General features: G+C 42.0%; 1 protein-coding gene across 2 annotated transcripts; it reads left to right on the top strand.

Moving 5' to 3' along the window:
* Nucleotides 1–30,416: 30,416 nt before the first annotated feature.
* PRKCQ (protein kinase C theta) lies at nt 30,417–128,417 on the top strand. Of its 2 annotated transcripts, XM_075273947.1 has the most exons (18): nt 30,417–30,460; nt 62,592–62,720; nt 75,669–75,868; nt 77,615–77,675; nt 78,981–79,143; nt 81,958–81,989; nt 82,074–82,159; nt 83,886–84,015; nt 86,868–86,977; nt 88,574–88,679; nt 89,798–89,958; nt 93,362–93,535; nt 110,599–110,690; nt 112,477–112,539; nt 113,956–114,094; nt 121,198–121,386; nt 127,047–127,175; nt 127,383–128,417. In XM_075273947.1, exons 2-18 carry the CDS (start codon nt 62,600–62,602, stop codon nt 127,536–127,538), a joined length of 2,112 nt encoding a protein of 703 aa, XP_075130048.1. In that variant the 5' UTR covers nt 30,417–30,460; nt 62,592–62,599; the 3' UTR covers nt 127,539–128,417. The 2 variants fall into 2 exon arrangements, with proteins under 2 accessions (XP_075130048.1, XP_075130049.1); XM_075273948.1 differs by lacking the exons at nt 30,417–30,460; nt 112,477–112,539 and having other exon boundaries at nt 62,447–62,720.
* The last annotated feature ends 15,762 nt before the right edge of the window (nt 128,418–144,179 follow it).

The raw sequence follows: 144,179 nt of genomic DNA, 5'->3' as shown, positions 1-144,179 counted from the left end.
CTTGTACAGTATATATAAAATTACGTAGAAAATAATGGAATGCATGAAATGGAGTCTTTAACTCAGGTTAGGAGAATCACCTAAAGCAAAATGACAATGTAATGTGTATGGGCTAAAGAAAAAGGCACCCACAGTTCTATTTATTTTCAGTACGTACTATAAAATGTGTTGGCAATGGACCACTACTGCTCAGCTGGGAAAACATGTAAACCTACAGTAGATATCAGACTTTGGATACAAGTTCTGGTAAATTAAAGGGGTATTCCCACGTCGCATACTCACCAGTCTTTGCTGCTGTAAATTCTTCTTTCTTCCTGCTTTGTTGTGTCATTGGTGGGCGGGGTTACATATGCAAAGCCAGCGGCAAGGAGATGTCGCTTCTATGCCGCTGGCCCTGCATGTGCACGCTCAATGCATCTAGGCATCGGACGTACAGCCTTCACAATGCAATACAGACCCGGCATCCGCTGTAATAGAGAGGCGGATGCCGAGGAGGGTTAGACGCTGACACAAGTGCCTGCGACATCGCTACACTCCTGCCCTGCATGAAGCCAGCAGCGGCAGGAGCGATGCTGCTATTCCGCTCCTCCGCCCCCCCCCTCCCCTCACCTCCGGAATAGTAACATCGCTCCTGCCGCTGCTGGCTTCATGCAGGGCAGGAGCGTAGCAATGTCGCAGGCACCTGTGCCGGCGTCTAACCCTCCCCGGCATCCGCCTCTCTATTACAGCGGATGCCGGGTCTATATTGGCGACCCCTTCCCCCTCCCAAGTGTAAACTACCCCCCCCCAGGCTCGCTCCCGTGCACTTAGCCCCTCCTCCCTCCCCCCTGAGAGCAGGCAGATACATCACTTGACTTTTGACCAGATAAGTCAAGGGATATGTCAACAAAGAAATGAATAAAGTAAGATAGTGGACAAACAAAGCAGTTTTGCTGAAGCAATGTATTTAGGAAAAGTCTTACATTCACATTAACAAGCAGTATAGACAGGATCCTTGTGATGGGACAACCCCTTTAAAGAGGATATCATTTACATATAATTTGCATACATTTTACTTAACAGTAGGACATCATTCCAGCATTTTAAATCCCTTTTACTAATGTTAGAAGATTGTCTGGTCAGGATATACTGCATCATTATGTACCAATCACAAATCTACCTGTTATAAAAATAAGAAGTGACAGATTACAAACCAATTACATATTGCAGGTATTCAGTAATTTGTCCATCCAGGTAATATATATCAAACAGAGTATATTACCTCCTGGCTGAGATATGTCAAAACAGTTGCAGCCATATTCAGATAAAAGAACCTCAGAATTTTTTTGACATTGGTAAAAGGAATGAAAAACTGGCCATGCATACTAGACAGCTGTCCGCTAAACATTCACATTGCTGACAGCTGCAGTACCAATAAAAATGTACTTGGCCCAGGTAGCATTACATTGTCTTGGGCTAAGGTCCCACATAGCTGACCGCAGCAAAAAGGTGCTGTGGAAAATCTGCGTCGGCAATGCATTGAGGTTTTCCCCACAGTGTTTTCACAGAAAACTCTTTCTGCTTCCACTATAGCAGTCTTTCTCAAAGTGGGCGATAACGCCCCCTTGTGGGCGCTGGAGGCCTATAGGGGGGCAGTAAAGGGCACAGAGAAGATTGGGGGGTGTTGAAGCGGTTTAGGGGGCGATGGCTAATTTAAAGGGGTGGTATCATAACAATGATTCTATCTAAACTGCTTGTTAATGTGAATGTAAGACTTTTCCTAAATACACTGCTTCAGCAAAACTGCTTTGTTTGTCCACTATCTTACTTTATTCACTTCATTCTGGACACTAGCACCTGGCCCCCTGCTCATTGCTGAGGGAGCCACATGACGTAGCTCCCTGCTGTGTGGGGGGGAGAGGGGGGGGCTGAGTGTACGGAGCCAGCCTGTGTCTGCACCACACATACACATCACCTACACATCACCTAGCTCCCTGCTGTGAGATAGAGGGGGGGGGGTGGAATAAGTGCTGCTTTCTTATATAAAGCAGTCTAAATCCTACTGGGCTAAAGGACCTGGTCTCTCTGTTCACTAGCATAAAGCTTTATTATATACTGTAGAGCAGGCTGCTAGTGGGCAGAGGAGCCAGGTCCTTTAGGAAACTCCGTACAAGGTAAATCCAAGTCTACAGGACCTTTTGATGACATCACAGGCCCTTCAGTCATCCCATAGGATCACGCTATGTGGTGGGCGGAGCTACACGCTAATTTGGGGGCGGGGCTAATTGACGCGAGCAAACAGGAAGAAAGAGGATTTTTAGGCAGCTTAGAAGGCAGATCAAGCTTCATGAGGCTACCCCTTTAAAATTGTTTTTTTGCTTTTAACACAAACTTTACCGCTCCTTTACGCTTAACGCGCGTTTCCTCGTGTAACGCCATCTAGGGGACTAGACAGTAATTATTTCCTGTCCAAAAGTTGTCAAACTGTACCATAGATAGTTGCTGTGGCAACGTTGCTAACTAAAAAGAGAAATCGGTTGCAGATTACCGAACGCGGTGACTTACGGCTGTTTTTGAGTAAATTCGAGCCTGATATTAACAAACTTGTTAAAAATCATCAAATTCATCCTTCACATTAGATTAGTTTTAAAATTAAAATGTTTGTTTTAATAACATGAATAAAAGTTTTCCTAATATTACAAAATGGTGTTTTACATTACCCTCATCAGAAAGTCTTATTTTCACATGACACACATAATTTAATTATTAACATAATGACTGCGATTGTGATTCTTAAGATGTAGTAAAGTAAAAAAATTTGGGGGGGCACTAGAAAATAATTAATTCTCGAAGTGGGCGGTAGACAAAATAAGTTTGAGAACCTCTGCACTATAGCTTTAGGGAAACCGCTGTTGTTTCCGTAGATATAATTGACATGCTGTGATTTCAAAAACTGCAGCTGTTTTGGAAAACGCGGAGCGTATTTTCCCGCAGCAACTGTAAAACACAGTGTTTTTATCTCGGTGGTTTGTGCCACATGGGACTCCAGTCTTGGTGAGAAAATAGCGACATGGTCTTTTGCCACATTTTTTGCAAATATATATTCCGCCGTATTTATCATATCATCTTTATATTTTTAAAGAATTTTTCATGATTTTATTTATTTTTCATGTCACTATGTATATATAAAAAAGTGCTAAATCATACAATTTTCACTCTGGCCACTAAGCTTAAAAATAGACACTTGCCAATTGTGTAGGGATTTTCTTTGCATCCCATTTCATCTCATTTCAAAACACTGAGAGTATTACAATAGAAGATAACTCCTCTATAGAGAACACCACTGGCCTGTCATTGAATCCACTACCGCCAATAGATGATGTCACAGCTTATCTACTCCCGATCCCTGAGCATGCATAGAAAACCATTCATAGATTTCAGTGAGTCGGTTACATTCTAGAGCTGCCTATGGCCATGAGATGCCAAGCTGTGCAGCATATCGGTAAATACTATTAACAGATTAGAGGAGAAGCTTGGTCAAGATCGCAGCCCCATTAATGATGTACAGAAAATAGAATAAAAAAAATCTACAATCAGAAAATAAAAACAGATTACGAAAGAGATATATATTTCACTATCTGGTTTTGATAAATAAAAAAAAAATTGTGATACATTCCCTTTAATGCGTGGCAAAAAATGTGTTATGAAAAGTCTTTAGTGTTAATAGGTATTTTAACAGTGAATATAGGAAACGGATTTCTATTAATAACACATACAAAACACTTTGACTAAAAAGAAAAATAAAGTTTTGACTAGTATTTTCCTCTAATTTAAAACCTTATAACCACAAAATGCCGATCTGAATGTGAACTATGCCTGTAAATAACACAGATATTCATAAATGATGAGTTGGATTCATGTATTAACTGTAATAAGAGGCCACAATAAAGTAAGCACATCTAAAAACTGGGTGGGCGATTGCTCCTTGTATTATCATATCATTTAATGTGATGTTTGTGTTGTGGATTTTAGCCTTTCAAGGGCTTTGCTGGTAACTTGTGATATTGTATTGAATTGCTTTTATGGGAAATGGGAGCATATATTCAAGCTGAAGCTGAATCATTGGAGGACTCATTGGTTTTACAAGTACTACTAAATTCGTGTAATGGTTTCTTAATACACTGATTAAATTTCGGTCAATGGGAGATTATTGTGAAATACATCTCCCCGCCCCCCCCCCCCCCTCCCCAATGCTAAACAATAAGCACTTTCAGGCCATGTTACTTTACCTTAAAATAGGTGGCCTTAGGTAATAAGTTGTTGCTTTTTTGCCAGAATTACATTTTAGATACTCTGAGATGTTAATGAAAGTTGGATCCTGGTAACTTGTTTGTATTTCTCTCTACCTAGTCTCAGTGGTAAAAACCAGACAGTACAGAATTGCCTGAGATCAGCATTTTATCAACCACATGAGTATGCATATTTGATAAGAAATTCTTAAGACAAGTCACTAGAGAGAAGGCAACATCAAGTGAAGTTAATGTCAGTAGACGGTTATAGCTAAACTTCCTCCTTTGATATGCATTGTAAAATTGATAAAATGTATATTAACAAATTTGATATGGCCATATATGACATTACAGATAGCTCAAAAATATTCTGGTTGGTGAGTAACCCTGCATATAAAAACATCCATGCATATATAGTGTACTAGAGACCATGTGTTTTCAGGTTGGAGAGAAAATAAATTTACCTCCCTCGTCTGCAGTCCAATTTCGGTATTTCCTGCAGAATTTCAGTCTGTCCTTGATGTTTTTCTTGGATGGAAGAATGATTGTCTGAGGAAGAAAATGTGAGTGCTGCTATGATTTCTGTGCCAATACCAAACATCCTGAGACCATTCATGTATGGTGTTACTTTTAATAATCCAAGAAGGACTTCTCCCAAACATTGAGAAGCAATTTGGTGATGACCAAGGTTTCCTCCAGCATGATGAAGCACCATGTCACAAGACAAATGGGATAACTAAATGGTTTGGTGAACAAAACTTTGAAATTTTGGTTCCATAGCCTGGAAACTCCCCTCAATCCTATCGACAACCTGTGGTCAATCATGAAAAAGTGGGGGTGTAACAAAAATACAGAAATTGTGATACACTTCAACACTACAAGCACTGATAAGGTAAGAATTGGTTGTCATCAGTCAGGATTTGGCCCAAAAGTTGATATCCAACATGGCAAATTGAATAAGTCTTGAAAAATAAGGGTCAACACTAAATATTGAGTCTTTGGATAAACTTGATGTATTTGTCATAAAAATGTAAAAACCTATGAAATGCTTGTAACTGTATTCCAGTATACCATAAAAACATCTGACTAGGGGCGGAGTCTGACCGCGCGCTCGTATGGCTGTGTTTGAGTAGAGCTCCGCAGCCTGTCACCCATTTCACCGCTTCTCACTGGCATTACACGGTCGATTATGGTCAAGTACGGCAAGGATAGAGGCCTGGACCCCCCGAGCACACCGAAGCTCGCAAAACAACAAGGTATGATGCAGACTTACCTGAAGAAGAAGCCCGCGTTGTCCCCGGCGAGGTCCTCCAAAATGGCGCCGTCTCTCTCACAGGGAGCGGAAGGAGGAGAGGACTCAGACATGGAGTGTCTAGCAGCTACAGACAAAACAGATGAAGGTACTGTGTCTATGACTCAAGCTTTTTTCCAACGGGCATTGTCAACAGCATTAGGCCCAGTGATGGAACAGCTAGCTGATATTCGTGGGGTTATGGAGTCTCTGGGCCTCAGAGTTACAGGCCTAGAGTCGGCTTGCAATACTATTTCAGCACACTCTGCAGTAACTGCGTCACAACTAGCTGCTCATAAAGATTATATAGACAGGTCTCTCTTATTGATAGAAGACCAGGAGAACAGGGGAAGGAGGAGGAATATAAGATTGAAAGGTGTGCCGGAGACTTGGGGGTCAGAAGAACTGCACAAAATGGCGATGCAACTTTTTACTGACTTGTTAGGAGAAGACAGATCAGCTAACATTGTTATTGAGCGTATACACAGAGCGCTCAGACCGAAACCGCAAAATGGGGACCCTCCCCGAGATATAATATGTGGTCTGCTTTCCTATGTGGACACAGCAGCTATTTTAGCAGCAGCTCGACAAAAACAGAAAATCTTAGTTGGAGAGGATGAGATCTTGATATTTCAGGACATTGCTCCTTCCATCTTGGCTAAACGCCGTTTATTGCGGCCATTACTGGAACTATTGAGAGCGAGAGGGATTCAATACGCATGGCTCTATCCTTTCGGCCTCTCACTTACCCATAATGGGAAAAGGCTTGTAGTATCCACTCCTAATGATCTCCCGGCAGTCTGGAGAGTACTAAATACTGAGCCTTTAGATATTCCTTCCTGGATGCCGACTCCGGATCTGCCAACTTTCCCGACGCTTCCTGAGGAGTTTGAACCCCAGCAACAGCCGAGATACAAGTCTCCGAGGATTAAGAGACTTTTTCATAAGAGTCGTATTTCTCTTTCCCAATAGCTGTACAGTATGACAGATGCTGGTCTCACATAATTACCTGTTAAAGAACTGCAACCTTTCAATATGTTCTAAGTAACTTCTCAAGGTTTGATTATTGCGCACAAGTCTTTTTGCCATGACGCTACAATGGCTACTGGACTCACTAATTTTCTACTGTTATATGTTTCAGTGTTGACCGTATTCGACTGTGTTCTTCAATTAAGATCTTTATATGTCATTTTTTGACTTTAGCTTTTGTGTCATATCACGTTGTTTTTGATATCTTTATACTATAGAGAGGCGGTGTTGGGTGTTTCCCGATCAGACGTTACTTACCCACTAACCACTTTGATTCCACAGGTGTGAGAGACATAAGTTAATGCGCCTTAGTGGCGTTGTAGTACAGTTTATTTCCACATTGTTTTTGTGTATAGGCTAATTCTTATAGCTTATTGTTCCCAGGACTATATTTCTTTTATTTACCTTTTTCTATATTTCCTTTTCCTACCCCCCCCCCCCATCTTCTGAATTGAAATGACGACTATTACGGTGTCTTCCCTCAATGTGAACGGGATGTTGACCCCGCAAAAACGACATTCAGTGTTGCGTGTAGCGACAAAATTGAGGTCACAGGTTCTTATGTTACAAGAGACTCATTGGAAACAGGATAAGATCCCCTCTATTTCTAAACGTACCTTCCCATTATGGTATCATAGCTCTCATCCTACTTCAGCTACAAAAGGGGTTGCCATAGCTATCCACCACTCAGTACAGTTCACTTTCTCACAACAGCTGACTGATTCTGAGGGTAGATATATATTTATTTGTGGTAAGATTGCCTCAAGAGAAATAACATTAGCAAATCTATATGCACCGAATCACTCACAGATCCCATGGCTTCAATCTGCTTTATCCGCATTGAAGGCCTTTGCTACGGGAGAAGTAATTCTGGGTGGAGATCTCAACCTGTCATTAAACCCCATCCTCGACTCTTCTACGGGCAGGTCAGCCCACTCTCAGAGGGCATTACGGTCGATTCATGTCTCACTTCAGTCCTTAGGACTAATAAATACATGGAGGCAGTCTCACCCATCTGAAAGAGATTATACACATTTTGCCCCAAAAAATGATAGTTACCATAGAATTGATTACGTAATGTGCTCATCTTCACTCTCAGCTCATATAGAAAAAGCAGAAATTGGCTGTTGTTCAATTTCTGATCATGCTCCAGTCTCTGTCTCATTTTTATTTGGAGAACTGGCACCACGCCAGTGGATGTGGTGTCTTAATGAACATTTACTAGAAGACGCTGCTTTTGTAGCGGATTTCAAGGAGAAATTGAAATACTTTTTCTCCTCTAACATCTCCCCTGATGTGTCATTTGGTTCTATATGGGAAGCCCATAAAGCCTACGCCAGAGGTTTATTTATAAATAAAGCGACGGCAGTTAAGCGGAAAACGAGGAAAGAGATAGACAGCATTATGCATCAGATATCAGTGATTGAGAGAACTCATAAATTACAGAGACTCAAAACTCTCCTCCCAGAACTTACATCCCTACGGGAACAACTTAACAGGATCCTGCATAAACAGGCTACTAAGAGTCAACTTTTCTTTAAGTTTAAACTTTACGCTCACGGCGACAAAGGGGGCAAATTTATGTCTCACCTTATTAAAAAAGCTAAAGAGAAATCGTACATTACTGAGATTGTAGATACCTCCGGGGTAATACGTAAGACCTCAGAGGATATTGCAGATTCGTTCCGAGCTTATTATCAAGAATTGTACAACCTGAGATCTCAAGAGAGTGTTGAAGCTCGAGAGACTCGTACCAGCTTAATACAGAAGTTTCTCAGTGAATTATCGCTTCCATGTTTGGAGGATAGATTAGCAACTTCGCTTCTTGATCCGATTTCACATGAGGAGGTTCGAAACGCTCTTGCAACGTTCCCCAAGGGAAAAAGCCCTGGCCCAGATGGCCTGCCGGTCTCTTATTACAAATGTTTTGCAGATGTGTTGGTGCCACATTTTTCCACTTTATGTAATTTTCTATTGACTGGTGGTTCATTAGCTAAGCAAACGCAAGAAGCGCAGATTGTATTGATTCATAAGGAGGGGAGAGACAGCACATTATGTAGCAATTACCGACCTATCTCACTCTTAAATGGAGACCTGAAATTATGGGCCAAGATTCTGGCTTTAAGATTGAGCACTGTAGTCCCTAAACTTGTTCATACAGAGCAGTCCGGTTTTGTGAGAGGGCGGGAGGGGAGAGACAACTCAAGGAGACTTCTGCATGCAATTCAACTTGCTAGACGTAAACAAATACCGCTTCTTCTACTTGGTATCGACGCAGAAAAAGCTTTTGATCGTGTTGACTGGAATTGTATGAAATTGGCTTTACTGCAGTTTGGTATACCGGAGAACTTTGTTTCTGCCATTTTAACGCTATACTCTCAGCCACATGCCAGAGTCAGAGTTAATGGTCTAGTATCGAATTATTTTGACATATCTAATGGAACCCGACAGGGCTGCCCCCTTTCACCTACATTATTTGTACTTACTCTTGAGACACTTCTTTGTGCAGTCCGCCAGTCCCCAGAAATCCGCGGCATACCAGTAGGTTCTGATAGTTTCCAACTTGTTGCATTTGCAGATGATGTATTATTTTTGATCTCTAATCAGTCGGATGGACTGAAGGCGTTAACGTCTCTTTTGAGACGTTATAGTGAACTATCAGATTATAAAGTGAACTTTACGAAGTCAGAAATTTTAAATATTACTCTTACTACGGATCAGATTGCTAGAGCAAAAGTAAATTCTCCTTACAAGTGGTCTGAATCTTCCCTTAAGTATCTGGGAATATATCTGACGCCCAAAGTAGAAGACCTTTTTGAGCTGAATTATACTCCTCTATTTAAGGATATCTTAAAGCTTCTTTCTCAATACGACCTTCCATATATATCCTGGTTTGGACGTAAAAATGTTTTGCAGACCTATATTATCCCTAAATTAGTGTATACCCTGAGAATGCTTCCGATTCAACTACCATTAACTTACCTGCAGAGACTGATTTCTGCCTTCCGACGTTTTGTCTGGAAGAATAGGACTGCGAGAATAGCGCTACACACCCTTATGCGGAAAAAGGAAGAGGGTGGCATAAAGTTCCCTGATGTACTTGCCCTATATAAAGCAAATTTACTTAGCACTTGGATTGATTTAGCAGCTCCGGTAAAGGACTGCGGTTCTTGGAAATTAGTGTTTGAAACTTATGGTTCAGATGCGAAAGTGCATTTGTGGTTTCCAAAATATCTCACTCGCCATCACATTGTCGATGACTACCTTCTTAAAGGCCCTTGCTCGATGTGGCGAGATGTTTCGGTGAAGCTCAATTTGACTCCATCGAAAGCAACTCCCGCTGACCTAACTCCATTTTTGCTTCCGACACCTGATAGGTCATACAGAGACCTTTGGAGCGCATTGGAAGGGAGACAACTGGGTGATCTTTTCTCCCTGTCATCCCCGATTTCGAGAGAAACTCTTCAAGAGCTACTGCCACACTTGAAACTTACCTTTTTGCACTACGCACATTTTGTGAATACGCTTAACACTTTACCGAGTATTACTAATTTATTCAGAGATTCCACACCAATTGAGAAAGCTTGTTTGTCGTCATCAAAGTCCTTACGCACTTTGAAGATGTGTAAATTGTACGTAGATAGCCTAGTGGAGATGGCCCCCCCTAGATATCTGTCTAACTGGGAAAATGAACTTGAAATTACCCTATCTGAAGAGGAAAAATCATCCATTTTGGGCTACTCACATGGATTCTCTAGCTGTACAAGACTTCAGGAGATGCATTATAAATTGATTAGCCGTTGGTACAGGACGCCTAGTTGGCTTTACAGTAAACACTTAACAGATTCAGACCTTTGCTGGCGCTGTGGAGTTACCACTGGAACTATGTCGCACATTTGGTACGACTGTGAGATGATAGCTCAATTTTGGCAGCAAATTCGAGATGTAATAACTGAGATCACTAAACGTACGATTGTGCTGAATCCTGCTCTGATTTGTCTCTCCCTCCCCTCAGCAGATGTGAAATTCTCACGTATGTCTCTGATCACACATTTAATTGAAATTGCTAAGTCTCTCATTCCACTTTTTTGGCATCAGACTGACATCCCCTCCTTACAACAATTCCAGAACAAGGTAGACCTTGTATCAAAATTTGAAGAATTGTCCAGCTGGGCCAATTTTACTCATCACAAATTTCTAAAGGTGTGGTCTCCTTGGTTGATCTATAGAGGTACAGTTATTGGTACAGACGTTATTCTGTGAGTGTGCATAATGTAACCTATCTCTTCGGTAGCTATTATTAAGGTATATCCGACCAACAGACTCTACTTATTTACTCTCATGAACTATACAGATTATTGCCCATACCACCCCTTCCTCCTCATCCTTCCCTTATCCCTTACCCTTTTACTTAACCCCACTTTCTCCGGTTTTGTATAATTCATATGTTGATTAGTCTTGTGGATACAAAATTACCATTTAATAGGTAGATTGCTCTTTATTTATATTTGTACTTTGCAATATATAGAGTTTATTTTACTTGCTTAATTTACATTCTAGTTCTTGATTGTCTGTGGATTAAGATTTCAGTCACTGCTCTTCAATCTCTTTGTTTTTGTATAACTTGTAAAATACCAAATAAAACTTGAATTAAAAAAAAACAAAAAAAACAAAACATCTGACTAATGCTAAGGCCCCGTGTAGTCATCCACCACCAAAAAGCAATGCAAGAAAAACCATGGCAGAAATGCATAGCTTTTTTTCCCGCAACGCTTTTCACAGAAAGTCCTCAGAGTTTTCTTCTGTGCACTTTCTGCTTCTAATATGCCTATATGGAATACGCCAGCGTTTCCATAGGATATAATTGACATGCTGCCATTTACAAAAACACAAGCTTTTTTGAAAACGTAGCATTTCCACTGCAGATTTTTTTTCTACAATGTGTGGATGGGATTAACTAGCATCCCATCCACTTTGCAGGTACTATAAAACCAAACCAAATCGCTGTTTTTACATTATGTGGAGCCCCGGCCGCAAAGATATAAAAACACTGAAGCAGTGAACTTTGGGAAAACCAAAATTTGTGTCAATCTCAAGACTTTTGGCCACAATTGTAGTTATTCAGTTTTCTTTTCCTCTCCACCCAGCCCAAACCGAAGGTATGATTTGTTACTGCAGAATTTGCTGCACAGGCATCATTGATTTGTTGCTTTTCCCTACCTTTTCTCGACCTACACAAACTCCCCATTCATTAAGCCCAAGATGCCCTAAAGATTAGCAGTGAAGATGGTAATAATGCAACCCTTGGTTACTTACATAGTAATAGTGCCTTCCAACCAGTAATATTGCTCAATCCATCTATACAGTAAATATGCCCTCCTCTTGTGCTACCTACACATATTGACGCCTTTGGTGTCCCAGTAGTGCATAGTAGTAACGTCTCCCTTAGTTCCCACACAGAGCAGTACATCATCTTTATACCCCTAAATAGTATTAGTTCATCTGTGTGTTTCCAAACAATAGTAGTCCACCGGAGTGCCCCACTCAATCATAATCCATCATTGTGCTCCCACATTGCTCCATCTTTGTGACCACATAGAATAGTACTAGCTTTGTGCCCCCCCTATTTTGCAGTTGTAGCTCACATTTGTACCCACACATTAGAAACCCACCTTTATGTCCCCACACGGTAGTTTTCCTTTAATGGGCCAACATCAGCTACTTTCCCCAGTAGTCTGCCTATTATCATCCTGCTCCTAATACTTGCTGCATTCACCACATCCCATCCCCATCCAACTGTGTCACCTAAACAAAAAAAAAAAAAAACACGTACTCACCTGTTCCTGGTGCCTTCTAGTGCAGTCCGGTCCTGCTGCTCTGACGGCCTCAGTGAATGACATGGGATGTCACTCCCTAAGGAAAGGGACTTGGGATGTCAGCAGGACTGGACCACGCTGGAAGGCATCGGAGCACCGAGGATAGGCGAGTATGTTTTTGGGTTTTTTCACCTCCCTGGCCTAATTTTTTTTTTTAACAAATTTTTTCCTTGCCAACCTCTTTAAGCAGTTTGCATCAGATGAGAGTAGGTGGTGTGATAGGGACACAATGGCTGTCTTCTCTACCATTGTTTAAAACTTAGTGGCAGAATTATTCCAGTGATCTGAGGAATGGGGAGGGCAATCACTCCCAAATCCACCTCTTATACATGATGTAAACACAGTAAGTAGACCAGTAAATATGTGGAGCATCCTAGGCTTAGAAAGGTACTGGAGGGAAAGTAATAGATACAATAAATAGTGTACGAATCATTGTGATTACTCTGTCTGCATTTGACTGTATACTTGGAGTATGTTGCAGATTGTAAAGTAGTGGTTTATATGGAAATATGTAGCAAAGAATTGGCTTGTAGACAATGGCCCAACAGTTAAGAAATTTGACAACAAAATAAACTGGATTTTAGGTCTGAAAAAGCGTAAATTTTGGAAACTATGATCATTATGGATAGACATTTTATACATAGTGTCCAATGGAAAGTCACGGATTGTTTAATTACAATCCTGGTATCTGCTGTTACTATATGCAGAGAGGAAAGTAGTGGCGTTGTTGGGTTGAACAGCATTGTGACTAGATGGACAGCATGACTTCTCATTTCTGGAAGCTCAGTGACATTTTGTTTTTAATGGTCTTATAAAAGGTCAGTGCATTTTTTTGTATTCATTTTGGAGGGAGGGAAGCCAGGACGTACTTAGAAAGCACTGTTTGTTGGGAGTTTCTCTTTGTAACGTGAAAAATATAATAATTAATAAAATAATGTTAACTACTATGATATTACAATATTCATGGCATATAGGGTTAACTTCTAGTCTGCTGACTTCACTCTTCTATCTTATGGTACATGGGTGCGGTTAGCATACACCATTTTAGAGTTGTCTTTATACAGCAACAAGATGATGGGCAACACCCTCTCTCCTGAACATAAATGACTGACAGACACACATGGGGTCATCCATGGGGGATCTTTGGCGGTTCTGCCTGCTATCTCTCCTCTCTGTCATCCTGGACAAGATGTCGTAACTATCCCAGAGTCCATGAACCAGATGAACAAGCATGAACCAAGCTGGAACTCTGCAAGATATCCATATTGAAGAAACCTAAGTATGAGCTTCTCTGATGATGGAAGCATGAGACATTGACTGATATTTCTGTTATTCTGGAAGTTTTCCCTGTATCCATTTTTCCTTGAAGATTTTAATAAATCTCCATGTTATTTTTTTTATATAAAAAGTTGAGTTTTCTCTCTTAAGGCCTCTCAACATGTGATTACGGATTTTACCAAATATTGTATATTTTACAAAGAATTAGCCTTGTCTCAACACAAGAGAATGGACTGGGTATGTCCACGCTTTTCAGTCTGGCCACCTTCAGCCAGCCATTGGTGGGTGCCAGCAATTGTAAGATCCTCATTTGCAGAAACAGTAGTAAGGAATATGGTATCTACGTAATGTCAGTGTAAATCAAAAGGATATACCTATATTTATGTTCTGGCCAAATGTTACAATTGGCAAATGAATAAAGTGAAATGCTTTTAAACAGAACATATTTGTCAGCTTCGCTAAGGCTGAGGCCACACTTCTCACTGATGTAAAGCTGCATAGTTTGTTGCAGATTTTGCAATTTTTTGAGCAAGAGTCAAGAATGAATTTAGCAAAAGGGAGAATTCTAAGTGCTTCATTTATGTTTCCCGTCCTCTTTGAAGCCACTCTTACCTTTGGCTTAAAAAAACTACAGAAAAATATGCAACAAAAAATATAGCTTTTATGCCACCTTTGACCTCAGCCTAAAGACAGTTATCGCCCTTATTCTAGTGATTGTGGTGGTCTGAATAGTGGCCCTCCAACAAACCATCTATAGTCCTTTCTAACCTTATTGTATATTTTACATGTAACTACTGCCAGTAACACTTAAAATGGCCAGTAAAAGAGGATGCATTTGTTCAGCATGAATTTCCCAGTAAGCACCTTCAAGGTGTTAACACCATGAACATTCTTACAAATCAAGTATTGCAGTGATCAATGAGAAGATGTGATACCACCCACTACTTCCTTCCTATTCTGTGTCTTCATTGTTCTTACTCATTGATGTAGCATTTAGCCGGATCCACAAAGCCAGTGCAACCTGTTCTAAAGAATAATGCATGTAAAGCCATATCTACCCATGTTACTTTATAATGATTTATGTCAGTGGTGTTCATAACTATAACAATATATTGTGGGGCCGCACTGGCAGGCTGATAAATGTGCTGCGGTAGAAAGTAGCCATCCGTTTTGCATCTCATCATAATTGTGTTATTTTGCCACAGGTGAATTTCATATTGCAGAATTATATTTCCTTCATATACTTTATGATAATGAAAGAAACAAGGATCTGTATTTCAGAATCCACTTCCATTGTCATATGCTGGAATTATGTTGCTCCCGTGGGAAAATTGATGGTGGTGAAACACAAGCAAGCAATTTATGAAACATTCACTCATCTCGACTAGCCAGCATAAGGCAAGCTGACAGAAATGCCAGTGCACTACTGCTACCTGACAGATGTTGAATTAATTTGATTCTTACTTCAGACAATTCGAGGACACCCCCTTTAACTACTGAATTGATATGTGCTAAACTGGCCTTGCTCTTTGTTGTTGGTGTAAAAGTTAGAACTAGCAGTGGTTCTTATATAGAATTACAAGAAAATTCTTCAAGAATTCTTCAACAGACAAATTTACAGTAGAATTAACTAGAGATGGTCAAATTGGGTCATACTGAGTCAGTTTCGATCAGAATATTCCAAATTGATATTTGTCTCAGGTGAACTAAAATGGCTGTTGCATTATACTCTGAGGTCTCTTCAGACCCCATAGTTTAATAGGTAGAAACCCAGGGGAGGTGAAAAAGTTCCTTATCACCATCTCCTAACTCGTCAGTAGACTGATTGGGGGCTCATGTTGATAAGTTAAAACTAGAAATGGGTGAACCCCTCAGGATTCGTTTCGACTGACTCCGATGCGTTTTGGGACAAACAAGTTCTGTACGACGAACAAATCAGGGACCCGAGCTGGTCGAGACCAAAACAAAAATTCTGTAGGATTCACTCATCTCTAGTTTTACCTTATCAACATAGTGATAAGGAACTTGTGAATCAGATGTCAGAGATAATAACAAAAGTCAGTAAATTACTGGATTTCAGCTTTTCTCACCCAATACATGGATCAGATGTTTCTCAACTTAAAGGGCTTTTCTGGGCCCTTAGACATATTTTTATACCAATGACCAATGTGACTGTAACAAGCTATGCACCTATACATCTATCACATGACTATGGACTGTCCATCACATGACCATAGACTGGAGTAAGCAGAATAACAGTAAGCAAATATCTAGAAAAATCAAAGGTATTGATTCAGAAAGTATATTGAAATATATATATATATATATATATATCACTTTTCAATCACTATTCCAATAATAGTCTTTGTCTCTTAATATTTGAATGTGGCCAGACAACCTCTTTAACTGCTGTTTAGAGGTGGCATTTGTTATATACTATTTGTACATTCAGTTTGTAGCACATCACCTGGTTTTCATGGCCAGATGTGTTGTTAACCAGTGAGCATTTGGTGTTTGCAAACTTTGAACTGCGCGTTAATAATAAGCTGGATGATTCCTTTCCTCTTAAGTCCATGGAACATGGCAACACTGGTTTCCATAAAGAATTTCAAATATTGATTCATTTGAGCAGAGAACAATTTTCCAATTTGCCTCAATTCATTGTAAATGAACTTTGGCCCTGAAAAAATAGCTGCATTTGTGGATTGTGTCGATATATGGCTTCATCTGCATGATAAAGCTTTAACTTCAATTTGTGGCTTGCATTTCTTGGAGCTCATGCAATCATTTGCATTACCAATTTATGCCTTTTTAAATGCACGGCAAATGATGGCCTGTAGCTCAGAAGCACTATTTACCCTGTCCCTTGTGCTTCGAGAGGTTCTGGTGAAATCTCTGTTACATAGATGAATTGTATAAATGCTGGTTGCCTATGAATTTTATATGAATTGTATATTAACTGTGCTGGTGGTGTTACATCAATAATTAAAAGACATACTTAGATTTCAAAATCACTGTATATGTATTCTTTTTAGATAAATAAAATTTATGATTTTATGAGAGTGTTTTGTATCTGGCTAATTTTGTTGTAGATAATATAAAAATTTAGCGATGAGCATTAATAAACTTAATTTAATAATAATTCACAAATTATAAAGTGATAGACATTGATTGAGAGTTTGTCCCCAAGTTAAGTGAGCACCCATTTTATTGTATACTCAGGTCTTCAGCAGTCTACTACAGATTGCATGTAATATTAATATTATATACAGTGTTGGCCAAAAGTATTGGCACCCCTGCAATTCTGTCAGATAATACTCAGTTTCTTCCAAAAAAATGATTGCAAGCACAAACTCTTTGGTATTAATATCTTCATTTATTTTGCTTGCAATGAAAAAACACAAGAGAGAATGAAAAAAAGTCAAATCATTGATCATTTTACACAAAACTCCAAAAATGGGCCGGACAAAAGTATTGGCACCCTCAGCCTAATTCTTGGTAGCACAACCTTTAGACAAAATAACTGCGAACAACTGCTTCCGGTAACCATCAATGAGTTTCTTACAATGCTCTGCTGGAATTTTAGACCATTCTTCTTTGGCAAACTGCTCCAGGTCCCTAAGATTTGAAGGGGACCTTCTCCAAACTGCCATTTTGAGATCTCTCCACAGGTGTTCTATGGGATTCAGGTCTGGACTCATTGCTGGCCACTTTAGAAGTCTCCAGTGCTTTCTCTCAAACCATTTTCTAGTGCTTTTTCAAGTGTGTTTTGGGTCATTGTCCTTCTGGAAGACCCATGACCTCTGAGGGAGACCCAGCTTTCTCACACTGGGCCCTACATTGTGCTGCAAAATTTGTTGGTAGACTTCAGACTTCATAATGCCATGCACACGGTCAAGCAGTCCAGTGCCAGAGGCAGCAAGGCAACCCCAAAACATCAGGGAACCTCCGCCATGTTTGACTGTAGGGACCGTGTTCTTTTCTTTGAAGGCCTCTTTTTTTTCCTGTAAACTCTATGTTGATGCCTTTTCTCAAAAAGCTATACTTTTGTCTCATCTGACCAGAAAACATTCTTCCAAAATGTTTTTGGCTTTCTCAAGTAAGTTTTGGCAAACTCCAGCCTGGCTTTTTTATGTCTCTGGGTAAGAAGTGGGGTTTACCTGGGTATCCTACCATACAGTCCCTTTTCATTCAGACGCCGACGGATAGTACGGGTTGACACTGTTGTACTCTCGGACTGCAGGGCAGCTTGAACTTGTTAGTCGAGGTTCTTTATACACCATCCGCACAATCTTGCGTTTAAATCTCTAGTCAATTTTTCTTTTCCATCCACATCTAGGGAGGTTAGCCACAGTGCCATGGGCTTTAAACTTCTTGATGACACTGCGCACGGTAGACACAGGAACGTTCAGGTCTTTGGAGATGGACTTGTAGCCTTGATATTGCTCATGCTTCCTCACAATTTTACTTCTCAAGTCCTCAGACAGTTCTTTGGTCTTCTGTCTTTGCTCCATGCTCAATGTGGTACACACAAGGACACAGGACAGAGGTTGAGTCAACTTTAATCCATTTCAACTGGCTGCAAGTGTGATTTAGTTATTGCCACCACCTGTTAGGTGCCTCAGGTACGTAACAGGTGCTGTTAATTACACAAATTAGAGAAACATCACATGATTTTTCAAACAGTGCCAATACTTTTGTCCACCCCCTTTTTTATGTTTGCTGTGGAATTATATCCAATTTGGCTTTTTGACAATTCTTTTTGTGGTTTTCCATTGAAGACAAATTAAATGAAGATATGATTGATGAATGATACTAAAGAATTTGTGATTGCAATCATTTTTTGGAAGAAAATTAGTATTATCTGACAGAATTGCAGGGGTGCCAATACTTTTGGCCAACACTGTACATACCATAATATATATATATATATATATATATATATATATATATATATATATATATATATATATATATATACCATCACAGTATCCTATGGTAGAAATTCCATAGTCTTGCCTTAATGATAAGCATTGCTATTTTACCTTTATGTGCTCATAGTAAAACATTCTTTCCTCTAGAGGCTGTCTATTGATCATTAGAAAGGTCTCTTTACTAACCTACATAGTTGCCCTACCATCTAAAGGTCAATGTTTCCATTCCTGTGATGTTCATTTTCCCTAATGCTGTATCTTCATGGGGGCACCCCTTTTATTTAAAGGGAAACTATTCAGAAAGAATGTTCTTGATTAAAAATAGGATAGAAATTCAACTTGCAGTCAATAGACTGGGACATTTTTTGAATAATACATTGCATGACAGTGCTCAAAGGTAATAAATCTCCCTTACACATCTGAAAGTTTGATGAGACATTCCAGACAGACCTAGATGGAAGAATTCAGCAGAAGAATTAAGATGTTCATGTATTTCATGAATGTTTAATCTCTCTGTTCTATTTTGGTTTTTCAAATTCTTCTTATTTCTGGATCTTAATTATTTTATTCAGAATCAGCCCATTTTACATCATAGAAACATTGTAACTCTTCAGTGTAACTAACTGTTAACAAGTCTGATAACAAAATAGGAGATTGTAATATGAAGAAATACAATGAAAGAACTGTCCTCATAAAGACTAGTATTTATCAAAGTAAATTGTAAGAAGAATAGGTAAATATCTTAATTTTCTATTTTCAGCCTAACTGTATTCCTCAATAACATTGATTTACTACCCTATTTATTTGGTTAATTAAAAAAAAATTTAAACCATTCTGTGCCCCAAATAGATACCCTGTTCCTGGAGAGTCTCACTTCTGGTTAAGGCAGTGGAATATAATGAGCTGCCAGCCATTGAAAAAGACCCAAGCAAGGAAATTTACAGACACAAAGGTTAACTTCTATACCATTCTAATAGAGCTAAATATTAGCAAACAGAAGACCAAGGTCACCAAGAGACATCTCAGCCAAGCAAGGTTGTGTGATCACAAAGCCAGTGTTATAAACTAAGCCACAGTTTGGGGACCAAGTAAAGGTGATACAGCCACAAACAAGCCATAATCCAAGGCAAGGTTGTCCGGTCAAGAAACTAGCCGGCATCAATGTCAGAGATGCCTTGAGAAAAGACGCTACAAATAGTGAAGTAGATTTAAAAAATAAGTTACTCTTTTGCAACCTGAAATCAGTGATGCTATTTTCCTGACATTGACACTATATGGTGATATTAAATTAGTGAGAATAGAAAGACTTATACCAGGTCCTGTTCCATCAAGTTGTAGCCAAAATCTGTGCTAAGCTGCGTTTTATTGCATAGTAAGTGACTGTTCTTGTTGTAACGTGATAGTTTACCTTAAAAGCAGTACAGATATTAATAATAATTTGAAAACCACGTTGAATATATAATAGATTTTCGTTTGTGTTGCAGCCAAATTTCTGTAAGTGTGTCTTTACCCTAACACTTCTACCTCTTGCCAGTTGCTCAGACGACTCACTGTAATACTCATACAGGAACAAAAAAAGAACACTCTACAATGCGGATCCCTAATGCTTAATACTAATATTTTACCTTGTAATTTAATATTTCATAATATTGATGAAGATTCCTGTGAATGTGATATGTTTCAGTGTAGGAGTTTACACCCAGAAGGATTCCACAGCATAACAGCAAACACTTTATGATGGATATGTCCCCTAGTGAGACAAATACACACATACACTTCTAAGGGCCCCTTCACACGGCGTATACGCTCACTGCTTTGGAGCGTGTAAACGTTCCGTAGCAGCGGCGTCTAAAGCACTTCCCATTGATTTCTATGGGAGCCAGCAGACGCGCGCTCCCCATAGAAATGAATGGAAAAAGCAGCCCATTCATTTCTATGGCGAGCGCGCGTATGCCGGCTCCCATAGAAATCAATGCGATCTGCTTTTAGACGCCGCTGCTACGGAACGTTTACACGCTCCAAAGCAGTGAGCGTATACGCCGTGTGAAGGGGCCCTTACTCTGAAATCCCTAATAGGGTAGATGAAAGGAGATTTTCTAAACCAAACTGAGTCTTCTACAGGGATACGAACACTAGTGTGGACCTAGCATTAGATGTTATTTACTGTCATTTCTTCAGTACATGGATAAAATTATTATAAATTGGTTCTAACCTATTTCTAACCACTGCTGCATTAACTAGAAAAATACTGTTATTCACTCTTGAAGCAATGCACCATTTATTTCTTGACAGTGTTCTAGCAAAATGGTTGACAACATTCCAAGTGCAGACTAAATTATTACACCAAGCGTTTATCTGCACTTGCACAAGCGCAGACTATTGCAGGCACAGTTTGTTACAATGGGAGACTCTCATGGAATCATGGGTCACATCACATATCCCTTTATTAGCATTTATTTTCAAAATCAGAGCCGCAACCTATCTTTAAAGAAAGCTTTGAAATGACACTTCACTGTGCAGGTACCAATTCAATGGTGCAAAAATAATACCACCATTTAGTGTAAGTTATTAGGAAAATTCCATTCTGTATATTCCACTTGCCCTCTCTTTTGTATACCTCTTTAAATCTAGACAAAAAAAATAGCATTTATTATACACCCTAGGGTCTAATCCATTGAGAATGTTTAACTATTATTGGAGATATTGACATCTATTATCTGACTTTTTTCTCAAATGTATATTGTTGTGGTCAGGGATAGTTTCACACATTGTAATAATGAGGTGCTACACTTTTGGTGTACGGGAGCTAACATTCACCTCCCTTCCTTGTTGATGGATAGAAGAAGATAGAATAGTAGAAGATAGAAGTGGTAATAAACCACTTCTCCCTGGGTAATAAATCACTTCTCCCCCTGGGTAATAAACCTATTCTCCCCTTGGGTAATAATCCACTTCTCCCCCTGGGTAATAAACCACTTCTTGTCCTGGGTAATAAACCACTTCTCCCCCTGGGTAATAAACCTCTTCTCCCTGGGTAATAAATCACTTCTCCCCCTGGGTAATAAACCTATTCTCCCCTTGGGTAATAATCCACTTCTCCCTCTGGGTAATAAACCACTTCTTGTCCTGGGTAATAAACCACTTCTCCCCCTGGGTAATAAACCTCTTCTCCCTGGGTAATAAACCTCTTCTCCCTGGGTAATAAACCTCTTCTACCCTTGGGTAATAAACCACTTCTCTCTGAGTAATAAACCTCTTCTCTCTCTGGGTAATAATCCACTTCTCCCCCTGGGTAATAAATCACTTCTTCCCTTGGGTAATAAACCACTTTTCCCCCTGGGTAATAAACCTCTTCTCTCCCTGAATAATAAACCCTTTCTCCCCCTGGGTAATAAACCTCTTCTCCCTGGGTAATAAACCTCTTCTCCCCCTTGGTAATAAACCACTTCTCCCCCTGGGTAATAAACCACTTCTTCCCCTGGGTAATAAATCACTTCTCCCCCTGGGTAATAAACCACTTCACCCCGGGTCTCTAACAGTCAAAGACCCAACCAGTTCCTCCTAGATTGCAGAAGCAGGAGGGTAAACTGCAGCAACACCTAAAGATGCTGCAGGGGCAGGATTTGCACCACGCACTGTCAAAAGGTAGCAGGCAGTTGTTAATAGGTTACTAATTTATTGCAAACATTTATTTACTTTTTGTTCACTTGCATAACTTATATTCACTGTTTTAATAACAAATTTTTCTATGTTCATCAAAACAAAAAATATTACTTGGGGCATCTTCACTTTTAACATTACTGTATAATGTTGGTAAATGATACGTAACCTACAACTTCCTTGAAAACAAACTGAGTGTTATAATAACTACTTATTTACAACTTAACTCAGAGCTCACAGCTACCTGTTTCTTAGTGCCAGCATAAAGCAGTTAGCAGGACCTTCCAGGAAGGTTAAGGCATTAACTAGAATATTTAGGCTTAGCTGTAAAATGTGGGTGGAAGAAAACAGAAGATAATGTCATATTTTCCATTTTTGATATCATACACGCATTATTTCCTACCTTTACTGCCTTAGTTTCATCAGAGCAAAAGAAACATGAAAATGTTTTGTGTTTTTTGGACATGAAATAGATATCTGTTGGGGAAGGCAGTGCAGTACACTGGTGTGAAAAGTATATTTTAGGACACTAGATATTATTTATTCCTTGTACAATTTTACAATTTACAGATGCTATCACTCATTGTCCCTGGTGTGGCTCATAACCAAAACTCTCAACTATCTGTATAACATCACTACGAATTCCAAATTCCAACAACTCCAAGAGGATCATTAAAATGATTTCTCTTTATTGTAGATCACATGGATTAAGAATCACACATTTCCAATGCTGACATGTTTCAAACCAAAATTCTTCCTTATAGCATCCCTAACTGTATATTTGTCAAGTGTGGGAAGAAGCTAAAATGCCCAAAGAGATGCACCGAACACAAACAAACTCTATGAAGATGTTGCCCTTGTTATGTCAGTCCAGGTAGCTGCAACGGGGCTAAGGAATAGCAGTAGGGAATCTCGCCCTGCACTACTCCCACTAGCTATCCCGGTCCCTGCCTCACGGGTGTGGGTCGGCTGTACTCAGGCTAAGCCTGACCCCGACGGCTCCTCTCTCACCGATACCGTAGGCCTAGAGGGAAGTGGGAGAAGGAATGCCCTATAAGATCTCTAGGGACTGGAGACTAAAGGGGGTCACCCCTAACGAACAAGTGAAGCTGCTACTGACAGGGACTGACAAGGGTGTGCGCTGACTAACAACACAAGCAGCACACAGGAAAAATGTGGGAAAGGATTCCCCCAAACCAATATGGGAAGGAACCTTACACTAGGAAACAAACACAGGGAAACTGAGTAGAAATCAAAGGATAAGGCAATTCACTCACACAGTCAATTATACACAGAGGGAGGATTGGTGAACACAGAAGGGAAAACACACAAACCAACTCGTTCACCCAAACCTCCCAAAAACCAACCACGGAACTTCCTCTATCCAAGATAACCACCTACTCCTCCTGCTAAGGCCTAGCTCTGTAAAAGCGACACTCAGCACAGAACCATGGGAGGCATGGGTTTAAATACAGAGTAGAGACCACTCCTCCCAGGTGCAAATGGGAGGACAGACTAATCAACCAGGAAATAAAGCTGCCTACCAGCAGTGCGCGCGTGCAAGTCAGAAGGTGTGCACCAATACCCACGACAGGACAACCCTGCAGCGCCAGGATGCCACCCCAGACACTGCGCAGCCAAAAACTCCCCAGGTAAGAAAAATAGAAAGCAATGAACCTAAATACTCCTAACAGGATCCTCCCCTCAAGGAGAAGACTCCGGATTCTCTAGGAGCATCCTTCTTTGGGAACTCCTTGTGGAATTTCTCCACGAGTCTGGGGGCTGACATATCCGACTCCAGGACCCAAGAATTATCCTCAGGACCGTATCCCTTCCATGCCACCAGATACCGTAGCTTCCCCCGAACATATTTGCTATCCAGAACTCGGGATATCTCATACTCCCCGGACTCAGAAACTGGTGGAACCTTAACTGGAGACGTTCCCTTCTTGGCCTTCTTTAACAAGGAGACATGGAACACCCGGTTTATCTTCCACCTTTTAGGTAGTTGCAGCTGCGCCGCCACTTCATTTACCATCTTGATGATCTTAAAAGGACCCACAAACCTGGGACCCAGCTTCTTGCTAGGAACCTTCAACCTGATATTCTTGGTGGACAACCAAACCATCTCACCAGGGAAGAACTGCAACTCTCCTCTCTTCCGATCCGCCTGGACCTTAGCCTGGTGCGACGCCCGCACCAGATTCTCTCGGATACGGGACCATACCCCTTGCAGCTTTTTAGAAAATAGCTCCTCCTCCGGAACTGGGGAAGAAATGGAAGAAAATACTCCGAAAACAGGATGTCTACCACCGGAGCAAAAAAAAAGGTGTGGTACCTGTGGCATTGGAATCATGGTTGTTTAGGGAAAATTCTGCCAGGGGGAGAAAGGCAGCCCAATTATTCTGGTTCTCTCGAACAAAACACCTCAAAAACTGTTCCACATCCTGATTCTTCCTCTCTGTTTGTCCGTTAGACTCTGGGTGAAACCCGGAGGAAAACGACAGTGTAACTCCCAACCTGCTGCAAAAAGCCCGCCAGAATTTAGCCACAAATTGCGGTCCCCTGTCTGAAACGATCTCCTCAGGAAGACCATGCAACCTTACAATTTCTTTAATAAACGCCTCTGATAGTGTCTTGGCACATGGCAGCCTGGAAAACGGGATCAAATGGCACATTTTCGTGAAGTGGTCAACGACTACCCAAATGACCGTGAAACCCTTAGACAACGGAAGGCCCGTGATGAAATCCATAGACAGATGAGTCCAAGGTGCCTTAGGAGGTTCCAATGGATGTAGAAGACCGTGGGGACGGGTATGCGACGCCTTGGCTCTTGCACAGACCGAACAATTTTGAACAAACTGCAAGACATCCTTACTCCACCAAAAATTCCTAGACACCAATCTCATGGTCTCTGAAACCCCCGGGTGACCAGCAAGAACCGACTCGTGACACTCCCTCAGGAGACTTTGTCGGAGAGTAGTTGGGACAAAAAGCTTGTTTCTAGGTATCTTGGAAGGTGCAGCGTGTTGCACTTCGATCAAGGCCTTCTCCAATTTCGCGCCCAATACTGCTACCACCACTCCATCCCCAAGAATAGTGGCAGGCGCCTCTCGTTCCTCCTCAGTCGACATATACCGGGATAAAGCATCAGCCTTAACATTCTTTGAACCCGGCACATAAGTCACGGTAAAATGGAACCGCGCAAAAAATAGAGCCCATCTGGCCTGCCGTGCATTTAATCTCTTCGCCGACCCAAGATAAACCAAATTCTTGTGGTCAGTAAATACCTGGACTGGCCTTCTGGCCCCCTCCAGGAAATGACGCCAATGTTCGAACGCTAGTTTTATTGCCAGTAGTTCCCTATCTCCGATGTCATAATTCCGTTCAGAGGCAGAGAATTTCTTAGAAAAGAAGGCACAGGGATGCGTACCCTCCTCGAACTCCTGAGAAAGTACTGCTCCCACCCCCACCGAGGAGGCATCCACCTCCACTCGGAAGGCCAACCTCTCATCCGGCTGTCTCAAAATGGGAGCGGACGAGAATCGCTTCTTCAGTTCTTCAAACGCAGCTAGCGCCTCTGGTGACCACTTAGCACAGTCAGCCCCCTTCCTAGTCAAGTCCGAGATAGGTTTCACAACCTCAGAAAATCCCTTGATAAACTGGCGATAATAGTTGGAGAACCCCAAGAACCGTTGGACCGCCTTTAGGTTCTCGGGTCGCGGCCACTCCAAGACTGCCCTGACCTTCTCAGGGTCCATCTCGAATCCCTTTTCCGATAGGATATAGCCAAGGAAACATAATTTATTGACCACAAACACACATTTCTCCAGCTTAGCACTTAATTGGTTAACCCTCAGGAGATCTAAAACCTCTCTCACTCTCTCCCAATGAGTCTCCAAATCCGGGGTGTAAATGAGTATATCGTCCAGATAGACCACAACCCCCCTCCCTGTGACGGCACTTAGTACATCATTAATAAAATTCTGAAAAAACGCAGGAGCATTGGTTAGACCGAAAGGCATCACAAGATTCTCAAAGTGTCCTAGGGGTGTGTTAAACGCTGTTTTCCACTCATCCCCCTTCTTATACGCCCCACGTAAATCTATTTTACTAAACCAGCGGGCTCCCGTAATCTGGCTGAATAGATCCGAGATCAACGGAATGGGATAGGGATTCCGCACCGTGATTTTGTTAATCTCCCTAAAATCCAAACAAGGGCGCAACCCTCCATCTTTCTTCTTTACAAAGAAAAACCCCACTGCTACTGGGGACTTAGATGGGCGAATATGCCCCACCTCTAGACTCCCCTCAATATACTCTTTGAGCGCCTCCCTCTCCGGAATAGTGAGATTGTACAACCTTGTCTTGGGTAGCACTGCATTTGATATAAATTTAATCAAGCAATCATAGGTGCGATGTGGTGGTAATGTCTTGGCTGCCCTTTCCTCAAAGACCTCCCTGAACTCACATATTTCTTGAGGCAAATTGTCTATAGACAAAGACATAACGGATATGGGCAGACATCGACCATTACACCCCTGCCCCCAAGAAACTACTGACTCGGTCTCCCAGTTGATAATAGGGTTATGCTGCTTCAGCCAGGGCCACCCCAACACTACTTGTGCTGGTAACTTAGACAACAAGAACAAGTCAATCTCTTCCCTGTGACCACCCACAATAAACTCCAGACCCTCCACCTGTTTGGAGATGACAGCTTGCTGTAGAGGGGTCTTATCAATAGCCCACACCGGTATCTGAGACTTCAAGACCAAAGGACTCACCCTTAATTGCTCACAAAACTCTGAGTCAATAAGGTTGACTGCCGAACCACAATCAACCAAAATCCGGCACTTCTGCCCATTTACCCATCCTTCAAGGGTCAACCCGGCAGTCTGAGTACAGGAAATATGCACACCTCCCTCCTTAGTAGGTTTTCTCCCTTTACCCTCAATAGACCTGGGGTTATTACTCTCCTTGGCGAACCATTCTCTAGAGGGGCATACCCTTGCTACATGTCCCATCCCTCCACACACAAAACAGCGTACTGTGCGGGACCCTTCACTCTTGGGTCTAGCACTTCGCACAGTGGCCCCAATCTGCATGGGTTGGTCCCCCGGGTCCTCTCTAAAAACAGAGAATTGAGGAGGGCTAAGCCCCCCAGGACTCTTGTCTCCACACTCCCGGAGGCGCCGTCCAACTCTAATTGCCAGCTGCATGGCCTCATCTAGATCTCCCGGAACAGGGTGAGAAACTAGATGGTCTTTAACCTGGTCCGAGAGCCCTGTCTCAAACTGACTAAGTAGAGCGGGGTCATTCCAGTGTACTTCTGCTGCCCACCTATGAAACTCTGTGCAATATTTCTCTATAGCGTGATCCCCTTGCACCACACGTCGTAGGTTATACTCAGCCGTGCGTACCCTGTCTGGGTCGTCATACAGTAACCCCATTGTGGAGAAAAACACCTCTACAGTTAGTAAGCAAGCTGAGTCGGCTGGTAACGAATGTGCCCAGATGAGGGGATCATCTCTCAATAAAGTAATAATAATCCCAACTCTCTGTACCTCAGAACCGGAGGAAAACGGCCGTAGCCGGAAATACAAAAGACAGTCCTTTTGAAATCGGAAAAAATCAGACCTCTTACCTCGGAAGGGTTCAGGTAAGCTGACTTTTGGCTCCAGAGGCCGACCCACAGGGGCGCTACTCACCTGCCTCTGTATGCCCTCCACCTGAGAGGCTGTGTGTTGAGCCAACTGCTGTAACTGAGATACGCCAGAAGCTTGGATGGCATCCACTCGTAGCTTGATTCCCTCCATCTGAGTGGAAATCTGCTGCACCGCCTGGTACAACTGTTTCAGGTCCGTCATAATGCAAACGAACCTTTTTTTTTTTTTTTTTTTTTACACCGGCTGAGTGTACTGTTATGTCAGTCCAGGTAGCTGCAACGGGGCTAAGGAATAGCAGTAGGGAATCTCGCCCTGCACTACTCCCACTAGCTATCCCGGTCCCTGCCTCACGGGTGTGGGTCGGCTGTACTCAGGCTAAGCCTGACCCCGACGGCTCCTCTCTCACCGATACCGTAGGCCTAGAGGGAAGTGGGAGAAGGAATGCCCTATAAGATCTCTAGGGACTGGAGACTAAAGGGGGTCACCCCTAACGAACAAGTGAAGCTGCTACTGACAGGGACTGACAAGGGTGTGCGCTGACTAACAACACAAGCAGCACACAGGAAAAATGTGGGAAAGGATTCCCCCAAACCAATATGGGAAGGAACCTTACACTAGGAAACAAACACAGGGAAACTGAGTAGAAATCAAAGGATAAGGCAATTCACTCACACAGTCAATTATACACAGAGGGAGGATTGGTGAACACAGAAGGGAAAACACACAAACCAACTCGTTCACCCAAACCTCCCAAAAACCAACCACGGAACTTCCTCTATCCAAGATAACCACCTACTCCTCCTGCTAAGGCCTAGCTCTGTAAAAGCGACACTCAGCACAGAACCATGGGAGGCATGGGTTTAAATACAGAGTAGAGACCACTCCTCCCAGGTGCAAATGGGAGGACAGACTAATCAACCAGGAAATAAAGCTGCCTACCAGCAGTGCGCGCGTGCAAGTCAGAAGGTGTGCACCAATACCCACGACAGGACAACCCCGCAGCGCCAGGATGCCACCCCAGACACTGCGCAGCCAAAAACTCCCCAGGTAAGAAAAATAGAAAGCAATGAACCTAAATACTCCTAACAGCCCTAGGTTGACCCAGGGGATCCAAATGCAAGGAAACACTCTCTGAATTGCCCCGATAGTATATGATTATATGTTGGCATGTACACTGTCTACCAATAAGTATTTGGACACCTGTGGTAGAATAGAAAAACATTTATTCATATTCAGTACTTGGTAGACTCCAGCAGATGCTTCTTTACGGATGGTATTGATCGACACAATACTCCCGGATGCCTCTAAAAACTCTTGGTGTATGTAAGTCATTGGTTGGGTGCAGTTTCTCTGGCCAGCACTCGTCGGTCTCTATCTCCCAGTTTCGGGGGTCTGCCGACTCGGGGCGCATTCTGACAATCACTGTTCACCTTCCACTTCATAATCACATAGGCCACTGTCGATTTTGGATAATTCAGTTCTAAGTTGCTATGTCCCTTAAGGATCGACCATTTCTGTGGTGCCCAACAATTACTCCTTTCTCAAAATTGGACAACCCTGCACTTTGTGGTATGTTGCATGAGACTAATGCCAATGCACTAATGCCAATGCTGTTTCCATCACGACTGCAGATATCTTCATTTTTTATGGGTGTTCAAATACTTATTGGTAGACCATGCATCTGTTCAATTAAAATCATATAAAGACATTAGTACAGACAAAGGAGATAGAGAATATATAAGCTAACAACTCCATGAACTTACATGACCTAGCAGCATAAAAGTCTATAAGGCCTAGCTCACACATCATTACTGCTGTTTATATTCAGATACAGACCAAGATACTATGGAGTCTACCAGGAAAGTTAAATCTGAGTGATCTCCACTCTACAGCTATATATAATATGCATGCCCGTTGCAATAGCAAAATAAATGTTTTATTATCATTTCACACATACTATATTCTTTATAAGATTTAACAGTACATAATGCAATAAGATAAAGACCCTAATTGATAATGGTGACTCCAACTCATTGATATGTCAGATACTTGCCTCCTCTAAATAATAGTGCTGGTACTATAGTGGGTCCTGGTTTTGTATATATTTTTTTATCTGAACCGCTTAAAGAGTTCTTTCAAGACTTTTTTAAGCTCATGTTGTAACCCAACATCAGTCAATCAGTAACATATAGAATCTACATTACAATATTTACAGATTTACCGCTAAGAAGTGAAATTTGGATATTGAAAAAGCTTTTTATTTACAAATTAGAGATTACCTTTAGAAAATCTAATGTTACAGGCTCTGTGTCACTGAACTAGTTAAGCAAGTTAGAGGAGTGTCTTAAAGTGGATGTGGGATGGAGAAGCAAAGAACAGTAGAGCTGTTTTGAGCAGTGATGCCATGTCATACAGGACACAGACTACATCTCCTGCCGCCTGCTGCAGCCGTGTCAAGGTAATATATGCTTTTATTTCTAGCCCTTAAATATTGGCGTTTACTCAGGTTTCCTGTGTGTTAGCTATGTAGTCTTCATAAATCTTTATAAGTATTTCACAACTTAAAGTCATGTCACTTTTAAGCATTTTCTGGCACTCACAAATAAGTTATATATACATAGCATTTAGTATAGTTTTGTTGGCAGCTGACTACATACCATGAGCTATTGCTAGAATTATACACTTGCATTGTTATTTGATGTTACATACTTTTATTTAGATAAAAAATATTCTCCATCATTTAACAGAACATGAGAATGAGAAAGTTTTAGAAGACAATTGCATTCTTCCCTTATGTATAAGTAGAAGCAGAACATACAAGAGAAGGGACTTAACATATCTCACTGGTTAACAATACATGAAAAGCTGATGTGAACTGGAATGCGTCTGAATTGTGAATATGAATATACTCCAGTTCCAGTAATATCACTCCCGGGCCTGGCTATGATGCCATTATTAAAACAGATACTGAATTGATATTCTTTCAATACGTATATCTTCTTTTATAAAGATAAGTAAAAGTGTGAGCTTTGATTCTTTGTCATTTTAACAACCAGGTCTCTGTCATTCAGATGTAGCAGGGCTGAAGTGCCACAGACCAGTTTTCTTTGTGTATTGTTGAGAAAATGAAACCATTCGCTGTGCAAAATGCACAATTCAGAATTATTACCCTGTGTTAGGGCATTTTCACAAGATTATGGAACTGTTCTTTTGTGGGGTGCCATGTAATGTAGTAGTACTTATATTCATAGCAAAACCTGTAACTGAAAAGTAAGTTTAGGATTAAAGGGAATCTGTCACCTTGAAAATGTAGTGTGATCTACAGGCAGAAGTTACAGGATCTGAGCAGATGGATGGATAGTTTTATGGGGGAGAGTCAGTATAACTTATATTGTATTAATGTATACTTCTTTGTGCTTATAGAATGTCGTCTAGTCATGAGATTGCTCATACATTGTGACTGACAGCACTCCGTGAATGACTGTGCATACAGCCATGGTTGTCAATCAAAAAAACTCTATATCAGCTACTCCTGCTCTATAACATGCCAACTGCACTTTCCATTTACAAGATTCCCTTGAATAAAGAAATTCGGCTATTGTCTAATATGCAGTATAATGTTATTGAAAACATCCTGTAGAGACATCAGTAATCCAATGATGTTTTACAAAAAAAAAGTGTGAATGCCTTAAAAAAAAGCATTTAGTCACACAACAACCATGCAATATTTTATACTTTTATTTCAAAAAGACTACAGTGTTGTAGGCACGGTACCGATACTTTTATTGGCTAACCAGAAAAATTACATTTGCAAGCTTTCAATGCACAGAGGCTCCTTCTTCAGGCCTTTGCATGTGAATGACACAACAATGGCAAGGTGATATACAAAGGCAATTAGTGCATGGGATGATATGTTAGTGAGATAAGGTAGGGTAATAAAACTGAGATTATAGGGGTAAGGAGTTGGGGTGGGAGGAATTGTAGTCATCTGGAATTAATATAATGGAGGCTGGTGAATTGTGTCCATGTAAGAGCTCATAAATGCAGGTGTTAAATTGATTCCTTTTGTCAATGATCTGAAGTTTATCATATGCTTGAATTCACAGATTTTTCTCTCTCTGTCCTTCTTAAACAGATCTTTTAGAATCAGGACTGTCAAGTTTGACAAACAGTGGTTTAGCCCAGAGAGGTATTTTTCTTCCCATGTGGGTATCCAGCTGAAACTCTATTGTGTGCCTACATAAATTATTCCTGGTCTGCAGTTTTTTTTAGTCCTGTTTATTTATTTATTTATTTTGCTTACTTATATAGCACCATCATATTCCACAGCACTTTACAGACTTTGTGGTCACTGTCGCATATAGGGCTTGCAATCTGCATTCCCTATCAGAATTGTTTTGGAGTGGGGGAGGAAAGCAGAGTACCCGGAGGAAACCCACACAAACATGTGCATGTAGAGAACATTCAAACTCCTTGCAGATGTTGTCCATGGCAGGATTTATACCTAGGACTCCAGCGCTGTCCTGCTGTGTGTTTGGGATGTGGACTATACTTGATAACAAGCTGTGGGTACAAGTCTTCATTTTTTGCAGTTGCATGGAAATGTGGCAGTTTCTAATGGTGGTGGTTGCCGTTTTATGCAACAGCAAGAAATGCAAGACTTGTACCCACATCTTGTCATCAAGCACAGTTCACATACCAAACACATAGCAGGACTATAACATTTCTGGAACATTTTCATGTACATCCTCCAATGTGGAGTACATGATACCGTGTACAAGGTTCACCAGTGAAGGAATTACATTGGAGAAACAAAATAAAAACTGTAGACCTTGGAGAATTTACACAGGCACGCAATAAAGCATCAACTGGATACCCCCATGGGAAACACTTCTCCAGGCCAGACCACAGCTTGTCAGACTTAAAAGTCCTTATGCTAAAATATCTGTTCAAGAATGACGGAGAGGGAAAAATCTGGGAATTCAAGCTGGTGATAAAATCCAGATACTTGAATGAAGGATTCAATCTAACACCTGGATTCATGAGCCCTTAGGGTCCATTCCCACGGAGGAAAATGGTGAGGAATTTGGTGTGGAATTTCAGCGCTGAAAAAAAAGCCTCTCATTGATTTCAATGGGTTCCTTTTGTGCTAGCAGAAAAAGGAACCCATTGAAGTCAATGGGAGGCTTTTTTTTCAGCGCTGAAATTCCACACCAAATTTTCCTTTATGTGAATGGACCCTTACATGGACACAAATCACCACCCTCCACTATATTAATTCCTGATGTCTACTACCCCCTTCCCCAACTCCTTACCGCTATAATCTTAGTTTTATTATCCTACTTTATCTCACTTACATATTACCCCATGAACTATTTTGTGTATCGTCAGTGTTGTGCTGTGTTCTCAGCCATTCATTTGTAAATATCTGAAGAAGGAGCCTCTGTACTTTGAAAGCTTGTAAATGTAATTTTTCTGGATAGCCAATAGGTATCATACATACATCACTGTTGTCTTTTTGTCACAATAGTATCATTGCATGATTTTTTTTTTCTGGTTTCTCGGTACTGCACTATTTTTCCCTATAAGTCACACAACAAGTTTGCTGACTTTGGATGTTGTCACAAGATTTACCTGAAAAACTTTTAGGACATTTCTATTTGAAATATACTTAAACCTACAAAAGATTCACATTAGGTTGGTGTTAGGTATGCAGTTTATGTCACTTATAGTTGTACTTTATTGCATAGCTATGGAATAAATCCTTACCTTTTTGATTTATATTTGTGATCATATGCCTGATCACTTGGAACTTGCACCCACTGACCAGGTCAGGTGTTTTTCTGGTGCTGCTCTGCATAACTGTTTTTTAGTTTTGTATAGCTATGTGGCTGCTGGGTAAAAGCAGAGGGCAAAAGGAAGATACAGCAATATGTGGTCAGAACACTTTATTGAAATTACTTCTCTGCCAGAGAGATACCGGCTTTATTGTGATGTTACAAAGAATTCTGTCAGGTTTCAGCTGTAGGACTCACTGGCTGTTTGCTTCTGACCTTCCCATGTCTACTAATGTTCACAAGGCAGAAAATGGATTCCTCATGTGAACATACTGCGCGGCTAGCTGCAACGGAATGCCTATGCAGTGCACCAGCATCCCATTATGGCATTGTGCTCCAGATTAGGTCAGAATGAATGGGCCTGATTGGGAGTGAGTCTCACGCTGCGCAGAATTCACGGCAGATAGGTTATCTCGCTTCCTTTTTCCACTACTAACTAGCGGAAAAAAGAAGCAAGCGGCTCCCATTGAAGTCAATGGGAGCCGTTTTGGCAGGAGGATGTTGAGGCAGATTCTGCCTCAAAATCCGCTACCAAAAAAACTCTGTGTGAACATACCTTAAGTCTGAGTTGAGACATGGTTTTTGGTCAGGATTTTGACACAGAATCCGTGTCAAATCCTGCTCCAAAAACCGCCTCCCATTGAAATTTCCTTTTTCTGCAAGCGGTTAGTTCCCGCAGTGAATAACAAAATGCCTTCACTTCTATTAGATGTTACCTCTGCCAGCGTCTAATAGAACTAATGCAATGACAAGCCTGAAAGCCTTCAACAGGCATCCGGCTGTCATAGCAACCAATCGCCACCCTCCAGTTCAGGAGGGCGGTAAGTGGCGAAAAATGGCGCCGCCCTTGCCGCCCCTGCAATTTAGATGCTGCGGTCCATGTGACCACAGCATCTAAAGGATTAACAGCTGCAATCGGTGCGGGCACCGACTGCTGCTGTTAGCGGCGGGTGCTGGCTGTATTATACAGCTGGCATCCACCCTGTATGGATAGAGCTCAGCTCCTTAGCTCTCTCCATACATCCCCATGTGACTCTTGACATAGTATTACGCTAAGGGTCGCTAAGGGGTTAAAATATGTTTGATAATCACAGCATAGTCACAGTACTGTATATCTAAATTGTAAGATTATTTCCAACCAAAACTGTTAATTCGTGTGATATTTATTAACTGAATGTAGATGGGAGGTATAATGGTAGGTTAACTGCAAAGTGTAAAGCTAATAGAAAAAAAACAAGAAATATTATGTATTTGTATACATTTCATCATATACTTCATATATTGTAATAAAAAATGTAGACAAATGACAACTGTGGACAAAAATGCTTATTTTTAGGGGAATCTCAAATTAAACATTTTCTACTGAAATAGGCATTTGACTTTTTATAAAAAGTCCTGAGTCATTTTGACCACTTTCTAATGACAGACATTTGCTCACTGACATCAGTTGGGTCATATTAAAATTTTGGGCTACATAGAGACTTTTTGGTTTGAGTTTCAGGTTTGTATCAGGACGAACAAGTTCAGTATGAATCACAACTTAAATTGGCTTAAAACATAGTATATAACACTGTCAACATCAATATTGTTTTGGCGGAGTGGCAATTTACAGAATTTCAGGAAAAGTATGAGGTCTGCCATCTGAAAAAGCTAGAATATGTTCTGAAATAAAAAGGATTATATGACCCTGTGAACAACACGGGAGGAAAAAAAGAAATTGGATTATCCTGCTAGATATCCCTGTATGGGATTACATGCCACATCAACATTGTATTGGTGGAGTGACAAATTAAATAATGTCAAGAAATATTTATGGAACACCATCAGCATGCCTGGTCTGACTGCCATCAAAATATCATCTGATGCAGATAGGATTCTAAGACCCTGAGAACAACATTTGGGAGAGAAAAATGAACTTGGATTATCCTGCTGGTTATCCCAATATGGGAGCACAGTGTGGAGGAACTGGAGGATTACATCAACATTGAGTTAGCAGAGTGACAATGTACAGAATTTCAAGAAAAATTTAGGGCACAATATCAGCGTGCATGGCCTGCAATCTGAAAAAGTTAGACTATCTTCTGAAATGGATTTTAATAACCATGAGAACTACACTTGGCATCCAAAAAAGCATCTAGATTATCCTGCTGGTTATCCCTGAATGAGACCAAATGCTAGATCAACATTATATTGAAGAAGGAGTACCAATTTATAGAGCTTCAACACTAATGGCTAATACTCTGTTTGCAGATCTTGAACCTCGCCATCGATTTGCCAGTTGCTAATGTAAAAAAAAAAATTGCCATTCAGGAGATTATTGCATGTAGCTATGTGCCACCAAAAGCAGTGGAAATGTATCTGCCAGTGCCACCACCACGAAAGCTTGCCTTAGATTTACCTCAGGCTGTTCTTTTGGAAGTTGGGGCTGCACATCTGGTGAAATTCTTACAATTGCAGCTGCACCTCCTTCTTCCTGTAATGTTACCCTGTCACCCTAACCAGGTTGCCAGGTTTTATCTGTAATAGAATCATCATTAGCTTCACCATCAGTAATGTCACCATCTTTCCCACTTTTTAAGGCGACTAATCATCACAATGGGATTTCTCTGTGCCCTCACAATTCCTAACAGATGTCTCCCTACCCGAATAACTACCAGTAGCACGCCTATGGCTTCTACCTCTACCTCCATTTAAAAAAAAAAAACTGGCAGATCTCATCCAACTCATCAAGAAGTGGAAGTCGTGGACCATGAGGAATATCTCTCTCAGCAGATGCCACATAATTAATAGAGTGTGTGATCTGTGTTAGTAATGAAGACATGGTTGACAGTACAGAAAAACAGAATTGAAAATTATGTTTTACAACAGGGGAAAGAAGAACATACAGAACCCTGACTCAACATTTATGCTTCGTTGCTTTCAAAATGTCTTTATTCTACCTTTTTTGTCTAGCCATTTTACTGGACATTACTTATTTATAACAGTGATAGGCAACAATTCTGACACAGCATTTTTTAATTCTTTTTCTACAAAAAATTTTCCGTCATTTTCCTGGTGATTGCCTGCACCCAGAGTAAGCTCCGGGGCCAACGTCACATTACTATGACACTCGGGAGCCTTGTGAAGGCTCCCCGGCTTGTCATTATATTGCTTCTATTGCAGGCTATGCTACATAGCCTGAAATAGAAGTGCCGGTATTTTGCAATGCATTGCATTTGCTTAAAAAAAATTAAAAAAATATAAAAAATTTTAAAAGTATTAAAAATTCAAATCACCCCCCTTTCCCTAGAACACATAGAAAAGTAGTTAAATACTGTGACACATACATGTTAGGTATCCCCGTGTCCAATATTGCCCGTTCTACAAATCTATAAAAATATTTTTCCTGTACGGTAAACGCCGTAGCGGGAAAAATAGTCAAAAGTGCCAAACCGGCGTTTTTTCACTGTTTTGATTCTGATAAAAATTTGAATAAAAAGTGATCAAAGCAATAGCCGAATTTCCCGAAAATGGTAGAACTAAAAAGTACACCCGGCCCAGCAAAAAAAAAAAAATATATACGCCCTATGCATCCCTGTACACAGACGTATAAAAAAAAGTTACGGCTGTCAGAATATGGCGACTTTTAGAAAAAAATTTTTTAACACAGTTTTGGATTTTTTAAGGGGTTAAAATGTAAATAAAACCATATAAATTTGGTATCCGCGGAATCATAACGAAACACAGAATACAGGGGGCATGTCATTTTGGCTGCACAGTGAACACCGTAAATGCATTTTTTATTTAAATTCACCCCATTCTGAATTTTTTTCCAGCTTCCCAGTACATTAAACAGAATAATTGATGGTGGCATCATGAAGAAAAATTTGTCCCGCAAAAATTAAGACCTTATATGGCTCTGGGAGCAGAGAAATAAAAAAATTATGGGGTTTAGAAGGAGGGGAGTCAAAAACAAAAAACGAAAATCAAAAAATGCCATCTGCGGGAAGGGGTTAAATAAAAACAGAGTTAGAAAAATCATAGGAGTTGCTCTGCATTGTACTGTGGCTGCAGTGTTCAAATACACTGTTCAGGTCACACTTTCAGTGCCAAAAATCTAATTTTGTAAAAAAAAAATTTTTTTTTGCAGTTTTTTTTTTAAATATAGTGTAGGATCTGGCATTAGTGCTGCACTGTGATCTTTGACTGTCCATAGACAGTGTCATGTTATTTTGACAGTCTTCGGCAACCTTTTAGTGCTAAAATTCTATTTTGTTAAGGGTTAAGAATTGATTTTTTGTAAAAAAAAAAAAAAAAAAAAAATATACAGAAACTACCATTGTCACTCTGAAAATGCTATGTGACTGTCATACAGTGTGCTCTAGACTAACATTCAAGGGCCAGTTCATTCTTTCGGTGCTAAATCTTATCTTTTTGCTAAGCCTTTTTCACAATAGTATTTTTGTTAAAAATAAAACAGATGAACTGCTTTTGTCACCCCAATTCCAATGTGACTATCATTGAATTTGTTTTACTTGAATATTCACTGGCCAGGTCACCCTTTCTGTTCTACATCTCATCTTCTTGCTCAGTAATTTTTGAATCTTGCAATAGTGTATTTCTTACGACTAAAGCAAAAAAAACAGTTATTGCCATTCCCAAAATCCAATGTCACTATCACGCAGTGTGTACTATTTGATTATTCCCTGTCCAGGTAATTTTTTCAGTGCTAAATCTCAAGGTCTTGTTAAGTTTTGGGGGTTTTTTGTAATGGTGTTTTTAGTTAAAAAAAAAAAAATACAGAAAAACTGCCACTGTCCCTCATAAAATCAAATCTGATTGTTATGCAGTATAGTATAATATTAAATTGCCAGATCACACCTTCAGTGTTAAATCTCAGTTTAACCCTAATTTTCTTGACATTTAATTTTTGCCAAAAAAAAAAGCATATACACACAGTGCCAGAATTGGTGCCAGCCACTATTATATAAGCAGTGCAATGACTGGAAAAACCAGGGCAAACAACAGGCTAAAGGAGAAGGAACAAACACTTGTGCTACTATAATTCCATCCACGACTGCAAGTGCTAACTATACAAATCTGGGAGTTAACACCAACACTACTTTTGGTCTTGGTAGTGCCGTGGCACCAGGCGTAATGATTGTGCAATGGTATACACTCTTCCAGCACTGCTGCTGTGGACAGCAGCAGCTACATGTGGTCTTCTCCCTTTGAGGATTTTTGGCAAAGTAGAATTGGCAGTGGCATACTACACTTTCTTGATTTTTCAAGAAAAAATTTCTACTGAAATAGGCAATTGAATTTTAATAAAAAGTCCTGAGTCAGTTTGGCCATCCACTTTCTAATGACAAACATTGACATCAATAGTGCCATAATAAAATTTTCGGCTATCTAGAGACTCTTTTCAGAGCACTGCTCTTTGGCTGAACCTGCTGGGAAAGCCCAGCAACATTATCAGTTGTTTTAAATCTTTATCATTTGCAATTAATCCTTTAAGAAAAAATTACTTTTGTCAAAATGAATGAGGCATGGATCCATGAATAGTGCCCACTAAGTATAATGAGGGTTAATCCACTGTGCATTCTGCAGATACATTGTTTTTTGTGGTCTACGTAAACAACTTCAGGGTGTGACTTTTCTTCAAGAGGATATCTCCACTCTTCAAAAGCTAGCTTGGCAGCCAGGAATTCTCTATCACCAATGGAATGTTTTATCTTGGCAGGAGAGAAGAGTTTGGACAAGAAACTGGAGCCAACCAATCTTCTTGTGCCATTTTTTCTGAGACACTAATGCTCTAGAAGCTGTGGAAAAAGCGTCCCCCTCAAGGAAGAATTGCTTGGTCAAACAGACGTGGTATAGAATGGAAGCAGAGGCAAAGACTCTTTAAAATTTCGTTAAGGCATTTTCAGCTTCTGGGGTCCAATTCTCCACATTCATTCCTTTCTTGGTAAAGGCAGATATCGCAGAGACCAGAGAGAAGAAGCCTGGAATTAACTTATGGCAGAATTGGAAAAGTTGATGAATCTCTGTATGGCATGAATATCATAAGGACAATGTCAATCTCGAATTGCAGCTAACATCTCTGTGTCAAACCATAGACCATATATTCCAAAATTGGTAAAGAAATCTCCTCAAATACACAATTCTCAATCTTGGCATACAGTTTTTTTTTCATCTAGATAGGTCAAGGAGGATGTGTTTACGATGAAAACTTATGTCTATAGAGTAAATCATAATGTCGTCAAGGTACATTGCATTGAGTAAATGGAAAGGCATCACCAGATACTTGTAATATCCTGCTTTTCCACTCAAATACAGTCCTATGAAAAAGTTTGGGCACCCCTATTAATCTTAATCATTTTTAGTTCTAAATATTTTGGTGTTTGCAGCAGCCATTTCAGTTTGATATATCTAATAACTGATGGACACAGTAATATTTCAGGATTGAAATGAGGTTTATTGTACTAACAGAAAATGTGCAATATGCATTAAACCAAAATTTGACCGGTGCAAAAATATGGGCACCTCAACAGAAAAGTGACATTAATATTTAGTACATCCTCCTTTTGCAAAGATAACAGCCTCTAGTTGCTTCCTGTAGCTTTTAATCAGTTCCTGGATCCTGGATGAAGGTATTTTGGACCATTTCTTTCTACAAAACAATTCAAGTTCAGTTAAGTTTGATGGTCGCCGAACATGGACAGCCCGCTCTCAAATGATCTGTAAACAAAGATTGTTCAACATAGTTGTTCAGGGGAAGGATACAAAACATTGTCTCAGAGATTTAACCTGTCAGTTTCCACTGTGAGGAACATAGTAAGGAAATGGAAGACCACAGGGACAGTTCTTGTTAAGCCCAGAAGTGGCAGGCCAAGAAAAATATCAGAAAGGCAGAGAAGAAGAATGGTGAGAACAGTCAAGGACAATCCACAGACTACCTCCAAAGAGCTGCAGCATCATCTTGCTGCAGATGGTGTCACTGTGCATCGGTAACAATACAGCGCACTTTGCACAAGGAGAAGCTGTCAGGGAGAGTGATGAGAAAGAAGCCGTTTCTGCACGTACGCCACAAATAGAGTTGCCTGAGGTATGCAAAAGCACATTTGGAGAAGCCAACTTCATTTTGGAAACAAAGATTGAGTTGTTTGGTCATACAAAAAGGCGTTATGCATGGCGTCCAAAAAGAAACAGCATTCCAAGAAAAACACTTGCTACCCACTGTAAAATTTGGTGGAAGTTCCATCATGCTTTGGGGCTGTGTAGCCAATGCCGGCACCGGGAATCTTGGTAAAGTTGAGGGTCACATGGATTCCACTCAGTATCAGCGGATTCTTGAGAATAATGCTCAAGAATCAGTGACGAAGTTGAAGTTACGCCGGGGATGGATATTTCAGTAAGACAATGATCCAAAACACCGCTCCAAATCAACTCAGGCATTCATGCAGAGGAACAATTACAATGTTCTGGAATGGCCATCCCAGTCCCCAGACCTGAATATCATTGAACATCTGTGGGATGATTTGAAGCGGGCTGTCCATGCTCGGCGACCATCTAACTTAACTGAACTTGAATTGTTTGTCCAAAATACCTTTATCCAGGATCCAGGAACTGATTAAAAGCTACAGGAAGCGACTAGAGGCTGTTATCTTTGCAAAAGGAGGATCTACTAAATATTAATGTCACTTTTCTGTTGAGGTGCCCATACTTTTGCACCGGTCAAATTTTGGTTTAATGCATATTGCGCATTTTCTGTTAGTACAATAAACCTCATTTCAATCCTGAAATATTACTGTGTCCATCAGTTATTAGATATATCAAACTGAAATGGCTGTAGCAAATACCAAAATATTTAGAACTAAAAATGATTAAGATTAATAGGGGTGCCCAAACTTTTTCATAGGACTGTATATATTAATGACCCCCACACGTAGTAGTTCTCCCCACCCCAACACCAAATTATATTGCATACAGTTTAGGCCACACAACTGATGAATTTCATACTTACTGCTTCTTCCTTCAAAGTGCTGATACACACCTGGCTGTGCACCAGGCCATCTATTGTCCAGGCCAGCTTCCACTGCCACCATCAGGGTGCACTGTATTCGATGCATGATGTAACGTGCACTTACATGCTACATGCACATGATTGTGTAGATGGGCCATGACTAAACAGCACAGACAGTACATGGATGACATCCATGGGGCGCCTGTGCTTCCACAATCCAATTCATTGGGTTAAGCAAGTGCGGGCCACAAAACAGGATTGGCCCACAGGCCTTGTGTTTAACACCTATGGCCCAATTGATTGAATATCTGAATGATTATTCACAAGCACTGCTCATTGTAAACTTCTCCAGTGAATCATTCACTTATTTGTTGTTGATCACATCTTTTATGTTAATCTTGAAATCATATGTAATGTAAATTCTATGAGGGTAAAATGAATTATCATACCCCCAAAACAGTTGTTCCAATACATATGTGCAAGTTAAAGAGTGTTGTTTGGAAATATTATTGTTCAACGTGTAACATCTCTGCCTGTTCGGGTCCATGCGCCACCCTTGGCTCGCATGCTGCAGTGCAAGAGGCGTGTGCAGTTTGATTCCTTGCTTGGAGTTTTTGGTTGCACTGTGTGAACATGGCTCTATTTCTGTAATTGAATTTCCACCACACCCATCTCCTGCACCTTGTTTGCCTCTTTTCATGAAATGGTTAATTCTATGCCATGTGACTTACAGCCTGTCTTCCAATCAAGCCTAGGGCTGGTCTTTGGCTTCCTATATACAGGCCATCCTCCCACATAGATGTGCTGGTTATTGACTTTATCCCTCTTAAGCTTATCTTCTTCTACCATTATATTACTGACTTCCGACCTCTGGCTTTCCCTACTGACTGTTCTTTGGATTTTGATTTGGCACTGCATAGCTTGACTGTTACCAAACCCTTGGCTTGCCGATTTCCCTTTTGTGTTGTCTTGTCTGCATTTTGTGTTTCACGTATATAGGTAGCGCCCGTCACTCAGTTACCACCTATTACATAGGATAGGACCAGGCAAGCAGGAAGGGACAGTGGGGGTTTCAGCTTAGGGCTCACTGTCTCTTGTGCCCCTTCCCAGGGTTTCCAGCAGCTATTGGGGAACTTCTGTCCTAGCAATTCCCTAACACAATGCTAAAATTGGGCAATCCTCTCAAGATTTGTTTTCTTTCCGGTTCGGGTGGTTCAGGACCAAACTTAGTTTTGAATCAAACAAGTTCAAGCAAAAAAAAAAAGCTTTTGAATAACAGATTTTTTTCAGACTATTGCATGCGGAATCAGCCTTTTGCTGTTAGACCAGCAGTTAACGCTGGGTTCACACCTGCGTCTGGGGTCTCCGTTCTGTGGTTTCCGTCTTCTGCATGCCAGAAGACGGAAACCACAGACCGGGTCCGGCCGTGCGCGGCGGTGAGCGTTTTGCGCTCTCCGCCGCGAAACCGGATTTTTTTATCCGGACACAGAGTACTGCATGTCCGACTGTGTCCGGATTATAAAACCCGGTTTCGCGGCGGAGAGTGCAAAACGCTCACTGCCGCGCACGGCCGGACAGCTTTCTCACCCATTCAAATGAATGGGTGAGAAAGTCTCCTGCAGGCTTCCGTCTCCTGCATCTGTTTTATGCAGGAAACGGAAACCTGCAATAAGGACCGACGACGCAGATGTGAACGAGCCCTTAGGTGTATTTAACAAAAAATGTAAACTCTTATCCAAAAACCCTAATAAAAGATTTTTTTTACTAACAGGACTCACTTTGTCAGTAAAAACTGACTAATCTGTCTGTAATTGATTAAATCTGAATAAACTGTGTTCTAATTCTTCTACTACTAGCTGTATTGCAAGTTGTACAGTACTCAATGCCCTATGCCATTCACTGATGAATAACACATCCATCCATGGCATCCAACATCATTGATATGCCTCATGTCCTAGCCCACACAACCTTATATACTACCATATATACTCGAGTATAAGTCGAGTTTTTCAGCACAGTTTTTGTGCTGAAAAAGTGCTCCTTGGCTTATACTAGAGTCATTACAGTAATTTTCTGCTAGCAGGCCAGGAACGCAGACCCTGCCTCCCCACTGCTCCATCACACGCCAGGTGACATGGCCACATAAGCTCAGGCCCGCACCCGGCGTGTGTCTGCTTCCTGGCGTGCTAGCAGAAGCACTGTAAGTACTTCTGCAGAATGAAATGTACAGCATCGCCACGCTCCTGGCATGTCTGTATGCCAGGTCCAGATGAAGGGTCTGTAAGGGGCGGTTCACACATGCTGATGTGTTCCGTCCGTAAGGAGTCCGCATGAGGACCCTCCCGGATGGAATACAAGCGCAACTGCAAGCGCTTTGCAGTTCAAGCATATGGGCCCCATAGACTATAATGGGTTCCGTGGGCTTGCCGCCCACTGCCCACACAAACGATTCATGCGGGCAGTGGACGGCAAGCCCACGGACCCCATTATAATCTATGGGGCCTGTCTGCTTGAACTGCACAGTGCTTGCAGTTCCGCTTGTGTTCCATCTGTAGGGGTCCTCATGCGGACCCTTACGGATGGAACACATCAGCATGTGTGAACTGGGCATAAGTGTAATGGTGCCGCTGCAGAGCGGTCGCTATAGAAACCGACACCTCCACTGTAAGCTCTTACAGTGGGTAATGCTGGAGCAGCTTTGGCATCTCCGCTGTAAGAGATGCCCTCCCCCCCCCCCCCTCCAAGATTAAAATTAGCCCCATACCTTTAAAGTTGCAGGCCGGCTCCTGCACGATGAGCTTGCAGGAGCCGACCTGTTTTGATGACAGCCGGGAGCCTAATGAAGGCTCCTAGGCCTCTCATCGCTATATTACTATTGCGGCTGGTCTATGACCATCCACAATAGTAATTTATAGAATCTCCCATAGACGGCAATACACTTGTATTGCCATCTATGGGGCTTGCAATCAAATGATTGCAGGTTCAAGTCCCCTGGGGGGAGGTAATAAAATAGTGAAAAAAAAAGTTTAAAAAAATATAATAAATAAAAGTTCTAAATCACTCCTTTCCCTAGAATACATATAAGGGTGGGTTCACACCAGCACACGATCTCTGTTATGCAGGTTTCTGTTTTCTGTTGGCAGAAGATGGAAACCAACATTCATTGTCCGCCAGTGAGCGTCTTCTGCTCTCTGTGGTGAAACCGTTTTTTTTTTTACTGGACACAAAGTCCTGCATGTCCGGAGAGCAGAAGACGCTAACCGGCGGACATTTTTCAAACCTCAAAGTACAAAATTACTGTGAAAAATACACAGTAGGTATCCCTGTATCTGAAAGTGCCCATTCTACTGCAGATACTCTATAGTCAGCCAAGCTGAGTTCCAAGTAGGGGGGAAAAAAAACAGTCCTCAAACTCAGGGAAGGGGCAAACAGACAACCAAAACACCCCCTCCCCTTCCCCAGCATCTACTGCTCCCAAAAATTCCAGCCATTTTAATTTTTGAAATCTTCCAGTAGCTGTTGCATTTCCCCCCTAGGCTTATACTCGAGTCTATAAGTTTTTGCAGTTTTTTTGTGCTAAAATTAGGGGTTTCGGCTTATATTCGGGTCAGCTTATACTCGAGTATATACGGTATATAGGACATCAGCATTATAAGGTGTCCACCTACCACTAACTATTGGCTGAGAGGCTGTCAGGTGGTGTCAGAAAGAACGTCACAGTGACTCCCAAGACGTGTTCTTATTTAATTTTATTTTGTAATACATGTGGTGACCATTTATTTGGTTTTGTTGAAACATTTGGGTCAAACCCAGTTCATGACAGTGCTGATTATCTGTTTAGGAGGTTGATAGAAAGCTATCTTTTCTATGTCAAGTACGGCTTTGTTTCCAGCAATGTTATTCCATTGTACATTTAACTTCTGTGCGCATAATTTCTATTGCTTTTCTCTAAAATCTAGCTTCAACAATAAATAGAAAGCTGCAGAAACCTAATTGACTTGGTTCAGTAATTTATAAGAGAATGATTTAAAGAGGGAGATGCTTTAGGGAAAAGTGAATTATTGATTAAAAAGAAAATCTGTTACAAAGTGAAGTTATATTGTGATTACAGTTGTTTTTTCCTTGGTTGCCGTTGTGTTTTATTCTGTTTACCATGAATTTCGATTTATGATTAACATGAGTATAGATATTATAGTATTATCGTTTAGTGCTACCTTTTCAGTATATTTATTCTGTTAATCATTCACACATTAGCACAATGAGACTTTACAACAATGAGAAGGCAGAAAAAAATTATCACACAGTTCCCAGATACAATATCAAGGAAATTTATAGCCAGACCTGTAATTACTGTACAACCTTTCCAACTCCATAAACATCAAAGCCGGGATTCAGGTTCTCCATTTACTGACTACAGCCGGGAATTCATAATAGATAACTTAGATACTTGGAAATATTAAGCAATAAAATTAATGTAAATTCATAACAATTATGTATGAAATGTTAATATTTCAGATGTGGAGACTATGGAATATTTATATTATAATATTTATAATATTGGGCTTAGAAGCATAAAGAAGTTGAACCTAATGGGCTTTAATTCTCACTCATACTCGTATAAGTAAGTGAACCTGTGAGCCGCAATTCCAAACATAGGCAATGGATAGAAGGGGCAATATTTCTAGAAAAGAAGTAGATCTTTCTTTAAATGTTATCAAACTCTCTAAAGCATTTATAATGCTAACACATTACAAAATGTAGCAGCTAATAATAATCACAAAACTAAATGTGTATTTTCTTCATAAATGACCCTGCTGACATTATTCTCATGTACTTGATTATTTTAAAATGAGATAGAATTCATTGAAATAGCTATTTCCTCTCAAGCAGCTGTAGAGATGTAGTTAATGGCACTCTCTGCTATATCCGGTAGCACCACTTTTCATTATTTCTGTAATTTTTTTTTTTCTATAACTGAGCTAAATAGACAGGTTCTTTGTTATGAGAAAGACTTTCCTTTGGATGCAGTGGGGAGCCTTGTTATGTTACAGCCAGGGAAGGAGGCTTTGTTTCAAGATTATGATGAATGGTGACCTTGCTGGCAAAGAAGACCAACCATGACATGCCCCTGGGTCCATGTACACATTTGCCAGCATGGCAGGCTGTCTGCTTCGCTGCTTATGGACAAGTGTGTTATTAGCATGAAGCAGAGGAATAAATACTGAAATGTTGTGCTTTCAGACCCTTGCTATAAAGCCAAAATAGGGGAGTACACAAATCTTGATGCAGACCACTGCCAGTGCTAGTTGCATGTATGCTCGGGAGACCTCTGTCTGCTCCCAGTTCACCTCACTCAGCCAGCTCTATACCTCCTCCGCCAGTGCCACATATACAAGTATCAGGAGGGAAAGCATCAGCATCAGCAGCCAATACAGTATCTGGAACATGATGAACTGGAGATTTTTCACCTTGCAGAGCTAACCAGATCCGCATGATATCAGCCGGTTGCACCATGTTCATATATTCTAGCAGATAACTTTGACCCCATGGAATTCTGGATCACCAGTGAAAGGAGCTGGCCCAGTTTGCCATAGGTGTTTTATCTTGTCCATCCTCAAGTAACATGGCTGAGAGGGTATTCAGTGCTGTTGGTGGTGTTGTAACACCTAGATAGACCAAACTTCACCACAAGTGTAGAAAAAGTGACTTTTGTGAAAGTGAATCACATACGGATATGTAAGGATTTTCACACACTTTCAGTTGGTTCCAGTGAATAGATCTGCCAATGTCTCTGTCTCCCTGTATCATATTCCATTTACTGTATTGCTTATGCTGCCTGTGACTTCCTAAACAGCCGGACATCATCTCCTGTGACCAGTTCTGTCATGTTCTTTTCCACACTGTACTGCCATGTTGTCACAGCTGCCACCATGCGACTAGACATTTCTAGCAGCTTGGTATATCACATTCTACTATTTCATACTGTTGGTTCCACAGTCTTGCCATAATAAAAATAAATTATATTTAAAAAAGGTCCACACTAGAGATGAGTGAATATACTCGATTGAATACCTGCACCGCATAGCTCCCGGGAAGGGAAGGTGGGAGGGGCAGTAAAAATTTGAAGTGTTTTTGTACTGGGAGCTATGCGGCGCAGGTATTCGATCGAGTATATTCGCTTATCTCTAGTCCACACCTTAAAAACCCATGCCATTGCTTCTTCCAATACAATGCCACTTTGGTGTCAGATATCCTTATTATATAAAGTCAACTCCTCATCATTTTTTAACTGGCAGGCACACTGACACAAATGACACACCGCACAAATTTTTCTTGAAATTCTGTAATTGTCACTCCTTAGTGTGGTATCTGCTCACATTAATTTCAGCACTGTCATCTCCCCACCATCAGACGGGCTGGCAATGTAGCCTAGTGTCATCGCCGAGCGGTAAGGAACACCCCCCGACTGTACTCTAAAACAGCCTTGTACTGCCAGAGTGGAGATTCCTTAGTTCATTACTGCTATGACGCTGAGCTGTGAGGTTTGCAGTCTATGAATGCTATAGTTTTATGTGTAAGGTCATAATAAAAAAAAAAATCAAGTCCTTAGAAGGTCTTAAAATTGGGTAAATACAACCTGAGATGATCAATGCACATCACACATTACATCATTTAGTTAACAGTAATGGAGCAAAAATGGAAAGCCATGTGTTAGAAACTAAGTCTACCCATGAATCTATAGCTAGTAGAACCACTTTTAGCAGCAATAACGTGATGTAATGGTTTTTTTGTATGACTTTATCAGTCTCACATCATTCTGAAAGAATTTTGGCCCACTCTTCTTACAACGTTGCTTCAGTTCATTGAGGTTTGTGGACATTTGTTTAAGCTCTCTTAATAACCCACCACAGTGTTTCATTTCGGTAGCTATTATAACACCTTGATTTCTTTCTAGTTCAGTCATTCTGTTATTGGTTGGCTGTGTGCTTAGTATCACTGACTGTTGCATGGCCCAGTTTTGACCACACTTTAGATGTTGAATAGATGACCTCACATTTGTCTCTAGAATACTTTGTTCAAGGCCTTTTTAAGCCATAATGCCTCACTTTAAGTTACACATTCTTTTTGCTTTTAGTTTTGCTTTCTTAAGTAAATGGCAAACCACAGAACTTGCATGAAGTAAAGTATTGTAGGAAAATATTCTACAACACATGGGAAGATTTAAGAAAGAACTTGCACTACCTCCAACAACTCCAGTTCTGAATCAAGTGCAGTTGGATTGTTTTCTGTAGCTCCCACTGTTCCCAAGCAATCAATGCAGTTAGTTTTGGTGCCTGATATGCTTCTAAGGGTAAGGTCACACTACATTGGAAGTCCATCCATAGTACTCAATCCGATGCAAAAGGTAACACATATGTCAGATTCAGGCAATTGATAATGAATAATGAAAGTATACAGAACAGAGATTCCTTAATGTTTCTGTCTCATAGACCTTTGTCACTGGGTACTTTGCAAATTTGTCCCTGTAGATAAATGAGTCAAGAAAGTAGAAATTCATGGAGTTTGTCCCAGTGGAGTGGTCTCCTGTTCCTTTGCTGTAGAGGACCACTCCATTGATTCATCTTGATTTTCTACTTTGTTATATTTATCTAGAGACATGTTCTAGTGTTCATCCTTATTTTGTACTGATATATTTTGTACTCAGCTGCTTGAATTGCTGATGATTATTCTGTTTATTCGGTGCAAGCACCATTCAGTGATTTATGTTCTTTTTTCATTGATATCTTCACTTAGCACCATGGAATTAATGGTGCTATATAAATAAACAATAATAATAATAATAATAATATATACATTCCATATACATACAATTGCTTATGTTATTTCCATGTACTTATTTGCAGAGCACCCATTGACAAAAGGTCTATGAGACTGAAACGTTTGGGGATCTGTTCTCTGTAATACTTCATTATTCATTATCAATTGCCTGGATATGACATATGTAATACTTCAATAAAATGTTATACCTTTTGTTTCTCAATGAGTGCTGTGAATTCTCTCCTATATAACAGTTTTCTATGCATTAACAAAGGGTAACTATACAGCGTAATTTTAAAAGTATGGTGAAAATGGCATGTGCTGTAAATGGTGGCATGAAGGGGCATTTTTGTGGAGCTCCCATTAGAGAGTACCATTTCATAGCCTAACACCACATCATACCTGCTCTCCTCAGTCCCAATGGTGAGAAAGAGGCCAATGACCCTTCAGACATCTCAGTGCTTCTGATCCACAGGCTGTCTAGGAAGGTTCCCCAGGCAGTCTAGAAAGGTTCCTCACCAGCAATCAGTATTGGGTGAAAGTGGCAGTCAATACAGTGAGGAGGTCATGGTGTCTTCCTCTTCTTCTACATAGCCTCAGACAGAAAGTGTTTTTGGTTCCTCATGGCCCTATAATACTATAAACAAAAGTGAGATCATTAATGGTGGAGGTGCACCAAATAAATGCACAACAATTGACCTCTAATCACTAGGCACTAGCAGCTACTGTGAATGATATCTCCTCGAATTGGGACACTCGTGAACAGCATATTTTACAGCTTTATTGCCTGCATGAGAATATATAATATAATATAATAATCATAATAGGAGCAATAACATTCAAATCCAGGGACTGCCAAAGGCTTCTAGCACCGTATTTCAACCCTGCAAGGTGTCTTCAGGTCACTCTTTGGTTGTTTGATTGTCAAAGAGCTGGAGATAAACAGATCACACAGATCACACAGATCTCTGGGTCTTATAACCATGGACATCAACAAACCACGTAATGTTATTTCCCATCTTCATCAGAATACAAAGAGAAAATTATGCATAAGGTGAGAAATTTGGTTACTTTTATGAGCATGATCTAATGCTTTCTTGGGGTTTTCTCTTTTGGAAAGAATGGTAGACACTATGATCTGCAGGATCCTTTGGACATGCCTAATTTTCTCTTGGCTAAGGAGTTACTATCTCTTAATCTGCCAGATTGGTCAATTATTCCTGCATTCCCTCTCCTCTCAATGCATCCTTAGGAGTCACCCGGATGACGGAGATGATCACGCTCCCCATAGGTGACCCTGACAGCTGCCACCTGCTTATGTTGAAGGAACTATGATAAGTATTCTATGCCTTACTGTATACAGATGAATGGAAGTGTCAGAAATGGAGTCCTGGGAGAGACTCTACTAGTAAAGGCACTAAATAATAATAATAAAAAAAAAAAAAATGTGACAACTCCTGTCAAGTAACATCAGTGGAATATGGCCAGTGATTGAAAATCAAACTGTCTCAGTTGCCCATAGCAACCAATCACAGCACAATTTCGAAGAGCCAAAAATGAAATGTGCTTACATAGTGTGACATAACATGATGACATTGAAGCAAGAAAAAGCTGCTTGGTGTTGGAATTTGCGAGAACGGGGTCTATAGTGATTTCTGAACAGAACTGGATTACCGCCTAGACATCTGCTGTGATATCAATGGAAATGACATCAAGCATTTGTAGTGTATAGCTAAATCTTGGATAGGTAGTGTAAGGGAATTGCTAAGACAGCAATTCCCAGAACTGTTAAACCCTGGGAGGGGCACAAGAGACAGTGAGCCCTAAGCTGAAGCCCCCCGCTTTCCCTTCCTATTGCCAGGCACTATCCTAGGTAATAGGCGACAACCACGAGGACAATCCCTCCCTGAATATGTGAAACACAAAACGCAGACAAGACGAACAACAACAAAGGGAGGTCAACTAGCCAGGGTTCGGTAACAGGAGAGTGATGCAGTGCCAAATCGGAGTCAAGAGAATAGTCAATGAGAAAAGCCAAAGGTCAGGTATAATAGTATAAGCAAACAGGGACAGTAAGAGCAGGTATGCGCACGGCAATAACAAGCACTGGTGTGAATGGGAACTAAGGCTAAATAGGGAGGAAGAACCCACCCATGGAGTTCACAGAAAGGCAGCTGTCAATCACAGGGCAAGGCCAGATTAACCACTTAATGGACAGAGGCAACCTTGGCAGAAGACGGGTGTGGTGCAAATCCAATTAAGGACTAGAGCCATGTTCACACAGTGCAACTAAAAACTTTAAGCAGATTCTCAAACTGCAAATGCCTCCTGCGCCGCAGCATGCGAGCAGAGGGTGGTGCAGTGACCCAAACAGGCAGAGATGTTACAGTACCCCCCCTTTTATGAGGGGCCACCGGACCCTCACCAGACAAACCAGTTCTAGAGGGATTCTGAGTTTTCCCTGCCTTGTATTTTGGTTCTGCTTGAACCACAGACGCTTGAGAACCAGGCAAACATTTTTTATTCATCCGGCGTTTCTGATACCACCAGGTTTTAATACCGGAGGAGCGCTCCCAACTTTTAGTAGCTGAGACCTTCTCCTCACTGACACAATCTACAGAATGTAAAGCAATACAGTGGGATGAGCACTGATCTCCCCACTTTACCAACTCCTTTTTACCCCAATCCAAAATAGGGTTATGGAGCTTCAGCCAGGGGAACCCCAAAATAACATCAGCAGAGAGATTCTCCATAACAAAAAGGCTTATGACCTCTGAATGTGTAGAACCCACTTGCAAAGAGATCAAGGGGGTTTTAAAACTGACTTTACCCCTGGCCAGTGGAGTATAATCCGCTCCAGTAACAGACATAGGTGTGTCAAGTGGCAAAAGCTCAATGCCCAAAGATTCAACAACTGAATATTTAATAAAATTTGCTGCAGACCCAGAGTCAACTAGGGCCTTGCCAGAAACAGATCTGTCCCCAGAGGACAGAGACACAGATAACATCATCTTATTGTTATTCCCACCAAATACCTGGTTGCCTGAGTGGTTCTTCTGATTACCACTCAGGCACTGAAGTTTTTTCGCAGGTGACAATGGTCTGATAGGGCAGTCTCGGATGACATGACCAGAGGAACCACAGTACAGGCACAGGTTATTCCTGAGACGATGCTCTCGTCGTGTCTTGGCGTCCATAGCTCCCAGTTGCATGGGTTCCTCACCAGAAGTGATGGTAGGAAAGGTAGGTTTTTCAGAGGAGAGAGAGGAAGAGACAGAAAACTTGGAGGCAACAGACCCTACTCTCTCTTTTAAATTTTCTCGGATCTTGCGGTCAATACGGACCGCCAAAGTCATGGCTTTCTCAAGCGTCGGGGGATCTGGGTGACCAACCCAGAGCTCCTTAACACGGTCACACAAACCTTTTTTAAAGTGAGCCTTTAGAGCTGACTCACACCAACCTGCAGTTATACTGTACTTACGGAACTCTGCGCAATACTCCTCTGCAGAGCGTTTTCCCTGCCGCATGGTGAGGAGTTGAGATTCCGCAAGCGCAATGTGGTCTGGCTCAGCATAGATAGAGCCCAGAGACTTAAAATTTTTTTCCACATCAGACCACTCATCAGCATCAGGAGGGAGTTTAAGGGCCCAAGCTTGTGGATCCCCCTGTAGCAGAGATATAACCACTCCCACCATTTGGGCCTGAGTCACATGTGGATTAATCCGAAAATACAAGCGACAAGACTCCCTGAACGTCTTAAATTTTTCACGGTCCCCTGAGAAACGATCCGGGAGTAACATCTTGACCTTGTAAGGTGCCAAAACAGCTGGGGATGATGCAGCAGCGTCAGTTAGGGTCTGAACCTGTTTAGCTAGCTCAGCTACCAGGCCGGTCAAACCTTCCAACTTGGCTGCAAAGCACTGAATAGGATCCATGCTGTCTGTAGGGAAGCAATGGATGTAGGTTTTTGGGCTTGTTATTATGTAAGGGAATTGCTAAGACAGCAATTCCCAGAACTGTTAAACCCTGGGAGGGGCACAAGAGACAGTGAGCCCTAAGCTGAAGCCCCCTGCTTTCCCTTCCTATTGCCAGGCCCTATCCTAGGTAATAGGCGACAACCACGAGGACAGTCCCTCCCTGAATATGTGAAACACAAAACGCAGACAAGACGAACAACAACAAAGGGAGGTCAGCTAGCCAGGGTTCGGTAACAGGAGAGTGATGCAGTGCCAAATCGGAGTCAAGAGAATAGTCAATGAGAAAAGCCAAAGGTCAGGTATAATAGTATAAGCAAACAGGGACAGTAAGAGCAGGTATGCGCACGGCAATAACAAGCACTGGTGTGAATGGGAACTAAGGCTAAATAGGGAGGAAGAACCCACCCATGGAGTTCACAGAAAGGCAGCTGTCAATCACAGGGCAAGGCCAGATTAACCACTTAATGGACAGAGGCAACCTTGGCAGAAGACGGGTGTGGTGCAAATCCAATTAAGGACTAGAGCCGTGTTCACACAGTGCAACTAAAAACTTTAAGCAGATTCTCAAACTGCAAACGCCTCCTGCGCCGCAGCATGCGAGCAGTGGGTGGTGCAGTGACCCAAACAGGCAGAGATGTTACAGGTAGTAAGTCTTTTCATGTTAATACAATTGTATTATATTCTCTTGGTTATGAATACCAAGGTTATAATTTTGTACCATTCTTGTTAAATCACTAGGTATCACTGCATATCAGTCAGAACATAGAACAATAGATTCTGCTATATCTACATTTTCGGTCTGGTATTCCATTAAAGTGGTATTCTGTTTTTCCTGAATGTACTACTATTAACCTGTCTCATGGACAAATAATTGAATGCCCAAAGTAACATGATCTCTGTGAGGGTCATATGTCTGATGTCATATTTAGTCTTATCTGTTTCACTTCCACTTTTACATTAGGACAAAAAGAGAAATAGATTATAAAGTAGTAGAAATAAAATAGTACATTTTAATTTAGATTTCTCCTCCCCCAGATCCATTGGATTTTTTCAGCTCAAGTAATGAGCCTTAATAATCATACAATAAAGGCCCAGTTATGTTCACCAATTTCTGTCATGATTCACTCCTTAGTAATCGTAATGATAAAACTTGCTGCTACTTTTTGATGGTCATCAATTGCAATGCAGTAAAAATACAGCATTGCAATTGATTAAAAGGTTATTCATGCCCTACCTTTATAATTCTGCTCCGTGCCACCTATCCATTGATATTCCGGTTTGTCCCAGCATGCAAATGAGTATCCAGACAGCACAGGGGGCGTTCCTCCTGAGCTCAAACAGCACAGGGGGTGTCCCCTGTGCTGCCTAAAGACTCTCCAGTGACGCCTCCATGTTCTTCAGCCATGCCTCTGTCACGTCCTCCGTGTCATCATCGCTGGGCCAAGCCTGCATTTGGGATGGAAATTCCACGCATGCTCATTGGGTTCTGCCATCAGGCTTTGGGCAGATCAAACTGCATATGTCTATTCGGCCAATTTACTGTGGCCGCTTACAGGAACAGTTCACTGGTGTAAGCGGCCACAGTAAACTGGACAAACATACATGCAGTTGGCTCTGTCAAAAGCCCGATAGCAGAGCTGACTGAGCATGTGCAGGATTTCCATCTCAAACGCAGGCTCGGCCCGGCGATGACAACATGGAGGACGATGCAGAGAGGTGTACCTGAAGAAGATTGAGGGGTCACTGTAGATTCTTTGGACAGCACAGGAGATAATGATAGAATCCCTTTAAGACATAAATTCATCTTGACATTTTAAAAAAGATTTTCCAGGAAATAAATATTGATGAGCTATCCCTAGGACAGGACATTAAATTTGATTGATTATACCCAGGACCCCACAAATCCGCTGAAGTAGTAGCAGCGCTTTGGATGTACAATGCTTACACTTCACAGGCCAGTGGCATCTCATTCATTCATCACATGTCCTGTTTGCAACTCAGTCCAATTTAAGTGAATGGAACAGATCTGTAATGTGAAAATTGCAACTAGGCAAGTTACAGTGTCAGTCTTGGTATTCAGTGAAAAGGCCACAGTGCTTACCCGTTCCTGTGGTGGTCTCTTCAAACAACTCATCAGTGAAGGTCTTGCAGTTCAGACCCCCAATGATGTGATATTGATGGTCTATGTTTAGTGTATTACAATTCCTTTATAAAAGTCTAGAAAATAGTGTATAGTGTATAGACAATTGAGTAACAGTTATAGTATCCTAATGAAGTCAGTCTACGCTGGGCATGTGTATTGAGATATATTCACCTGTAGATATTTTTTACTGAGAATCAGGAAATGAGCTAACCACAGTAGATATGACAACCACAGGAACAAAATGGTAACGAACGACTCTTCAAAGAACAATGTACTGGTGCAATGTTTTCATACCTTTCTTTCTATAATCATCTCATCTTCAATTTTACATAGATTGCTTTCACCAACAAAGAATAACCTGAGAACCTTCTTTATATACAACGTACGTAAGACTTTCAAAGTAACAGCTGTCTAAAAGAACAGCTTCAAACTGTCACCAAAATATCTGCATAAAATCCCCAAATCCCTGAGACACCTACTCAGAATAGGTCAGAATGGGGTGTCTCGGGCACACAAGTAAAATACATTCTGGGAGCCTACTCTAGAGCTACATGCAAATATTACCTGACACTTGTTCTCAAATTCCTGAAATTTTGCCAACATCATTTTTTTTCACCAGTTGTTTGCTGCCTAGCCTTTGCCTCTGATGGTTTCTGCCCTGGGACCCTGTCAGTAACCTGCTGCCTGAACAAAGAGCTCTTTTAGCTGTGCGAGCCATCGAGCCATACAGCAGCAGACCTCAAACAGGAAGATGCTGCAGGATAGTTGGTTATTGGTAGAGATCGGCAAACCTCTTGACATTACTTTCTTTTTTTTTCTAGAAATGTACATTTTTCCCTATCAGTATGTCTTTGGAATATGGCAGGAAGTCCATACAAACACAGGGAGGAGAACATACAAACTCCTTGCAGATGTTGTCTTTGGCAGGATTCGAACCCAGGCCTCCAGCACTGTAGTGCTAATCACTGAGCCACCATGTTACCCCTCTCTTAATATTCCTTTGTTTCAGGTTGGGGTGGTTTGATTCAACAATTAGTTTCAGGTCACATAAGTGTAATATAGAATATGTCATTGTCAGACCTCCTAGAATTCTAGCCTATTCCCAGTTCTCTAAGATAAACATAGCCAAAGTTATGTCAAAGTGACATGCATGTCTATGGATGGTAAGAAGTGGATATAAACTCTGAGTTTAACTATTAATATTTGGCACCAACTAGTGACAATTTACAGAATTTTAAGATTTGCACCTTGCCTATTAGCTGATAAAATTGGACTATCTTCCAAAAGTGATCAAGGTGTAGAAGTTGTTATTCTTTTTACTCTCATTGTTATTTGCCCCATTTTGTCTGTGGTTTGCTGTGTGCAGTAATTATTCATAGTATATTGCTGCTCAAACAAGCACCCCAGCATGTGCCACTCAATGTGCGCGTCACCTTACAGCCATGAAGTGAGAGAGGGAGCGTGAAAGAAATGTTTGTCCCTGGTGAAGTTGGGGGAAATAGTCGAGTGAGGAAGAACTAAATTAGGCCGATTGGTCCTGCCTGGTTTTGAAACCAGGACTGCACCCAAGAGGTGATGTCAGTATTAGCACCTGGCTTTGTGTGTTTCGGGACTCTGGCTGCTGACACTCAAAATATTGAGCCAGTGGGCTATGAATTGTCCCTGTTCCATGTGTTGGCAGCAGTGTACACCCTTTTCCCACATGGAGTGGCCCACATGGTGATAGCAAACTGTGGCAGCTTTCCTACAGAAATAAAGGCAACTATGTAATCTGTATCAAGACTACACATGCCATCTGTTGGGGAAACGCAGTGGAATCCATTAAATAGCATGGCAGCAACTGCATTACCAGTAACTTGGCCAGGTAAAGTTGCAATCCAGCTGGAAGACTGGGCGCATATTGCCATTTACTGGACACATATTCCCTTATGAATGATTAATTGATGTTAGAATGGTGGAGGAGGAGAAGCAGACACAGACCACAATTATAAGGATAATAACTAAAGATGTGCGAGTATTATTCAAAATGGCTGTTTCGAATAGCACGCACTCATAGGAATGAATGGAAGCGGCCGGCATGCAGTCTTTGCCGGCGGCCGGCTGCTTAACCCCCTGTGTGCAGGCTGCATCCATTCATTCCTATTCATTCGAATAATACTCACTCATCTCTAATAATAAACATGTCCTAGGAATGGATGTGGCCTGCCTACAAAGAATATAATGGGAAGAAGGAAAGGCACACTTTTACTCACTTTGCCTGTCAGTGCCACTGTCAATTCTATTTTGTCAAATGAGCAAGTTATGCCATTGCATGTGAGTATGGAGAAACCTAGTTCCACTTTTAGATCTTGCACTATGCCATGGATTTATTATTTGGTAATATACAAAACAATTCCCACATGGGAGATGACCCTAAGTAGATGCTGCCACCAACGTCAGCTGGAGGGCAAATGTGTCTGCCAGTGCCACCACCAGTCGAGCTTGGCTTAGTCCTAACTCAAGCATATTTTTTGGAAGTTGGGGCTTTGGGGAAAAAAAAATCTATTGTAGCTGCCACCATCCTCTGCATCTGATGCCACCCTGAACCATTTGCCATGTCTTATCTGCAGTAGAATCATCATCATATTCAGTAATTTCATCATATTTCCCACTTTTTTTTAATGTAGATTGTGAACCCCACATAGAGCTCACAATGTAAAATATTTCCCTATCAGTATGTCTTTGGAATATGGGATGGAAACCCATGCAAACACGGGGAGAACATACAAACTCCTTGCAGATGGTTTTCTGCCCTTGGTGGGATTTGAACACCAGGACTCCAACACTGCAAGGCTGCACTGCTAACTACTGAGCCACCGTGTGGCCCCTCTTTCCCACTTTTTTTTTTTTACTCATATTGGCAGTGGGATTCCTCTATGACCCTCACAATATCCAAGAATTTTTCCCCTTGTGTCCCTACAAGCAGGACTGCCAGTAGCACGCCCCTCGTACTACAACCTCCACCGAGTTATATGTTCTACCTCAGCCTCCTCTACATCTAAAAAAAAACCAATATCTGTTCTCATCAAACTCGTGAGAAAGAGGAGGAAGTCTTGGGCTATCAGGATATTTCTCTCAGCAGATGCCACATGACTACTAGGAAACTGAATCTCTGTCAGCAAAGATGAAGAAGGCAAGGTTGACAGTACAGAAAGACAGAGTAGTAAATTACATGTTACAACATGGAATACACAGGAACTCTGACTCAACATTTGTGTTTCACTGATTTCATAAATGTCATCTTTATTCTCAGAAAGTATAATAACACTGGTTGCCAAGACCAAAAGTAGGGTAGCATTTGCCATCCACATTTTTAATGTTGGTATAAGTACTTACACTGTTGGATGGCATTACAGTAGCCCAAGTGTATCCCACTCCTACTTTACTGTGTCTCCTGCCCTCCTTTTTACTGGACATTTGTTTTACTGTTTATATAATAGTGATTGCTGACAATGCTGATACTGTATGCATTTGGTTTTTTAAAATATATAAACTAGTTTAAGAACATTAAGAAATAAAATTAGATTTAGCCTTGGAAATGTAACCTGGCCAGTATTAGACTATAATACTTTTTTTTTTCAGACTACAACATGCTAAGATATTGTGTGATGCCAAAACCCAGCCAAGGTCACAGACATGTCTCATCTTTATTTTTGCTGAATCAGTCACACTGTTTTTGCCATTAGAACGGCACTTTGTATGTATTCGCTAACAAACAAAAAAAAAACCTACACAGAGATTTTTCAAACTACAACATGCTGTATCAGTCAGCTTAGAATGGTACTTTGTATATTTTGGTTAGCAAAAACACAGTCACCTTATCTGTTTTTGTTGTTAAAATGGCACTTTGCATGTATTTAATGAAAAAAAAAAAACACTATTGCCCAAAAAGCCTTAACAAAAGATTTTCCACTAACAGGACTAATTTTGTCAGTAAAAACAAGCTAATACATTCTGTGAACAGTCACAGATCACAGTGCAGCAACATACAGTAATAGTATTGGCAATGGCAAATATAACACTTTATTGCAAAAAATACTTAATAATGAGATTATTGGCAATGAAAGGGTCACGCTATGGTGCAGAAATTCTTCTTCCCCCATTCCTATGATTTCTCTACCGATCTGCCTAAAAAATTGATTACATTTATCTAAATTTTGTGTTACTTGCCTTCCTCCTATTATTCTGTAATTCTATTCTATTGCACTGCTGGCGTTGTTTTCCACACATGTGTTTCTCAGCTTGAAAACATCCCAAAATGGCTTCCTGTAAAATCTAATATTGCATCTGTGACATCAGAATTGTAAGGTCTCCACCTACCACTCATTATTAGCTAAGAGGACATCAGGTGATGCCAGAACATAGCCAATGTCATAGACACTTCTCCTCTTTGTTTTCACAATGCAATGTATGTTGCAGCGGCCAGTTTAGTTTGCATGTTTGCCTGAAACGAATAATAAAGGTTTCCATTTCGTTAAAAGTCAAACATTTTTGAATATTTAGGTTGAAAGCGCAGTACTATTACATCACTGAGCCATAACTATATACTATATGCATGACATACTAGTACAGCACAGAGGTTAAGCAACCCCATAAGTAGCATGTGGCAGGGTCTACCTAGTTAGGGCCTTGTTCAAACACATACCCAGTTCATTCTCCCTCATATGCACTATTTAATTTTTCAGGTGGTTTGTTTCGCTACACAGAGCATAAAGTGTGAACCCTTTCATTGCCCAGATTGGGATAGTGGACAAGATCAATGAATGCCTTACCAGAAGTTTATTATATACTCTAGCCTTTCCTGCCAAATGGTTTAAATATTGAAGGGGAAAAAAAGGAGAAAAGAAAATCATATTACTGCAATCTTAACATAAGCGGAAAATTGTTAGTGGGAAAAAAAGCTAGCAGAACCCATTGAAATCAATGGGAGGCGCTTTTTTTCAGTGCTGAAAATTCAGCGCCAAATAAAGTGCCATTTTCCTCTGCGTGAATGGACCCTAAAGCATGTAGCATTGGCAGACAAAGATATGGTGAATGTAGTTAAGTCAGAAAATAAAATGGGGCATGTATCATAGTTAAACTGAAATATAATGCATATTGTACAGGTAAACAGAAATATAGTACAGGGCATGTGGTACACAATAAGGGCTTATTCACATGACAGTGCAGAACAATGGGAGGGTATTAGTGTATTCACAAGTCTGTTTCTTTTTTTTTTTGTAATGCACTGTTTTACAGGTCCATTAGGAAAACTAACGTTGTATATTTGCCCATATTGACATTCATATGGATCCTTTTGAAGTTAATTGTCCAATTTTTAATGGTTGTCAAAACATATTTAGGTTAAAAAAAAAAAAAAAACAGATTGTGGCTTTGGTAAAAAAAAAAAAAAAAAAAAAAAAAAAAAAAAAAAAGTCCATTAAAGATGGATGCAAAATGGATGACACACTGGGATGTCTATGGCACACCAGTGGAATTGACTCGAGGGGCCCACCCTAATGCCACTGGTGTACAAGCCATACAAAAAAGTCACACAACTTTCCTGGGCCCATTGTCTATGTCATTTTTCTGATATAAATGATGCTGGAATTCTACACCAAGAAAGAGCTGGTGCGGAGTTCTAGTTAGGTACATGGACCATAGAGGATGCGCCTAAACTATGACAAGGCGTGCCCTCCATTATAAATTAGGTGCAAACTCTGGCAGGGGAAAAATATTGTTCACGATAAATCAGCACTTATATTTTCTATACCACTCAGAGGTGTCACAGTCTGTACTGACTGCAGTATCTGAGGAGTTAAGTGGCTGAGATTATTGTCTCAACCATTATAGAATGCATTATCATATTGCCGCAAGCATTGTCTTCTTCATGATTCTCTATTAAGATATAATTGAAGCAAGAGTGAGGAATTTGGTGGATTTTGCATTGTTTGGCTGACCTTATCCACAAGCACCTCCAGGCACAACCCACAGGACTGCATAACAGAGATTTTTTTTATTCAATTAAATGGGACTGAGCTGCAACTGGACGGGTACCTTGCCATTGTTTTTCGATTGTATATTTTGGCCTATTCCCAGAGAACTCCTTGAAATGTCTGCACAGCACATGCTGAAGAAAGATCTAATCAAACCAGTAAGGATCAGCCAACAGTGATGGCTCAGTGACCTGTGTAGAAACTGCGCAATTTCAGAATTTTGGAATTTTGGCTCTTGGAACAGGAAATGCAAAAATGGAAATGCAAAAACGAAAATTAGCTGTGGCATAAAGGAGTTAATGTAATCAATATAGCAAATGTTAATTTCAATGGTACAGCCAAGTTGTAATTTCAATAGTATTTTGACTATAAGGAAATGTAGTCATTTTTTTCTCAAAATCTGTGTTGTCAGTGCATACATGCTATACCAAGAATAGCTACAGCAGTTTGGAAAGATACATTTGATATAGACCTACGTTCTAGTACTTGGCTTGTTTTCACATCTAAAGCCTTGCTCTGACTGTAGCTGCAATAATGTCTTGTACTGTGGGTAACTGAAGACAACAGGTGCTGCTGACATTTGTAAGTAGCCAGATAAATCAGGAAAGACAGGGCTGAAGCTAGTGCAATGACACATTTGCCAACACATAGACCACTGTAATGCTTCCTGCTACATAGATATTATAGCGGCATTTACTCTATGCTCATTTTAATCTCTTCCTGAAAGAGAACCAGCTGAAGAAAAGGAAGGTGCCAGAAATAAAGAAACAACTTTCTTGTCTCACTGTCATACAGGAAAAGATATGTCTCCATTTCTACGAATAAGTCTCTCAAATTTTGAAGTTGGACCATACCTGCCACCTAATGGGGATGCCGTGCAGAGACCCTACTGTGCTGTCATAGTCAAAGAAGCTGTTGAGACAGGTAAGTGTCCTTTTAAATGTCCTTATGCTTATTCTCCTGGACAGGCAAGAAAGTTTTAATAAAAGATGTCGACTTATGCAATAGTTCCTTACAATATATTTAAAAAACATGATGGAGTATGACTGTAAGTGATCTATAAGTGGCCATGTTTATTAAGTAACAGTTATGAATCCCAGATATATATATATATATATATATATATATATATATATATATATATATATATATATTGCACTGTGCAAACATTTCGGGCAAGTGTAAAAAAAATGCTGCAAAGTGAGAATAGTTCCAAAAATAGAAGTGTTAATAGTTTATTTTTATCAAGTAACAAAATTAAGTGAATGTGTATAAAGGCATTATATGCCATATTCTCCTCTAGGGGTGCCAAAAATCTATTAGTAAATGTTGCAGCCTCATGGCTGTCCCTGCTCTCTGGTGATACCATCTATAGAGATGAGCGAACACTGTTCGGATCAGCCAATCCGAACAGCACGCTCCCATAGAAATGAATGGAAGCACCTGTGACGCTGACTTTGCCAGCGGCCGGCCGGCATCACAGGTGCTTCCATTCATTTCTATGGGAGCGTGCTGTTTGGATCGGCTGTTCCGAACAGTGTTCGCTCATCTCTATTACCAAATATAATACATTATGATTCAACACTCAGCACACAAAGTCCACATACCTTGAATCTGGATCGGTTTTTCCCAAAAACTGTCTCACTGACTGTACATCAGCATCCTTCACGGTGTGGGGTGTAGGCTTTCTTTGTCTGTACCCAATAGCTTGAATCCCTGTTGCCAAGCCCAACCTTCAAGGATGATGAGGGAATCTTCAGTATTGTTTAAATAGGATAATGTTTCTTCTACAGTTTCAAACGCAAACTAAAGACGCATCTTTTCAGACAAGCCTATCACAATTCCTAATGCACAAAATTGTCTGAACACTGTATAAGCAATGCCGCCCCTGCTACCTCTTGTGTCACCCCCTCTACCTCACAGATTGTAAGCTCTTTTGAGCAGGGCCCTCAGTCCCATTGTGTGAAATGACGTTCTTTGTTATGTATGTCTGTATCTGAACCTTATAAATTGTACAGTGCTGCGGAATATGTTGGCGCTATATAAATAAAATGTATTATTATTATTATTATAATGTTCCTTTAAATATACATCTCAATCTTCCTGGACTGGAATAATAATATAACAATAAATTTTATTTATATAGCGCCAACATATTCCGCAGCGCTGTACAATTTGTAGGGTTCAAATCCAGACAGAAAGATACATTACAAAGAAAATCATTTCACACAATGAGACTGAGGGCCCTGCTCGCAAGAGCTTACAATCTATAAGGTAGAGGGGGTGACACAAGAGGTAGCAGGGGCGGCATTGCTTATGCAGAGGTCAGACACTTTTGTAATAGAGGTGACTGTCATTGCATAAACATAAGACTTTATGAGCAGTCGACAGTCGTGTCCTGTAACACGTGGATAGAGCTTGGACAGATAACGTTATCCTTAGATGACATCATATCATGTGGAGAAGTGTGGGAGCGGGGACAGAGGAGGGTTAAGGGTTTACATTAGACATTGTGATAGGCCTGTCTGAAAAGATGCATCTTTAGTTTGCGTTTGAAACTGTAGAAATTGGGAGTTAATCTGATTGTCTGAGGTAGAGCATTCCAGAGAAGTGGTGCAGCTCGGGAGAAGTCTTGTATACGAGTGTGGGAGGTTCTGATAACAGGGGATGTAAGTGTTAGGTCATTGAGTGAGCGGAGAGCACGGGTTGGGCGGTAGACAGAGATGAGGGAGGAAATATATGGAGGTGCGGCATTATGGAGAGCTTTGTGGATGAGTGTGATAACTTTTTTTTTTTTTTAATTCAAGTAAACTTTATTGAACAGTTTTTTACATTTTACAGAGAAAAATAGCAGAAATCTTACATAACAATGTTAGCAATGAACAGGCAAAAAGAATGTATAAACAGCATACAATTGTAAGAATGAAAACTAATCAGGTTAGAAATAGATTCATCTGATGGGCTAGATGGATAGCTGATCGGAATCAGAGTGTGTAAGGGATATGGAAGAGATGAACTAGGAAGGGGAGGTAGGGTCTCGCAATCTCTAATGATTGTAAGATGCGAGATGTGAGACATAGGAGCACGTTAATTGTCCCTATCTCCCTCTCTCGTCCTCTCCCTGAGTCCAGTGGCAGGGTTGGGATAAGGAGCGGGGGGGTATGGGGGGGTGGTTGTGGAGGGGTGAGACACAAAAGGAGGGGGGGTAAGACAAGGGGCGCAAGAGAGGCAATAAAAAGGGGGGGGGAAGAATCAGTAAGTGAGGAGGGGGGGGTAGTGCGGCTGAGGGTAACGTAGGTGAAGACATGGGGGCGAGAAGATTCGACATAAGGATATCAAGCAATATCAAGTAAGAAGCAGCTAGTGGAGGAAGGGCGACAGAGGGGAGAAATTGAGAAGTGTCACAAGACAAGAAAGCGAAGGAAAGTAGGGGGGATAGGGGGGAGGGGGGGTAGAAGTACTAGCACCTCGAATACTCCAGGAATGGTCTCCAGATTTTTTGGAAAGCATCGTGCCTCCTTCGGGATTTGCTTAATAACTCCTCAAAGCGGGTGATTTCATGTATTTTTTCCCACCAGAGTGAAATTGGTGGAGAGGAAGGTTGAAGCCAATATCTAGGTATAAGCGTCTTTGCCGCTGTGAGAAGGTGTGAGGCTAGAATGTGAGTTTGCGGCTGAAAAGAGGTGGATGGGAGAGAGAGAAAAATAATTTCAGGGGAGATGGTCAGTTTGGATCCCGTAATGCGTCTGATATGTAGTTGTATCGTCTCCCAGAAGTCTCTAATTACCGGGCAGGTCCACCACAGGTGGAGGTATGTGCCCTGAGCGGAGTCGCAACGCCAGCATTTGTCAGTGTCGGAGAGGCGTTTGTTGTAGAGCCAGTCGGGGGTGCAGTACCAGCGGGTGAGGAGTTTATAGTGCAATTCTTGGATTCTAATGCATGGTGAGGGGCCATGGGATTGGCGTAACACAGATTTAATTTCCTCCTCAGTAAGAGTCAGGTGAAGCTCCATTTCCCAGCTCGAGATGAATGCCGGCTTGGAAGATTTGGAAGGGTGAATGTGTTTATGCAGGAAGGTAGAGGTCTTCCTCAGGAGTCCTGTTTTGGAAACGTGTCTTTTCAAAGAGAGTGAGGGAGGTACGTAAAGGGGATGAGGCATTGAACTTGTCTATGTGGAACTTAAGAGTTCGAAGGTGTAGAAAGGAGAGCTTTCTAGACGGGAGCAGTGGAACGCATTTCTCCCAAGACAGTAGGCCGTCTGGAGAGGCAATATCCAATAGTCTGACATGCATCAAAGATCGCCAGGGATCATCGTCTATTGACGAGGGATACAGCTGAAGGCAAGGTAAGAGTCCAACTGGAAGTAGCGGAGATGGGGACGGCGCAAGGGAGGGCGCCAAGGATCTCCAGATTTCTAGAGCACCACGGAGTAGGAGCGAGGAGGAGAATGAGGTTGATATGCGCGGGGGTGGGAGCCAAAGCATTGACAGCGTACGAGCATCTCTTTCATATGTTGTGGGTCGAATAGGAGAGGTAAGGGTCGACCACCATCGCAATTGAGCGGCAGCATAGTAGCGTGAGATGTCTGGTAGGCCTATACCACCTTCAGCTTTTGGTTTAACCAGTAAAGCCCATGAGAGCCTCGGGGGTTTATTTCTCCAGATAAACCGGGAGAAGAGCTGCCGAAGTTTAACATAAAATATCTTAGGGAGGAAAATGGGAAGCATATTCAATTTATATAGGATTTTAGGGACTAGGTAAGTCTGGATGAGGTTTTTGCGACCAAACCATGAAAGTGGGAGGGAGGAGTACGTGTCAAGGTCTTTTCGGAGATTTCGGAGCAACGGCGCAAAGTTTAAGTTGTAAAGGTCTGCCAGGTTTGGGGCCAGGTAAATTCCAAGGTACTTAAGGGATGTGTCAGTCCATTGATAGGGGGTTGAAGTCTGTAAGGTGGCCTTGAGAGATGGTGGTAAATAGACAGGCAAGATCTCAGATTTTGATAAATTGGCTTTGTATTTGGAAATAGTACCATATGCAGTGAGGATGTTCGTAATGGCTTGAAGGCCAGTAAGGGGGTTGGATATAATGAAAAGTACGTCGTCCGCAAATGCTGTTGCCTTAAAGGTGCGACCTTTGATGGAGACTCCCTGCACAAGATCAGACTGGCGAACGGCTTGCAGGAGCGTTTCCAAAACTAAAATGAAAAGGGAGGGAGAGAGGGGGCATCCCTGGCGTGTACCGTTAGAGATAGTGAATGGGCTAGATAGGGTGCCATTGATTCGTATTCGTGCGTGGGTATGGGCGTAGAGCCTAAATATGGCAGCTATAAAGGGTGGTGGGAAGCCAAACTTGAGTAGCGTTGAGCGCATGAAATCCCAATCCACCCTATCGAACGCTTTTTCCGCGTCCACTCCTAGCAGTATCAAGGGTTCTTTGAGGGTGGTTGCCCGTTGTATCAATGGTAGAAGAATCGCTGTATTATTCCTGCCTTCCCTGCCACGAACAAATCCGGCCTGCTCGTCATGGATCAAGTGTGGGAGAAGGGGCCTAATGCGAAGGGCGAGTAGCTTGGCCCAGATTTTAAGGTCTACGTTAAGTAAAGATATCGGGCGGTAGCTCCCACATTGGGTTGGATCTTTGCCTTCTTTTGGGATGAGGGTTATATAAGCCTCCTGGGATTGGGTTGGGAGGGACCCTCCCAGAAGGAGTGCGTTACACAATCTGACAAAATGCGGTGAGAGAATATTAAGAAATTTTTTATAATACTGAAGAGGGAAGCCGTCCGGGCCAGGGCTTTTACCTAGGGGAAAGCTATGTATGACTGAGTTTAGTTCACTGGCCGTAATAGGGGCTAGCAGGGCTGTTGTGTCAGTGGGGGACAGGGTAGGGAGGTTAAGTGAGTTCAGAAATTCAGTGGTGAGGCGTGCTCTATCCGTCTCAGGGCAGTCGGTGGGGGAGTTTTTTAAGTTATACAGATCGGTATAAAACTGGACAAACGCTGTGGCAATATCCTGAGTGGAGGTAACTAGAGCTCCAGTGCGCGATTTAACAGAGGAGATGAAAGATTTCGATTTCGCTTTCTTGATGAGGGCTGACATAAGTTTGTTTCCTCTGTCCCCATGTGCATATAAAAGGGATCATAAGTGTAGATGGTGTTTGGCCTTTCTGGCGTTGAGGAGGTCTTTAAGTTCCTCACGTAAGGCAGTAAGGGAGGGTAAGGACTGTATGGCTAGGGATCGTTTGTGAGATCTTTCCAGCTGAGCAATGCAGATGAGAAGTCCGTCTAACCTTTTCTGCTTTTCCTTCTTGCGTATCGAAGCGTGTCTGATAAGGTGGCCACGAATGAAGGCCTTATGTGCTTCCCATACTATAGCAGGGGAAATGTCAGGTTGTGCATTTAGTTCAAAATATTCGGACAAAGAAGCTTCAAGGTCTGTGACAAGGTCAGCGTCTTCCAGTAGGGACTCATTTAGTGTCCAAGTCCATTGAGGTTTGGGGAGGGTTTTGAGTTCCAGTGTAGCGGAGACAGGGGCGTGATCTGAAATCGAGATCGTGCCGATAGACGTGTTGAGAAGGGTAGGAAGTAAATCCGAGGGGATGAAGATATAATCTAGGCGGTGGTACGAGTTTTGTGGGTGAGAGAAGAACGTGTAATCTCTATCAGACGGATGAGAGGCACGCCAGGCATCCAGTAGGTGAAGATCATTGAGAGCTCGGGCCAAGCTGCCTAGGAGTCGTTGAGAGATAGGAGTGGATTTGGATGTGGAGTCCAGGAGGGGGTTAAGCGAGAGGTTGAAATCTCCCCCTAGGACCAGGAATCCCTCCTTAAAGGAGGCGAGAGTAGAAAGGGTGTTTAAGAGCCATGGTACTTGGCGTTTGTTAGGCGCATAAACCGACGCGAAGGTAAAGACAGTGGAGGCTATCGTGCCTTTTATGAAAAGAGCTCTGCCATCCAGGTCTGAGTACAATTGACGAAGTTGAAAGGGGGTGTTTTTATGAATGAGTATGGAGACGCCACATGTTTTACTTAGCGGGTGAGGTGAATGAAAGCATTGGTTATAGTCCTTAGACGGGAATTTAGGCAAATTGTCTGCTTTAAAATGGGTCTCTTGTAAAAAGACAACAGAGGATTTAAGCTTTCGAAGTAGGAGGAGAACATGGTGTCTCTTCTGTGGAGAGTTTAAACCTTTGGCGTTGTAAGAGGTGTAAGAGTCGCGTAGTCGGGAGCCGACATACTTGATGCAAGGGGGGGGAGGGAAAGTGGGGGGGAGGGGGTTCAGAAAATAATAAAAGAAGGGGAAGGAAAAGGGGTGGGGGGCGAGGAGGGGAAGAGTGGGAATGGAAAGGTAACGAGGAGGTGACGGAGGGGAGTGTGGGGGTAGAAGTGGAGGTTGAGGGGAAGGAAGGACGGGGGGTCAGGGAGGAGAGCTGATGAGAAGGAAGGGGAGGAAAACACGAACTGACAGAGGGATAACTTTATATTTTATTCTATAATGAATAGGCAGCCAATGTAGTGACTGGCACAGACTAGAGGCATCGCTGTAGCGTCTATACTGATAGATGAGCCTGACCGCTGCATTCAGAATAGATTGTAGAGGGGAGAGTTTAGTGAGGGGAAGATCGATTAGTAAGGAGTTACAGTAGTCAAGGCGAGAATGAATCAGAGAGACAATAAGTGTCTTTAGTGTATCTCTGGTAAGGAAAGGGCATATTCTGGAGATGTTTTTGAGGTGGAGGTGACATGAACGTGCGAGTGATTCAATATGGGGGGTGAAGGAAAGGTCTGCATCAAACATGACCCCGAGGCAGCGGGCCTGCTGCCTAGGAGTTATAGTAAGGCCTGAGACTGCAATGGATATATCAGGGACAGATCTATTAGATGGTGGAAACAGTAGTAGCTCAGTCTTGGAGAGATTTAGTTTCAGATAGAGTGAGGACATGATATTTGAGACAGCAGAGAGACAGTTGCTGGTGTTCTGTATGAGTGCAGGGGTGATGTCCTGGGAAGATGTGTATAATTGGGTGTCATCAGCATAAAGATGGTACCTGAAACCAAATCTGGCGATTGTTTGTCCAATGGGGGCTGTGTAGAGAGAAAAGAGCAGGGGGCCTAGGACCGAGCCCTGAGGAACCCCAACAGCAAGGGAAAGCGGGGAGGAAACAGAGCCCGCAAATGATATACTGAAAGTGCGGTCTGAGAGATAAGAGGAGAACCAGGAGAGCGCAGTGTCATTGAGGCCAACTGAGCATAGTGAGGAGGAGATGATGGTCAACAGTGTCAAAGGCTGCAGAGAGGTCCAGTAGAATAAGAAGAGAGAAGTCACCATTGGATTTAGCCATTAGGAGATCATTGGAGACTTTTGTGAGAGCCGTTTCAGTAGAGTGCAGAGCACGGAAACCAGATTGTAAGGGGTCAAGCAGAGAGTTAGCAGAGAGATAGCGGATTAGACGAGAATAGACCAGGCGTTCCAAGAGTTTAGAGATGAAAGGAATTGGAAGAGGTTGAATAGGTTGGAATACTTGTTCAGAGGTGCCAGAGGACTCCATGCAACACAGAGCAGTTGAGAAGTGTTCAGAAACAATTGAAATTGAATGCATTTTGTTATTTTGGTTTGGGATTGAATGAGTAGTATTTCCAGGACATTTGCATTTATGCAGATAAAAATTATTATAATGAAAAGCACCACAAAATATGCTGCAAAATACACCCTAAAATACAGTACAAAACATTTGTGTGAAGGCAACCTTATGCTGCTTTCTCTAAGCATGTAAGTAGTTTTTCTGAAAATCCAGTGTATTCATCAGCTCTAGATCATCCATCATTGATTGACTGCATTCTCCCTATTTAAAGCATAGGAAGAAAGCTGTCAATCAGTAATAGCAAGATAGGAGTATTTTGCTTTTTATGAATATCTCTTGAGGCTAAGGGCCCACGGGCCAGAACCACCACGCTAAAGTGCTGCCGGAACAACCGCGGCGTTGAACGCATTGCGGTTCTTCCCACAGCGCTTTGAACAGAAAGTTCACTGAGTTTTCCTCTGTGGACTGTCTGTTACAAATATATCTATGGGAAAGCCGCTGGCGTTTCCGTAGATATAATTGACATGATTCAATTTTGAAAACCGCAACGGTTTTGGAAATCGCAGCGTGTCTGCGACATCCACTTTGCAAGTACTGTAAAACACCGCGATTTTTCCCTCAGCATTTCCGCCAGAGGCAAATAACGGCGTTTCCGGTCCATGGGGCCCCGGCCTAAGGCTGACGCCCCATGTTGCGGAAACGCAGCTTCAGATTTGCCACAGATTTTGCTGCGGTTTTTTTTTTTAGCAGACCTAGGAGAGGCTGCTAAAGGAATGGCTTTGTCTCAAAAAAACTGCAGCAAAATCTACAACAAAAAAGCTGTGTTTCCACAACGTGGAGCCTCATCCGAACTCCTAGTTCTCAGTGCTAGAATTACACTGCACATTAAATATTATTAAACAATTTGCAATATTCTAATTATTTTACCATTAATTGGAAGTATTCTTTTATGCCACTTGCTCTGCATGATCTAGATAAAAAGAGAATGTAAAAAAGTAAATAACATTTGCACTAGAATAGATTTGCTTTGCTTTAAATAGTAAAGAAATATCCATAGCAACATTACAAAAAAAAACATGTAAAAATATTATCTCGGTACTGCATTGAACGATCACAATCATATACGACAGGTCCTCTACTGCCTCAAAATTGCCCTATTTACTCCACATGCCATAAACTACCATTTACTGCAGTGTCTTCATCTTCAAACGTGCATTTTACTTAAAGCATATCAACCAATACAGCAGGAAATCATATAGGCAGCTTTATGAGTGCATTAGATATAGTGCACTGTGAATGTTATACCAGCTCTGAATATTACTACCGTAGTCCTTTTCCTGTTCACTGCTGGTTTCTCTATATTTCTCTTCCTGGTGTGATGTAAGAACTATGAAATGAAAATTTTACCCCTCCTCCTCCTCTTCGCCCTCTGCATGCAAGCTGTGTAGGGGAGCGACCAGCCACTCAGAAGTAATAATACAGTTTTCTATTGTTTACTATAGATTGTCCTTGTCTATCTATCTAGCTACTATGGATCTTAAGTCAATAATAGAGAGATAGAAGGTAATAAAATCTTCGATAAAAATAGACAGGTTTTTCTCTGAATCCATTATAGCTAAAATAGGGGATTGTCCTTACTTAATCCAGAACTTTGTGTGTCTGTGCACTATACAAAAGCTTTTTTGGTACCTGAGATACAACTATTGCTCTGTTCACATCTGCATTGGATGATAAATTAGCAGCCTACATTGCAGACTTTACCAGAAATGATGGATAAGTTAGGGCTCGTTCACACAGGGCAAAAGGGGGTGGATTTTGGCGCTGAATCCTCCTCAAAATCCACCCCCTCACAATAGAGGTCTATGCAGACTGCTAGCGTTCTTTTTTCCGCTAGCGGTTTGTTCCCGCTAGCGGAAAAAAGAAGCAAGCTGCTCTTTCTTCAGACAGATTCCGCGGCTGATTCAGCCGCAGCGTCCGCATCGCGGCAGCACCCTCCGCTCTAGGCCCATTCATTTGGGCCTACTCCAGAGCAGGAAGCTGCGACAATCACGGCAGGCGCATTTTGGTCCTATTCTGACATGGCTTCCCGCGTCAAAATCAGGGCCAAAATACACCTTAGGGTGCATTCACACTGAGGAAAATGATGCTGAATTCAGCACTGAAATTCCACACCAAATTCAGCACCATTTTCCTCTGTGCAAATGCACCCTTAGTGCTGCATGCTGTGCTATTGCGGTCCTGCAATAGCACCCCAATACTGGGTTTGTCAGGTGTCATTGGTCTAATACTACACATCTGTTTCATTGTTCCACTCCTATGATAGAGCAGAACATTGGAAAAAAACAACGTACAAAGCAGAAAATGTGTAGCATAGATTTTCAGAGGGATAAATGCATCTGCTTTCCAATACCCTATAGTTGTTCATGGACTTAATTATAGTCTCCATCATTGCCCATTTTAGAAGTTCTTTGCAATCTGCTGAAGATGGAGCAGGGCTTTCTTGAGTGTGCAGCCTCCTATCTGGCTGCCAAATACAGTCTTGTCTATCCACAAACCATTACTTATGTTTCCTGCCTGTATGATCTCTGCACATATGTAAGCATTCAAAGCGGGCATGAGGTTCCTCCCTGATATGAGGTATTCCTGTTGCTACACTAGACAGAGACCACTGACCTCAAAAATATCATGTTAGTACTGCTCAGTAAAAGTAGGTGAAATGTGTACATATAAGATCAAATTTTTTCAAAGAGTATCCTCATTCTTTTAACAGTACTTCTGCTATTTTATACAAAGTGTTTTTACATAATAATGCATTTTTTTGTGGGAATTTATGGGCATTTTTTGATGAAATATTCCAAGTCACAAAGTTATTGTATTCATTTGATATAGCACTTGAGATTGTGTTTTTTGTGCTGTATTTTTATTTGCACTTTATGATACAATTGCTCCATTACTTTTTAATTGAAAAAAAATTGGGAACATAGTTTTTAGTAACTTTTCCATGTACAGTATACCTGTGGCACAAATATGTTACATTTTTTATATGGGTTCTTACTAGAGATGAGTGAACACTAAAATGTCCAGGGTTTGAAATCCGATTCAAACAGCCGCACACTGTTCGACTGTTCGAACGGGTTTCGAACCCCATTATAGTCTATGTGGGAGAAATGCTCGTTTCAGGGGTACGCAACATTCAATCAAATTCTACTTACCAAGTCCATGAGTGAGGGTCGGGCTGGATTCTACTCCCTGCGCAGCGTCCCCGCGTCCTCTTCCGGCCTTGAATTCACTCTGTCAGGCATCGGGCCTGGCCAGAGCCGACTGCGCATGCCCGCACTACAAGCGGACATGCGCAGTCGGGTCTGCCCAGGCCTGATGCCTGGCAGAGTGAATTCAGAGCCGGAAGAGGACGTGGGGACGTTGCACAGAGAAGACTTCTAAAGGTAAGAGAAGAACCAGCGTTGATTGGCAATGTATAGTATTCTGCCAATCAATGCTGGTTCTGCATCGAATCTTAACTTCGAACAGCTAGTAGTACTCGATCGAGTACAAGTATTTCGAATACCGTAGTCTTCGATCGAATACTTACTCGATCGAGTACTACTCGCTCATCTCTAGTTCTTACAATTGTGGTCATACTATAGATATCTATGTTTCTATTATTTACTGTTTAAAATAAAGAAATAAAGATTGATTTATTGAATGAATGATAGATAGATAGATAGATAGATAGATAGATAGATAGATAGATAGATAGATAATGCGTCACCTACCCCATTATGGTTATTGTGGGGCAGGGATATTGTGTCTCGGCCCAGCTGATTTTCTAAAACACATGCCAGTTTCCTGGTATGAGAATGAAAATTTACAAGGCTGCAGCCTCTTCAGAAATCTCTCGGTCCCTCCTGTTTATAAAGACTGGCATACTAAACACCAGTTTTAGTAAATTTGCCCCAATGATTGGTTATTTTCACAAATATGTATAGATCTGGAGTGGAGCTTTAGACAATAGAAAATTGTTCATGAATACATATTCCAAAGTTCATTTTTATTTTTGATGTATTGGACCCATAGAAAGATGTTGGTTGGGCATTATTATTTATTTATTTATTGGTTCATTCTGCTTAATTACATAGCGTCATCATATTCTGCTGCTCTTTACAGAGATAGGGTGAACACTGTCCCAAGTAGGGCGCACAGCCTATATTTCCTATCAGTATGTCTTTAGGTTTTGGGAAGAAACTGGAATAAGAGGAACCAACGCAAAAAAATGGAGTGAACTTTCAAACTCGTTGCAGATGCTGTCCTCGGCATTACACACTCCAGTCTTCATAGCCCTGGAGCCAGCAGAGCGTGTGCCTAATATATGATGGGGTGTAAGTGCCGGAGTGTATGCCTCAGGAGAAATGTATGCTAGCTCCTAGTTGGCGTAGATTTCCCCCATTATTTACACCACATGGCCAAAACTGGCCAAAACTGGCCTACAAAGCATAATAAATCTGCTGAGGTTTTTTATTTACCATTATTACCTATAGATATGAAATAATTTGCGTTTAGGTAGCATTTGTATATACTTGGAAACCAAGAAAAAAGTATTTGGACCCTGAATCTGTTCAGAAAGGGAACCATTTTAAATTTACCGTGAGACTAAAAACAGTAATTGTCTCAGCATGTAAACATTGCTGTACATGAGGATTTTAATGGCACGTCTTACAAACACCTGCTGTTTTCTGTCTGTCTTATCACCTATCAAGTACACCAAAGTCATAACTTTTCCACTAGGAGATTTCAGTTTCAGACTAACTGGCTCCATTGAGGGTAAATAAGGATAGATAGATAGATAGATAGATAGATAGATAGATAGATAGATGATAGATAGATTGATGATAGATAGATAGATAGATAGATAGATAGATAGATAGATGATAGAGAGATGATAGATAGATAGATAGATAGATAGATAGATAGATAGATAGATAGTCAATTTGGCTGCACAGTGAGCCATAAATAATGCGGTCCGTGTGGTTTCTGTTTGGTTTCCGCACAAAACATGCAGAGAAAAAGGAAACCGAAAGAAAACCCATTATAATTTATGGGGTCCACCTGTTTTCCCCTGTAACCACTTTTCTATGTGTATAGTTTTCTGTTTGGGGGGTCACCAAGTGGACTCCCGGAAAGGAATCCCAAACGCAGATGTGAACTGGGCCTGAGGCTAATTTTACTGCTTCTTATAACCTTTTTCAGTACTATCTGCTCTGTGTAACTGTACTGTACCATTTATTTTCATTGCAGAAAATGGAAAGATCTATGTACAGAAGAAACCAACTATGTACCCACCTTGGGAAAGTACATTTGATGCTCACATTAACAAAGGAAGAGTGATGCATATAATTGTGGAAGGACGATCCACGGGAGTGGTATCAGAGACCACCATTGAACTATATTCTCTGGCTGAACGATGCAAAAAAAATAGTGGCAAGATGGAGATATGGGTGAGATTAATTTCCTTCTGCTAGTATTTCTTTTATTGGGAGAATAGATATGAGACAAGGAGATAGACAGAAAGATTGATCGATAGATAGATAGATAGATAGATAGATAGATAGATAGATAGATAGTCTCTTCCAAAAATATTTTTTGTAGGTGTAGACAGTGGGAGAATAGTTGACAGAGTTTAATCAATTAAGTAAATGTAAAAAAAAATATAAGTATAATACAGTATATATATATATATATATATATATATATATATATATATATATTAATAAATATAAAAATAATATATAAATATGAATATATCTCAATTGAGCCCAAAATACTAAAGTGCAGAAAAAAGTGGTTTACTCATGAAAAAAAAAACATTTGTCACATATTCAGTAGACAGGTTGAGATCTAACTGCTAGGACCCTATCATTAGACGGGGGGCCCAAGTCCTATTGTAGAGGGAGGAGTTTTAATGGATTAATAGTGGCTTAAATGATAAATATTTTTCATGGGCTGCTTAGGGTTGAACCAATCTTGAAATTTCAGGATCGTTTTTAAAATCGGATTTCCGATCATTTTCCACTCGAACCCGATCCCGATCCCAATTCCGATCCCAATGCAAGTCAATGGGATCTTTTTAATAATCGAAGATCGGATTTTAAACGATCCTATTCACTACACAGCAAGGAGCCCAAAAATTGTTTCAATTTTCCGACTCCACGCTGTGTAGTGATTAAAAAAAATCCCCCAGCTTCTTAGCCCCCCTGGTGTCCACTTAACTCAACAGATCCGCTGCTGCTGCCGCTCCCCTTTCTTCTCATTCATGTCCTCTCTTATTGACATACGCGTGTGCGCCTCCACCTCCGTAGGCTAGTGTTAGAGTTGATGGGAGTAGACGGGGCTTGATGTGGCTTAAGAGAGTGTGGCCAGGGAGATGTGAGTGCATCACTCACGTCTCCCTTCCCAGTACCCGCCCACATTCTCCTAAGTCACAAGCCACGCCTTCTCCCAGCATTTCTAACAGAAGAGGAGCGAGAAGAACGGGGAGCGTCAGCACTTCTGTGCAGGTAAGTTGAGCGAATATCCTGAGTAGATAGATAGTATCTATTCTTCTGCTTCGTCCCTGCTTTACTGTATACTCAGCTCTGCTACATCTCAGATGTAGCAGAGTTGAGTATACAACTCTGCTACATCTCAGATGTAGCAGAGTTTAGTATACGGTAAAACAGGGACGAAGCAGAAGAGTGGCAGGCTGCGGTAAATCTATAGGAATGAATGGACGCAGCCTATGGGTGCGTGCTATTCGAAACTGGAGTTTCGAATAATACTCGCTCATCTGAAACTATAGCTTTTCCCACAATGCTTGGCCAGTAGCCAAGCATTGTGGGAAATAACCTCCGACCTCGATCCTGCCGGAAAAGATCGGGATTGGAATTCCAATCGTGAAATTTACTCGATCGCAATCCGAACATTTCCGATCCCGATTGCTCAACCCCAGGGTTGCTCTTTCAGCTATATTTTATTAGAATTATTTTGAAGGCTGATATTAATATTTGTAAAGTTCTTTGATCATCATGTTATAATTAAGAGAACGATATGTAATTGTTTATTCTTCCCTAAGGAGTCTAAGTTATACCACCAGCAAATACACAATTTATTGTTCCTTTTTTTTCTTTCATCTATTGGCAGATATATATAAAAAAAAATTATATTGAAGTTCAATAATACAAATGCATATTTTGTTTACTGTGCAGATAGAACTAAAACCACAGGGTAGAATGATCATGAATGCAAGGTATTTCCTGGAACAATCAGGCAAGTACAATTGTGTTTTACAAGCATTGCTTCAAAACTAGGTATCTCTAAATCTACCCTAATGCCAACAGCATGGATTTTATAGCACATAAGAATTGTAGAATTTATCTGGTGCGTACAAAATTGTTTGGACAGAACAAAATTTTCCTATTTCAATAACTCAAGTGAAAGAGATAATAAAATCTTACATTAATGACACACTTTACATTATTTCTATAAAATCTTGTTAGAAATAAGCTATAAAATGAATTATGAATATCAACCCTACCCAATTTTCTTCGCTCTTGATTGATGTTTCCTGTAAAGGGTATCAGATGAAGGAGTGGGAGATATCAGATGCAGAAGTGAAGGGCTTAGGTAGTGTCCAACTGGGATGTCTAGAGCCCAGCAGTAAATTTCATTCTTGGAGCCTACTATACAGCTGTATACAAACATTACCTGATGTACTCATTCGCAAATTACTAAGATGTATTGTGTTTTGGTCTTGGGGTCCTTTCAGTAACCTGTTGCCTGGCTCTTTGCTTGAACCAGGGCCCTTATAGCTATTTGATTCAGAGATATGTGCCCACACAGCAACAGTTCACAGGCAGCAGCAAAATAATTGGTTATTGGGGCCTCTGTAGTGTGATCAGTGAAGATAAGGTCTAAGAAGGAAAGATACTGGTTGGGTCAGTATGCATCTCAAATGCCCGGTATATCTGCAGTATATGAAAGTATAGTGGGTAGTGTCTCAAATCTACCCAGTATATTATAGTGATACATAGCCTGGTGAAGATGTTGTACAATGAGAATCTGTACAAAGCACAATGAGTATACTGTGACCTGCCGGGGGAGCTGGGGCCCATCTAGCTTAAGGACCAATGAGGAAATTTACCTGTTGGCCAGTCCAAGCCTGCGTTTGGGAAAAGTTGCCTCTGATAACCCAGGGCACTTCACTGTAGAAAGATCCTACAATAACTTCAATAACATAATCCATCTGCATAAATAAAATATATCTTTCTCTGGTATATTTAGATGTTCATAACAAATATGGTGATGTTCTCATCCCCATCATATTTTAGGCAAAGTACACATATCTGGTAGCACAATGCATAGGAGAATTAGAAGGAAGTATTCTGAGCATGAAATTTTGCTCTGGGAAGAAAGGGCTAAAACAACCCAGGGTAGTAAATTGTTAGATTGTAGCAAATATACAGGCTGTTATATTTCCACTGTTACAATGACAGTCAAGTTAACGTAACAATAAATACATTATTTCTATACTTTGATTTTATTATTTTATTTCATTTTGATTTCCTTCCACAGATCCAAAAGCCCATTATGATTCAGATTCAGAAAGCCAATTTGCTTTACATCAGCGTCGTGGAGCCATTAAACAGGCCAAGGTTCATAACGTCAAGTGTCATGAGTTTATAGCTACTTTCTTCCCACAGCCAACGTTTTGCTCCGTTTGTCATGAATTTGTATGGTAATTTTAATGCTTAATGCTTTTTTGGCTTTAGACATTTATAGTACACGCGTCATCATTTGGTGTGTGCGTCAAATTTTTAGATCTATTATTAGTTTTAAACAAAGAATAGCTCATAGGATTTGGGGCTTTTTCTACATTGTGAGAAGATTGCATGAGTGATCTTTATCAGTGCTCTGTTTTATGAGTAGTTAAACATTTTAATAGTCCTGGTTAGCATAGTTAGTATTAGTATTGTATAAGTAATTCTTGTACAAATGAAAAAAATGATAGCCTTACATAGTTAATCCTAATCCATTAAGCAATCTATAATGGCACCTTTTGATGCCATCCTAAAAATCTTACCAGTGCAGGCAGTGGTGTAACTAGGAATGGCGGGGCCCCGTGGTGAACTTTTGACATGGGGCCCCCCCCAAACCGACGCCGAAGACCTCAACCGACCCCCTCTTCAGAACTCTATTATGTCCATTAGTGTCCCCTGCACACAGTATTAACCCCAATAGTGTCCCCTGCATACAGTATTAACCCCAATAGTGGCCCCTGCACACAGTATTAACCCCAATAGTGGCCCCTGTACACAGTATTAACCCCAATAGTGGCCCCTGCACACAGTATTAACCCCAATAGTGGCCCCTGCACACAGTATTAATCCCAATAGTGGCCCCTGCACACAGTATTAACCCCAGTAGTGGCCCCTGCACACAGTATTAACCCCAATAGTGGCCCCTGCACACAGTATTAACCCCAATAGTGGCCCCTGCACACAGTATTAACCCCAATAGTGGCCCCTGCACACAGTATTAATCCCAATAGTGGCCCCTTCACACAGTATTAACCCCCAATAGTGGCCCCTGAACACAGAATTAACCCCAATAGTGGCCCCTGCACACAGTATTAACCCCAATAGTGACCCCTGCACACAGTATTATGTCCCACTGTGGACATCCATAAACAATTATTATACTCTGGGGTCTTTTCAGACCCCAGAGTATAATAATCGGAGACCCGGGGGAATAAAAACATTTAAAAAAAAAACAGTTGCTTACCTGTGCCCGGCTCCTAGGCTGTCGGCTGCCGCTCTTGTCCTGCATTAATGACGTCGGACGTCACATGACCCGGGAAGCAGACCCGGGTCATGTGACGTCAGAGACGTCAGACACGAATGAGGGAGGCCGGAGGCAGGATCGTGGAGAGGTAAGTAACACTGTTTGTTATGTTCCTTACGTCTCCCGGTCCGCTGATCATTATACTCGGGGGTCTGCAAAGATATATGTATAATGATAGTGTTTGTGGGGCCCGCGGTGTCACTTGCCGATCCCGGCCCAGCCAGGATCAGCAAGTGAATGGGGCCCGTAACGGACTATTTAAAAAAAAAAAAAAAAAAACGCAGCGGTAGCGGCTGTCACCGGTCCCCCTAATGGCCCGGGCCCTGTGGCAGCTGCTACTGCTGCTACCACGGTAGTTACACCCCTGAGTGCAGGTATATAACGTTATCTTTCCTGTCTTGTAATAAACATTGTGTATCATCCACTTTTACATCACATTAATGACCAGTGTGGGTAAATATATCCTTCAAAAAGCTTAGAGCCAGGATATGCTTTAGGCTAGGGCTACACCTCCATTTAGCCTTGACTGAGCTTGCAAGACAAAAGATTGCCAAGTCTTCTTGCAACTCCTTCACTCATTGATTAAAGTTGCATGTGAGCCCAATGGTGCTCCATCCATTACTTGAAATTGCAAAACAGTTGTGACAATCTTGGGGTTGCAATACAATTCCAATCACTGAGAAAGTGACCCACTGATCTTTGGTCGTGCGATATCAGTTATATGGACCTTGTCTTAAAGTTTTTAATCTTTATTATTGCTATATAAAAAAATAAATCTAGAAATATAGATAGATCAAAAATGCTTAGAAGCAGAGGACACACATACTGTAAGTACATTTCTATGCAGTGAAGTATCAATAAATGCATAATAATAATTTGCTATGAATATTCAAGGGATGCCACCATAAGTATATACCCTGTATATTCCAACAAAGGAACAATACTTAAATATTACTATGGTCCTATTCGATGCATATCAATAGTGTGCCTCAATGTGTGTTTCTTCTTTGCTTGTTTCTGGTTTCTTGTGACACAAATAAAGATAAAAATGTTGAGAAGGATATGCTGGCTCTAGATAGTTTATAGTATGTATATATGGTTGTAGAGTCAGGACATATATACTATTGAAGCGAGGCCTGTGGGTGACACAGAGGCCCAGTAGGTCAGGGAGCCCTATTACCTTAATAGCAATTTCTACTGTCTATTAGAACGCAGGTAAATGTCTAAGCTAATGAACATCATGGCTAATGATTACTGATGGATTGATTGTGACATAAGAGATATGCTTTCTGCTGATGTATTTGGGAAAACAAGGGGCCCATAACTGATCTTGCACCTCAGCTTCAGCTGCAGCCTTCGTAACCAGAAGCTACTAGTGGATGGGCAGCTCAAACAACATTGCTCCTATTCAAGTAATAGGTACAGCTCAATAAACCCTCCGTCATAGTCCCAGGGAAGTGCAGTAAAACTCCTATTACTTGAATACGAGTGGTGCTGCATGCAATGTCAGTCCACTAGCAACTGATCTGTGCAGGGTCAGGGTCTCAGACCCCCACAGGTCACCTTCTAATGGTCTATCCTTTAGATAGGTCATCAGTGTTAAAAATTGATTTGGGGCTGGAAACCCCCTTTAACAAGATTTAATAACCTTCATTTATCTATTAAAATCTAATGCTGTTTTTCTCTCCATATTTTAACATTTGATTAGGGGCCTAAACAAACAAGGATACCAATGCAGACGTAAGTATTTTAGACTTAAGTTTTTTGCATTGCACACTTGTAAATAAAGACCTACAATATTTTTTTCATATTTTGCATATTTAGAGTGCAATGCGGCTATTCACAAGAAATGTATAGACAAAGTCATCGCTAAGTGCACGGGCTCTGCAGTCAACAGCAAAGAAACTGTGGTATGTAACTTGTAATTCTTTTAATTATTGCACACTTTATACAGAAAATACACATCTGACAAGTAGTGGTATTTATTGGTCAGCAGAGCATAGAAAAGTTAGGGTGGTAAGTTTTAGCCACCCAGAAATGGGTCTGTATTAGTTTTACATTTCATGCTCTTTTTATGACCTTGACCCAAGTCTTCATTCTATGATTCAATCCCCTTTAAAAAAAAGTTGTTGCCATCCAGTTACAAAGGACTAATAGGACTAACCAGGCAGCAGCTGCAACCAAGTAAAATTAAGTCTTTCATAATCTATTCACACCCAGGATTGTAACAATGACAAGAGGGAGTTCCCTATATCTAGAGGAAAGAAGGTGTATACACCTGCATAGAACTATTTACTGTAAGAAGAGTGACGCTGTGGAACTCTGTCTTACAAAACTATCACTAAAAGAGTTCTTAAGAAGCCATTATGCTTTTACTTGAATATACAAATACTACAAATTAGAGATTATTGGAGATGGATACTTGACTAATAGATTTATTCTTATTACCATATTTGAAGTCGGGAAGGAATTTTCCCCCTAGGATGACCAATAATTTTTTTCCTCATGGTAGTTTTTTCCTTCCACTGGATCAAAATTGTGCTGAACAGAACAGACGTGAATTTAACCATGTTACCATTTTACTATGTAACCAAGATCAGACTCTGTCTCTTTAAGAGCACTGTAGCAGCTGTAAAGTCTAATATCTATATGCGTCCATCTTTGAACCACTCGTTGAGGTTTCCCAATATCGTTTTCAGTCTCCTGACATATCCCTTTATATATGTACTGATATTTCCATTGTAGACTTCACAGGACTAATCTTTGAAAACTGGGGAAAACCTCTGAAGGAGCTGTAGATGTTTTCAATGGCTATTATCCATTGATGTGTTTGATATTATTTTGTTAATGGTTCAGCTTTAGATATGTTGCTTATTATAATAATTTGCTGACAGCATTTCTCCTTCACTTGTATTCCTTCGTACCACCTGGGATATTGGTTTCAAGCCTCTTTCCTCTGGTAAAGAAATTATAAAAGATGTTACTCGGTGATAAGTCATTTCAATACCTCTTTGCTTGCACAGCACTTTTGATTCATACAACCTTCAATTCTCCTCCACTTTAAAAGTGCTTGAAGTTTTGTCTCTATACCCCCTGGGATGTACTTTTTATCTACATTTCATAACCTTTGGCTCGTATAACAAGAATGCTCAGATACAGAATGGCAAATGTAAGAAAGACAGACTTGGTAGTCTAACCCTGCTTTCTATGATGATGTTTTGACGATGCTATAAAACATAAATGTTTCAATTTCCAAGAGGAGTTACGCAGGGACAGGTATAACTCCATCATTAATAATAATAGAAAAAAAAAAAAGATGCACACAGTTTTAGCTATTTTTAAAAAAAATGTCATCTCTCAATGCTGTGAAATATAACCCTCTTAGATCAATACTTGTCCAATATCTACAAACGTATGAACATACTGTATACTGTATGTGTCATGCACATACAATGTAACAAGGTTGTATAATCCTGTATATGACATATCAAAACCTGCCTATCTGGTACACTAATAATAATGACCCTGAATGCCGCACTCCCAGAATATTATATCCAAGATACAGAATGTCTGTCATGTCTTTTTAGAACTGCATATCTGCAACTCAGTTGATTCCAATGACCCATTTTTTCACAGCTCCACAAAGAGAGATTTAAGATAGACATGCCACACAGATTTAAAGTGTACAATTATAAAAGTCCAACCTTTTGTGAACACTGCGGGACTCTTCTGTGGGGCCTGGCAAAGCAAGGATTAAAGTGTGCGGGTAAGTCCAAGAGTCTTCTTATTGACATCAGTAGAGAGGAGTAGCGAATCTATGTATAGCACTAAAGCTGTTTTACACTGTCTGAGAAATACCTCCTGTGGTTTCAGCTATTCTGAAAGTTTTATTGGCATTTCTAGAAATAATTACCGCTCCTTCAAGGCTGATAGAGTATATTCTCCCTGTTACTGTGTATACATTTACCAAGAAGATTTATTTTAATGTTTAACCTTCTTAAATCGAGAATCATTTCTATTCAATATGTATCCACTGGAATTACATTAAATTAAAATAATGAATAATGTCTATTTACTATGTGTATTTAGAAGGCACATTTACTTACTTAAACATAAAGGGAGTCTGTCAACAGCTTTGACCCAGCAAATGTCTGCCCTGAAAAGCCTTTTAAACACACCAATCTGGGTTGTTGTAGTATCAGCATTACGTGGAAAGAGATGTTTCGACTGCTGCAAGTGTCCTAAAGGTGTCCCTAAAGTGCTTTCTTCTCCACAGCTGTGCTATCCAACCTACACTCTGCTACAGTCGTCACTCAGAGAAGCTGGGAGGGTTGTAGAGCAGCTCATTGCAGAGACCGCCTCAACATTAGGCTACATTCACATGACCATGCCATGCACTCAGCCATGTAAAAGTACTTATTTCATGGCTGAGTGTACACTTGAGGATAATCCGTTTTCTTGGATCCCTCCTGGACAAGACTCTACAGAGGGATCTATGGAATCGGCCTGTGAAGTAGTGTATTCTATTTTTTCTTGGACAGTTCTCACAAAACATTAAAGTCCTTGGGAGTGTGCGCTGACTGTTAATACAATGGCTAGCATGTGCCGGTTAATTCCTGTTGTGTGAATGAACCCTTAGGGACTGGCTTTGGCTTCATACACATGACTAATGTCAAGTGTTTTCCAATTTTTGGTTCCATTTTGATACTTTCCATTCTGTTTAAAAGGACCTGAATAGGACTTTCCGTAATAGAACAGAATAGAACTTGGTTGTGTACATGAAGCATTCTAGTCACTTGTAAGATGGGCACGTGCTGAATTAAAATGTCTCTATAAAAATAATGCTGCTGGTACAACCATCCACATTACGTACGTCAAAAAAAACAACTCTGGAGGGCTCCTACCTAGTAATTTCAGCAGTTTTGCTTTTACATTGTACTTGAAAGAACATGGTGATGCCCAATCCTCACTACCAGTTTATGCCAAATATTTATGAAAGATCTAGTTATTTTTAGTCTGGGGGCCCCACATGGTGTTTACACTGGGGTTTGGCCATGGTGGAAATTCCACAGAAAAAAACACAGAATTTTACAGTCCCTGCATAGTGGATGGGATTCTAGCAAATCCCAACCACACACTTCGGAAAAATATGCATAGCAGACATGCTCCGATTTCCACAACAGTTGTGGTTATGGAAATCGCAGCATGACATTTGTACCTACAGAAACACCAGCAATTTGCCTATAGGTATAATGGAAGCAGAAAGTGTGCATATGTGAAAAGTGTTTTTGGAAAAACCGTAATGCATTGCCACTGTGGTGCTTCCCGCAGCGCTTTTTTTGCTGCAGCCCGCTTTGTGGAACCCTTGGACTTAAACTTGTCTTCTAAACTAACATATGAAATTACAATAAAAGCATAAATGCATATAGTTACTATATGTTGGTCAACCACAGGTTTGTGCCACCATAGAATGGCATCTTCAGAACATGAGAAACTATCTCCCCATTTTGTCTCACCACTACTGGAGACACCTCACCATTGAGACCCTCCTCAAAGTTTAAGGAACACTGCACTGTAGTACTTAAAATAATCTAAATCCATATTTGTAAAATAACTGAGACCTGGTTCACATCTGTGTTTGGTATTCTGTTCAAGAAGTCTGTTTGGGGATCCCCCAAACGGAATACCGATCACATTAAAAGCGGTTAGCAAAGAAAGCACACAGACCCCATACACTATAATGGGGTCCGTGTGTTTTCCACACAGTGTCCGCATTAATCATGCGGAGAGAAGAGTACTTCAAACAGCATTTACATAGTTATCCAGCTCACCATATCAACATCCATAAACCTTGATACTTCAAACAGCAGTTTTCTTTCTGCATTATTCAACCAAACACCACGCATAAAACACAAGAACCCCATTATAGTCTATGGGGTCCGTGTGCTTTCTTTGCTAACTGCTTTTAACGCATTTGGTATTTCATTCGGGGGGTCCCCAAGCTGACTCCACAAATGGAATACCAAACGCAGATGTGAACCAGGCCTGAGACATTAATGAAACTGCTCAATAGAATATTTAGACATGATGGAAGCTTAGCACCCGTAGATATTGCAGCAAACTATGGAAAATGGAATACAGGGCACATACTGTGTTTGAAAATCTGCAGCATACCCTGAAAACCAGACAGATGTTTTCTGCAACACATGAATTGAATATAGTTTTGTAAAACCCCATTATTGTACTGTACTTGCAAGTGAATTACGCCATATGTGAGCATCGCCTTAGACACAAATGTACTACATTATAAGCATACAACCTATTTATCAATCTCTAAAGACATATTTTACCTTACACAAATGAAACACGTGTATTACGGAGCAGGCCCGGCATTGAGCTTGAGCTGTTTTATAATTGAAAATCTCACAGTTGTGACAATTTAATAAAAAAATGTAATTGAAACATTTATCAGGAGCCTTCCAATGTTTTATAGATATGTCTCTGACATCACTTAAATTGGTGAAAGTTGTAAGACAGCAATAGATTTTATTCTATGCCAGTATCTGAGTAGTTTTATGCAAGAAATGATAATTGTTTCTTTTCTTCTGTTATATAAAGAATGTGGAATGAATGTGCATCACAAGTGTGAAAATAAAGTAGCCAACCTATGTGGGGTTAATCAGAAGTTGATGGCAGAGGCACTGGCAATGATAGAGAGTACACAACAGGTAAATGGAGTTACCAGTTATCAGTCCATATTCAAACACCTTTAGGCTCTGTTCACACTAGCATTATTGAGATACATTTTCTTTTCTCCTAATAGAGTGAAAGGAAAAATTTCCAAATTTCTCCAGACTTTCACAAGTTTAGCATCTGTTACTTGGTTTATTAAAATAAATAGAACACTAGACAGATGCCAATATAATAGAATCTTTAGAAGGCTCATTAGTGTTTATTTCTCTTTATTCTGAACTGAAGTTGATTTCAACATATTTATTACGATATGCATACTAGTCTGTGTTCACACGAGTAGAATGACCGCCATACTGAATCATTGTGGAATTATTTATTAAAGCTAGGGCCCAATGTAGTACAGCCAAAAGAACTGCGGAAAAGACTGAGGTGGAAACACATCGCAGTTTTATCTGCAGTGTTTTTCAAATCGTTTTCATCTGCAGACTTTGTGCCTCTATTATACCTATATGGAAAAAGCCAGCAACATTCGCAATGTTGGCCCTGAGCCTAAGGCTAAGACCCCACATTGCGGAAACGCGGCTTTTTTTGTTGCAGATATTGTTGCGGTTGTTTGAGCCAAAGTCAGAAGTGGATTGAGCAGAAGGGAGAAGTATAAGAACTTCCTATATTTTTCCCATTCCTTTTGTAGTCACTCCTAGGTTTGGCTGAAAAAAAACGCAGCAAAATCTGCGACAAAAGAAGTTGCGATTCTGCAACGTGGGGCCTCAGCGTAAAATGGGAATAAGTCCATATCAAAAGAAAATTATGCATTCACAAATGATAAATCATTGAGACTATCTGAGAGAGCACATTGGTGATAAATTGGGGGAATGAGATTCTTTATAGTAGATTTTTTTTTTTTTTTAATTCCATATAGTTATGATTTTTAAGCTGTTGCGGGGGATGGAGGGCATGCATCACAAATGCAACTTATTGTCCCAGTACAAAATACGTGATAGGGCTTCCCCATATATTCAATGTTTCTTTATTTGGCTGAGTAGTCTTTACATGCCCATATGAATTGAGTTCCAGGTGCAAGTGCCAACTCTGTACCCCGTGTATATATACTTATGAATGTTTATTTGCAAACATCTCATTTTATCTCCAATATCAACTGTCAACAATAAGATGAAGATGAGAAAGATAGTGATCCACAACTAGTCCTATATTAAGGCCGGGGCCCTATGTGGTGTAAACTACGGTAAAATATGTGGTGCAGACATGCGGCGATTTCTAAAACCATCATGATTTTGGAAATAACAGCATGTCAATTATATCTACGGAATCGCTGGTGGTTTCCCTATAGATATAATTAAAGCAGAAATTTCGCCGAGGAAACCTCTGTGAACCTTCTGTGCAAAGCATTGTGGGAAAAACCGCGATGCGTTGTCGCCACTGCTTTTCCCACAGAGCTTTTTTGCTGTTGGACACCACGCGGGGCCTTAGCGTTGTGAAGGTTCACTAACAAGTAGCCCAATATTGTGAGCCAATGCAAATCTCAAACCTCATCTGGGAATGTTCTCAAATAGATGTTGCTTTTACAATGTTTAAATAATAATATTAATATCCTTTTGTCACCCTAATTCTAGGATAGGCGACAAAGAGAATCTGAACATATCTACAGAGAAGGACCCATTGAAGTTGGTCACAGAAGCACATCTGAAAATCAAGCTGTAGTTCTATCTGCGAAGAAAGGTACAAGACATTGTAATATTCAGTGTGATGAGTAGATATGTTGTAATGAATGTGTTTCAAATACAGAAAAACATATAAAGAACTTACAGTTATTAAGACAGATTTGTTGAACAAAATGGGCCAAAATTCGGACTTAACTTGCACCAGAAAACTAGTCTACATGCTATGCACCATATTTATTATGTGTTTTAGGCCGGGGCCCCACGTAGAATAAATGCCTCAATTTGACCACAGTGGAGATGCTGTAGCAAAACCTCAGCTTTTTACAGTACCTGCAAAGTGAATGGGATTCTGGCTAATTCCATCCACACATTGCAGAAAAAAATTACTGCGATTTCAAAAACATGAGCGTTATTGCAAGTCGCAGCATGTGAATTATACCTACTGTATGAAAACAATGGCGTGTTCCGTATAATAGGGACAGAAAGTCTGCAGAGGAAAACTCTACAGACTTTCTATGAAAGGCTCTAGAGAAAAAAACGTGATGCGTTTCCGCCGTTTCTTTAGCCTCATCCAAGAAGATCCAACAACGTGCATCTAAATAGTGCCAGAAATCTGATACCAGATTCCAGCACACAGTATGTCAACCAATAGGTGATGTAAACTAAGACAAGCTAAAGCTGCACCGGTGGACCATCCAGCATCAGGCACTGTGATAAATCTGATACATTTTAAAACTGTCTAGTCTAAATATGCACTAAACATAGGTTTGCTAGTATCTTAGACAGCATTGGTAAATTGGCCACATTATGTGGCTAAATGGAGAGTTGTCACATAAGGCAAACAGTGGTATATATCATCTATTGATCACTTTATCATACAGTTAAAAAAGGCAAAGTGACATATACTGTACCAGGTTAATGGAAGTCAAAAATACACTCTTTTGGTCTCCATCAGGTGAATGGGAGCCTATGGATTTGTTGTATATGCCAGGAACTTTCCTGACGCATTTGCTAAATATGCACTGGAAACTAAATGTGAACATAGGCTTATTTTGTAGCACAGTCAGTTTGCATTGACATTGAATTTGCATTCATGCAAAAGTGTCTACTTATTACTCTGTTGTATTATTAACAAAACTAGTGCATGTCCTTATTTCTATAATCTGTGTATACCAGAGTCTCATGGCATTTCTTGGGAGTCACCAGTAGAAGAGCGTAAATATGCAGAAACTACCACTGTGCCCGCACAGACGACAGAAGAACCGGGTAGTCACATTAAACTAACCTTTGATGATTTTGTCTTGCATAAAATGCTTGGCAAGGGAAGCTTTGGAAAGGTAAAACTGCAATGTTTATTTAACACGATTTATAGATCACCTCCAACAATACTAACTCTCAGTTAAAAAGTTTTTTGATTGGCTTCTTTACAATAGACCATTAATTAGATTGGTGGAGGTACAAATACTGGACCCCAAACACACACATGCAGCAGAACGAAGGGGAGATGGAGCTCCAAGCTTCACGTTTGGTTTCATTAATTATAGCCATGGCCGTAAGTGTTGGCAGCCTCTGAAATTTTTCCAGGAAATTGAGTATTTCTCCCAAAAATGACTGCAATTACACATATTTTGTTGTACACGTGTTTATTTCCTTCGTGTGTATTGGAACAATACAAAAAATAGAGGAAAAAAAGGCAAAAATTTTATAATTTTACACACAACTCCAAAAATGGGCTGGACAAAATAACTGGCACTCTCAGCTTAATACAAGTATATGGTTACACACCCTTTGAAAAAAATAACTGAAATAAATCGCTTCCTATAACCATTAACAAGCTCCTTACTCCTCCCAACTGGAATTTTGGATCACTCTATTTTTGCAAATTGCCCCAGGTATCTCATATTTGAAGGGCGCCTTCATTTCTCCCAACAGCAATTTTAAGATCTCTCCACAGATATTCAATTGGATTTAGATCCAGACTCATTGCTGGCTACTTCAGAACTCTCCAGCACTTTTTTCTATCCATTTCTGGATACTTTTTGAAGTATGGGTCATTGTCCTGCTGGAAGACCCATGACCTAGGACACAAACCCAGTTTTCTTTTTCTTTATGTAGATTGTGAGCCCCACATTGAGCTCACAATGTACATTTTTCCCTATCAGTATGTCTTTGGAATATGGGATGGAAAACACAAGGAGAACATACAAACTCCTTGCAGATGATTTTTTGTCCTTGGCGGGATTTGAACACCAGGACACCAACTGCAAGGCTGCAGTGCTAACCACTGAGCCACTGTGTGTTTTCTGACACCTGGGCCATGGCATCCAGGGCAGCAAAACAATCCCAAAACATCTTTGAGCCTCCACCATATATGATTGTTGGTACTTTGTTCTATTCTTTGTAGGCCTCATTCTGTTTTTGATAAACAGTAGAATGATATGTTTTATCAAAAAGCTCTATCATGGTCTCATCTGTTCAAAAGACAACAAGCTTGTTGTTGATGGATAGTTTGGGCTGACACTGATGCCCTTGAGCCTGCTGGACAGCTTGAATTTATTTGGAACTTGATTGGGGCTACTTACCCACCATCTAGACATTCCTGCATTGCAACCTTTCATCTATTTTCTCTTCCGTCCACGTCCAGGGAGATTAACTACAGTGCCATGGATTGTAAATTTCTTGATTATGTTGCACAGCGTAAACAAGGGAACACCAAGATCTCTGGAGATGGACTTGTAAACTTGAGTTTATTGATATTTTTCCACAATTTTAGTTCTCAGGTACTCAGGCAATTTTCTTCTCCTCTTTCTGTTCTCCATATTTATGTGGCACACACAGACACATGATAAAGTGTCAATGTCTCCCCTTATTATCTGGCTTCTGATGTGATTTTTATATTGCCCACACCTGTTACTTGCAGCAAGCATCAAAAGTTATTTTCCCACAATTTTGAAAAGCTGTCAACAATTGCGTTTGGCTCATTTTTGGATTTTGTGTGAAATAATGTCCAATTCTCTTTTTTTCTGTGATACACACAAAAGAAAAAAACGTGTATAACAAAACATGTGTAATTGCAATAATTTTCCAGGAGAAGTACTTCATTTCCATGACTATATATTGTTTAAATACCACCTAGGTCCTGCAGTGTCACATTACAATGACAGTAAGCAAGTTACAATAATATAACAACAATGTAATTGTGATATTTACTGCTAAGGGCTCGTTCACATCTGCGTTCATCTGTCCTTATTGCAGGTTTCCGTTTCCTGCATAAAACAGATGCAGGAGACGGAAGCCTGCAGGAGACTTTCTCACCCATTCATTTGAATGGGTGAGAAAGCTGTCCGGCCGTGAGCGGCGGTGAGCGTTTTGCGCTCTCCGCCGCAAAACTGGGTTTTATAATCCGGACACAGAGTCGGACATGCACTACTCTGTGTCTGGATTAAAAAATCCGGTTTCGCGGCGGAGAGCCTAAAACGCTCACCGCCGCGCACGGCTGGACCCGGTCTATGGTTTCCGTCTTCTGCCATGCAGAAGACGGAAACCATAGAACGGAGACATGAACGCAGGTGTGAACCTAGCGTAAGAGAACAAAATTAATGCAACTTAATTTAATGTTACATAAACAATTTACATTTCATATTATATGGCTTTATTAAAGTAACAACATGCCACTAATGTTCTTTATTATATCTACCATTATATAGATCAAGTCAAATTTTTATAATAGTCAATTTTTATATTTTACATTTACATTAATAGTTCCCGTTTGGATTAATCGTTTAGCACCTTTCATGATACACATCTGAAGAATAAAACTGCAGGAGTGTTCAACAGGGGTAGCAGCTAATCCCATGGGATCATAAGCCATAGTTATTAAAAGAAAGAAAAGTCAGACACCTTGAAGTATGGATAAGCTATTGATCAACCTATATTCTTGAGCAAGAGAGATAAAACGCCTGACAAAAATAGCAACAATTAAATGGGTTGTTCAGTTTCAGAATTCTCCAATATACTCTCTGTATCAATTCCTCACAGTTTTCTAGATTTCTGCTTGCTGTTATTCATTCATTCGTTATATTTATGCTCCATGGTTACGTGATGGAAACATAGCTGTATAGATTGTTACCAGACAAATGTCTAATTACTGTGCTGTGACTATAACAAGTTATGCGCCTGTGTATCCATCACATGACCATGGACCTTATAGATCTTGAAAACTTTCAGGCATTCAAAAAAGGATATTGGAAACATATAGGTTTTCATTATTCAAATAATAATGCACCACATAATGCTCCTAATATATGCCCCCACTCACCTTATATTGCTCCTTAGTGCCCCCAAGCACAGTATAATACTTCTTATTACCCCACCCAAAGTATAACTCTCCCTTAGTGTCCTCATCCACTGTATAATGCTCTTTAGTGCCGCTACGCACCATATAATTCTTCTTAGTGCCCCCATGCACAGTATAAAGTTCCTTCATGCTCCCACACACAGTATAATGCTCCTTAGTGCCGCCACACAGTATATTGCCACTTTTTCTAGATAATATTTTTGCCTAATTTTTCTTGTGCGTCTTATAGTCAGACATGTTTTTTGTCCAAAAATGCTGTAAATACTGGATGTGTTCAGTATCTTGCGCCCTTGATTTAGACTGCAACTGCAGTATTTTACTTTGGTGTTTTGTGTGCTACTGACATGAGTTAACTAATATACACTTAACTGCTATTTTTCTAGGTTTTTCTCGCAGAGCTTAAAGAGAGTAGCCAGTTCTTTGCAATGAAAGTTCTGAAGAAGGATGTAGTTCTCATGGATGATGATGTTGAATGCACCATGGTAGAGAAAAGAGTCCTTTCTCTCGCTTGGGAACACCCTTTCCTGACACACCTATACTGTACATTTCAGACAAAGGTACCAGCACCTTAATGATGCAGTATTACAAGCTTCTTCTTTGTCATTGTCACCTGTGTACATTGTCCTCTTCAATGAAACATTGACGTTAACGTAATGATCTAGTTGAGTGAGGTATAAATAGAATACGTTGCATGAGGTAACTTTAATGTTCTAAGTTCAGTTTTCTTTAGATGGTGGATTTAATCTTACCAATCACTACAGTATATCTTACTATATTTAACCCCCTTTTCAATATCTATCTGTTTTAACACACTAAAGTTTTGGGTTTTAAATAGAGATGAGCGAACACTGTTCGATCGAATACATATTCGATCGAATATCAGGCCTTTCGGGGGATTCGATTGGAATCGAATACCACGAGGCAAACGCAGTAAAAATTCGTATCCCCTCCCACCTTCCCTGGCGCGTTTTTTGCACCAATAACTGTGCAGGGGAGGTGGGACAGGGACTACGACAACAGAGGCATCGGAAAAAGTCCTGAGGAGTTCAGCCCCTCGGCACAGGGCCTACTCCACCACAACCAATTTCCTATTCCAGCAACTTCGAGGATCCCCCCACCTAGCTACTGTGTTAATAAAATACCCAAAAATAGCAATAGGAAAGGGCGGGTGGGTAGGTGCTTGAGACTGAAGCCCTCCTTTGGACTGGCGCCAATCTTTGCGCCCTTTCTTTAATTACCCCCCTCTGCCATGGCTCCCCCCTTGTCACCACTACCATACCTCCCAACTTTTGAACAACAGAAAGAGGGACAAAATGTGCGGTGTGCAAATTTAGCCCCGCACACTTTTATGTTGACTCCGCCCATTCTCATTCATTTTTCATGTCCCCCGACACAGTATAATCCTCCTACAGTCACCCGCACATTATATGTCTCCACATTGTAATGTCCCCCTTCCAACTGCCCCACAGTATTTACACCTTCTCCTGGTGGCCTAGTTTAAACATGAAACTGGATCAGCTGGAGAGGGACATTAGCAATGGGGGTAGTTGGAGGGGGCAATAAATAAATGGCAGATGAAGTGGGACATTAAACGGTGGGCAACTAGAAGCAGACATTAAACCGTAGGGCTAGCTGGAGGGTGACATTAAACTGGGGGCAACTAGAGGCAGACAGGTCCCCCTCCAGCTCCTCTCATGGTTTAATGCCCTCTCCAGTTGTCCCCCAGTTTAAGTGCCCCCTGTATCTGCTCCATTTCATGTCCCCTCCTCCATCTCTGCCCTCAGTTTCATCTCCCCCCTCCATTTCTCCCTCAGTTTCATATCCCCTTTCATCTGCCCCCAGTTTCATGTTCACCCCTTCATCTCTGCCCCCAGTATAATGACAAACACACACAGACAGACACACACAGAGACAGACACACATGCTCTCTCTCCATCCTGCATCTCAGATCTCCCCTTCCCCCTCCCTTCTCAGTACCTTACACGGATCTCTTCTCTCTTCACTGCACGGGACACTGACACTCCCAGCTATTCACGTGACCGTGTGATGTCACACAAGGTCCTTGACCCATAGTAAAGCGTTCCTCCGATCACCGCAGCCTCTTATCTGTTATAAGAGCAGGTGGTGATCAGAGGAATGATTGATCAGTAAATCATTAAAGGGACATAGTGGGACATGTAGGAAGCTGCCTGGGATGGCAGGACAGGGGCAGGAAAGCGTGAGTGTCCTGCGGAAATTGGGACGGTTGGGCAGTATGACCACTACCCTCTTCCCTAACGGCTCAATTACTCCTCTCCTGTCCCCACTTATCCTCTCCTGAACAGCTCAGTCATGTAGGTCTCCCTTTTAAAGGCATAGGCTTTTAGTCCGGCCTGTTCTTTACATGACCACTGCGTTCAATCTCTGGCTTCAGTGGAGATTAGAGATGAGCGAACACTAAAATGTTCGAGGTTCGAAATTCGATTCGAACAGCCGCTCAATGTTCGTGTGTTCGAACGGGTTTCGAACCCCATTATAGTCTATGGGGAACAGATACTCGTTAAGGGGGAAACCCAAATCCGTGTCTGGAGGGTCACCAAGTCCACTATGACACCCCAGGAAATGATGCCAACACCTCTGGAATGACACTGGGACAGCAGGGGAAGCATGTCTGGGGGCATCTAACACACCAAAGACCCTCTATTACCCCAACATCACAGCCTAACAACTACACACTTTACACACTCAATACCACCTCTCTGACAGTAGGAAAACACCTTGAAACATGTGTATTTGGCACTTGCAGTGAGGAGAGCTTGTCACCAGCAGTGAATTTGGCCCTTGTAGTAAGTTGAGGTTGGCACCAACATTTGTTTTGAAAATCAGGGTGGATTGAGCCTCTAACCAGCAGAGTTTGGGCAAATTCATGGTGGAGGGAGCCTCTAAAAACCCCAGTTTGGACCAATTCATGGTGGAGGGAGCCTCTAACCAGCCCAGTTTGGGCAAATTCATGGTGGAGGGAGCCTCTAAAAAACCCAGTTTGGACCAATTCATGGTGGAGGGAGCCTCTAACCAGCCCAGTTTGGGCAAATTCATGGTGGAGGGAGCCTCTAACCAGCCCAGTTTGGACCAATTAATGGTGGAGGGAGCCTCTAACCAGCCCAGTTTGGACCAATTAATGGTGGAGGGAGCCTCTAACCACCCCAGTTTGGACCAATTCATGGTGGAGGGAGCCTCTAAACAGCCCAGTTTGGGCAAATTCATGGTGGAGGGAGCCTCTAAAAAACCCAGTTTGGACCAATTCATGGTGGAGGGAGCCTCTAACCAGCCCAGTTTGGACCAATTAATGGTGGAGGGAGCCTCTAAACAGCCAAGTTTGGACCAATTCATGGTGGAGGGAGCCTCTAAAAACCCCAGTTTGGACCAATTCATGGTGGAGGGAGCCTCTAACCAGCCCAGTTTGGGCAAATTCATGGTGGAGGGAGCCTCTAAACAGCCCAGTTTGGGCAAATTCATGGTGGAGGGAGCCTCTAACCAGCCCAGTTTGGACCAATTAATGGTGGAGGGAGCCTCTAACCAGCCCAGTTTGGACCAATTAATGGTGGAGGGAGCCTCTAACCACCCCAGTTTGGACCAATTCATGGTGGAGGGAGCCTCTAACCAGCCCAGTTTGGACCAATTCATGGTGGAGGGAGCCTCTAAAAAACCCAGTTTGGACCAATTCATGGTGGAGGGAGCCTCTAAACAGCCCAGTTTGGGCAAATTCATGGTGGAGGGAGCCTCTAAAAACCCCAGTTTGGACCAATTCATGGTGGAGGGAGCCTCTAACCAGCCCAGTTTGGGCAAATTCATGGTGGAGGGAGCCTCTAAAAAACCCAGTTTGGACCAATTCATGGTGGAGGGAGCCTCTAACCAGCCCAGTTTGGGCAAATTCATGGTGGAGGGAGCCTCTAACCAGCCCAGTTTGGACCAATTAATGGTGGAGGGAGCCTCTAACCAGCCCAGTTTGGACCAATTAATGGTGGAGGGAGCCTCTAACCACCCCAGTTTGGACCAATTCATGGTGGAGGGAGCCTCTAAACAGCCCAGTTTGGGCAAATTCATGGTGGAGGGAGCCTCTAAAAAACCCAGTTTGGACCAATTCATGGTGGAGGGAGCCTCTAACCAGCCCAGTTTGGACCAATTAATGGTGGAGGGAGCCTCTAAACAGCCAAGTTTGGACCAATTCATGGTGGAGGGAGCCTCTAAAAACCCCAGTTTGGACCAATTCATGGTGGAGGGAGCCTCTAACCAGCCCAGTTTGGGCAAATTCATGGTGGAGGGAGCCTCTAAACAGCCCAGTTTGGGCAAATTCATGGTGGAGGGAGCCTCTAACCAGCCCAGTTTGGACCAATTAATGGTGGAGGGAGCCTCTAACCAGCCCAGTTTGGACCAATTAATGGTGGAGGGAGCCTCTAACCAGCCCAGTTTGGACCAATTAATGGTGGAGGGAGCCTCTAACCACCCCAGTTTGGACCAATTCATGGTGGAGGGAGCCTCTAACCAGCCCAGTTTGGACCAATTCATGGTGGAGGGAGCCTCTAAAAAACCCAGTTTGGACCAATTCATGGTGGAGGGAGCCTCTAAACAGCCCAGTTTGGGCAAATTCATGGTGGAGGGAGCCTCTAAAAAACCCAGTTTGGACCAATTCATGGTGGAGGGAGCCTCTAACCAGCCCAGTTTGGACCAATTAATGGTGGAGGGAGCCTCTAAACAGCCAAGTTTGGACCAATTCATGGTGGAGGGAGCCTCTAAAAACCCCAGTTTGGACCAAATCATGGTGGAGGGAGCCTCTAACCAGCCCAGTTTGGACCAATTAATGGTGGAGGGAGCCTCTAACCAGCCCAGTTTGGACCAATTAATGGTGGAGGGAGCCTCTAACCACCCCAGTTTGGACCAATTCATGGTGGAGGGAGCCTCTAAACAGCCCAGTTTGGGCAAATTCATGGTGGAGGGAGCCTCTAAAAAACCCAGTTTGGACCAATTCATGGTGGAGGGAGCCTCTAACCAGCCCAGTTTGGACCAATTAATGGTGGAGGGAGCCTCTAAACAGCCAAGTTTGGACCAATTCATGGTGGAGGGAGCCTCTAAAAACCCCAGTTTGGACCAATTCATGGTGGAGGGAGCCTCTAACCAGCCCAGTTTGGACCAATTAATGGTGGAGGGAGCCTCTAACCAGCCCAGTTTGGACCAATTAATGGTGGAGGGAGCCTCTAACCACCCCAGTTTGGACCAATTCATGGTGGAGGGAGCCTCTAAACAGCCCAGTTTGGGCAAATTCATGGTGGATGGAGCCTCTAAAAAACCCAGTTTGGACCAATTCATGGTGGAGGGAGCCTCTAACCAGCCCAGTTTGGACCAATTAATGGTGGAGGGAGCCTCTAAACAGCCAAGTTTGGACCAATTCATGGTGGAGGGAGCCTCTAAAAACCCCAGTTTGGACCAATTCATGGTGGAGGGAGCCTCTAACCAGCCCAGTTTGGGCAAATTCATGGTGGAGGGAGCCTCTAAACAGCCCAGTTTGGGCAAATTCATGGTGGAGGGAGCCTCTAACCAGCCCAGTTTGGACCAATTAATGGTGGAGGGAGCCTCTAACCAGCCCAGTTTGGACCAATTCATGGTGGAGGGAGCCTCTAACCAGCCCAGTTTGGACCAATTAATGGTGGAGGGAGCCTCTAACCACCCCAGTTTGGACCAATTCATGGTGGAGGGAGCCTCTAACCAGCCCAGTTTGGACCAATTCATGGTGGAGGGAGCCTCTAAAAAACCCAGTTTGGACCAATTCATGGTGGAGGGAGCCTCTAAACAGCCCAGTTTGGGCAAATTCATGGTGGAGGGAGCCTCTAAAAAACCCAGTTTGGACCAATTCATGGTGGAGGGAGCCTCTAACCAGCCCAGTTTGGACCAATTAATGGTGGAGGGAGCCTCTAAACAGCCAAGTTTGGACCAATTCATGGTGGAGGGAGCCTCTAAAAACCCCAGTTTGGACCAATTCATGGTGGAGGGAGCCTCTAACCAGCCCAGTTTGGACCAATTAATGGTGGAGGGAGCCTCTAACCAGCCCAGTTTGGACCAATTAATGGTGGAGGGAGCCTCTAACCACCCCAGTTTGGACCAATTCATGGTGGAGGGAGCCTCTAAACAGCCAAGTTTGGACCAATTCATGGTGAAGGGAGCCTCTAAAAACCCGTTTGGACCAATTCATGGTGGAGGGAGCCTCTAACCAGCCCAGTTTGGGCAAATTCATGGTGGAGGGAGCCTCTAAACAGCCAAGTTTGGGCAAATTCATGGTGGAGGGAGCCTCTAACCAGCCCAGTTTGGACCAATTAATGGTGGAGGGAGCCTCTAACCAGCCCAGTTTGGACCAATTAATGGTGGAGGGAGCCTCTAACCACCCCAGTTTGGACCAATTCATGGTGGAGGGAGCCTCTAAACAGCCAAGTTTGGACCAATTCATGGTGGAGGGAGCCTCTAAAAACCCCAGTTTGGACCAATTCATGGTGGAGGGAGCCTCTAACCAGCCCAGTTTGGACCAATTAATGGTGGAGGGAGCCTCTAAACAGCCAAGTTTTGGGAAATTCATGGTGGAGGGAGCCTCTAACCAGCCCAGTTTGGACCAATTCATGGTGGAGGGAGCCTCTAAACAGCCCAGTTTGGGCAAATTCATGGTGGAGGGAGCCTCTAAAAAACCCAGTTTGGACCAATTCATGGTGGAGGGAGCCTCTAACCAGCCCAGTTTGGACCAATTCATGGTGGAGGGAGCCTCTAACCAGCCCAGTTTGGACCAATTAATGGTGGAGGGAGCCTCTAACCACCCCAGTTTGGACCAATTCATGGTGGAGGGAGCCTCTAAACAGCCAAGTTTGGACCAATTCATGGTGGAGGGAGCCTCTAAAAACCCCAGTTTGGACCAATTCATGGTGGAGGGAGCCTCTAACCAGCCCAGTTTGGGCAAATTCATGGTGGAGGGAGCCTCTAAACAGCCCAGTTTGGGCAAATTCATGGTGGAGGGAGCCTCTAAAAAACCCAGTTTGGACCAATTCATGGTGGAGGGAGCCTCTAAACAGCCAAGTTTGGACCAATTCATGGTGAAGGGAGCCTCTAAAAACCCGTTTGGACCAATTCATGGTGGAGGGAGCCTCTAACCAGCCCAGTTTGGGCAAATTCATGGTGGAGGGAGCCTCTAAACAGCCCAGTTTGGGCAAATTCATGGTGGAGGGAGCCTCTAACCAGCCCAGTTTGGACCAATTAATGGTGGAGGGAGCCTCTAACCAGCCCAGTTTGGACCAATTAATGGTGGAGGGAGCCTCTAACCAGCCCAGTTTGGACCAATTCATGGTGGAGGGAGCCTCTAAACAGCCAAGTTTGGACCAATTCATGGTGGAGGGAGCCTCTAAAAACCCCAGTTTGGACCAATTAATGGTGGAGGGAGCCTCTAACCAGCCCAGTTTGGACCAATTAATGGTGGAGGGAGCCTCTAAACAGCCAAGTTTTGGGAAATTCATGGTGGAGGGAGCCTCTAACCAGCCCAGTTTGGACCAATTCATGGTGGAGGGAGCCTCTAAACAGCCCAGTTTGGGCAAATTCATGGTGGAGGGAGCCTCTAAAAAACCCAGTTTGGACCAATTCATGGTGGAGGGAGCCTCTAACCAGCCCAGTTTGGACCAATTAATGGTGGAGGGAGCCTCTAACCAGCCCAGTTTGGACCAATTAATGGTGGAGGGAGCCTCTAACCACCCCAGTTTGGACCAATTCATGGTGGAGGGAGCCTCTAAACAGCCAAGTTTGGACCAATTCATGGTGGAGGGAGCCTCTAAAAACCCCAGTTTGGACCAATTCATGGTGGAGGGAGCCTCTAACCAGCCCAGTTTGGGCAAATTCATGGTGGAGGGAGCCTCTAAACAGCCCAGTTTGGGCAAATTCATGGTGGAGGGAGCCTCTAAAAAACCCAGTTTGGACCAATTCATGGTGGAGGGAGCCTCTAACCAGCCCAGTTTGGACCAATTAATGGTGGAGGGAGCCTCTAAACAGCCAAGTTTGGACCAATTCATGGTGGAGGGAGCCTCTAAAAACCCCAGTTTGGACCAATTCATGGTGGAGGGAGCCTCTAACCAGCCCAGTTTGGGCAAATTCATGGTGGAGGGAGCCTCTAAACAGCCCAGTTTGGGCAAATTCATGGTGGAGGGAGCCTCTAACCAGCCCAGTTTGGACCAATTAATGGTGGAGGGAGCCTCTAACCAGCCCAGTTTGGACCAATTAATGGTGGAGGGAGCCTCTAACCAGCCCAGTTTGGACCAATTAATGGTGGAGGGAGCCTCTAACCACCCCAGTTTGGATCAATTCATGGTGGAGGGAGCCTCTAACCAGCCCAGTTTGGACCAATTCATGGTGGAGGGAGCCTCTAAAAAACCCAGTTTGGACCAATTCATGGTGGAGGGAGCCTCTAAACAGCCCAGTTTGGGCAAATTCATGGTGGAGGGAGCCTCTAAACAGCCCAGTTTGGGCAAATTCATGGTGGAGGGAGCCTCTAACCAGCCCAGTTTGGACCAATTAATGGTGGAGGGAGCCTCTAACCAGCCCAGTTTGGACCAATTCATGGTGGAGGGAGCCTCTAAACAGCCCAGTTTTGGCAAATTCATGGTGGAAGGAGCCTCTAACCAGCAGAGTTGTGGGAAAGCAGGGTGGAGGGAGCCTCTAACCAGCAGAGTTGGTGGAAATCAGGGTGGAGGGAGCCTCTAACCAGCAGAGTTGGGGGAAATCATGTTGGAGGGAGCCTAGTATTAGCAGAATTGTGCAACGCTTATGGTGGATGAGTATGAGGATGCGGAGGAATTGGAGAGGTTGAGTACAGACATGGAGTTTCATGTTGGGGTGCTTTACACAGGTGGGCACAAAAATGAAGGCTCTATCCAGTGGTGGTTCATTTTTATCAAAGTGAGCCGGTCGGCACTCTCAGCTGACAGACGGGTGCGCTTGTCAGTGATGATGCCACCGGCTGCACTGAACACCCTCTCAGATAGGACGCTGGCGGCAGGACAGGACAGCACCTCCAAGGCATATAGGGCAAGTTCAAGCCACAGGTCCAACTTCGACACCCAATACGTGTAGGGCGCAGAGGGGTCGGAGAGGACAGGGCTGTGGTCGGAAAGGTATTCCCGCAACATGCGCCTATACTTCTCACGCCTGGTGACACTAGGACCCTCCGTGGCGGCACTTTGGCGAGGGGGTGCCATCAAGGTGTCCCAGACCTTAGACAGTGTGCCCCTCGTTTGTGTGGACCGGTGAGAACTTGGTTGCCTACTGGAGGAACTGCCCTCCCTGCCGCCAACGTCACATGCTGGAAACATCTCCATCATATTCTGCACCAATTGCCTGTGGCAAGCATTGATGCGATTGGCCCTCCCCTCTACCGGAATAAAAGACGAGATGTTGTTTTTATACCGGGGGTCAAGGATAGCAAAGATCCAGTACTGGTTGTCCTCCATGATTTTGACAATACGCTTGTCGGTTGTAAAGCACCCCAACATGAACTCAGCCATGTCTGCCACAGTGTTAGTTGGCATGACTCCTCTGGCCCCACCGGAAAGTTCAATCTCCATTTCCTCCTCATCCTCCATGTCTACCCATCCGCGCTGCAACAATGGGACGATTCGAAGTTGCCCGGAAGCCTCCTGTATCACCATCACATCATCGGACAACTCTTCTTCCTCCTCCTCCTCCTCCTCCTCCTCCATTAAACGCAGTGAAGCGGACAGATGTGTGGACCTACTCTCCAGCTGTGACGGATCGGATGCTATCCCTAACTCCTCTGTGTGATCTGAGTTATCCCTGATGTCAATCAGGGATTCTCTCAGAACACACAAGAGCGGGATTGTAAGGCTCACCATCGCATCCTCAGAGCTCACCCTCCTTGTGGACTCCTCAAAGACCCGTAGGATGTCACAAAGGTCTCTCATCCATGGCCACTCATGGATGTGAAACTGAGGCAGCTGACTTTGTGGCACCCTAGGGTTTTGTAGCTGGTATTCCATCAAAGGTCTCTGCTGCTCAACCACTCTATTCAAAATCTGAAACGTTGAGTTCCAGCGTGTGGGGACGTCGCACAAAAGCCGGTGTTGTGGCACATGCAGGCGTTGCTGGAGAGATTTTAAGCTAGCAGCGGCTACTGTCGACTTGCGAAAGTGGGCGCACATGCGCCGCACTTTCACCAGTAGCTCTGGAACATTGGGGTAGCTCTTTAGGAAACGTTGCACCACTAGGTTGAAGACGTGGGCCAGGCATGGAACATGTTGGAGTCCGGCAAGCTCCAGAGCTGCTACCAGGTTCCGGCCGTTATCACAAACGACCATGCCTGGGCCCAGGTGCAGCGGCTCAAACCATATTGCCGTCTCATCGAGGAGGGCATCCCTCACCTCGGAGGCAGTGTGCTGTCTGTCCCCCAAGCTGATCAGCTTCAGCACAGCCTGCTGACGTCTACCAACGCCAGTGCTGCAACGTTTCCAACTCGTAGCTGGGGTCAATCTAACAGCGGAGGAGGAGGCGGTGGCGGAGGAGGAGGCGGTGGCGGAGGAGGAGGCGGTAGAGGAGGAGGAGGAGGGGGGTGTTCTTCTCGTGTCCCTGCCAGGAATGTTAGGCGGGGAGACGAGGTACACCGGGCCAGTTTGGGAAGCAGTCCCAGCCTCAACTACATTCACCCAGTGTGCCGTCAGTGAAATGTAGCGTCCCTGTCCGCATGCACTTGTCCACGCGTCGGTGGTCAAGTGGACCTTTGTGCAAAGCGCGGAACTAAGGGCCCGCCTGATGTTGAGTGACACGTGCTGGTGCAAGGCGGGGACGGCACACCGGGAGAAGTAGTGACGGCTAGGGACGGCATAGCGAGGTGCCGCAGTTGCCATCAGGTCCAGGAAGGCGGGAGTTTCAACAAGCCGGAACGCCAACATCTCCTGGGCCAGCAGTTTAGCGATGTTGGCGTTCAAGGCTTGCGCGTGTGGGTGGTTAGCAGTGTATTTCTGCCGCCGCTCCAATGTCTGAGAGATGGTGGGTTGTTGTAAAGAAACGCCTGATGGTGCCTTTGATGGTGCAGGAGAAGGAGATAAGACAGGACCAGGGGAGGATGAGGTAGAAGTCAACAAAGTGGCGGAGGCAGATGAAGTGGTGTCCTGGCTCGTCCTCTGGAGTGCATCGCCAGCACAGTCAGCAGTGGCAGTGGCAGAGGCAGAGGCAGTGGCAGAGGCAGTGGCAGTGGCGTGAACGGCAGGCGGCCTTTGTCCTGCCGTTGCTGCCTGCCACTGATTCCAGTGCTTGGATTCCAAATGACGGCGCATTGAAGTGGTGGACAGGTTGCTCTTCTCAGAGCCCCTAATCAATTTCGAGAGGCAAATTGTGCAGACAACACTATATCTGTCCTCGGCGCATTCCTTGAAAAAACTCCACACCTTCGAGAAACGTGCCCTCGAGGTGGGAGTTTTTCGGGGCTGGGTACGAACTGGAACATCTTGGGAGATTCCGGGTGTGGCCTGGCTTCGCCTAAGCTGCTGACCTCTGCCTCTGCCTCTAGCTACCCTTTTTGGTGCTGCACCTGCCTCAACATCCACACTACTTTCCCCGCTTGACATCCCCCCTGTCCAGGTCGGGTCAGTGTCCTCATCATCCACCACTTCCTCTTCCAACTCCTGTCTCATCTCCTCCTCCCGCACAATGCGCCGGTCAACTGGATGCCCTGACGGCAACTGCGTCACATCATCGTCGATGAGGGTGGGTTGCTGGTCATCCACCACCAAATCGAACGTAGATGGAGGAGACTCTAGTGTTTGAGCATCTGGACACAGATGCTCCTCTGTTAGGTTCGTGGAATCGTGACGTGGAGAGGCAGGTTGAGGGACAATGAAAGGAGCGGAGAACAGCTCTGGGGAGCAGGGACAGTTTGGGTTATTGTTCTGTAAAGCTTCGGAATTTTGGGAGGAAGGAAGACAAGACTGCCCAATATACTCTTTGAATTCCCAGTCAGACAATGGCACTGTATACCAGTAGTAAAAATTGTGGGTGCACGTAACCCCAATATATTCTTTGAATTACCAGTCAGAAACTGGCACTATATGGCAGTAGCAAGAAATGAGGGTATTTATAACCCCAATATATTCTTTGAATTCCCAGTCAGACAATGGCACTGTATACCAGTAGTAAAAATTGTGGGTGCACGTAACCCCAATATATTCTTTGAATTCCCAGTCAGAAACTGGCACTATATGGCAGTAGCAAGAAATGAGGGTATTTGTATTCCCAATATACTCTTTGAATTCCCAGTCAGACAATGGCACTGTATACCAGTAGTAAAAATTGTGGGTGCACGTAACCCCAATATATTCTTTGAATTACCAGTCAGAAACTGGCACTATATGGCAGTAGCAAGAAATGAGGGTATTTGTATTCCCAATATACTCTTTGAATTCCCAGTCAGACAATGGCACTGTATACCAGTAGTAAAAATTGTGGGTGCACGTAACCCCAATATATTCTTTGAATTACCAGTCAGAAACTGGCACTATATGGCAGTAGCAAGAAATGAGGGTATTTATAACCCCAATATATTCTTTGAATTCCCAGTCAGACAATGGCACTGTATACCAGTAGTAAAAATTGTGGGTGCACGTAACCCCAATATATTCTTTGAATTCCCAGTCAGACACTGGCACTATATGGCAGTAGCAAGAAATGAGGGTATTTGTATTCCCAATATATTCTTTGAATTCCCAGTCAGACAATGGCACTGTATACCAGTAGTAAAAATTGTGGGTGCACGTAACCCCAATATATTCTTTGAATTCCCAGTCAGACACTGGCACTATATGGCAGTAGCAAGAAATGAGGGTATTTGTATTCCCAATATATTCTTTGAATTCCCAGTCAGACAATGGCACTGTATACCAGTAGTAAAAATTGTGGGTGCACGTAACCCCAATATATTCTTTGAATTACCAGTCAGAAACTGGCACTATATGGCAGTAGCAAGAAATGAGGGTATTTGTATTCCCAATATATTCTTTGAATTCCCAGTCAGACAATGGCACTGTATACCAGTAGTAAAAATTGTGGGTGCACGTAACCCCAATATATTCTTTGAATTCCCAGTCAGACACTGGCACTATATGGCAGTAGCAAGAAATGAGGGTATTTGTATTCCCAATATATTCTTTGAATTCCCAGTCAGACAATGGCACTGTATACCAGTAGTAAAAATTGTGGGTGTATATAGCCCCAATTCTATTGCTAGGGGACTTGCAGGGTATTTCTGGGGTGAAGGTGGGGGGGCACACCGTTGGAACGGGTATCGGGGTATATATCGGGTATACGGGAATACACTGACAGTGTATTCCATTCAGGATCCTGGGAAAGCTGGGTTGCGGCGATTGAGCCCGTCAGTGCCACGTTACACTGACAAGCTTCTCCCTGGAATTTAGCTCTTACAAGAGCTGTTGGTTGTCTTCTCCTTCCTATCCTAGCCTGTCCCTGCCTACCCAGAATCTAAGCCCTAGCTAGCTGGACGGAAACCTCCGTCCTCGGTGAATTGCAAGCTCAGAATGACGCGAACCTGGGCGGCGCTGTTCTTTTAAATTAGAGGTCACATGTATTCGGCAGCCAATGGGTTTTGCCTACTTTTTTCAACGTCACCGGTGTCGTAGTTCCTGTCCCACCTACCCTGCGCTGTTATTGGAGCAAAAAAGGCGCCAGGGAAGGTGGGAGGGGAATCGAGTAATGGCGCACTTTACCACGCGGTGTTCGATTCGATTCGAACATGCCGAACAGCCTAATATCCGATCGAACATGAGTTCGATAGAACACTGTTCGCTCATCTCTAGTGGAGATACCTGTATACTATGTCACCATTGGAATATAGATTAGATTATCCTAGATCTAGTTTCAACCAATGTCTGCTTACCTCAATACTAAATTACACAGTAAATTGGCATAGCCTCTATGAAAGTGGTAGGGATAGTCATTTTGGTATCACTTTAAAATGCACAAAAAATCATTAGCTCTGATCATAGCTCTTTCTATGTGGATTTCCAAAGATCTTTGGCTCCCTCTAGTGACATTTTACCTGCATTCACAGACAAGTCTAATGCATGCCTCTGTATATCAGGGTGTAATGGTCTAATTACAAACATGGTGGGGACCTCATGCTGATATAAATACTATTAGCTCCTTAATTTCTATGTCTCCCCCTTGTGGTAGTTGTGCATGTAGATATGGATCTGATAAAGAATTCATAGCTCAGCCCAATTCAACTTATTATATAAACTGACCATCGAGCATGTTAGGGTGCATTCACACTACAGATACGCTGACTGATTCTGAATCAGTATCCGTATCCGTAGTGTGAATGCACCCTTAAATAGTCTTTATGAAGTATATTTAGCACTTTTTTCTATGGTTTCCACTACAGTTTATGGCCTGATACTTAAAAAGCTACATAGCTACAACACATAATTTCCACAACACAGCCATTTGTAACAACCATACACTAAAGTATTCACAATCACCCAGTAATCGGTTTAGACTTATGACAACATAAAGTAGTGATTCCCAAAAGGGGTACTTAGAAACTTGCCAGGGGCCACAAAACTCTAGTTGGGAAGATGACTGCATGCCTTCATGCAACATTATCTGCATTCTAAGGCTGAGGCCCCATGTTGCAGAAACGCAGCCTTTTTTGTTGCAGATTTTGCTGCGTTTTTTTGAGCCAAAGCCAAGAATGGCTACTAATGGATTGGAAAATGTATAGGAAGTTTTTATACTTCTACCTTCTGCTCAATCCATTCCTGGCTTTGGCTTATAAAACCAACAAAACCTGCAACAAAAAAACTCTGCGTTTCCGCAATGTGGGGACTCAGCCTTAGAGGGCATTCACACTAACATTAGTGGGGTCCATTGCTAGCATCAATTACAAAATGTTGGTACATTAACATTAGTTAGTGTACGTACGTTATGATAGGCATCTGGTTTGGGGGGTTTTTTTTAACAGACCCTATCAGATCGGACATCCAGCAGCAGTGTGAACACCCCCATAGGACATTATTAGTAAAAATTATTTGGTAGGGCTGGCCTAGGAAATTATTCTTTTTTTTTTCTAGGTGTTCCGTAAGTCTTAAAAAGTTTGGAAACACTGATATAAAATATCTGATAAAGACATTTAATTTATGAATGAAGTCTGTATCAACTATCCCTCAGGGCCCTGCTAAACTTTGACACATAGTACCTACCCAGGTCTGGAGCAACAGACATTTTATGGACGGCATTGCTGATATTTTACATAGCATACGGTACCTTACAATACAGTCTATAAGATAATAATATTCCCTAAAAACATAGAATAAATGATGGCATAGTCCAGAAATAATATTGTCCCTCAGTGCTCAGTATAGTTGATGTTACAGTACAAAAGATAATAGTGTGTTCTGAGCACAGTGTAGTCTATGCAGAGCCCTGCACGGCTCACATATCAATAGAATGATGTCTTTCTTCTCTTTAGTATACACCCATAGAAACCCATTTCTTAATCCAGGGACACCACCAAGGCAGAGCTTGTATAAATCACTGTGCACTTTGTGCTTCATTTAACAGCCAATTACTAGCCTGTCCTTTAGCTACCATACACAATTCAATCATAGATGGTGTTTAAAAGTCAAATAGAAAATGCAGGGGATAGAGCGCAGTGCAGACAAAGTGTAAAGATTTTTCTGTCACCTTTTAATTCAAGTGTCGTGCTGGTGCAGAATTGATTTCTGGATCTCTCTGACCTTTTTCCCAGCTTGATGGTCACTCAGCACTTGAAAGGCTTTCAAAGGAAGAGATATTCTGCCAGTCAATAGGCCTTTCATACTTTGAAGAGTGGGACCATGTCTACCCTGTAGAGTCACACATAGGCCTACTTGTAATGAGAGCAGCCATAATACCTAGCATTTGCATGTTGAAAACTTTAGTAATATGTCTTTGATACACAATTTCAGATGTTAATTCAGGCTACAAGACATCTGAAGATGGAATAAATGCTTTCACAGTACAAAGTTTGACATGTGTATTCAATGTAATATTAAAGGGAACCTGCCATGCAAATTGAAGACACTGAACCACCAGCAAGTCCTAAATATCCTCATACTTTAGCTGTACATGTACAGTGTTTTTTTTGTTTTTTTTTGTTTTTTTTTTAAATCCCTAAGGTTGAAGCCCCACATGTCATTTTACATTCCCTGCGCAGTGGATGGGGTTCACACATGGCAGAAAAATACCTGCAGTGGAAACGCTGTGATTCCCCATACCGACACGTTTTTGGAAATCTCAGCATGTCAATTATAAATACAGAAACGCTGGAGGTTTCCTTATAAGTATAATTAAAGCAGAAAGTCTGTAGAGGAAAACTCTGGACTTTCTGTGAAAAGCACTGCAAGAAAAAATACAATGCATTTCCACCACATTTTTAACCGCACCGCTTTTTGGCATATGAAAAGGGGTTATTTGGGGTATTTTAAAGGGATTATCCAGTTTCCTTAGGTCATCAATAAGGCACCAACATGGGTGTTAACACAAGACATCAACTAATTTGCTATGTGAAGGGTCACGACTCTTGTACTAGAGCTGTGATACCTTCATTGTTTACATAGCTTACCATCTGATTTGTAACAGCTCTGAATTGTAATTACAGCCTTGTCCCATAGAAGTGAATAAGAAGAGGCTGAAATTACATCAAATGGCCGCTTCTTCCAAGTTACATCGTATCCTAAAGATAAGCCATCAATGTTATATCCATTTAAGGCAAACAATACAATTTATGTTTGGGTTGAACGAAAACCAGGAGTGGACCAGTGGACGTCAGAAAGGAAAGACATATCCGATTGCTTTTCTTTATCTAAACCCAGCTTTGGCTGTAAAAACCATGCAAAAACTTTTTTGTTTATATGGGCTTTTTCTTTTTTTTTGTGTTCGGTTTTCTACCAACTGATCTAAACACATGGAAACACTGATAATATTAGTTTTCTACCCAAAATCAAATGAACAATATTAAAACATAACCCAGATTATGATGAGACGACTTATCAGTTTGGTTACCATACACTGCTGACGCGGCAGTGGTGAATCATAATGAGTTAATTAACCCGTTATTAACTCCGACGTATGAGCAGTAATTTGGGGATGCACAATTTTTAGTCATTTCATTATTTGGAATCTTGTATGTAGCACCCTACTGGTATTTTTCAATAACCACATCACAGAGCTATTATGAGCAGTTTTTGCCTTACTGTGGTGCAGTTTTTGCCAGGAATCTGACTCATCACTGGTGAAACCTTCCAGATACAAGTACATTTATACCACAGCCACTTCAGACACCTTGACTATATACAGACGACCCATTTTGTAACTTCAAAAACCAAATGACTAGTGATGACAATATAGGGGCGTCATAGTAAGAAGATTGTAAACAGTTATATATACATTTATTTATTATTACGAATTTTATTAATGTAGATTATATTGTAAATATGGAGTTTTACTATAATGTTAAATTTACAGTTTAAGTACATTAACTCTTTCTTTATTTCCTGAACAGGAGAACCTATTTTTTGTAATGGAGTATCTCAATGGAGGAGACCTCATGTTCCACATACAAATCTGCCATAAATTTGATCTTGCCAGAGCTACGTATGTTTCCTAAATGTATTTTTTAAATATCTTTATAAGGATTGAGCCATTCAATGTGGAATAAACATGCTGCAGAATTTCAGTCAACATGTTCGCCTGCTATCCTCACAGCTAATCCTACCTGAAATCAATATGTTGTCACAATGGCAAATGGCTGAGATTTGTATAAATGTCATCCAGAATGCTACTACTGTAAATCTGTGGATACAATGATGGGTCAGTGGTCTTAGCTATAGAGAGAATTGCTTCAAAAAATAAGTCTTTTTCTAGTGATACGTTCCCCTTAAGCTGAGGCTCATCATTGAGGAAACGCAGCTTTTTCTGTTGCAGATTTTGTTTAATTTTCCTTGACCCAAAGCCAGGAGTGGATGGAGCAAGATAGAGAAGTATAAGAGCTTCCTATAGATTTCCCATTCCTTCTGTAACCATTCTTGCTTTGGGTCAAAAAGGCAACGAAATCTGCAGCAAGAAAAGCTGTGTTTCCACAACATGGGATTTTAGCCTTTGGAAAAGACCACAGCAGAAATGCATTGATTCTCTTACACAGCTAGTATTAAACCCATACGCAAGCAATTCTGTAGGTATAATTGACATGCATTGATTTGCAAATACAATTGCGTTTTTTAAAATAGCATATTTTTTCTGCAATGTGTGGATGGGATTAGCCAAAATACACAGTGTTTTTGCAATGTGGGTCCCTACCTTAAGCTGTTTTTCTAGGAGATATATGCTGTAAAAAAGACCACTTCTTTTATAGGGACAGCCCTCATCTAAGACCTTATTTACATATTCATGGTGAAAAACCATTTGACTGTCATGAGAATAAGCCCCTTCAATGAGCTTTGATCACAACTATTGGATACAAAAAAAAAACATACACCAAATGATGGATGTGGATATTCATTTTTGGTAAAATTTTTTATATATTAATGTCTCTTTTGTGAGAACCATCCCTCTAAATTGTTTTTGGTTAAGGCCCCACAGTGCTGAAACGCAGCTTTTTTTGTTGCAGGTATTATTGCGTTTTTTTGAGCCAAAGTCGGAAGTGGGTTGAACAGAAAGTAGAAGTATCAGAGTTTTCTATATATTTCCCATTCCTTTTGTAACCATTCTTGGCTTTGGCTCAAAAAACCGCAACAAATTCTGCAACAACAAAAAAGCTGCATTTCCGTAACATGGGGCCTAAGCCTTTAGGTACGTTCCGCAATGTAGGGCTTTAGGCCAGAGCCCCACGGGCCAGAAACGCTGCAGGAAAAATTGTGGTTTTTTTTACAGTACTTGCAAAGTGGATTCCATGCCCACTTTGCGGGAAAAATTTTTTTGAAAATCACAGCATTTCAATTATATCTACGGAAACGCCGGCAGCTTTCCCGTAGATATAATTGTAACAGAAAGTCCGCAGAGGAAAACTCAGTGAACTTTCTGTTCAAAGAGCTGCGGGAAGAACCGCGATGCGTTCACGCCTTAGGGTAGTTCATACTCTGAAAAACCCTGCTGAAAAACAATTTTTTGAACAAAAGTTAGAAGTGAATGTAGCAGGAAGGATACACGTTCCACCTCTGTACCTCCTTTTGAATCCTCTTTTGACATTTTGGTTTAAAAAACTGCCACAAAAAAAACTAAATAACAGCATGTGTGACACCACCTGTATACTGGTTGTATATGTAAATTGTGTTACATATAATTCTGCTGATTTTCTTTTTTCTATCAATAATAAAATATAATGAAAATTTGGTATATATCATATTGCTATGTTTTAACGAAACATTGCTTCAATTCTTTACAGTTTTTATGCTGCTGAAATTGTGTGCGGTCTTCAGTTCCTCCATTCCAAAGGAGTAGTATACAGGTAACTCACAGGTTCTTTATAACACTGATATTTATAGAAAAGGGTGCACATCAAGATTCAAGTCACGGACCTGTCCACAGAAAAAAAAGATTGTAACAGAGTTGTAATAGAACTTAACAGTTATGTCAATATAGTAGAAGTCCAGTTAATATCAAGATGATCTGCTTCATGTGTAGCACAAGGAATATGTAGCAGAAGGCCTTCATTTTCTGCTAAATGCAGGAATTTTCACAATAAAGTCAACGCATTTTACCAATGGAATTTATCATTATGGTCAATGTTCATCTGTGCTTGAATTCTTTAAACATTTTACACAGCATTGTTCCATGTACACAATATACTAAAAAGCCTGTTTTCTATGATAGAAATAAATTAAGCTGTGTTAACTGCCAGGTATGTTATAGACCCAAGCTGGCCATATACTGTACCTTAGATGTATTTAGACCAAACCCGTATGTTTCCACCTGTTCAACTGACCATCTAATATATATAAGGACCTACCAATTCTCCCTCGAAGGCAGATGGCATTGTTCTTTAAGAGATAAGACACTAGATGCATCACAATGACTTTCTTTCCTCTCCCAGTTCAAGCATGCATGTGTATACGGGAGCCAATGCATGTTGAACTGTCAGACAAATGAATGTTTGGTCTCCAGCTACCTAAAGTTGGCGATGAAATATGTGCCAAGAGATGCAGATCATGTCAACTGGATCTTCCAACAATTGCTTGACTGCAGATGTCAAGAAAAAGTGAAGCATTAGAATGGTTGTACTTTGACCTGCCCAACCTTTTCTTTCCCTTGTAGACATGTGACACTAGAGGTTTCTGGTCATTGGTCATGGAACTTAAAACGAAAAAACATCAAAATATGATAATTCTCTTAGTCTGAGGCCTTATTCACATCTCCATTTTTAAACAGAAGGTTGCTGTGTATGTTTTCCATGGATAGCACAAATTCCTCTTGGTCCAAGGGAAAAATTGAGACATGCTCTATTTTGGTCAGTTTTATGGCTCAGTAATGACATTAAGGAAAAGGATCCATGAAAATAACAGACAGCACAAAGGTGCCATCCATGCTGTCACAGATCCTAAATATTGTAAAGTATGGCAATTTAACATGGCATTGAAAGATTGTTCAAGCATGGACAAAAAAAAACAAAACAAAAGTGCACGATGAACACAAATGTGTAAAACATGGACAACACGTCAGAGTAAAAAAGGATGTGTGAATAAATCCATTATATTTTATACTTTAGTTATGATTGAGATCTGAGCTGTCATGTTTACCAGAAAGACTGTTATATCTACAGTATATAATATTGAATGCTATATGACATTATAACTTACTTTTATAGTGACATTATTAGTGATTGAATGTTTTGTACAATGTACATCATTTTTTTCTCATATTTTAGGGACCTGAAGTTAGATAATATACTCTTGGATATGGAAGGACATATAAAGATAGCAGACTTTGGAATGTGTAAGGAGAATATGTTTGGAGATGTTAAAACAAATACGTTCTGTGGGACGCCTGACTATATTGCTCCAGAGGTATGAACTATATCTATCTAGAATTTATATGTTTACTGGGAATATGTCTGTCTAGAGGAAAGCAGATAAACTTTAACAATCCTGATTTCTATTAATTCTCTAAATAAGGAATCACTCCAATACACTTTGCATGGTCAAACATGGTCAAACACTTCTGCCTTTTCTGAAGTTGTTTTAGTTTTTTCACTGTACATTGTAAAACCAGCATGCATTAAAACAGTAAATATGGTATTTAGGCTCTATTAACATTGTCTTTGGCCTTTATACTTAGCATACATATCAAATAACTTGTTCATGTATGTCCTGAATGTAAAGACAGGCAAAAAAAAATGATGTCTGTTACACATATCTGTTGGGGTGAAAGGGCAGCAGCCCAGGTTTTTCTACATAGTAAAAAAAGATACATCAGTGCATATCTGCCCATGAATAATTGCAACATGCCATAAAAATCAGCTCCTCTTAAAACATAAGCAACAGCGTCTGCCATAGGTCTGTACATACTGCTACAAGTGGGGGAAATAAATCAGGCCGCCTATTAGGGGGCCCTCTGGGGTGGACAATCTTTCACATGTATCTCATTTGTGAGGGACGCCGTGGGAAGAGTCTCTTATCTAACTGAAGACATTGATTTTCAAGCTTATTATGAGGCATTATATAATCTTCCCCCTACCTCAAATTCTAAAAGTCAAACATCTAGTGCCACTAGGTCCCTAACACAGTACATTTATGAGACAGAGCTCCTTACACCATCTTGAAAGGAGGTGTCTTCTCTTGAAAAGCCTTTTGCTCCCGGAAAATTGCTTGGATTCGGGACCTGATGGGTACACTGCTTGATTTATAAAACTCTATGTGACAAGCTCACTCCACTTGACCTTTATTTCAGTGGTATCAGATCCACACTTTCTTCCTTTTTGCATTCCCACATCACAGTCAACTCTAAAAAAGGGAGGACCCTCAACTGTGCACCAGCTCTCAACCAATATCAGTAATCAACACAAATGCAAACTGTACGCTAAGCCCTTGGTGAGCAGTTTGGACGGCCTTATGGAGACCTTGTGATAACAGTCTCAAAACTTTCTCTATCGTACATCACACTCAGAGGAGACACATCCTGTTTATGTTACTCTCCTTAGACACCTAAAAGGCATTTCACCTGGTGGACTGGAGCTTTCTTAAGGCTGCCTTTGCTCAGATAGAACTGGGATGCACTATGCTCACTCGTTTTCATATACTTTATGACTTTTCCTTCATAACATAGCAACATCAATGCCTCCATTTCCTATCTCTACTTGATGTTTGGATCCCCTCAGAAACCCTATCCTGCTTTTGTGCCACGGAGGAAAAGGGAGATAAGAACCTCATTCAAACCTGACCAACGCAATCAGGCTTTCCAGCTTTCCGACTCTGTCATATGTTCTCTGTCTCATGCAAAGCACTAGAAACTAACATTAAATTTCTATCCTGGTGGTACAGGGTCCCTGAATTGCTCCCTGTGATTTACCATAATACTCTGCTCATCCCTTCTGGTCCAAAGTTATTGAAATAATTCATAAAGTAAATGGTCTCACTGTTGACTGTAGTCCAGCCACCCTTCTACTGTTCATCCTCACGGTTCACAGTAAGAAATTGCTGTCTGCTGTCCAAACTATACCCAACTGTATACAGGCCTCATCAGTCACAAACCAGTTCCAGGAGATCCTACAAATTCAATACATGGAGTCCCTAATGTACGAAAACAACGCTTCCCTGGGTGACAAACCGGGGTGATCTGGGAACCCTGGATATTCTTTCTATATTCCCCAGACTTCCATTCCTATTCCTTAGCCTGGGTCAGACGGGGATTTTTGGACCGGATTTTGACGTGGAATCTACATCAGAATCCGGCCCCAAAAAACGCCTCCCATTGACTACAATCGGAGCCGTTCACTTCCTTTTTCCGCGAGCGGTTTCTTCCCGCTCATGGAAAAAAGAAGCGACCTGCCCTTTCTTGCTGCCGATTCGGCGGTGGAATCCGCCACAGAGTCTGCAGCATGACACCTCCCTCCTAACTAGGTCCATTCATTTGGGCCTAATCCGGAGCAGAATTCCGCGACTGGATGCTGGTGCACTGTATGCACTGCATCGGCATTCGGTCGCAGCTAGCCATTTTTTGGACCAGATTCTGAGGTGGCCTCCGCATCAAAATCCGAGCCAAAAATCCCCGTCTGAACCCAGCCTAAAACACTCCCTCCTATTGTGTCACCATATAGTTTCCATTTTACTTTTTGCCTAATTTTTGTACTGTATTGTACTATTGAAGTGATTTCCCTGCTGCACCAGAAAACTTTTTTTTTTCGATTATTGAGTATATCTTGTTTATCCTTTCTGTGGAGGTCAACCTCTTTTAGGCTGTTATGTATAAAACTACGAAAACTAATAAAGAAAGTAAAAAGGAAAAAAAAATTGTACATGTATCTATTGCCAAATTGTTCTGCATAGCCCACCATCAATAGTACTCTGGCAAAGCCAGGATGAAAGTCATTAAGAATCATAAAATTGGACTGTCATTGGCAAGTCAGGTCACATAAGTGATAGTTAGAGATGAGCGAACAGTGTTCTATCGAACACATGTTCGATCGGATATCAGGGTGTTCGCCATGTTCGAATCGAATCGAACACCACGTGGTAAAGTGCGCCAAAATTCGATTCCCCTCCCACCTTCCCTGGCGCCTTTTTTGCACCAATAACAGCGCAGGGGAGGTGGGACAGGAACTACGACACTGGGGGCATTGAAAAAAATTGGAAAAAGTCATTGGCTGCCGAAATCAGGTGACCTCCATTTTAGACGAATAGTGGATTTCAAATCCGGGTCATATGAGAATGTGAACTTTGTGACTATGAGACAGGGATAGCTGTACAGGCAGGGATAGCTAGGGATAACCTTTATTTAGGGGGGAATGTTATTAAAAATAACTTTTTGGGGCTCTATCGGGTGTGTAATTGTGATTTTTGTGAGATAAACTTTTTCCCATAGGGATGCATTGGCCAGCGCTGATTGGCCGAATTCCGTACTCTGGCCAATCAGTGCTGGCCAATGCATTCTATTAGCTTGATGAAGCAGAGTGTGCACAAGGGTTCAAGCGCACCCTCGGCTCTGATGTAGCAGAGCCGAGGCTGCACAAGGGTTCAAGCGCACCCTCGGCTCTGATGTAGGAGAGCCGAGGGTGCACTTGAACCCTTGTGCACCCTCAGCTCTGCTACATCAGAGCCGAGGGTGCGCTTGAACCCTTGTGCACACTCTGCTTCATCAAGCTAATAGAATGCATTGGCCAGCGCTGATTGGCCAATGTATTCTATTAGCCTGATGAAGTAGAGCTGAATGTGTGTGCTAAGCACACACATTCAGCTCTACTTCATCGGGCTAATAGAATGCATTGGCCAGCGCTGATTGGCCAGAGTACGGAACTCGACCAATCAGCGCTGGCTCTGCTGGAGGAGGCGGAGTCTAAGATCGCTCCACACCAGTCTCCATTCAGGTCCGACCTTAGACTCCGCCTCCTCCGGCAGAGCCAGCGCTGATTGGCCGAAGGCTGGCCAATGCATTCCTATGCGAATTCAGAGACTTAGCAGTGCTGAGTCAGTTTTGCTCAACTACACATCTGATGCACACTCGGCACTGCTACATCAGATGTAGCAATCTGATGTAGCAGAGCCGAGGGTGCACTAGAACCCCTGTGCAAACTCAGTTCACGCTAATAGAATGCATTGGCCAGCGCTGATTGGCCAATGCATTCTATTAGCCCGATGAAGTAGAGCTGAATGTGTGTGCTAAGCACACACATTCAGCACTGCTTCATCATGCCAATACAATGCATTAGCCAGTGCTGATTGGCCAGAGTACGGAATTCGGCCAATCAGCGCTGGCTCTGCTGGAGGAGGCGGAGTCTAAGGTCGGACCTGAATGGAGACTGGTGTGGAGCGATCTTAGACTCCGCCTCCTCCAGCAGAGCCAGCGCTGATTGGTCGAGTTCCGTACTCTGGCCAATCAGCGCTGGCCAATGCATTCTATTAGCCCGATGAAGTAGAGCTGAATGTGTGTGCTTAGCACACACATTCAGCTCTACTTCATCAGGCTAATAGAATACATTGGCCAATCAGCGCTGGCCAATGCATTCTATTAGCTTGATGAAGCAGAGTGTGCACAAGGGTTCAAGCGCACCCTCGGCTCTGATGTAGCAGAGCCGAGGCTGCACAAGGGTTCAAGTGCACCCTCGGCTCTCCTACATCAGAGCCGAGGGTGCGCTTGAACCCTTGTGCAGCCTCGGCTCTGCTACATCAGAGCCGAGGGTGCGCTTGAACCCTTGTGCACACTCTGCTTCATCAAGCTAATAGAATGCATTGGCCAGCACTGATTGGCCAGAGTACGGAATTCGGCCAATCAGCGCTGGCCAATGCATTCTATTAGCCCGATGAAGTAGAGCTGAATGTGTGTGCTAAGCACACACATTCAGCACTGCTTCATCACGCCAATACAATGCATTAGCCAGTGCTGATTGGCCAGAGTACGGAATTCGGCCAATCAGCGCTGGCTCTGCTGGAGGAGGCGGAGTCTAAGATCGCTCCACACCAGTCTCCATTCAGGTCCGACCTTAGACTCCGCCTCCTCCAGCAGAGCCAGCGCTGATTGGCCGAATTCCGTACTCTGGCCAATCAGCACTGGCTAATGCATTGTATTGGCTTGATGAAGCAGTGCTGAATGTGTGTGCTTAGCACACACATTCAGCTCTACTTCATCGGGCTAATAGAATGCATTGGCCAATCAGCGCTGGCCAATGCATTCTATTAGCGTGAACTGAGTTTGCACAGGGGTTCTAGTGCACCCTCGGCTCTGCTACATCAGATTGCTACATCTGATGTAGCAGTGCCGAGTGTGCATCAGATGTGTAGTTGAGCAAAACTGACTCAGCACTGCTAAGTCTGCATTCGCATAGGAATGCATTGGCCAGCCTTCGGCCAATCAGCGCTGGCTCTGCCGGAGGAGGCGGAGTCTAAGGTCGGACCTGAATGGAGACTGGTGTGGAGCGATCTTAGACTCCGCCTCCTCCAGCAGAGCCAGCGCTGATTGGCCGAATTCCGTACTCTGGCCAATCAGCACTGGCTAATGCATTGTATTGGCTTGATGAAGCAGTGCTGAATGTGTGTGCTTAGCACACACATTCAGCTCTACTTCATCGGGCTAATAGAATGCATTGGCCAGCGCTGATTGGCCGAATTCCGTACTCTGGCCAATCAGCACTGGCTAATGCATTGTATTGGCTTGATGAAGCAGTGCTGAATGTGTGTGCTTAGCACACACATTCAGCTCTACTTCATCGGGCTAATAGAATGCATTGGCCAATCAGCGCTGGCCAATGCATTCTATTAGCGTGAACTGAGTTTGCACAGGGGTTCTAGTGCACCCTCGGCTCTGCTACATCAGATTGCTACATCTGATGTAGCAGTGCCGAGTGTGCATCAGATGTGTAGTTGAGCAAAACTGACTCAGCACTGCTAAGTCTGCATTCGCATAGGAATGCATTGGCCAGCCTTCGGCCAATCAGCGCTGGCTCTGCCGGAGGAGGCGGAGTCTAAGGTCGGACCTGAATGGAGACTGGTGTGGAGCGATCTTAGACTCCGCCTCCTCCAGCAGAGCCAGCGCTGATTGGCCGAATTCCGTACTCTGGCCAATCAGCACTGGCTAATGCATTGTATTGGCTTGATGAAGCAGTGCTGAATGTGTGTGCTTAGCACACACATTCAGCTCTACTTCATCGGGCTAATAGAATGCATTGGCCAATCAGCGCTGGCCAATGCATTCTATTAGCGTGAACTGAGTTTGCACAGGGGTTCTAGTGCACCCTCGGCTCTGCTACATCAGATTGCTACATCTGATGTAGCAGTGCCGAGTGTGCATCAGATGTGTAGTTGAGCAAAACTGACTCAGCACTGCTAAGTCTGCATTCGCATAGGAATGCATTGGCCAGCCTTCGGCCAATCAGCGCTGGCTCTGCCGGAGGAGGCGGAGTCTAAGGTCGGACCTGAATGGAGACTGGTGTGGAGCGATCTTAGACTCCGCCTCCTCCAGCAGAGCCAGCGCTGATTGGCCGAATTCCGTACTCTGGCCAATCAGCACTGGCTAATGCATTGTATTGGCTTGATGAAGCAGTGCTGAATGTGTGTGCTTAGCACACACATTCAGCTCTACTTCATCGGGCTAATAGAATGCATTGGCCAGCGCTGATTGGCCGAATTCCGTACTCTGGCCAATCAGCACTGGCTAATGCATTGTATTGGCTTGATGAAGCAGTGCTGAATGTGTGTGCTAAGCACACACATTCAGCTCTACTTCATCGGGCTAATAGAATGCATTGGCCAATCAGCGCTGGCCAATGCATTCTATTAGCGTGAACTGAGTTTGCACAGGGGTTCTAGTGCACCCTCGGCTCTGCTACATCAGATTGCTACATCTGATGTAGCAGTGCCGAGTGTGCATCAGATGTGTAGTTGAGCAAAACTGACTCAGCACTGCTAAGTCTGCATTCGCATAGGAATGCATTGGCCAGCCTTCGGCCAATCAGCGCTGGCTCTGCCGGAGGAGGCGGAGTCTAAGGTCGGACCTGAATGGAGACTGGTGTGGAGCTATCTTAGACTCCGCCTCCTCCAGCAGAGCCAGCGCTGATTGGTCGAGTTCCGTACTCTGGCCAATCAGCACTGGCCAATGCATTTCTATGGGGAAAAGTTAGCTTGCGAAAATCGCAAACTGACAGGGATTTCCATGAAATAAAGTGACTTTTATGCCCCCAGACATGCTTCCCCTGCTGTCCCAGTGTCATTCCAGGGTGTTGGTATCATTTCCTGGGGTGTCATAGTGGACTTGGTGACCCTCCAGACACGAATTTGGGTTTCCCCCTTAACGAGTTTATGTTCCCCATAGACTATAATGGGGTTCGAAACCCATTCGAACACTCGAACAGTGAGCGGCTGTTCGAATCGAATTTCGAACCTCGAACATTTTAGTGTTCGCTCATCTCTAGTGATAGTCTCATGACTGAATAAAAACCTGCATTGTCTGGCTTGTGTTGTAGATCTTACTGGGGCAGAAGTACAGTTACTCTGTTGATTGGTGGTCATTCGGAGTACTTCTCTATGAAATGTTAATTGGACAATCTCCATTTCGCGGCCTGGATGAAGAACAGTTATTTCAATCTATACGCATGGATGACCCAATCTATCCCCGCTTTCTCAGTAAAGAGGCCAAAGATATATTAATTATGGTAAGATAACCTTCAACATATAATAGCTAGTTTTCTTGTGTAATGTTTTTATGTGTTATATATTTAGATTGTTAGTGTGCATGAGAGAGCAGTTCAGAGCTTACATTTAACACTTTATCATTGTTCAATCGTAAAAAAAAAAATAACTTGTGTTTTCACTCATTATCCTAAAGCTATGTTCAGATCTGACCCAAAGTCTCCTTCGGAGACTCCAACGTAGTGCCACCTGAAAATTTCCAAAGGAAAAAGTCCTACAGGAACAACTTTTCCTCCACCAGTTTTAGTTTTAAACTGACCGACATGATGGACCCCATTATAGTCAATGGGGTCCGTCTGACTTTTTTTGTTTTCCACCTATTCATTGTTCTAGTCCTATGAAGGACCAGAACATTGGTTAAGTGACGTTGGTGTGAACCTAGCATTAGGAAGCTTTAAAACATTTACACTTCAGTTAGAGTGATGTGATACTGAAATGGCAGATCTTTAAGTCCGTTGGATAATTTCAGCATCCAATGAAATGCATAAATGTGTTTTTCCAGCTCACTCCAATGGATTACCAGTAATGAAACTAAAGCAAATGAACAAGATAAGATAAGATAATCCTTTAATAGTTCCACAATGGGGAAATTTCAGTGATACAGTTTCATAGATGGTAAAGTAGTATATAACAAGAGAGAAACACATGGCAGATCATGGCAGATCGAGAAATACTAGGAATCATAGAAACTAAAAAGAAAGAAACACAGACACACTGCAGGATCATTTAGTTCTCTGTGCGGAGTGATGTTAATAATACAGCCCGACCGTGGTTGGAGGACATGAGGAGTGGTCACAGCATGTAGATATAATAGGCAGAAATGTTTTTTTTGCAGAGGTGGGGGATATATGCAGCTATCATGATAACATGTGGCAGTTCTTTGGTAGGTGGTAAGATCTCATGCTCACAGCTGATAGTTCGGTATCTTGCATCAGCACTATTGTTCCTTAACCACAAAAAAATGTCCCAAATGTCCTTCATCACAAGCCCTCCTCCTTTCTTCTTCCCACTGTTTTCTACTGCCCAAAGAAGTCTGAAGCCATCCAGGTAGACAGGGTGCTGCTCTCTTGCCAAGCTTCCATAAACTCGTGGAGTAGGTGGGTGATGGTAGGTTCCCAGGCTGTAACAGAGTCCCACGTGTCCACAGTAAAAGAAAGAAATACAAGTCAGCTGTAGGCATCTTCACACATCAGTAATAGACACCAAAAATCATCTCCTTGAAAGAAGAAGTCCACACTTCCATGCAGGTTTCTCCTCCATGCTTTGTCTGCCTCATGGTGTCCATGCTGTCCTTAGCTCCTGGGGGGATGGTAACAGGCACATGTTCCAAACAGGAAATTGCAGCTGATCAGGTCTTGAGTCTTGTCCATGTTTTAACAATAGAAACAAAAGGGAAAAAAAATACTCCACAGGGTCTTCCATTCGATTTATAGTTGCTAATCCATAGTGCTAGTTTGCTTGAGTAGAGGATTCTTGAAGATACAGACAAAAAGAGTGAAAAGGAAAGATAAAGGTTACTCTCAGCTTGGAGCTACCACTCATGCGGCGCCATCTTGGAAAAAAAAAGGAATAACGACCAGATTGCATTTTAATTTAAAGGGTTTTCCCCACCAAAGCAGTTTATCTCCTGTTCAGAGAATAGAGAATAAGATGTCCATATGAATGAAGCAATGCACTCCTTTCACATCTATAGGACCACTATAGAGAGCTGTAGTTTGGTTATCTCCAGCAGTTCCATTGAAATGAAGGGAATGGCAGCATATCTTCCAAGCTACCATTTCATTTGCATTGTGGAGCAAGGAATCAGTAGGGGCCCCAGCGATTGGATACCCATTGATCCTCAACTTATCCCCTATCATGTGAATAGGGGATAGGTTGCTTTGGTGGGAAAAACCCTTTTAGGCCAGGGCCCCACGAAACTGAAATGCCGCGATTTGTCCGTGGTGGAAACTCCATGGGAAAAATTGCTGCATTTTACAGTAATGGCAAAGTGGATGGGATTCTAGCACATCCCATGCCTATTTTGCGGCAAAAACTGCAGTACAAACATGCCGCGATTTCCAAAACCGGCGCGTTTTTGGAAATCGCAGCATGTCAATTATACCTATGAAAACGCAGGCAGTTTTCCCATAGTTATAATTGTAACAGAAAGTCCATGGAGGAAAACTCTGTGAACTTTGTCTAAAGTGCTGCGGGAAGAACCGCAATGCGTTGCCGCTGCAGTTTTTCCCACAGCGCTTTATTGCTGCAGGACATTTGATGGGGCCTTAGCCTCAATCTACAAAAAAAGAAAATCTGACTACATTTCTCTAAACAAATTGATTTTATATCTGATGATGGAAAACTGATTCACAAATATCACTAGCCACTAGTGGGATTCACATTACTTCATCAAAAGGCAACTAACAAGCAAACCAACAAAAAAGGTACTTGTACATTTTAAAGGAAACTTAGACCTTATGGACATAGCAATGATGTTTTTCACAGACCTAATGTGTATGTCTGTGCAAGTACATGGACAGCCTTTATTCACATGACAGATTTATTGCATAAATAATGATAAAACTAGCAGTTGTGATGCCCCTGCCCCATTTCTGCCCTTTGCTTTCCCCCTGTAGACAACGCCAATTTCAGTAAAAAATTGCAACTTTTTATGCCTTGCACTCCAGGAAACTGGCATACAGGGAATAATAAATCTGACCCATTGAATTCAATGTGTTCTGAAAATGGATGTGGGACAAAAAAAACAACCCCTTGGCTTTGGCTCAAAAAACCTCAGCAAATTCTGCAACAAAAAAAAAGTTGTATTTCCGTAATGTAACATGTAACATGTTAGGCCTCAGCCTAAGACCACTTGCAGACAACCGTGGCCCAGATCATTGTGCTATGCATGTTTTTCCTGGATAGCACACTGGCCTATTCATTTCTGTGGGCCTGTACACGGTCACATGTGCGAGCCAACAGTCCCGGCTGTAAAATATACAACAGGTTCTAGTCCTGTTCTATTTTGCAGCCCTGCTTCCTATTAATTTAATGAAAGGGGCCATGGAAGCACGACCAGTGCATGGTCAGCACACAGGAGACATCCACGTGTCTCCGGTGCACCATCCGTGTCTTCAAAACACAGAAGCTCACTGGCCATAAGATCATTTAGTTCATTTAGTTACAAGAAATACCAGTACTTTGCAGAACACATTGGCTTTGAAATCATTGAAATGCATATTAGCCCTGACAGGATTATAATTAATTGACAGCTAATATATTCCATGCAGCCCAAGACACATAATTAAAAGCCACAATTCATTCACTATACTAAGAAGAATAGAATATAAATGGGGTCTAAGCAGGGAATATCTGACTCAGGTATGTCTGTGACATCTGAGCAGCATTTCATTTCAACAGGCTGTTCAGCAATGCAAAATAAGATGAGATATAAATGTTTCCTCTTCACGGAATATAGAACAATTTATGGCAATCTGCTCCCTGATTCCTAATAAAATATTTATTTAGCTCATACATATTAGCATTTCTCAGGTTTTTAGTTTTAGAAAATGTAGGCTAAAAGCGTTCCCATCTTATTCTTTCACTGAGCAGTACATATACAAAATATAAAAATTTATAGCATATCATATCAGAAAAGTGGCATCATTTCTACAGCCTGTAGCTCCTCTGCCTGCCTGTAGACTCTTTACCAATGTTCAGAAGCCTCTGCAGTCACTAAAACAATTGTCTGCAGTCAGCATTAGACTGGCCCACCAGAGGACCTGAAGATCAATAATGGTCCAGCAGAAGACACCAAAATTTGTAGGTTACTATGGTCTCTTTCCTATAGCTTGCTGGAGGGTGGGACCCCAAAATAATTTTGTCTGGTGGGCCCAAGAAACCCCAGTCCAACACTGTCTGCAGTAAACCGGTAAATTAAGAGAAGGGGGGTGCAATAGCAATTTCTCTACAGTAGATACAGTCTCTGAGTCTGCATCTAATGGGCACTTAGGTCTAGCTATTTACATCTTAGGATCATCTTTATCTCAATGGGGCGTCTTTAGTTTGGCCTAAAATTTTTGACTTGCTTGATCTGTGGGTTTTGAGTTCTTAGAAAAAGGAAGTGCCATGATGCGCCAAAATGGTGCTGTAAAATTCTTGCTCAAAATAAGCCAACTAAAAGGTGGCATAAAAATAGACTAGACAGTCAAAGGTTACGCCAGATTTAGCATCCAGCATAAGTCACTGATAAATCTGGTGCAGTTTCATGTTGCCTGTCTAAGTTTGCACTATTAGTTAATCTTGGCCATAGAGCACAGCCCAAGCACAGCATGCCAACTCAGAAGCGATGGAGAGAAAAGATATCTATAGGATAGATCATGAGTTCTGTCAGGATTTAACACCTGGACCCCACACAGATCAGCTGTTGTGGCAGCCCCTAGATGCCAGAAGGTGCTATTGGGGGAGCATGTGCAGCACTTCTACTATTTAAGAAATAGGTGCGTAGCAGCCCCATCCACTGCATAGCAAAATTGTGTAATAAAATTATAGCTCAAAGAAAGTCAACTTAAGGGTGGTGTGAATGTAGACTAGACAGTCTAATAAAGATATGCCAGATTTTTCATCCAGTATCAGCCGCTGTGATGAATCGGGCGCATTTCAGACTTCATGTCTAAGTTTACACTATTAGTAAATCTGGTTCAATAACTACAGCTGCATTATACTAAATATTCTTCAATAGCTACCTAAGAAGTAATTACAGTATTTTATATTTGTAATAATGGTATAAAGTGTTTAAAACTTCTTACTGATGATTCTCCTGAATTCTATCTTCTTAATAACTTAAATGGAATATCCATCTTCAAAAAATTATCTGCTACTAAATCAACAGCAGTTCTAGGTACACTGTGCTATTTAAGCTCTGTAAGGTCAGAAGGGGAGCGTCAGGCAGGGGGCTTAATTCAGAGCTCCAATCAGAGGCATCCAGTGTCAGAGCTCAGAATCACACCCCTTGTGTGCTCTTGACTGGTACCGCCCATAGTACAGAGCCTAAATAGAATATTAGGCACTAAAACTACCAGCATTGATTGTTCAGGAATGGTGGGAGCTAGAGAAAATATTCCAACTGTGCCAGAATCAGTGGAACAACAGCTAGTAATTGATGTAAGGAGCTGGACTTTTTGGAAAGGTCCTCTTTGAAGGGGTTTCCCGAAAACATAAACATACTTACGCTTTTAGACAACTGTAAATTAAACATTTAATAAATAAATAATTCACATATTGTTTTCAGAGTTTGTTATTTTCCACTAAATTTCTATGGTCAGAAACCCAACCATGATTTCTTTAGTGTAGACAGGTTATCAAGCAGGGTCACTACATACATGAGAAGATAACCAAGCCACAATACGAAAATCATGGTTATTTATCTGACAAGTGCCAGAACATATTTCCTGCGATCAAGACAACAGTCTGTCGCCACTAGGATGGTTAGAGAAAACACTGCAAATTTTTTAATGTATATTTGCAAAATTAGTTAACTTTTAGTTAGATGACTGACAAAACATTATCATTTTTCATTTTAGTCACTGTTAGGAGGAAATGCACTAACCATACACATATTGGTCTTCTTTGCAATCTTCAGCTCTTTGTCAGGGAACCAGAAAGAAGACTTGGAATTAAAGGCAACATTCGTCAGCACTGCTTTTTCCATCAGATAGACTGGGAGAGACTTGAAAAGAGGACAATTGAGCCTCCATTTAAACCTAAAGTGGTAAGGAAGAGATACATATTTTTGTTCTGTGCATATCTTGTGTAAAATATTGCATGAGGACAATATTCCTATCCTATATATTATAAATTAGAACAACATGATCTGAGTTATATTATTTGGGTCCCTTTGTATCGAATCACAATGTTTATTAGAATAACAGATCCAAAAATAAAATGTATGTTCACAATATTTTCATCTACATTCCAGAAATCAGCAAATGACTGGAGCAACTTTGACAAAGAATTTCTGAATGAGAAAGCCAGAATATCAAGTACAGACAGAACATTGATCAATAGCATGGACCAGAATATGTTCAAAAACTTCTCATTTGTGAATCCAAAAATGGAGGCAATTGTCTGCTGAGCCATTTCATAGGAACAATAACAAACCTTTAGTGAATTTGCACAAAAACATTTCTGACAATGTCCATATGTTACTAACATCACCAACTAACTGTGGGTGGAAATAGACACTGTACGTCACATAACATTGTGAGCCTTCTCATATATATATATAGAGAGAGAGAGAGAGAGAGAGAGAGAGAGAGAGAGAGAGAGAGAGAGAGAGAGAGAGAGACTATATTTATTCTATGATGGTGACACCTTGGGACATTTCAGGATAGTTCATCATTTAGCAGGATAGGGATGCAAATATGTATATAGTTACCAATTTGCTATTTCTACATTTCATTTTGTAAATGCATTTGTAAATTAATAGAAAAAAATGTATGTACCATAAAATCTGTTTATCATGGTGTTTCACGTTCAGGTTTCAGTAATCGTAATATTATATAAAAAATATATTATATCTCTTGTACTATATACTGCTTGTTATCTGCATAAGAAATGTCTGTTCAGAATACAATATTTATGACAATGTAGCTGGATATTGGACAGTAATAGAACCTAACTAAAGATGCTTGCTTATAAAATACAGGACTTGCTTACATACTGCCTTGAGACTATGTAAAGGATGACCTATGTCTGTATACTTACTATATATTGCTAAATAAAAGTAGCAGGAAAACCACTAGAAACCACTAGAAAACCATTAAGATGTATAATATTTCAGAATAATAGTTGCATGTATACATGTGAACATTCAAGTGTTTAAAAAGCATTTTGCTTTTGTAGATATATAGCATATGAAATGTTCAGAAGATTGAAAAATAGAGTTGTAGACCAAACACTCAAGCTGTGTTATTGTAGAAATGTCTGCTTTGTGGTTATGTAGAATGCAATAAACTATAACAACGTTTTAACTACTAAATCTCTTAAATTATTATCATTGTACAGGAAACCCATATAAAACATAAATACTACCTTAAACTTGGTAATTGGCGAGTAATTACAGTAATTGCTTAAACAATAATACATGACAAAGTAACGTAATGTAATCGCTATAGTAACTCAACTTATAATTGTTCAGATACAGAATGCATGTGTAGCAAGAGACATCCGTCAGCAGGTTACGTGTTCTTATCCTAAAATTTTCAGAGATGGAAACATTTTCGACTATAATCACAGTAACTTTCACAGCACAGAGTTTACTGTTCTGAAGTCTATGGCAACATAACAGTCATTATTCTTGCTGGCACAGCAAAAAGACCCAATTACAATGAACAGGAGAATGCAGTCAGGCCTGGACAACATTAGTGCAATAAGTCATCACTATTGCAGCTGAAGGGCACCAGAGCATGAGGTTCCAATAGTTATTGGGCTAAGCACTCATAGAAAAAACCTAAACAATAATGACTTGTAATGTAAAAGGCAATTTCACATACAGGTACATCAATACAAGTACAATACGGGTACATCAAGTTTAGTAAGTAAAGTTTAGTTGAAATTCAGCGATACAAAAAACATTTTTCCGTGAAATGTGCTTTTTCTATGAAAAAATAGTAAAACATAAAAAATACACTTATTTGGTATCAATGCAATGACCAGTGGTGGCCATATGCTGTTGGTTTTTTGTTTTGTTTTTTAAATAATAAGCAGCCACAGAACCGTGTCTGTGCGGCCTTGCACACCATTGTATCCTAGGAATAGCCAAGCACTGCATTGATTATCACCAATAGTCCCAATAGAGATGAATGGAGGGATATTCAGGTCTCTCCATTCACATGTAATAATAATAATAAATTTTATTTATATAGCGCCAACATATTCCGCAGCGCTGTACAATTTGTAGGGTTCAAATACAGACAGATACATAACAAAGAATGTCATTTCACACAATGGGACTGAGGGCCCTGCTCGCAAGAGCTTACAATCTATGAGGTAGAGGGGGTGACACAAGAGGTAGCAGGGGTGGCATTGCTTATGCAGAGGTCAGACACTTTTGTAATAGAGGTGACTGTCATTACACAAGTACAGGAGTTCCAAAATAACCAAGGCTGCCCTGCTTGGCTACGTTCACAGTTCCTTACAAGTGAACACAGAAACCTGTGCAAGTGCAATGATATCTCAATTCACTGTGTGGATCAACCCAATCAAAATGTAACTATAAAGTATAACGTGCAATAATAATAAGGTAAAACCCTATATCTTTAGGCAAACATAAAACCTATTGCGGACTGACAACCGTCAGATTAGACAGAAGGGTGGACGAAGGATGAACTAACAGTTCTTCAGTAAATTTCTGATATACACCAGCTCCTGCTAGAATCTATAAAGCTAGCCTCCCTACAAGCAACATAGATTTAAAGGTGCTCAAATCCTCAGAAAGGCGGCCTGTGTAAAATGCACACAACGATCTCACTTCGGCTAAACAGATCCCCAGTCAGTATAAGCACCTCTGCCTATACCCTACGCGTTTCATCTATTAAAGATTCATTAGAGGTCCTGTTATAAAATGCCAGACAGCATGTCCACATGGATAACAGTGGTGTCTCACAGCTCAGATGCCACAGTTTAAATAACACCCTCGCTAAGCCCCTCCCTGGGAGGAGTGAAACCCATCCAATCAGATGATGGCACATTGGCCAACCACTACCTACCTAGTTGGGGGGGGTCTCACCAACTCCAAGACCTGGAAGCTCAAATTCTTCATATGTCCACTGTGCTTAGTATAGATGTGTCTCACTACTGTACTATCACAATCACTGAGAGTATCAAATACGAGTTCACAGATTATCCTCCTGAACTGTCCCCTGGTCCTCCAATTAATCAGACAGGGGCAAGTTAGGCAGTGGCAGATGGAGAAATAAAGATATTGTTACTAACAATGGTGGTTTGTGGTTGAAAAGTCACTCTTCAAAGTAGGGAAAGGATAAAAGTAATAAATGTGGTAAGCATCATCAACTCGAGCATCATCAACTTGAGATAGATGCAAACTTCAGAGGTATCTATGCCATATCCTGTGGATATGTGTGGATACTCCTGTGGCGTATGCCCAGATGGAATACTCCTTGAATCCCTTATATGCTGCGTTCAATTAATACTGCAGCATCTAATCCATTACATTGTATGGTGGCTGGCATTTTTTAATCAATCAGCACCCCCACAATAGGGTGGCACTGATCAGCTTATTATGGTCATTATGACAGCTAGGAGCCTATTGAAGGCAACATGTGATAGCAAAGCAGTATATGAACAATATACTGCAATACAAAAATATAGTAGTATATTATATGAGTAATCAAACAATCACATGTTCAATCCCCATATGTAAATCAAAAATAAATGTAAAAGAAAAAAACGTAACAAAAAAAAATCACAATGCACAAAATCGCAATCTTTTGGTCACCTCTCTCCCTCCCCCCCAAAAAAATGTGCATAAAAAGTGATCAACACATACAGTGTTGGCCAAAAGTATTGGCACCCCTGCAATTCTGTCAGATAATACTCAGTTTCTTCCAGAAAATGATTGCAAGCACAAACTCTTTGGTATTAATATCTTCAATTATTTTTCTTGCAATGAAAAAACACAAAAGAGAATGAAAAAAAAGTCAAATCATTGATCATTTTACACAAAACTCCAAAAATGGGCCGGACAAAAGTATTGGCACCCTCAGCCTAATACTTGGTAGCACAACCTTTAGACAAAATAACTGCGAACAACCGCTTCCGGTAACCATCAATGAGTCTCTTACAATGCTCTGCTGGAATTTTAGACCATTCCTCTTTGGCAAACTGCTCCAGGTCCCTGAGATTTGAAGGGTGCCTTCTCCAAACTGCCATTTTGAGATCTCTCCACAGGTGTTCTATGGGATTCAGGTCTGGACTCATTGCTGGCCACTTTAGAAGTCTCCAGTGCTTTCTCTCAAACCATTTTCTAGTGCCTTTTGAAGTGTGTTTTGGGTCATTGTCCTGCTGGAAGACCCATGACCTCTGAGGGAGACCCAGCTTTCTCACACTGGGCCCTACATTATGCTACAAAATTTGTTGGTAGTCTTCAGACTTCATAATGCCATGCACACGGTCAAGCAGTCCAGTGCCAGAGGCAGCAAAGCAACCCCAAAACATCAGGGAACCTCCGCCATGTTTGACTGTAGGGACCGTGTTCTTTTCTTTGAAGGCCTCTTTTTTTCCTGTAAACTCTATGTTGATGTATTTTCCCTAAAAGCTCTACTTTTGTCTCATCTGACCAGAGAACATTCTTCCAAAACTGTTTTGGCTTTCTCAGGTAAGTTTTGGCAAACTCCAGCCTGGCTTTTTTATGTCTCTGGGTAAGAAGTGGGGTCTTCCTGGGTATCCTACCATACAGTCCCTTTTCATTCAGACGCTGACGGATAGTACGGGTTGACACTGTTGTACCCTCGGACGGCAGGGCAGCTTGAACTTGTTTGGATGTTAGATGAGGTTCTTTATCCACCATCCGCAAAATCTTGCGTTGAAATCTCTCGTCAATTTTTCTTTTCCGCCACATCTACGGAGGTTAGCCACAGTGCCATGGGCTTTAAACTTCTTGATGACACTGCGCACGGTAGACACAGGAACATTCAGGTCTTTGGAGATGGACTTGTAGCCTTGAGATTGCTCATGCTTTCTCACGATTTTGCTTCTCAAGTTCTCAGACAGTTCTTTGGTCTTCATTCTTTTCTCCATGCTCAACTTTTGGCCAACACTGTATGTACCCCATGAAGGTACCAATAAAAATTACAACTCAGGGCGGTTCACACCTGCGCCCAGTCTCCACTTTCGGGTTTCCGTCTTCTGCCGAGAGAAACTAGACAGGAGATAGAAACCAGGCGGCCAGTTTTCAAACCTATTCACTTGTGCCTGTCCCGGGGAAACCGTTTAGTTTTTTTTAACCGGACGCAAAGTCGGACATGCAGGACTTTGTGACTGTTTAAAAAAATGGTTTTGCAGCGGAGAGGCAGAAGACGCTCACGGGCGGTCACTTTACAAACCCATTCAAGTGAATGGGTTTGAAAACTGCCCGCCGGGTTTTCATCTACTGTCCAATTTCTCTCGGCAGAAGACGGAAACCCGAAAGCGGAAACCCATTCAGGAAAGAGTCATCACCCTGTCTCCATGAACTTGAAGCTACCATAGTGCTTGTATCCCAGAGTAACCATCACTACAGCCATTAAACAAAGTAGATCAGAAGTCATTGTAAATTGCAAGCATTATATTTCCATAAACAATACTTCTTGAGTAACATACCCTGGGGTTGAAGGTTTTTATTTATATATTTTTTAAGTGGCTTGTGTGCTTTAAAACATGAAAGAATTGATGGGCCACAGGAGCCGTTGGTGTAACACTGGCAACTTGTGATCTCTAAGAGCGGTGTAGGCTGCAGCAGCTACTTGATTGGTTACTAGAGATGAGCGAACAGTAAAATGTTCGAGGTTCGATATTCGTTTCGAGTAGCCCCTCAATATTCGACTACTCGAATCGAACCCTATTATAGTCTATGGGGGGAAAATGCTCGTTTCAGGGATAGGCAACATTCGATCAAATTATACTTACCAAGTCCACAAGTGAGGGTCGGGCTGGATTCTCCGAGAAGTCTTCTACTTGCAGCGTCCCCGCAGCATCTTCCAGCTCTGAATTCACTCTGCCAGACATCGGGCCTGGGGAGAGCTGACTGTGCATGCCCGCACTACAAGCGGACATGCGCAGTCGGCTCTGCCCAGGCCCGATGCCTGGCAGAGTGAATTCAGAGCCGGAAGACGCCGCGGGGAAGCTGCACGGAGAAGACTTCTAAAGGTAGGAGAAGAACCAGCGTTGATTGGCCGACTGTATAGCATTCAGCCAATCAATGCTGGTTCTGCATCAAACTTTTCCATTCGAATAGCGAGTGGTACTCGATTGAGTACGAGCATTTCGAATACTGTAGTATTCGATCGAATACCTACTCGATCGAATACTACTCGCTCATCTCTATTGGTTACTAATAATGTATATATACCTACACCGCTGTACTATATGTAGGTTAGCACTATAACCTGTTCTCTGCTTGAACTATTACTAATGTTGTGATGAAATTTACTGTAGTATATAGTAAAATGAGAGGAAAATGTGACCAGAACTGGCGTTATACTGAGTCAAAGAGAGAGTTATCCCAAGGTAAGGAACCACTCATTTTTAATTAAGGGGACATGGGCAAGTATAGGGGCATAGATTAACACAAAATTGCCAAAAAAGGCAAAGATTTGTCCCTCTTCGTATCCTCTGAAAGTTGGGTGGTAGGGTTTAATCTCCCCTAAGGCCTGGTTCACATCTGATTTTGGTATTCCGTTCAGGGAGTTTGCTTGGGGACCCCTGAATGGAATACCTAACACGTTGACAAGTGGTGAGCACTGAAAGCACTCAGACCACATAGACTATAATGGGGTCCGTGTGTTTTCTGCGCGGTGTCCGCACGAGTCATGCGGAGAGGAAAGTACTTCATGAACTACTTTTCTCTCCACAAGACTCGTGTGGACACTGTGTTGAAAGCACACGGACACCATTATAGTCCATGGGGTCCGTGTGCTTTCCTAAGCTCAACGCTTGTCAATGCGTTCGGTATTCTGTTCAGGGGTCCCCAAGCGGACTCCCTGAATGGAATACCGAATGCAAATGTGAAGCAGACCTTAGGGACTGTACTGTATGCATCATGTACACAGCACACTGCAGGTAAGTGCACCAAACTGAGTTGCTTTTTAGTGCTAAACTGTACAGTGTTGTGCCCTGCCATATTGATCAGGTGCTAAATGTATTGAGCTATTTTTAGAAACATTGAATCTAAGGAAGAAAATACTTCCACGCCCTTTTTTTTTTCTCTCCTATCAGTATGTCTTTGTAGAATGGGAGGAAATCCACACAAACACAGGGAGAACATACAAACTCCTTACAGATATTGTTCCTGGTAGGATTCAAACCCAGGACACAGCACTGCAGTGCTAACCACTGAGTCACTGTGCTGCCCCCACTTCCACATTCTGTGTAGTTATACACTTTCAGATTCATACATAGCATTGTAATATAACAGTATTGAGCCTAAAAGCTGTTTTCTCTATGTTATTCGCTCGTTCTGGACACTTGTTATCAAACAATGGTAGAGGAATGATTTGCAAGGCCCATCCCACTATGTTAATTTATTTTGAAACTAGACCCATCACAGAAGTGGTGTATTATAAATCTTGGCCACTAGATGTCACTCTATGACTTATAATACATAACTAGCACTGGGTTTGGTCTCAATGAACTATAGGATATTTGCTTTAAAAAAAAAAAACAAACACAAACACTCCTCAAATAATTCCCATGAAGATTACTTCCACACCTTTCACATTACTTTCATTTTTCATGTTTTTATTTTCCATTGTAGGAACAGAAAAATAAAAGAGGGAAGGCAGTCCTGAATTGTCATATAATAGACACCAGCATCACAAACTGACCCCACTGACTGTACTATTTTGTCTGTGTTTTTTGCTGAAATCTGTAACAGAGGCTTCTAACAGAGATGCACCTAGCCTTCTATATATTCTATTATTCTAGGTTGCTGAGGCATATATGATACATACAATACAGTATGTCAACTTTAATCACACTATATTACCAAATATATGTGGCCTTATTAGTTACTAGCAGGATGACCCGACTTTGCACAGGTATATTTAATTTTTTGTTTGCATAAGCATCATGTGACCATGTGTATCTCAGTATGGATATCATTGAAAAACCTAGCATCAGTTGTTACTTGGAGTTAGGCTCTGCTACAATCTACATACACAGCTCTGCTACATCTCTACATATGCACAGCATACCCAGCTGTGCTACGTCTCTTCATACCCAGATCAGCTACATCTCTGCATAGGCACAGCATACCCAGCTCTGCTACAACTCTGTATGTGCACAGCATACCCCACTCTGCTACATCTTTGCATACGCACAACCTGCACAGCTCTTCTACATTTCTGCATATGCACAGTATACCCAGCTCTGCCACATCTCTGCATACCCATACGGCCCTGCTACGGGTATAGTGTATAAAAATGGCGGGGTTGTTATGGAAACCTGTAGTATATCAGTGTGTGACATTTGGCATGCCATGCCTGTGATTGTTCTGCCATTTCAGCAGCTCGGTAAGACACCGTATAAAGAGCGAGTTGTTGGCGTCGATGATCCACCTGATGCAGCGTTTTGGCAGCTCTCAAGCTGAACTGCTGCTGAACTTGTTCCTCACACCATGCCTGTGATTGTTCTGACCTCTCATCATCTCGCTGGGACGCCATATAATGAGCATGTTGTTGGTGTTGATTATCTGCCTGCTCCAGTATTTCGGCTGCTCTGAAGCTGGCTTGCCACGTAACTTGTACCTGGCGCCATGCCTGTGATTGTTTCGGCAGCTCACTGGGACACCATATAATGAGCCTATTGTTGGCATTGAAGATCCACCTGCTCCGGCATTTCGGCAACTCTCAAGCCTCTGAAGTCTGCCTCTGAACTTGTTCCTTGTTCCAGTTTGCTGGGATTCCATATAATGAGCGTGTTGTTGGTGTTGATGATCCGTCTGCTCCAGCGTTTCGTCAGCTCTAAGAGCTGCTTGACTCCTAGCTTGCTCAGTCCTCCTCAGCTCTGCTTGAGGAGAACTTTGTTGACGTCTGGCTACCTTTATAGCTCTAGTTTTTCGCAAATGTTGCGACAAACTCGATTTTTGTTTTCCTGGCATGTTTAAAATAGTTAAACTGGCAATTTGGATTAAAGGGGTTTTCTAAACTCAGTGTCTGAACATACTGCCTTGAGTGTCTGCTCCTGACTTCCTGTATTTGTCTCCCCCCTCTTCCCTCTGTCTGAACAGGACACAGAAGACTTCTGAAGATCAGAGAATAATCAGTGTTATCTGTGTGTTTACATAGGGAGATAACAGAGCAGGCTTTATCAGCACAAAGTGCAAATTGTTTATATCTCCTGCAGTATAACATAGTATATGAACATAAATTCATAACATCGTGAAGCCATGTCATTTACCGGGATAAAAAGTATCCTATGTGTTAATTGAGGTTACAATCTATCTATGTGCCAAATTTCAACCAAATCGGTTCAGCCCTTTTTACGTGATTGAGTAACAAACATCCAAACATTCAAACCCACAAACTTTCACATTTATAATAATAGTAGGATTAAGTTAAAGGGAAATTATTTTCTGTATACTCAGCAAAGAATTCCTAAAGACAACAAATAATAGCTTTAAAAGTGATATCAGAACAAGGTATCAGTGAACAACACTCAAAAATCTTCTAGAAGATTGGAAGTTATAGTAGCCGAAAAAGAGAGTCCCACTCTGATTAAGGCTATGGGTTTGGAATAGGGTGTTCACCTAACTCATCTAGGTAGGATGGTCACATTTCCACAAACTTTTGGTCATAAACAGTATCCATGGGGAATAGGTTTCAAGCCTACCCACAAAACGCTATTCCGCACAATGTATAGAACCAGAAGCAGATGGTTCAGCACAGTGTCTAGTGACCGTGCCGTGCTGTTATGAGGCCTGTTCACTGCACAATGTACAAAGCCACCTGCTTTTGACTCTGTACACCGTCCAACAATCTTATATTAAAGTGTTTGTCCGGGATAAAATGAAATTTCTACTGTAAGCTAAACACTACTGCGAATGCCGGGACTCTAGCTCTGGTGCTGGCCACAAGAAAATGGCTGCGGGCATGCGCACTCGGCTCTGCCCGAGGCCTGACGGCAAAGCCGACTGCGCATACCGAAAAGTTTGAAGCCAGCACCGGAAGAAGACGCAGGAAGAAAGCCGTTCCAGGTGAAGATAGGGGCGGCGCTGGAGATTTCTCTCACAGCATTGGGGATGCCCCAGTGCTGTTTGAGCACTGGTGACCACCCCCAGTGCTGCAAGAGAACTCTATTTGCATACAGAAGAAAACTGGGATTTCTAGCGAACGGCAGATCGGTGAAGACATCTAAATGTAGAAGAGGAATAACCTAATTGCATTTTAATGATTGAATCCCTTTAAAGGGTTAAAGAGTGAAAACCAGGGGATCACTAGCAAATTGTCTTCAAACCTGCCTTGTTACAAACAGGAATATCCACACAGTCATACAACCGTGTAGTGTTCCAAATTCTAGGGCATCAATTATATATGGAGGTAATTTCTATATTATATTTGACCTTTACCAGTCAGTGTAGTCCATCTAGATACATAAAATTAAGTTTCTGGTAAACAAATTAAACCTAAAATGTATTATAAAAGTTGCATTATTAGCCACATTTTTGTCTATTTGTGACAAATTTTTGCATATTTGCACTGCGCTGACTAGTGAGCAAGGCATAGGTAGGAAAAGGATGGGGCAACACAACCCAACTAATTTAACATTATTTGCACCTCTTAATAATTATTGCACATTTGGTGTATGTATAAGTGGGCATCAAAAATTGTGACCTCTCATACAATTCATTCAGAAAATTTTCACTAGAAATGTGTTCTTTATGAATCACCGGAAAATATTCAAAAACTAATGCCTTCAAAACAAAAGCCAGACATGAAACATTGCCAAAGACTGTTTCTTAGACAAGAAATCCCCCTTCAGGGCAGGAATTTATTGTTGTCATACCTCTATCATCGACATCCACATGGTATACACATTTGCTGGTATCTATTTCTATGGAAATCATTTTCCATAGAGTTGAACCAAAGGTGTACAAAGGGAGCGTTCACAATACCGACGGTGTCCAACAGCTAGTGTCCGCTGCTAATGTCCGTTCAAAATCTTGCGCGGACATTAGCATCGGACACTAGCTGTGTCCGTGACATTTTGCATTGATTTAAATGGACATCGGGTGCGTTCTTTACTGTCCGTGGGTGTCCTTAATTGTCCGTTCCCAAAGATGTCCGACTTTTCAAGTGGACAGCAAAAGCCTACATGTCGGGTGTGGCCGGGCCGCAACCGTGGTCCGCAATTTATAGAACATGTCCGTAATGGTCGTGAATTGCGGCACTGCACGGACTCGCCCATAGAACTCTATGGGCTAGTGCGGCAGGACACGGACATCTGCTGAGTCTATTTTGCCAATCAGAAACCAGTGTTGCTGATCAGCAACTTGCAGACCGTACAATGAATACGATCGTGTAAGACCAGCCTTAATTATATCATGTCTACCCCAGGCTGTTTTTTGGGGCGTTTTTGTTTTTCAAAAAGGGGCCACACGATTGGCTCTCCAAACAGATGAGACCTGGTTGTGCCTATTAGCTGTGCAGCAGGGGGACCCATTGTCCCCATTTGACCTACAGATTTTGTACACTTGGAGTTGTCAGGCAGGTAGCCTCTGCTATGAAAGGGAGGGTTTTTTTGCACCTTCTGGTCTTCTGTCCAGACTTCCATTGCTCTCAGGTCCACTAGTTCCACGATGTGTAGCTCAGGAGCTAGCCTTGTTTCTCAAGGCTTGAATGCCATATCTGTTGTGAGACAGACTGTCATTCTCAACCAAGAAAAGTGTTCTGTTCCTCTCAGGCGGACTGCTGATGTCTATCCCAGTTTTTTTATAGTGCTAAGCAACTAATGTTAACCTGTATTGTGTTGAACATCATCTACCTCAATATGCCTATATAAATAGATTATGTTTCTTGGTTTCAACATCACTGCACTGTAGGAGCGGGAAGTTTAGTTTACTAGTAGAGATGAGCGAACAGTGTTCTATCGAACACATGTTCGATCGGATATCAGGGTGTTCGCCATGTTCGAATCGAATCGAACACCACGTGGTAAAGTGCGCCAAAATTCGATTCCCCTCCCACCTTCCCTGGCGCCTTTTTTGCACCAATAACAGCGCAGGGGAGGTGGGACAGGAACTACGACACCGGGGGCATTGAAAAAAATTGGAAAAAGTCATTGGCTGCCGAAAACAGGTGACCTCCATTTTAGACGAATAGTGGATTTCAAATCCGGGTCATATGAGAATGTGAACTTTGTGACTATGAGACAGGGATAGCTGTACAGGCAGGGATAGCTAGGGATAACCTTTATTTAGGGGGGAATGTTATTAAAAATAACTTTTTGGGGCTCTATCGGGTGTGTAATTGTGATTTTTGTGAGATAAACTTTTTCCCATAGGGATGCATTGGCCAGCGCTGATTGGCCGAATTCCGTACTCTGGCCAATCAGTGCTGGCCAATGCATTCTATTAGCTTGATGAAGCAGAGTGTGCACAAGGGTTCAAGCGCACCCTCGGCTCTGATGTAGCAGAGCCGAGGCTGCACAAGGGTTCAAGCGCACCCTCGGCTCTGATGTAGGAGAGCCGAGGGTGCACTTGAACCCTTGTGCACCCTCAGCTCTGCTACATCAGAGCCGAGGGTGCGCTTGAACCCTTGTGCACACTCTGCTTCATCAAGCTAATAGAATGCATTGGCCAGCGCTGATTGGCCAATGTATTCTATTAGCCTGATGAAGTAGAGCTGAATGTGTGTGCTAAGCACACACATTCAGCTCTACTTCATCGGGCTAATAGAATGCATTGGCCAGCGCTGATTGGCCGAATTCCGTACTCTGGCCAATCAGCACTGGCTAATGCATTGTATTGGCATGATGAAGCAGTGCTGAATGTGTGTGCTTAGCACACACATTCAGCTCTACTTCATCGGGCTAATAGAATGCATTGGCCAATCAGCGCTGGCCAATGCATTCTATTAGCGTGAACTGAGTTTGCACAGGGGTTCTAGTGCACCCTCGGCTCTGCTACATCAGATTGCTACATCTGATGTAGCAGTGCCGAGTGTGCATCAGATGTGTAGTTGAGCAAAACTGACTCAGCACTGCTAAGTCTGCATTCGCATAGGAATGCATTGGCCAGCCTTCGGCCAATCAGCGCTGGCTCTGCCGGAGGAGGCGGAGTCTAAGGTCGGACCTGAATGGAGACTGGTGTGGAGCGATCTTAGACTCTGCCTCCTCCAGCAGAGCCAGCGCTGATTGGTCGAGTTCCGTACTCTGGCCAATCAGCACTGGCCAATGCATTTCTATGGGGAAAAGTTAGCTTGCGAAAATCGCAAACTGACAGGGATTTCCATGAAATAAAGTGACTTTTATGCCCCCAGACATGCTTCCCCTGCTGTCCCAGTGTCATTCCAGAGGTGTTGGTATCATTTCCTGGGGTGTCATAGTGGACTTGGTGACCCTCCAGACACGAATTTGGGTTTCCCCCTTAACGAGTTTATGTTCCCCATAGACTATAATGGGGTTCGAAACCCATTCGAACACTCGAACAGTGAGCGGCTGTTCGAATCGAATTTCGAACCTCGAACATTTTAGTGTTCGCTCATCTCTATTTACTAGAAATTATGTATCATACCAACACATGACCACTGCAGATAGTAATCTGAATCCCACCACCCCTAAAATGAGAATGTCATAATTTAAGACCATGGTCTTACATGGAGATTGTGATGTGGATTTGCTGTCAGGTTCACCCATTGCAGCACAAATCTGAACCAATTCAGTACCAAACCCACTCTAAAGTCCACATGTAAGACTTGCAGATTGTGTGAATCTTCTAACCTATATTCATTAATCCAAAAGCGTTAGTTCACCACTTTTTATTACTGGATCCATCACATTTCTCTTCTGTTATGAACAGAAGGCATGACACTACTTTTTAATGCATTCAGTATTCCGTTCAGGGGGTCCCCAAATAGACTCCCCAAACAGAATACCGAACACAGATGTTAACCGGGCCTAAGAAACATAGAACTGTCCAAAAACTTTTCTACCCTGAATGGATTACATTCTTAAATCCTAAATTCACCAGATTTGTTTTGCAATGCATGCTAAAAAAATAAGATATTTTTAGACATGAATGTACTATGTCCACTGTGATTGAACATATTTCAACACAGCGTATGACAGCTAGACAGCTATCCCCTGCCAGTAACAGAATATATATATATATATATATATATATATATATATATATATATATATATATATCTTTTGTGTCTTTATTTGCTTCTCTTAGGGTCTAGTGTTAGAACAGTAATGTATTGATTTATACACACTTTCCAGTAGCTTAGGCCAACTCATTGTATCATTAGAGATGTCACGCGCGTGATATAAACTGGGTCATGCAAATCAGGGCATGTAAATCCTGTCACTGCCGGCACAGGCTTTGGAAAATGACTTTCTTGCATCAGAGGTCTGTGAGCATAATCAGAATACGCTCACAATGTCTAATGAACCTAGAACAATTCATGATAAATTGTATGTATTATAGAGTTATTTCACTATTATCATTGTTATTTTTCTTCTGGCTGATACAAGATTTTTAGGATTGTGGTATCAGAAGTGTACCATCAGTCCTACACACCTATCCTTCTCTCTTCATCAATATTAATATCAAAATCACCCTTAAATTATTCTACCTCACCTTTGAAGGAAAATAAAAACTAGCACAGCGACTCATTGATGTAATAAGTCTTAATGTTTTGTCATTATTTATACTCTATAAGAAAGGTGTTAACCTTCTATTAATACATAATAGCTTTATGACTTTATGAGTCAACTCATACCATGAATTGGAGGAAGGTTCCCGAAATGCAAAAATTGTACTGAGGCTTTATTCAGTGAGGATCTTCCCTTCAAAGGGATATGTGGGGCTCCCGCTGGGAGGGTCTGCACCAGCAATTTGTTATTTTTTGTGGGTAGACTGGATATTAGAAATGCCTCTGATGAAACAATGGGCTAATGAGAAGTTACTAAGCCCGTAGTTGAAACGCGTCAGGCGATACAAAGTAATATTGAGCTCTAGACAGCTAATAGCCTTTAGGTTAAACAAATGAGTAATGAACCTAGGCTAGTTACCAGTTCTTAGCTCATAGGCAGGATGTGGTTGTACTATCGGGGAAATAGGAGGGCTCGTATAAAGATCCAGCTAGTGTTATCATACAGCTGTTTTTGAGTGCCCATTCCCCTGCTATCCCTGTCCTGCTCTTTATCCTCCCTTTGTGTATTTGATACACTAGTGGTTTATAATAGTGCAGAGGGGAGTGTCATTTAAAGGGACACTGTACTGCTTGGCCACTTAATGTGTGTTGAGTTATACACATTAGTATTTTTACCCTTAAATTAATTAAGTGGTTGCTGCTATATATTTTTTAAAAATTGCCTTTCTTTTAATGCATATCAATAAAGGTTGTGTGTTTTAATACGTCCATTAGTGAGCAGCTCACTCACTCGTTTTTGGTTACACTATTTTTGGCATGTAATATTTCCTTATCGTTTACAAATATTTTTATAGTCTGCACTTATGTCAACTGCTATGGCTTGTGTGCACTTGTCTGGCTGGGCTTCGCCCGCTGCCCTAAAGTGCAGCTAAAGTGAACAGCATCCTGTGAGATGGCAGTGATTTTTTTCCAGCAACTCCCACAGCTCTGGTGAGGTAAGCTGTAGGTGCACCAAGACTACTTTTGCGAGTGAGCAAGTCCCTTTACAAAAAAAAAAAAAAGGGAGTTTTTTTGTGTTTCAGTCTGTAAGGAAACAGACTTTTATGTTGAGTGCACCGGGTCTACAGTTCAATACTGTTTGTACTATACCGAGGGCTAGATCTGCCTGCTGCCATCTGCGGTATCTTCCTGTGGGCTGCCTGCCACTTGCCTACTAACACCTACTGTGTCAGCTTGGCTACCTGGCTCATCTCACTGTTGCCTTCTTGGGCAGCCATCTGCAGCATCTGCCTGACTCGGCTACTGGCCTCCTAGTGGTGGCTACCTGCCTTGAGTACCTGCTACCTCTGCTCCTGTAGGAGCATCATGAGCAGAAACATCTTGCTGGTGCAGATTATAGACCCCCTACAAGGAAGTGGTTTGATGAGTATGGATCTGGAATAAAAGTGAAGGTATCTCTTCACTTCTGGTAGACATCCATACTTCCGTGTGTCAGCTCGCAACATGACATGACATGTTAGCTTCCATGGGTAACCTCCACAGAGCAGTGGACTACATCTCAGAGTCTTCCAGACAACAGCTAAAGCTCGCCTCCAAATCTATGGCTATGTCTATGGCTGCCATGAGGCCTCTATGGTTACATCCCTGGAGAGCTGATCTCGCCTCAAAATTTGCGCTCTGCTCCCTTCCCTTTGAGCCTAGGAAGGTATTTGGCCGAGGGTTGTATGACCTCATGGAAGGTCTACCTGAGGGCAAAGGGAAATCCCTGCCACAAGCCTCCAGAGGAAGGAGACCACCCCCTCATAGAGGTCGAGAGTCAACATCTGGCCTTAGACACCTTTTTTAATAAGTAAAACACCACAGGGAGCTGCACGGGACAGCAATATAAATGCGGGCCATGCAGGGAGCTATGCTTAACAGCCTGTTAAGAAAAAAAACCCCGCAGGGGTAGCGGCTGTCGCCGGGTCCCCTAATGTCCCGGGCCCTGTGGCAATCGCTACCACTGCTACCACGGTAGTTACGCCACTGCCCCTAATAGTTCCTATATAGACCCCCCCTTGTATTAATGATATGCAGTATTGATATAAGGGCTTTTAGGGGCATTATTAATACAAGGGGGGAGGGTTGAGATGCTGGGGGAGGGGGGCTTTTGAATGTCAGTCTGGCCCTTCCTTGAGCTT

The sequence above is a fragment of the Leptodactylus fuscus genome, chromosome 5 (genome assembly GCF_031893055.1).
Source record: "Leptodactylus fuscus isolate aLepFus1 chromosome 5, aLepFus1.hap2, whole genome shotgun sequence".
Classification (NCBI taxonomy): Eukaryota; Metazoa; Chordata; class Amphibia; order Anura; family Leptodactylidae; genus Leptodactylus; species Leptodactylus fuscus.
The sequence above is the reverse complement of the archived record's forward strand: the minus strand, read 5'-3'. Positions and strand labels throughout refer to the sequence as shown.

Excerpts from the sequence above, each read along its gene's own strand:
- PRKCQ (XM_075273947.1), top strand. The coding sequence starts at position 62,600 with ATGTCTCCATTTCTACGAATAAGTCTCTCAAATTTTGAAGTTGGACCA. Across the intron at positions 93,536-110,598 it reads ACTGTACATTTCAGACAAAG|GAGAACCTATTTTTTGTAAT; the intron begins GTACCAGCACCT and ends TTTCCTGAACAG. Across the intron at positions 127,176-127,382 it reads CTCCATTTAAACCTAAAGTG|AAATCAGCAAATGACTGGAG; the intron begins GTAAGGAAGAGA and ends TCTACATTCCAG.